The following is a 128,042-nucleotide window of genomic DNA, read 5'->3' as shown; positions in this document are numbered from 1 at the left end:
ATTTTACGTCAACAAGAAAAATTACCATAAAATTATTGTTGTCAGGCGACATTACCATCTTTCGTCAACACTGATTATTACTCATAGTAGGTAGTACTAGTACATAGTCTTAGTGAATTTTGTAACGAATTTTTCGTTCGTAGGTCAGTCACGCAGTACATCACCATTTAAATAAAAAAAAAAAAATAAAATTCTAAATTGAATAAAAATCTACATATTTAATTTTCATTCAATTTTTAATTAGGACGAACGAATATTATAGTACGGATTTCTTGGAATTAGTTACATAGCCATTATTTATTCATTAATTTATTTTTCAAATAGTGAGACAGCCCTATTGGTCTGATGTAACATGCGCTTATCTTGCGCTCGTGCGGGCGCGCTTCCGAAAGGCCGAAATGCGGCGTTTTGGCGACGAGCACGCTATGTATTTGCCATGATCACGTTTAAATCTTTTTTCATGTGAAATTTATGAAATATACAAATTAGGAACTTTATCTTGGGGTAGTAGATAGTAGTTTGGCACACTGGACCTTAACACCTAATTAAAAATGTGTGCTTAATTTGCGAAAGTATTGTTATGATAATCAGGTTTTTTCACTTATGCTTAGTTCGGACTACTTTAGTAGTTTAGTCGAGTACGAACAATTTTTGGATTTATCGCTTAGAAATTGTTCGTAGGTACTCGATTAAAATACTAAAGTAGTCCGTAGCCTTAGCGTCGGATTAAGATAAGCAGGTAAAGTCAGGATCAATGCACTTCATTGACTCCTAAAACAGGTTTCATGAATACTTTATACGGTTACTTTTATCATGATAAGTACTTAGATAGCTTTACAGTTTTTTAAAAAATTAAATACATTTGTAGTCGGACTTTTTTCAGTTTTCAGCAAAAAAAAATATTCCTCTATAAATCGATAAAAGCTGATCATTCCCGCTTTTTCCCTGACATTCTACGAAAACACGTTATCAGTTAACTTACGTAAGGCTGTTATATCAAAACAGTTTCGATGTTAATTTGTCATGACATGACAAATAGCGAAATTGTTTTGTTCGTTGGGAACAATCGGGTATCGTACGAGGCCCCGATGACGCAGGGCGGTGAATAAACTCACAGATCTACGAGATATGATGTGACACTTATTTCATACATTTCATTTGGTGTCGAGGCGAGTTGTTAATTTATTTAGCTACATTAGAATATAGAATACAGTTTATTAAAAATCGCACGGGAATCATGGACTTTTCCGGGATGAAAAGTAGCCTATGTGTTAATCCAGAGTGAAATCTATTTTCATTTCAAATTTCGGCTAAATCGCTTCTGTAGCCGCAGCGTGAAGGTGAAACAAATATACACACCCACACAAACTTTCGCCTTTTTTTTATAATATTAGTGTGATACGCTAAGCTTGTTTCTGTTGTGGAGGGCACTTAAGGCTTTTAGAAAATAAATAGATTTTTTTGAAATAATTAGGTTAGGTAGTTATGTAGGAGTATTATCCCCTAATTAAACTATTCATTTAACAAATGATCGCAACGCAATATAGTATTTATTAATAGTTAAGTAGGTTTAATTTGCGTCCTTAGGTAAAAGATGACATTTACATTTTTAATTCACAAAAGTACCTGGCGATGATGAATGATGAAAGATGTTTGGCAGTTGCGTTTTTTGCTTTACGCAGGTACCTATGTAAGCAATTCACAAGCGTCTATTGTTCGTAGAAAAATGTATTCCGATGAGGATGATGTAACATTCCCATCAGTTTACCTACGTTTAAATACATGTCGTGTTGGTTTTGACGACCTCCGTGGCGCAGTGGTATGCGCGGTGGATTTACAAGACGGAGGTCCTGGGTTCGATCCCCGGCAGGGCTGATTGAGGATTTCTTTATTGGTCCAGGTCTTTACCACCCTACCGACTTAGCGTTAAGCGCTTTAGCGTTTCGGTACGAGTCGTGTAGAAATCGAGGAAGGGGTGTGGATTTTCTTCCTCCTCCTAACAAGTTTCCTTGTTAGGAGGAGGAAGAGTTCAATCAGGTGAGATTGCAGTAAAGGGCTAACTTGTAAAGGATATTTTTTTTTTATTAAAGCATCACCACTTACCATTACTAACTAAAAATCACCACGTACTTAGTAACAGGCTATTTTTTAGTATTAGTAGACTCAGAGGGTACCTAAAAAGGCTCCTTTAGGAAAATTCTGCCGTTTGGGAAAATTTGAAGACGTAATTCTGTGTTTAGTTCCGATCTGAACGGTATGATAGCCTACCGGCAATTTCGCACGCAACCCTAGTTCCTGTAGTGCCATGTAAGGCCTGCAATTCCACCTAATTGCAGGCCTACGATGCTTATAACACATGTTTCAAATTCACCGCTTGTTGTGCTTGTTCTGTTGTTTTTAGGCCTACTTCGGACTACTTTAGTATTTTAGTCGAGTACGAAGGATTTTTGGGTGGTTAATCCAAAAATTGTTCGTACTCGAGTAAAATACTAAAATAGACCGAACTAGGACTAATGGCGTAGGTTTTCCTCCATCACGTTAGCCTCTGCTACCAACTTTATCTACCTAAATGAAAAAAAAAACAACATTCATTTATTTCAAGTAGGCTCAATTTACAAGCACTTTTGAAACGTCAGTTGACTAATTGTAAATATTCCAGCACCGGAAGGCAGGTTCTGCTGAGAAGGGCCGGCAAGAAACTCGACAGTTTCGACTCGAAAATTATACAATATTATAATTCACAATTGATGACAACATTACAATTTCTTATAGTTTTACTTCCTGTGTGAAGGTGATACAATGGCCTCCAAACACCTTTATCATTAAGGAACTCATCAATGGTGTAGTAACCTCGACCAAGTAAATGTTTTTAAGACATTGCTCAAAGTTATGCATTGGCAGGTTCATAGTCTTGGAATCTCGTTAAAGAAGAGTAGTTACACTCAAACTCTCTTTGGAGACTCAATCACTTATCAATTATTATGACCATCAGCATGATTATTACCAGACGGTGCATGTCTGCTGCTGAACAAAGGCCTCTTGTAACTTGGAACTTTCGAACACCACGTTCTCGAGGCGCTAGCCGATCCGCTTGATGTCTTCGGTTCATCTAGGGGGTCGACCAATACTGCAATTTCCGATGCGGGGTTGCCATTTTAGAACCTTGGGATCCCTGCACCCAGCGGCTCTATTTAATCGGCAAGTACCTATGTAAAATTACCTATACCTAATGTGACGGTAAAATTTGTAGAGTTCCCTAGTTTTCTCTAGAAACCCATCACATGATCCGGACGTAGTGACAATGGAACAACTCTGGAAGTATATCTTTTCAAGCGAAAAATGATTATTAAAATCGGTACACAGTTAACGGAAATTTACGGACGTGAACACACGTATAATGCTAGCCACAAACGGTCAATTATTCTCACGTTTCTGTTGCACCCACGACTATAATTGATCGTGTGTTGGTCACTGCGTACATGACTTGTATAGTATGCCGCGTGGGTACTGCTATTTGCTTTTCAGAAACGTGAGAATAATTGACCGTCAATGGTGACCTTAAAAGAAACAATATACCTTTTTACCTACGAATGGCGAACATACGAGTAGAACCTTCTCGTTTTTGGAAGTCGGTTAAAAATATAGGCAAGGTAGGGATGGGAGAGAGGGAGAGGGGTACATACGTAGCAGTAGCGAAGGCGGTAATTTTGTAATAGGTAACCCGGTCATGTGTTTTTTAGTCATGCGCGCAGGTATTGTACAGATTGTTGAAATGCTGTAGTATTATTTACCTATTTCGAGTGTATAAAATAAATTATACTTAACTAGCGGACGCTCGCAACTTCATCCGCGTGGAATTTAGTTTCTCACAAATTCCGCGGGAATCATGGATTTTTTCGGGATAAAAAGTAGTATGTGTTAATCCAGAGTAAAATCTATTTCCATTCCAAATTTGAGCCAAATCGTTTCAGTAGCCTCAGCGCAAAGGAGGAACAAACATACGTAAATGATAAAAAAAAATATTGTGGGATATCCATAAGAGATAGACATATACCATCGCAGAGTTTTCTGTAAACCTTTTCAATGTGTACAATACTTAGTACAATATTTTGATAAATCTCGAGTTCAGCCTGCGTTTGTAATTTAAGCGGAAAAAAAATATTTATTTACGACATAAAATTAGAAACCTCAAAAATAACAGTATTTCTCCATTATTTAATACATGATGTCGAAGTAATATAAGTTAAAAATTATGTTCTCATGTTAGCGGTTAAGCCATTTTATGAGAATAAATATCACCTTAAACCTTTATTTAATGGATGTTAATATACATACAAACTTTCCTCTTCAATCACTCTATCTATTAAAAAAACCGCATCAAAATCCGTTGGTTAGTTTTAAAGATTTAAGCATACATAGGGATGTTGGGACAGAAAAAGCGACTTTATTACTACTATGTACATAGTGATTATGAAGTACCTACGAGTATGTATGAATTTTTAAAAGATAAGCCGCTAAGAATCGGGTTGTTTAGACTTCTCGCTGCTGTTTTGTAGGTATAATTAGATAGACATTAATATTAGTATGCATATGTAGAATGCAGTAATATCATTGAGTGACATTTCAAAACAAGTATCTTCAATAATAATACGTGAATAGATTTAATTGACGATGATCTTTAGATATCAAAATATTATTTATTGGTTGCTATTTGCCACGTCAAATATTTGCAACAACAATATACCTAATTGGATATTTTGTTTATTGTCGTCACTATTATTTTTTTATAATCAATCAAATGATCAATAATATTATAATCATAATCATTCATTGTGGAGATTTGTACATATCGAAATTAACTATTACAACTTGCTACGTAAAACTCATGGAAAACAAAATTATTGTCGTCAGTATTGTTAATCAATTATTATCGGGAGATTCGTATACCTACCTAATCATGCGTCACTGTAGCTAGATGAATTCAATCTTTATTATGATCAAATGATTTCTAGATATTGATATATTATTAATACGTCAAATATTGGTAACCTCATGGAAAAATAATGAATTCGCTATCGTCAGAATTGCTTTTTTGTTTATTAATTTTGTGACATTTCGTTTTATCATGCGTCATTAATATAGTTTCCTTCATTAGGGAAATTTTCCTAAAGAGAGACCTTGATCTTGACTTTTGACAATTCGACCGTGTAGGTACCTAATATTTGTATATTCCTACTTAACTAGGTATCTATACTTATCGCTTTACTATTATTTATTCTGTGTTATCGGGTAATTTCTTATTAATTGGAATTTTCAATTGTATGAGGAAAATTAAGAATACCTACTTTTGCTTGCGATTTTAGATTAACTTTTTATTTATTTAGGTACCTATATCGTAGATTTGTAGGTAAGACGATAATATACATCACTGAGTTTTATAAATGTCTGTTGTAACACCACGGATTTTTATTTTTTATGGATGAATGTTTTTTTTTAATCAAAAGGTAAGGATGTTCCATACGCACGATTGCAGACATTTGCTATACCTACGTTTGCTTTTGGTTTAACAAAATAGCAAAGGTTTGTATAACTACACACAGTTTTGTACCTACTTTGAATAAATTCCATACGGTGGACCGCCCATTATATGATGGACAACATTTTCTTATTTACCATGTGAAATGAAATGGTTCATCATGAAATGGTTTACTGAGAATGAAAGTATACTACCTATACTATGATCTTCCAGTGAAAGTCCTATTAAAATCAGTGCAGCCGTTTCAGAGAGTAGCCCGGGTAGACAGACAGTATTTTATAAAATGCATGATTCTATTTTTTTGTATCGTAGTATATTTATAGTGTATTACTTATAACTATGTAAGTATAAGCACTCTGCATTTGAGAAACAGTCATTTTTAAATCACATATAGCGACTTCAATTTAATATTATGTATTGATGAATGATAGTGGCGTAGAGTGCCTTGGAGGGGCCCTGTATCAAAATAAGTTGGGATCCCAAATTAAGGACAACGATTTCTCACAAAACAAACAAAAATGCTTGTTTAAAAGAAATATTATGTCAGTGACTTAAGTAGTGGCGTGCATAAGGTTTTTAACTAGGGTATGCACCATATCTAGAAATTGGAAAATGCTTTGTTCAACGTGTTTTTCTGAATTCTGTGGTTCAACGAGGGTTCAACATAGGTTAGTATTGAGTCTTTATGGTAGGCAGTGTTTTTTTGCATCTATGAAGTGCACGCCACTGGCTTAAGTATGTAGGATGTTTCCAACTTTTAGGCGCACGCTTAACCAGGGAAAAAAAGAGATTTTGGGTTTCCTACATTTTAATAATTTTTGCTTTGACACATAAGGGGTCCGTGTAGTTTGGGGACTCCGTATCATTGATACGACGGTAGCTAGGCCCCTGTGAATGAATGAAGTGAGAGAAATGAAATCAGAGAATCGTTATTTAAGTATGTAGGTACATAATCACTAATTAAGTAATATTACGTAACATATTATTTAATGCACATCGGCCTTCGGATGGCTTATCTTTTTATTTAAAGCATTTTGCATATAATTTATACATCTTATAGACCACACTTTGCTCACTACATTAGTGAGAGCCTAATTGAGTGGAGACTTTGAATATCGGGGTTTGTGGTTTCGATTCCAGGTACTATTTTAAATAAAAATTTTCTAAGTGTCAAATGTTACACCAGCGTAGGAAACCGATCCAGATAGTGACTATCTGCGTTCATTCTGCAAAAATTTTGTGTGATTTTCAACAAAGGTCCTGGGTTCTAATTCCACAGGCAAAGACTTAGGTACCACGAAGCGATTTAGCGTTCTGGACTTCTGGTTTCCGTGTAGAAACTGTCAGAGGTATGGGTTCAATGAACATGTACCTCTTCCAAGTAAGACCGTTTCTATTTTAAACTGTATACCTATACTACAGCCTTTCTTGATGAGTAGGTACTGTTTTCGATGCAGGTGGCTCAGTATCGTGATGTTTGGAAGTCCCTACAAAAGGCATATGTCTTGCTGTGGACGTCCTCATCCATCGGCTCCCTGCAACCCGCTTGATGTCTTCGGTCCACCTAGTGGGGGGTCAACCAACACTGCCCTTTCCGGTGCGGGGTCGCCATTCCAGCACCTTGGGACCCCAACGTCCATCGGCACTTCGAACTGTGTGTCCTGCCCACTGTCACTTCAGCTTCGCGACTCGCTGAACTATATCAGTGACTTTAGTTCGTCTGCGGATCTCCTCATTTCTGATTCGATCACGCAGAGAAACCCCAAGCTCCAAGAGCCAATAGCTCGCTCCATCGCCCGCTGAGTTTTTAAATTAATGAAAATAAATTTGATTAATAATTTAGAACAATTAGATATGGTTAATATACATATAACATTTTATAAACAAACCATATATAATTTAAAATAAATAAGTTATGTTTTGCGTTTTCTACATTTATTTCTAATTTGTTGATAAACAGTAGGTACTCATCAAGAAAGGCTGTAGGTATAGGTGGTGAAATACATCAAATAAAATCCAATAAGTCGTTATAGTAAATGTAATGTCCTCTTGTTTTGTCCCACTAATAATAATTTGGCATTAGTAGCGATTCTATCAAAGTTCTACGACCCGTGGTACAAGATAACTGAGCAACTTGACCCTATCGAGATATTGGACGTGTCGTTCCGTCCTATAGTAATGGCACGCGATCGCTATCAAAAAATGGATGACTTATAAAACTGTAATTAAGAATAAAAAACCTTTATTTATTATTCGGTCTAATTGGGAATTGTTTATCTAAAGTACGAGTAGGTATGGTAAGTCTTTTTGGCTTATACTCGTAATAGGTACCTATAGCTTGGCAACTTCGTTCGTAGCACGCATGAAACTCATTCATTGTAGAGATTTGTACATATCGAAATTAACTATTACAACTTGCTACGTAAAACTCATGGAAAACAAAATTATTGTCGTCAGAATTGTTAATCAATTATTATCGGAAGATTCGTACCTACCTAATCATGCGTCACTGTAGCTAGATGAATTCAATCTTTATTATGATCAAATGATTTCTAGATATTGGAATATTATTAATACGTCAAATATTGGTAACCTCATGGAAAAATAATGAATTCGCTATCGTCAGAATTGCTTTTTTGTTTATTAATTTTGTGATATTTCGTTTAATTATGCGTCATTATTATAGTTTCCTTCATTAAGGAAATTTTCCTAAAGAGAGACCTTGATCTTGACTTTTGACAATTCGACCGTGTAGGTACCTAATATTTGTATATTCCTACTTAACTAGGTATCTATACTTATCGCTTTACTATTATTTATTCTGTGTTATCGGGTAATTTCTTATTAATTGGAATTTTCAATTGTATGAGGAAAATTAAGAATACCTACTTTTGCTTGCGATTTTAGATTAACTTTTTATTTATTTAGGTACCTATATCGTAGATTTGTAGGTAAGACGATAATATACATCACTGAGTTTTATAAATGTCTGTTGTAACACCACGGATTTTTATTTTTTATGGATGAATGTTTTTTTTTTAATCAAAAGGTAAGGATGTTCCATGCGCACGATTGCAGACATTTGCTATACCTACGTTTGCTTTTGGTTTAACAAAATAGCAAAGGTTTGTATAACTACACACAGTTTTGTACCTACTTTGAATAAATTCCATACGGTGGACCGCCCATTATATGATGGACAACATTTTCTTATTTACCATGTGAAATGAAATAGTTCATCATGAAATGGTTTACTGAGAATGAAAGTATACTACCTATACGTTGATCTTTCAGTGAAAGTCCTATTAAAATCAGTGCAGCCGTTTCAGAGAGTAGCCCGGGTAGACAGACAGTATTTTACAAAAAGCATGATTCTATTTTTTTGTATCGTAGTATATTTATAGTGTATTACTTATAACTATGTAAGTATAAGCACTCTGCATTTGAGAAACAGTCATTTTTAAATAACATACAGCGACTTCAATTTAATATTATGTATTGATGAATGAACAGTGGCGTAGCGTGCCTTGGAGGGGCCCTGTATGTAAATAGTTAGGGAGCTTAAATGAAGGTAAAGATTTCTCACAAAACAAACAAAAATGCTTGCTTAAATGAAATATTATGTCAGTGACTTAAGATTTAGGATGTTTCCAACTTTTGGGCGCACGCTTAACCAGGGAAAAAAAGATTGTGGGTTTCCTACATTTTACTGATTTTTGCTTTCACACGTAGGGGGCCCCTGTAGACCGGGGCCCCGTATCATTGATACGGCTGTTACGGTGGTAGCTACGCCTCTGTGAATGAATGAAGTGAGAGAAATAAAATCAGAGAATCGTTATTAAGTAAGTAGGTACATAATCACTAATTAAGTAATATTACGTAATATATTATTTAATGCACATCGGCCTTCGGATGGCTTATCTTTTTATTTAAAGCATTTTGCATATAATTTATACATCTTATAGACCACACTTTGCTCACTACATTAGTGAGAGCCTAATTGAGTGGAGACTTTGAATATCGGGGGTTGTGGGTTCAATTCCAGGTACCTACCTACTATTTAAATAAAAATATTCTAAGTGTCATAATATGTTACACCAGCGTTGGAAACCGATACAGATGGTGACTATCTGCGTACATTCTGCAAACATTTTGTGTGATTTTCAGCATAGGTCCTGGGTTCGATTTCTTTTTCATTTATCACCCTACAGGCAAAGTTGTAGGTACCACGAAGCGATTTAGCGTTCTGGACTTCCAAGTAAGACCGTTTCTACTTTAAACTGCATACCTATTCTACAGCCTTTCTTGAGTACTGTTTTCGCTGGATGCAGGTGGCTCAGTATCGTGATGTTTGGAGGTCCCTACAAAAGGCATATGTCCTGCTGTGGACGTCCTCATCCAGCGGCTCCCTGCAACCCGTTTGATGTCTTCGGTCCACCTAGTGGGGGGTCGACCAACACTGCGCTTTCCGGTGCGGGGTCGCCATTCCAGCACCTTGGGACCCCAATGTCCATCAGCTCTTCGAACTATGTGGCCTGCCCACTGCCACTTCAGCTTCGCGACTCGCTGAGCTATATCAGTGACTTTAGTTCGTCTGCGGATCTCCTCATTTCTGATTCGATCACGCAGAGAAACCCCACGAATAGCTCGCTCCATTGCCCGCTGAGTTTTTAAATTAATGAAAATAAATTTGATTAATAAGCTTAGAACAATTAGATAAATATATGTATTTTATATAACATTTTATAAACAAACCATACATAATTTAAAATAATAATATATGCGTTTTCTACCTTCATTTCTAATTTGTTGATAAACAGTAGGTACTCATCAAGAAAGGCTGTAGGTTTAGGTGGTGAAATACATGAAATAAAATCCAATAAGTCGTTATAGTAAATGTAATATCCTCTTGTTTTGTCCCATTAATAATAATTTGGCATTAGTAGCGATTCTATCAAAGTTCTACGACCCGTGGTACAAGATAACTGAGCAACTTGACCCTATCGAGATATTGGACGTGTCGTTCCGTTCTATAGTAATGGCACGCGATCGCTATCAAAAAATGGATGACTTATAAAACTGTAATTAAGAGTAAAAAACCTTTATTTATTATTCGGTTTAATTGGGAATTGTTTATCTAAAGTACGAGTAGGTATGGTAAGTCTTTTTGGCTTATACTCGTAATAGGTACCTATAGCTTGGCAACTTTGTTCGTAGCACTCCCGATGTTCCGCGCGGGTCGGCGGGCGTGTTGCGCTGAATGAAAACCCACGACTGATACACGTCACTTCCCCGTACGCCCGATTTCACACCCGAGCAGTCTTTCCCCTTGTCCCCCGCATATCATGATTTATTATACCGAAAATTGATTAATAATGTTAACTGTGACTATGTTCTAAAATTAATATTTTCGGGGTAAACGAACTTATACACGTCTTTATAATTATGACGTAGCCAAGTTTTACGTATTTTAAAATGCAAGGATAGATAAAGGCGTGTGTTACATAGATAGTCGGAATTATGTGAATTACTTTATATGAAAACATAAAAAGTTTTTATTTTTTAGCTAAAAACATATTAGTTATATAGTTCGGCTCCTATGAGTGAATTTGTCAACATTTTGAAGTTATGGAATATACTCCCGAGCGCCCTGTATAAATAAATGTTGACAGCCTCTGTGGCGCAGTGGTATGCGCAGTGGATTCACAATGGTCCTGGGTTCGATCCCCGGCTGGGCAGATTGAGATTTTCTTAATTTGTTCAGGTCTGGCTGGTGGGAGGCTTCGGCCGTGGCTAGTTACCACCCTACCGGCAAAGACGTACCGCCAAGCGATTTAGCGATTTAGCGTCCGGTACGATGCCATGTAGAAACCGAAAGGGGGATTTTCATACTCCTCCTAACGAATTAGCCCGCTTCCATGTTAGACTGCATCATCACTTACCATCAGGTGAGATTGTAGCTAAGGGCTAACTTGTAAAGAATAAAAAAAAATGAATTTTCAATTTGTGTTCAATATGTTTAGACTTAAGCAGGTCTAAACATATTGAACCATTATTAATTTACCAGCATTAAGACCTTACTTAATTATATTTAGATTTCCTAACAGCCACCTAGATATCTAGACCTCATCTAGACCTCAAGTAAATAGCATGATCACCTATGATAACTGTTTTCAGTTTACATGACGGCTTGTTTCATTCAAGGCTGACTGCTGCTTGATAATGAAATTATGAACAAAACTGAGTATAGGTCAACTGCGAATTCACATCTTACCTAATTAAACATAATGACCACATATACATGATATCAGTTTTCATGATAATGTGTTTTGATTTGTACATGATGACTGTTTATTAACTTTTACCATTGGGTACAGCCTGTGTTTTGTACACAAAGTGCGAGTGATAACTGGACCGAACTAGCTGTTACTTGATAAGGTGAACTTATTAATTACTTACTTCGACATAATTTAATCAAATAGCCAATCATTTTGTTTATAACGAAATATACTAGTTAGGTAGGTATTCGTAGACATTAAGGCTACGATGTTAGATAATAATTTAAAAAACAAAGGATGTGGGTAGGTAATGTGGGTAATTAGAAAGTATATAGCAGCTAAACGAAAAGCGCATCCATCCACTCAGAAGTTATAGAGATTCTTAACCTACTAAGATCAAGAACAGGCCTACAAAACAAAAAATATTTTTTTTTAATTTTTTATAAATTTTCGTGTTTTTTGTACTTATTATTGGTATGTTATTTTATTGACATTGTTAAAAAAAAGACAAAAAAATAAATGAGAGTAAAAAGAAGAAGAAAGAATATTGTATGTATGAAGATAGGACTTATTCGTAAAATCGTTAGCACATGATTTTATGAATAAGTTTTCTCTTCATCTTATGAACCCATTTTCAGCTCACTGCTGAACTCGAGTCTCCTCTCAGAATGAGAGGGAATAGGCCAAAAATCCACCACGCTGGCCCAGTGCGGATTGGCAGACTTCACACACGCAGAGAATCAAGAAAATTCTCTGGTATGCAGGTTTCTTCACGATGTTTTTAATTCACTGTTTGAGACACGTGATATTTAATTTCTTAAAATGCACACAACTGATAAGTTGGAGGTGCATGCCCCGGACCGGATTCGAACCCACAATCTCAAAAAAATCGGAGTCAGAGGTCATATAAATGTAAACCTTCTTGATTTTGACATTTTAATTATTTTTTTATTATTGTAAATTTTTGGTAAATTATTTTAGATTGTAGGTTAATCTTTTACTTTAAGTTTTTAACCGGACTCTGCAGTGTTGTGAATGCCTGTAAAAGATGGCTGCAGTTGTTCAAGAATTTTGTAACTCACTTATATATAATGTCTGCTGTCATTGTTGGCGTTACAAATAAATAAATAAATAAAATAAATAAATATCCACTGGGCTATCACTGCTATTACGAATAGTACAACAATAAAATTGACCAGAAATTAGTGCCAAACTATAAATATACTATACTATAGTATATATATATATATATATATACTATAGTATTTACTAAAGGTTTGTAGAACCTAATCGTGACCGTAGCGTATCATTAAGATTTATAAATACCATTCAATAATAAACAAACAACAGAAACTAGGCTGACGTAACCTTGAGCATCAATAACGTATAGCGATCGATCTGTACGACATTAGTATTATTATCTACCCACGTCCCACATGTGAAAACGTCAACCGGCTCACGCCTGTGGCATGGTACACGTGAGCTTTTAACTTAAACCTCAAACTAATTATCTATGGACTAGTCGTCGTTACCAACTCATATACGGCTCACTGCTGAGCTCGAGTCTCCTCTCAGAATGAGAGAGGTTAGGCCAATAGTCCACCACGCTGGCCCAATGCGGATTGGCAGACTTCACACACGCAGAGAATTAAGAAATTCTCTGGTATGCAGGTTTCCTCACGATGTTTTTCCTTCACCGATTGAGACACGTGATATTTAATTTCTTAAAATGCACACAACTGATAAGTTGGAGGTGCATGCCCCGGACCGGATTCGAACCCACACCCTCCGAAATCGGAGGCAGAGGTCATATCCACTGGGCTATCACGGCTCTATGGACTAGTATCGCACCCAAATTCACGAACATAATCTTTTTTACATAAAAATGGAACCGACTTCAAAGACGTATTGCAATTATTTTTATTTTAACACAAAATTACTAAACCCATTTTCAAAAAAAATAAATGGGATGAATCTGAAAATATAGGTAGGTACTCTTTAAAACAAAAAGTATTTTCAGAATTGGTAAATAAATGAAGAAGTTATAGGTATAAGTAACAAGAATAAAAAAACCCTACCTTTTTAATGGCTGTCATTTTGAGAGGAAAACGATGCAGTTAAAATACCACTTTTCATCCAATACATAGGTAGGTGGTGAAGGATCTTACTAATTCGGATTTAATCAATGATATTTTATACTATAGATAGGGCACTAGAGCATTAAAACTGAGGCAGACAAATGTGCATAATTGTCTTAATTTAATTTAGTCGCTTAACTAGTTACGAAAATTATTTATACACCTAATAACTAAATATTGTCTACAATGTCAAGTTGTGTATATAAGAAGTGTAAAAATTATATGTACATAGACAAATATATAAAGTAAGTAAATAGTCCATAGAGAGACTTGTGGTGCAAGGAAAGGTGGAGGGCACAAGAGCACGTGGCAGGTCACCAATGCGCTGGACTGATCAAGTAAAAACCGCTCTCCATGGATCGCTCTACGAATGTTCTAGGAGAGCCACACTGCGGGAGGAATGGCGGATAGTGAGGCTTGCCACCGCGCCCAAATGACGACCACGACCACTCTGTCAAGAGTGTGACGACGAAGAAGAAGATGTGCGCGCCGAAGCTATATTCAGATCACTTTTTGCGGTGATTTTGTAGGCACGTAACAAATCTACAGTATCAAATAAATAACAATCATTGGATTTAAGACAAAAAAATCCGAATTAGTTCCCACAAGCTGACGCTTGATTGAGGACATTGTAGGCACAGGTGAAATAGAAATGGCTGACGCCAAAATATCATTGGCTGACGCAACTAACGCGCATTGTAACAGCAGAGTGTAGATACCGGCGCGCGTCTAATAGACTACAAGCCCTTGAAAAAAAATTACCTGTGAATTAAACCAACGTGAATAACGCTTAGAAGGCTGTTACTATATCAGAAAATACCCCTGAGCACTATGCCGTCATTAGCCGTTAGCTAATCGATTATTTTTCGTGTCATGAAATATTAATATCATTAAAATCGAAATTTAGTAACTTTAATAGTGTAATTAGTAACTACAGCTTATTACTATTAGATGATAATTATTAAATTTAGTTTATTCATTTTATATTAGGTAGGTTCCAAATTATATGTGAAAATTGTTGAAAAAAACAAATCCTGGCAATGTAAGGCTTTTTCACAAAAATGCCCTAAAGTTTTCCAAGATTCTTTTTCTATATAAAACAGTAGTTAGGTAGGTCTAACTACTTTTTCTGTACAGTATACAGAAACATCTTCAGTTAACTTTCAATCAATAAATAATTGGAAAAAATAATAAAATACGATATACCGTACTAAAGATTATTATTATTAGTAGTAGAGCTTTTGTTAATAGACAAACAGCTAAAGTTTCCTAAGGCTTTCCCTGTTCAAGGGGTTTCCCAAAGCCCCGTATACGTATAAATACTGCTGCTTCATATATGTAATGAATGGCTAATAACAGATTGTGTGAAATAGAAACTGGCTGACGCAACCTCGGGCGTCTCTAACATGACCACAGCTCGCATGCCACCTGCGGCGTGTGAGCGCGTGCCATGATGCTAGGGTTGTCAATATGATATTTTATACTAGAGACTAGTAGACACCGCGCGGTTTCACCCGCGTGGTTCCTGTTCCGTACGAATACGGAGATAAAATATAGCCTATAGCCTTCCTCGATAAATGGGCTATCTAACCTTAAAAGAATTTTTCAAATCGGACCAGTAGTTTCTGAGATTAGTGCGTTCAATCAAACAAACAAACTCTTCAGCTTTATAATATTAGTATAGATAGGGTACTAGCGCATCAAAAATGAGGCGGGCAAATGTGGATACTTGTCTTGATTTCATTTAGTCGCCTAGTACGAACGTTATATAAACAAATAAAACCTAAATATCGTCTAGAATGTCGAGTTGTGTGTTCATGAAGTGTAAAAACAAAATTGTACATGTGTATTCGGATAAATTTTTGCAGGCTCGTAACCTAACCTATCTATAGTATATAATATCATTGATCGCACCACAATCCCAAACCGTAATTCGCCGTAGCCGAGTAAAAATGTATACCAACTAGCGGATGCCCGTGATTTCGTACGTCCTAACACCTCCTTAATCCAACCCTGTCGCATTATCCTTTCGCTGCCTTTCACGTTTGTACGTTAAGCGGTTTTCTATATATCTTGATGACCTTTCGCATTTATACATATAAATAAATTACACTGAAGTGTAAAATTAACAAATTTTTTTTTTTTTTAATTTTCTTCTGTCTTTTTATTTATACTGGCTAATTCCTGAAATAGCTGGACCGATTTTAACGAGATTTTTACTGATCGGTATTAAATATTATAAGGTTTAACTTTTTATTCTAATTTACCAGTAGAGATACTCGTAGAACCGATTGAAGCTGCTGGGCTCAGTTATTCTATACTAATACTAGCTGATGCCGCACCGTTTTACCCGCGTGATTGCTGTTCCCGTAGGAATACGGGGATATAATATAGCCTATAGCCTTCCTCGATAAATGGGCTATCTAACGCTGAAAGTCCGATTTGAAATTTTTCAAATCGGACCAGTATTTCCTGAGATTAGCGCGTTTAATCAAACAAACAAACTCTTCAGCTTTATAATATTAGTGTAGATTATAAAGAGAAATAGACCACGTATAAACATCTAAGCTTAAAGGCAAGAATGCCTTTTGATTGTCTTATAACCCGATCATACTACACAAAAAATAAAATATTTTGATAAATACACAAAGTTGATGACCCTAGTCAGCTTATGTGGTTTCCGGACCTTAGCCAACCGTTCGCGGGGGATCTTCATTCATTCACCTTGCCCTGTAACTTGTAAGATGATACTCATTCGGTAACTGTTGCGTCACTCTGTTTATAAATATTAGAATCGGCGTTATATACACTAATCTATACTAACATTATAAAGAGGTAAAGTTTGTGTAGGAAATCTCTGTTTTTTTTTTAATTCTTTACACCCTTGACTACAATCTCACCTGATGGTAAGAGATGATGCAATCTATGATGGAATAACTTTAGGAGGAGGATGAAATCCACACCCATTTCGGTTTTTACACGACGTCGTATTTGAACGCTAAATCGCTTGGCGGTACGTCTTTGTCGGTAGGGTGGTAACCAGCCACGGCCGAAGCCTCCCACCAGCCAAAAGTAGTAGTAAGTAGTGCAATAATAAATAATAAATAAACAACATACTTATACATACTTTACATACTAATCATACATATCATATACATAAAAAGTTTTAATGAGAAGGTATACATTAACTTTTACCTAGCTAGGTACATAAATGTAAATTTTACATGTAGTTAGATATCTAATTAAATTTTAGTACTTACGTATTATGATCGGTTGTAGAATATCATTAACTTAATTAGATTATTTCTTTTTAGTAATTAGGTAGGTATCGTTGACCTCTTACGGAGTCAATGACACCTAGGTAGATACTATTAGGTTAGAGTAAGAATATTCATAAAGCCGTGGTAAACCTGTGGTTAAGATTCGGAGGGCGTAGGATCGAATCCGGCTCGGGGCATGCACCTCCAACTTTGCAGTTGTGCATTTTAAGAAATTAAATACCACTTGCCTCGAATGTTGAAGGAAAAGCATCGTAAGGGAACCTTTTGAAAAAGGCTGATATTGATGATAAATCGTCGTCATCAACCCATATTCGGCTCACTGCTGAGCTCGAGTCTCCTCTCAGAATGAGAGGGGTTAGGCCAATAGTCGTAGTAGAATGAAGATAATTCTCTGGTATGCAGGTTTCCTCACGATGTTTTCCTTCACCGATTGAGACACGTGATATTTAATTTCTTAAAATGCACACAACTGAAAAGTTGGAGGTGCATGCCTCGGACAGGATTCGAACCCACACCCTCCGGAATCGGAGGCAGAGGTCATATCCACTGGGCTATCACTGCTCTGATGAAAAACAACCTGTAAATGGCACAAATATGCCTCTCTGACTGAGAGTTACATATTTGTACCTTTTGCCGTGGAGACCCTTGGGCCATGGAGTCCCAGTGCCATAAAAAATTACCGAATCATTTCACCGCGGCTAGTTGTCTCGACTGGTGACAGAAGGGCTGGCTAATTTTTTGCGCAAAGGATCAGCCTGGCTGTCCAGCGCGGAAATGTAGCCAGTATTCTTGCAACCATTCTACGTGGGCATGATTTGTATAGTTATCAGGATAAGTTAGCTTAAGTTCCTTATTATATTCTTTCTCACCTGTAATAAATGATTTTTAAAAAGTGTAATTGGTGAGTTTCTAGTAGAAGCCATTTAAATACCAACTCGCTGTATTAGACTCGGTTGATCGTCAGTATCGCATGGAATGAACCGTTGACACGGACGAAACTGCAGAGTTTACAACACCCAAGCAATGCCTGTCTATCGGTCTTTTACTTTGAATAATGTGCTCAGGAACTTTACAATCTAATAGTTCCTCCATCCCCATTTTACCTCAGCCCCCCTAAACAAGTGGCACGTCGATGCATTTTCTACGATCGCTAACGCTTCGAAAACTAGAAAGATGTATAGGAATGACATTTGCTAATGGAACTTGCATTGCATTGCAGGAATTTGCTAATTAGAATGTCACGTGATCACGATCTGTCATTCTCATACATTTTTCTAATTTTGGAAGCCTAAAGCGATCGTAGAAAGAGAATAGACGTGCCACTTGGCTAGGGGGGCAGAACAGCGAGACGTTGTGATCTGAAACTGGCATCCTTTTGTTGTCGATGTCCAGTCAACCCGCACGAAACATTTTGCATCAACGTTTCTAATTAGAACTGCTAAGATGTGGAATGTCTTCCGGCGTCTGTATATCCTGACACGTACCTATACTTTGAGCACCTTTGATTCAAGGCAAGAGTGAATAGGCATCTTCTAGGCAAGCGCGCTTCATCTTAGACCTCATCGTCGCTTCCATCAGGCATGATTGTAGTATAGGAGCAGACTTCCGAAATCCGAACCGGTGGTAATCGGCGGAGTCACTAGTCAACTCACTCATTAAAAGGTTCATTTCTCGCCCGTAGAATTATCGTCACACCCTAACAAGCTTTATTGTTTAGTAGGTAATATGATAAGGGGATTATTGCTCATGATTAAAAAGAACTTCTTTATTTCTGCATATCGTCTCCAAAGAGTAAAAAATCTTTTGTAGGTTTGGGTGTACTCTTCTATAACAAGATCCCCAAGACTGTGATGGACCTGCCAATGCATAGCTTTAAGCAATGTGTTAAAAAACATTTACTTAGTCGAGGTTACTACAACATTGATGAGTTCCTTAAAGATAAAAGCGCTTGGAGGCCATTGGATCAGCTTCCACCTTCACACAGGAAATAAAACTATAAGAAATTGTAATTGTTATCAATTGTAAATTATAATACTGTATGACTTTTTCAAAAGAGCAACTGTTGAGTTTCTTGCCGGTATCTTCTCAGCAGAACCTGCCTTCCGAACCGGTGGTAGAATCTTTACAAATAGTCAACTGACGTGTCAAAAGTGCTTGTAAACTGAGCCTACTTGAAATAAATGATTTTTGATTTTGATTTTTGATTTTGAACATTCTTTAAAATATTGCAGCCCTTTTTTATACCTAAATGGGCAATCTTCATAAACATAATTTAAAAATGATCTTTCATTGCAGCGAAGTGCCAAAAATAAACTTGGCCATGGCCTGTATTGTACATTATACAATCAAGAAACAAGTTTGGCTATATTGCATTCCCTAGTGGGTAAGATAATTTTAACATAAGCTGTGGAAACTGGAAAGGGCTGGTTGAACTGGCAGTTGTTCTGATTGCTAAAAATAAAATTTTATTTATGGACATCGATTCGATTTACGAAATTGGACCTTGAATGTGGGTTCAGTAACCCGTTCTGTACGTACCCACACAATAGGTACCTATTTACTTTTCGTCTCTTGATAACCTATACTAAGATGTGATCTCAGAGTAGTAACACAAATTGTTTTTTCTAATGGATAGGTTTACAATTAGCTTGTTTAATTAGGTATTAATCAAGCTAATTGTAAACAGCTTCGAAAACAGATCCACCTTTATAATCGACTTTCAAAAATAAGGAGGTTCGGCTGTGTTTTTTTAGTTCTACTTCTACTTAAACAATTAAAAATACATATTCGTTTATTTCAGGCCTTAACCCATTTAATGAAAATTAAGTAAAAGTTAAATTAAAAAGATGAAAATCATTAAATAATAAAAGTTATGCTTGACAGCCAATATTGACTGGAAAATATATGTACAAGTAACTAAGTTCAAAGTTGAGGCAAGGTGTTCAAATGGAAGGGAATTCCACACCTTAGATATAAGGTGGTCTACTACTACTAGGTAGGTACCAGTGTCGTATTTGCAAATTTGCCGCCAGTAGGCTATTGAATTTTTGCAGCCCAATGAACTCTGAAATTCGATAGGTTTGTAATCAATACAATTAATTAATATAGGATAATAATTATAGGACTATACAGGACGTACAGAACTGAAATATTAAAATTATCGTTAGGTACATTTTCTTTTATAGCAGTGATAGCCGTCGTCATCAACCCATATTCCGCTCACTGCTGAACTCGAGTCTCCTCTCAGAATGAGAAGGGTTAGGCCAATAGTCCACCACGCTGACCCAATGTGGATTGGCAAACTTCACACACGCAGATAATGAAGATAATTCTCTGGTATGCAGGTTTCCTCACGATTCCGAACCGGATTCGAACCCACACCCTCCGGAATCAGAGGCAGAGGTCATATCCACTGGGCTATCACGGCTCTATGTTACTATCTACAATTAAGTATCTACCAAATAGAATCGCAAAGTAATGGAACTTTTGACATTTCTTAGAAAAAAAAAGCAGATAACTTTCATGTTTATGTTCCGAAATCATAACAATGAATATCATTGTCGTTTATTTCTTGAACAATAAAAATATGAACGTCAAAATATTATAAGTTATTAAATATTATCTATCACATTTTATGTTCTTGATTTATTTTGAAAATATCTTCAACTGCGATATGAAAATACATCGTGAAAACAATTCGTAGATAATTTTACAACAAGCTAAGGTACCTTGGTATATCTTAATTTTCAAGTTGTTATCATGCCAATAAGAGTCACCTTTATTGCGCTCGATATTGGATACTTTTAACCGACTTCCAAAAAGGAGAAGGTTGTACGTTCGGCTGTATGTATGTTTTTTTTAATAAATAAAATAAAGGAAAAACTAAACAGCGCTAAAAAGTGTTGGTCGACTCCTGAAAGGTGGACTTACGAACTCAAGCGCGTGGCAGGGATTTGCTGGATGCAGGCGGCTCAGGATCATATTTGAAAGTCCCTTCTAAAGGCTAAAGGCTTGTCTCCTGCAGTATACGTCTATCGGCGTATAATATTAATGTAAAGAATCTATTCTAATATTATTAAGCTGAAGAGTTCGTTCGTTCGTTTGTTTGTTTGTTTGATTGAACGCGCTAATCTCAGGAAATACTGGTCCGATTGGAAAAATTCTTTCAGTGTTAGATAGTTCATTTATCGAGGAAGGCTATATATTGTCCCCGTATTTCTACGGTAGCGGGAACCACGCGAGTAAAACCGCGCGGCATCAGCTAGTATAAAATAAAATTGTTGCACATCTACACACCAAATTTTCGCAACCTAGTGTAGGTTACAAAAATTTGGTACTCAATTCTTTCAAGAGATATTGCATACATTTTTATAATAATCTGCCATATGAAATCATGGACTAGTTTCTCAATAATTTCAACCTTAATGATTATATAAACGCTAAAAAAGCTTGGAAATTAAATACACAGTATGACTAAGCACCTACTAGTTCTAGAGAATATTGTAAAATGGTGATAAACAAAAAACCCTGGCTGTTGTGTTTATAACTGAATACTGAAGGTACGTTCTGTATCAAAACGAATCTTTAAACGCGCTTCGTCTGTTTTACCTCACCACTGCATTCAAAGCCAAATGGACTTCTAAGAATAAATTGAATTGTCAAAATATGCACGTAAATAAACTAAATTTTAAATTCAAAAGTTCAAAAAGTGGTTTTAATTTAAATCTAATGATTTTCTGAGGGTAAAAGTTTTAAAGCTTGTAAAATATTCATTCAGACGACGACGGTACCTTCTCTACTTAAATGTTATGTCACTATTAGACTGTATACAAAACTACTTAAATACCTAGGTACTAAACTGTAAGGCAAGACGTGGAGGCCTATATAAGGTGGATTTACTAAAACAAGATACATATTACATAGTTTAAATAAGTGTTATCTGTTTAAACATATATTTTGTATGAAATTATGAATACAAATTCATACAAAATACCTTTAAGTTGGCTTGGCAGAATTGCCGAGCAGTGTAATTGCTAATGTTACTTTTGTAGGTAAGTAGCGGATGCAACAGACATCTTATCCAGAACGTAGATGCAATAAAATATCTCAAGATTATTAAGAGATTGTATGAGAAAATGAATACAACAATAAGGATCTTAAGCTAATGTATCTTAATAACTATACAAATCATGCCCACGTAGAATGGCGGCAAGAATATTGGCTGCATTTCCGCGCTGGACAGCCAGGCTGATCCATAAAAATGACCCAGCCCTTCTGTCACCAGTGTAGGCAACAAGCCGCGGTGAAATTATTTTTTGATTTTTTTCATGTTTTCCATAGTTTTCCTAAATTAATTGGGATAGAAAAGAAAACAAAAGAGTTACATTATCTAGATAACAATATATTTTGTTGTCAACTGCAAACTTAACAATAGACTACAACATAGATTACAACGTAATATCAGCACGAAGTATGAGTACGTAATTGAGTACAGGATGAAGGTAAATTATAGTAAACTCTATCAACCACAACTTAAAGCACCGCGCACATAGATGCATTCTTGTTTGCGCTCTAACTTGCGTCCAACGTCCTAACAATCTCATAAGTCTTATTTAGTGTCTCGTGATACCAGTTACTGTGTAACACTCGCGAACGCTGTAGAAAGCTTAATGCCATAAAAAAACAACACTTGTAAAATGTAGCAACTCTCGCAATCAACCGTTATTCAACCGCAAAAAGTTGTGAGATCCATGTAATACCAAGTCGATTACTTTATTCTGTCCGTGATTAAGGGATCTTCTATTTCAAATTATTACGTAATTAGCTAACCTAACAACATTTTATAATGAACATATCAATATTAAAAATCTTTTATATTTTAAATAAATAGATTGACTTGACCATCGCATGAATACACAATATACTCGTATGTTACAATTATTATTATTATTATATTCAATAACATTGCTTAGAGCGCTTGCCAAGTCGGCCTATTTATTTAAAATATAAAAGATTTTTAATATTGATATGTTCACTATAAGATGACTGCCGTGCCTCAGATCATTGACACAGCTCGATTAAAAAGATGTGGCAATATTGAACGCAAACTTGACGTTTATCAGTGTGCGCGAAACTTTGATACACATGATTTTACATAGTGTAGATTCTGACCATACAATATCACAAAACTAGCTAAAATTGGGATCACACCGTCACGCAATGAAGAAATGAAAATCAAATCAAAATGGACGGCATAGAAAATTTAGGAATATCACATTACGTATAAAAACGCAACTATTACAAAAAAATTCCATGTAACTAAGCTATCGTGAAAATGTCGTCTATGTTGGTATGAAACGAGAGTGGTTTATTAGTAGTTAAACCTCGGATGCACTTATTTGACATTGCCATTCTGCAATCTACCAATAACAAGGCATGTCGATTTGAAAATGCTTATGATTGGTAGACGCATGGTTGAACGCAATGCAACAGTGTATCCGAAACTTAAGAATCGCGATGGTGCTACTAAAATTTGCGCCTCGACCTTTTACATTTTATTATAATTGCACACACGTGATATTGAATTTTTCGATACATTTGCTAGGAACAACGACCAAACAATAACGAAAGTAATTATCTCTGTATTACAACTTAGAGCGTATTTGTATCTACCAGGCACTTTACGAGTAACTCTGATGATAAGTAAAATAATTATTGTATCAACATAATTTCACAAATAGATACTAATATTCATTACGTTTCAGATCTCTATTAAAGTACTAAGTAGAAACAAGTTGATTGAGTTGTTATTTACAAATGTATTGAAAATGTCAGGTATATTTATATACGTAGTAGATATTGAATTGACTATGTATAATCGATCAAATTATTCTTTATTAAGTAGAACCACAAGTGTTATAAGTAGTAGTAAATTATTATGACTAATTGACTTGCAATTTTTGAAGTTTAGGTACAGGTGTTTTGGTTTATTTTATTACTAAAATAACTGCTGCTTAATCAATTTTCGTAATTTTATTGATTTGAGTAAAACTAAATGAAAATCATAATAAATCGTCCAATGAAAAACTGAAGAAATTAATTAAAATAGATATTTTTTGAAAATGATTAATAATTAATACCATTATAAATCATGGTATTTTAATAAATCTATTCGTTTAAAGAATTAAATAATCGTAATCGATTATAAATAGATGTTCCTACAAACGTGCAGAGGACATGATAACGGTTTGTTGAAATAATATTTGAAATAAGTGACCTACAAGCTTACAAAGCTTACCCCATTTGATGAAATAATTTATAAAATCGTTCACAATTTTGGTGATAAAAATGAACTTATCAACTGAACAGGTGATGAGTTTAAATAGGTACGTGAATAAGAATACATCACCTCATCACAGTAATATAATAGTAATTTAAACATAAATAAGACAATCTTTTATCATCTGAATTTGTATGTTCTGATATTCCAGATTTTGCGAATCACTATTTTACCGGGGACATTACATTCATAACGGTTTTAAATTACTACACATAATTTTAATTTTATTAACTTAGAATAGCTAAATGTTGTATCAACAGAGACCAAAAAATTTTGATGAGATACACATTCTGAACATTCATAACTTATTTGTTTTTGTTTACTTCTGATTAGCAGTTACTAATTCAGAAATCTTAATATGTAGGTATAGTAAAAGAGTTTTGCAAACAATTTTACAAATTATTTCAACAACTAATAAAAATAATTTCGGCCACATTAAATCAAAACATAGATAGGTAATTTTATTAAGTAATTCTGAAAATTCTGATGTGGATTTTGTTGCTTTATTTAATATATTATTATTATATTTTTCAGGTAAGATGAACGTAGAAAACTGTTATAAGCTTAATACAGATACATTAACGAATAAACCACCAGTGTGTGTACGAGTATATATCTGATTGTGTATTTAAGTTATTAATTTTGTAAAGTATATGAAAGAATGGAATATCGAACGCGTATACAATTAAAAAATATAGTATTATATGTTACATAAGAAGTACAGTATAATTTGTTACATGCATTTTATTTGAATATAAATTAAGATGGAAAAAAGATTTTTTGTAACTAAAACGATAACGATTGTTAATAAAGAATATACATCAAATACATATATACTAATATTCAAGCCTAAGATAACAAGATGTGATTACATTTTGCAAGTACAATAAGAGTAAGTAAGGTGGATATAATCGTGAATATATCTGTATAAACTGCAAAATATTTGAGGGACTGTAGGTACGCTTTGGCACTAACTTCATGAAATATAATTATATTTTTTACAATTCATTCAAATATATTTACAACTTAATTTTACATAGTATTATTGATGTATATAATATTTACAATACTTTAAATGCATTTCAGATAAAACAATTTTTAAAAGGTTCGGTTACATTATATTACAAGATAATTATTTCATTTGTGAACGTATCGGTTAACGGTAAATATATCTACAGAGCCGCTGTACAGAGTCAAAAGCTTTAGCAAAACACTGATATCTCTATACGTTGATAATATATTTGAAATCACGTTTAACATCCAAGTAAATATTTAAATGAGAAAATATTCAATCCATACGCTACAACCACAGTAACCAAAGTTCCCATTAAAATTGTAGGGGATGATCAATTAAATACGAATTGAAAGCGATTCTGAGACAGAACCGTGGGGAATAATTTGCAGTAAATAAACATACTCGTATCAATATCTTATTGAGCTCGAAACACTTATATTTAAAAAAGATTTCTTATTTGTAAAAGTTACCACCGAATTTTTTCCTTGCATTTTAATAAAACTAGTACAAACTGTATCAAGTATATCGGAATCAGGCAATTATTCCAATAATAATAGCACAATTCCAATAACAGTGACATCCTTTTTAGTTTTTGTAAAATTAATGAGAGCTATATCCTAAATTCGATTAAACATATTAATATATGTTTAATCGAATTTAGGAGTTACAGTATGTGGAATCCAATATTGAAATCCGAGTGGATTGAGGTGGGTTTAACAAGGTTTTTTAAAATTTGTTAAAAAAATTAACTTATGATGTAAAAATCGTATTTGTTTGGGTGCGTTAATTAATTAATGTACACTATTTTGTCAGACACCCCACTTAAGTGGGATAAAGACAAGATGATATTTGTTACTGTACATTAATTAAATGATGTAGTTCTTGGTTATAGTGAATGGATTAAGAATTTCTTGTCGATTAATAAATTTGTTTTTATTACGAATATGAGAAAGCATCTAAGTAACACTTTTTGAACTGTGTTTCCATTTGTGACGATCTACTATATGATAATATAAAAGCCAATTTGTAACTAACATCTAACATAAAATTGATTATAATGCACACATTCACTTAAATCTACGTATTTGGTAAATTGAGTGGGCTATCCCTCTCCGCCATAAATTTCTTAACTCACCGCTTTTGACGCACCATATGTGCAATTCTCTAAGCAAACTGAACCAAAACAAAACCAAAATAGTAAAGAACTTTAATGTAACAATCAAAAACAAAAGATTTGATCTTTTTTGTTTCATTAAAATTATTTAAAAATGATCGTATGTTGATGTTTAACTGTTGGTTTTACTCTATTTTCAAGGTAAGTAGGTAGTTCCGAAAAAGTTATGGATAGGCTGACTAGGTACCTACTGTTTATCTAAAGTGTATGGACAGCTTGCTTAGGAGTGCACCGCGTGCTGCAAGCTCTGCTCTACTGATGACAAGGATGATGACCCCTAGGGCGTTCTCTAGTGAGTACCTTCGGCACAACGACCTGTGATGAGATGAACCGAATGCTTACCGCAAGGCTGAACCTAATCTCTTACCCAATACTGAACCGAATGATTCCCCAGACCGAACCTAAGCTGGATTTAAAACGTTGATGGCACATGGATGACGCAAGTGACGTGAAAATATCACATGAAATGTATGTATACGCCAGATTGTAAGCTCTAGATCAACTCTACCGAAACTACTATGGTAATACGATTCAAGAACCGATGTGATATGAAACGCGCAGTGTTCATAGTACCATTCCAATATGTTTCAAATTAGCACATCTCTTCAAATTATGTTCTTCTATTTAATTAATTTTGCTATAATCAGTTTTCAGAATTGTATCAAATGTGCTTATTTGTAAAAATTTTTACTTGTGACTTATTCGTATGTGATTTATTTTAGCGTATTAATTACAATCATTAAAAGTTAGGAGATCTCTTATAAAATTCAGTCACAGACTACCGGTAAAATTGGTAACTCTACATTCTAGAAAAGAATTTCAAAAATTTTGATTCTACCCGTAAATCCCATGGGCATGTACTTGGGAATATTTTTTCAAGTTTCTGCGTTATTTATTATTTTTACAAGATTTTTTATATTATCAAAATATGCCTCCCTTGTGCCATTAGTTTCGTATAGCCTACTTATAAGGATACCTGCGTTTTTTTTCTCATTTCAGTCCGTTGCAACGTCAGGACAGGAATAGTTGAATTAAAGTTCATCATCTATTTTATTGACGCAATACTTCTGTAGAGCGAACCTCTCGTCGTCTGCTTTCGCTAGTCGCGTGACACTTATGTCACCAATGCAACAAAGCTGGGCATGTCGCATGGTACTGTAGTAGTCCGCGAAGAGCGTTCAGCACCGACTGGACGTTCAAAAGAGCATGTGGCAGCGCAGGTTGGAGTTGGCTATTCCGTGGTGTGCGCGGTGAGGTCGACCTCCGACATCGCGGTGCCCAGCGCGTTCGGAGGGTCGCTGGCGGGGAGGGAAAGTAGATGTTAGGCCTCCAAGAAAATGAGCGCCGTTGGCTTTGGTTCCAAGTTGGATTTCTTTGCTTCGACGACTAAAAATTCTATTTCCTGTAATGCGATAAAAAAACATCATATTAATGGGTATCTTATTTACACATTTATAAATACTATTATAAAATCTGGTTTTCCAAGTACGGAATTAAACTCTTTATTTGTTATTTTTAAAATTGTTGTAAGTTTCAACAATACGAGTAACATTAACAAGAGTTTCAAGAATAATATAAAGTACCTATTCTGTGCTTTTAGTAGGTATGCTTAAAAAATAATTAAACTGTGTGATAATTGAATTAAGGACGGATTACTTATTTAAAAAATGCAGTTTTGTGCCTGTTCATAATCTGTTAGCAATCTCGTCTTTCAACAAAATAACTAACGCACCGGTTTATCTCTTTGCGCGAAGGACTCTGCAATAAGCCGAGCGACTTCTTGGTGTTGCATCCCTTCTACTCGATTCCCATCCACCGCCAGTATTAGTTGGCCCACTTCTAACCCTCCTGCTTCAAACGCCGATCCGTGTTCCTGGAATGTTAGAATAATAACTTTTATATTAGTTACTAATACCTACATTATAATACTCTACATTATAATACTGAAGAAAAGTTCAAGTTTGATAAATTTATTGTCTTGCTTTACGTAATTTTTCGTATAAATTTGCTTACAATGTTAATTAATGATATTGGGTTCTAAAGTTGTGCCCCGCGATTTTAACAACGTAATTTATGTTTCTGTGGGAAGATTGCGATAAAAGGTATAAAAGGTGCTATTCTATATTATAATATCTCTGTTCCTTCAACTTTCTTGTTATAGTTTTGGAATTATAAATGGTGTAACAAATCCGTCTTTTTTTAATATGTAAAAACTTACATGTATGTTAATTATTCTAGGTAGTGGGTGTTTAGTATTGGCGCCGCCTTCGATCGCGATGCCAAGGATAGGCTTGGTCTTCTTCACCGTAATATGCAGGTTGCCATGGTGGTCGGGCACGACCCTCGCCGCTCTGCCTTCGTCCATCTGCGATTCGCCATGTTGCAGTCGCTGCATGGACTGGTGCCTGCGGATCCCACCTCGATCCTCAAGTAATGCACCACCTTCTTCTTTCATGTCGAAGCTACGCGATAACTTGTGGGCCATGTCCTGTCGATATTACTGTACTTAAAACGTTCCAAAACTGACAACCGATTCTCAAACAATGGAACTCTTGTGTGAAAAATCTTATTTTTAATTCATTACTTTTAATTTATATTTTCTAATTTATAATTAAGTAGCTACTTATAATTATCGTTAATATAATGTCTCACTGCTGGATATAGGATTATTCTGTAATATAGGAATTAAAAGCTTAGCTCCTTAACTATGCTCCAAAATGTGCACACAAAACAAATTTAAAAATTGTAACCGTAAGATAAAATTTATTATCAGATATGCGTGATGGCTGGCACTGATGACTTTAACGTGCTCTTCAAATTAATTACTAATTCAGGACCTTACATCGATATAATTATCGGCATTAGTCAACGGTTCTTAAATTTTAGACATAGTTTTTGCTAGCGCAATGGACTTATTTATTCTGCAACTACAGGCCACATCATCTTCTAACAATAATAGTTCATTACATAATGATTTGTGGCGCGCTAACAGAAGATAGCCCTATTGTCTATATACCACATCCACACTAACACTGTATACTACGCTAACAACAGCAACTTCGGATCAGCCTCTACAGTTGAGTGCTCTAATTGAGGACAAGTGTAGCTGGGCGGCAAAGGGGAATCATTCTCGGCAACAGCGTTAACAGTAGATACTTGGCATAAATCAGGACTCGCATGAAGTACCTTGTGCCTCTCAGTTACTATGTCTGTGATCTGTACGTCAAATGTATCGAGAAGCTGTATAGTGAGATGTGAGCTGGAGGCTTGGAAACATGCGTTTCGATCACTCGGTGGCGTGGTTCATAGGTATATTATACAAGTGTATATATATGTACGTTTAATGAGAAGTTAATAACCCAATTGGTGGACCTATCAATGCAGCGGATTGAAAACTTTAAAATTATACTTTAAAATATGTAAGTAATAATATAAATAAAAGAAAAAACGAAGCTCTTTTGCGACATTTAAAAATAAATTAAGGAATTGTTAAAAAATATGAGAATTTGCCGCCATGCATTATTTTCACCGACTTCAAAATGAATCAGAGTATCGAAATAACGAGAATAGAAAAAGATCTAAATGTCGTCATTTTCATTCTATTGTGTGGAATTTAATAATATTATGTACAATCATTGTGCTTTAAATTCGGTGAAAATAATTATGATGAACATCTTTACAGATGAAGGACAAAATTTAACATTGGAGGATTATAAAACATTGAAGTCTGTTCAGCAAATTGATAAACAATTAACAATAACGGTGGTTAATCAAGTTTGTACATGTTACTTGCATCTAAAAAATAAATAAAAATTCTAAATCCTATCAACCGCAATCTAATAAAGAAATTTTACTAAACTTATTCATGCAGCGTGAGCTTTACCCATTCAAGACATTAGATACCTCTACAGGCGAATGAGAGAACCGAATCAATTATAATGTGCGTCACTACTAAATTTAGATGGTCAAAGTAACGAACTAAAAAAAAATAGTTTACACAAAATCAAAAATAAACATCGAAATGAAGTGCAACGAGAGGAAATGTGAAAACATATTTAATATAAATTTTCTAACACCAAGCATCGTTCCGTTTGAAGCGAGTAAATTTTGAATAGAAGAACTTTAATTTTGAACATCGTGCAAAAGAAAGAGTTGTCATGTGCTAGGACAGTTTGCCGATCGTCGGCGGGAGGCCGGGCAACTTACTAGAGGTCGTCCCCAGTACCATGATTTTACTTTCTGCGTCCAGCCACCGAGTGATGAGCGCAGACCGCCGAGATATCCGCACTGAAACATCACACTCACTCAGCGCCTGACCCTCAGTCACCTCCGGCGGACCCAGACACCCAGACGGACAGTCACCCTGACCCACGCACCGCATCGTCCCGCGTCACCACGACTCTATCTATCCCGATACTATTACTAGGTACTACTTGGTACACTTCCTAATTAAATGCGGGATCGGTAAAGGGGCACTAGCAAATATTGACTAAGATGTAGTTATTCTGTATGATATTACCATTCATGAAAATAGTTTTATTGATTATACACTTGCATACAACCCAAGTTTATGCACACTTAGCAAGATCTACTTCTAAATTAGATTAATCAAACTGCTGGCCAAGCTCATAGATACGAGGAGAGTAATAGAAATTCGTATGATATTTTTAAAAACTATACAGTATTAATAAGTAATTAAGTCGTTTACGATGTCTACATACCTGATCCTGTGATTGAGAGGTTGCATGAAACAAACAACAGAGTTAACTTAGCCGCAAGTAGAAATGGTTTTTTTGTACAAGTCAATGTTACCGGGGTGTAAAGAAATGTATTGTCAAACGATTTTGCATGATGTCATTTAAGTTTCAGTTACATTGAGAGTAGAATATCGACTGACCTTTAGACAATTGAACACTTGACTGAAACTACTAATCCACCTAACTTACGAGTAGAGTCAGAACTAATATCTAGTCAAGTATATTCTCGTTCTGTCCCATTGAAAACTCAGAAAGTATTCAGAAAGTAGACACTAAAATAATTCTATCTACTGAAGCTCGGTTTTTTTGGAAAATGTTAAAATTTTTTGAAAAATTAAGCTTATCACGGTTAAATTTTGATTATTTTACATAAAGTCGAGGGGATTGTTATTTAAAGTAGATACCTATACATAATAATCGCGGCACGATCCAAACATCAGTTTGGATCGTGCCGCGATGCAAGAACCAGCTCATGACTAAGGGCCACGTATGGGTTCGAAACTAGTCGGGCATACTCCGACGTAATATCACGTGAGTTTTAGCCGTGTTTCATAATCAACCTATACATAAATAAAAAAAATGGAATCGTTATTTTGAATATCGAGCTGGATTCATTAGTATCTATAACACTTGCAAAATAGTTACAGTATTTTGGGATGACTGATGGGATCACCAGTCTCCCCATGCGTTTTCCAAAGGTATTTTAATTTTAATGGATTTTTGCAATAATAACGTAATGACAAGCCATTGTTGCATATTTGGTATCTCGTGATAGTATTTGCTAACTTCTGTTGTGTAACAATTTCGTTCATTGTGTTTTGGCTTCGCTGACTTTCCATCAATTATGTCTGTTTTATTTACGGTGACACGCAGCACAATGGGTTCATAAATATTTCGAAAAAATTGTTTTCACGAATAAAGAAACTTAAGATGCTTAAGGTATTTTTAAGACATTACTTCTTCTTCTTCACATTATTTTAGCTTAGTCACTTCTATAAGCAAGTATAAAGTCACTTCTATAAGTTTGTATAGTTATTAGGATAAGTTAGCTTAAGTTCCTTATTGTATTCTTTCTCAATATAAAAAGAAAAAAAAGTATAAAACAATTTTAACATTTGGCAATTTAGGTATTAATTTTACAAATAAGTCTTTGACTTGGTAGTTTCAGGTAAGTATTGTAGATTTTTTTGTTTATTTGTTAGAATAAAAGTTTTATCTTATAACGAATGCTGTGTTTGTATCTAAAGTAGAAAAATATCTTACTGCGTACCTACTTAAACTAATAAAAATAGGCCCTCATATCAATTTAGGTTTATGACTGAAAATATAATCAAATTGAAATCTATTTCAATCTTGAAATCGGACTAAAGGTACTAAATTTAAAAACAAAAACAAGTCACGAAATGGTCACGATAGTTATTTTAACCACAACGATTGCGCTAAAAACAGCCACGAAACCTGTCGCCTATTTGCTATGGTTTGAAAAACAATACAACAATAATATATTAACGAGCGTATAGTTTCGTGTTCGCACAGTTACGTAGAATGTCGATATGACGAGATACGAATATTTTCTCGCGATATCGCCTGGAATAGGGTCGTTGACGCTAATTAAAATGTGGATTGTTGGTAGTTGTGCAAAAGCAAAACAGGGAATCCTTTTTTCTCTATTTTTGCGGGCGACACAATTTACTAGCAGTCGATCGCGACTTTTCGCAATATATAAGACACCTAAGTGCTTGTGGATTTTTTTATTTGTACCTAAAGGACAGACAAAGATTTGTGATCAATTTAATCTTGTTGGATACTCGAGTTCATTTTGGTTAAACTCGTACATACGTCTAAAATTTCAATAGCCACGATAATTCCGCGCCGTGTATCATACCTACCTAAAAATGACTTAAATAACTGATTTAAATTAATTTTAGCAGCTTCTATTAATAGGAACTTGTAGATTCAAATAAAGTGATTAATGAGAAGGAAGGTCTGTTTCATTCTTGCGACTTGATTTGCATAGTGTGCGCAGTGCTGTCGATCGATGTGTTATTGACAATATTAAAACTTCGAACTTCGACATCAGAGTCTGCAAATGTCTCGGAGAACTTTCAGGGAAAGCGAGGAATTTCTTAATTTAAATTATTAAATTAATATTTATATCTATACTTATCTATATCTATACTTATAATAAAACTGGTTGAATTCTATACATTTATTCGCAATTTGAGATTTTACTTAAACCATTTGTAACAACAAACGTTAGCGTGGCATAAAGTACGCCAGCGCCATCTAGAATCTATACTTATAATACGAATTCTGTACATTTTATACATTGTGTACATTGATGATATTTTAAAAACACGCATCATGGGCATCACGCTAAAACTACTGAATGAATTCAAATGAAACTTGGCACGGTTTAAGATATAATACGGAGAAGGTTATAGAATACTTTTTATTGCGAAAATAAAATGAGAAGGGAGTGAAATAGGGGTTGAAAGTTTGTATGAAAAGTCCTTCATTTTTAAAGTTACAGTTTTAAAGATTTGTTCATAAATCATAAAAACGAAATATAATGTAATTCAAAAAATTTTAAAATTCAACCCCTAAAGTGGTGAAAGAGGGCTTGAATGTTTACATTGATTTCCACGCAGACGAAGTTGCGGGCGTCCGCTAGTACCTATACTTTAAAAATATTACATAGGTATGGATTAAATTCTTTGTTTATTTACAAAATGATCTCGATAATAGAATCACAATAGCACCGCTGGTTATCTCTGCTTGTATCCTCCGAGGACACGGCGTGGCTCGTTAAACCCTCTATAAACAAGGCGATTGTATCGGCCGCAGACAAGCCGCGATACGGTGTCGCTCTGCCAGCTAGTGCCAGCTGTAATTCCTATTTTATTTCCACAGAAAAGTAGTCTGTGGTCATATTGCTACGTAGTACGTAGCTATTTTAAATTAATGAGAGGGTTTTTTCGGGAAAATCGTAGGAATTACCAATAACTCTCGTTTTATTTTCATTGATTTGCTGCATTTTTGAGTTTTATTGCATAAATCAGAACGTATTTTATTCAACATAGTTCACAAGTGAAGTGTAGCTTTAGCAAGAGGTTTTTAAGTGATCAATTCGATTTTCTCGCTAGACTCTATCGAAAGTTTTTGGTTTTGGTAAGGTTACGAGTAGCATTAGGTACATGACTTGACTAGGATCGACTGACGGACAACGGACGATGGATTTTTATTATGATTCGAGTATAAATTCATGGCTACTCGTAACTAGCGGTAACAGGCGACTCCGTCCGCTTGAACTTCTGTTTTTCGCAAACTCTGCAGAAATCGTGGATATTTAAAACATAACATGTGTGAATCCAGGGTATATTATTATTCAATAAAAATTTCAGCCTCAACTCAACTAAAACAGAGAGGAGTAATCAGGTTTAAGTACCTATGGAATATCCTTATATATTATAGTTTTTTGAATAAATTGAATTTGGTCTAAAAGCTTAGTCGATGTAGTTTTATTAGGTAATATAAAAATAAATAATTCAATTAGTCTTAAGAATTCATTTCGAAAACATAATTGCGTTCTTTTTATCTCGGATATAATAAATAATTTGAGCTACAGAATGTCGTGTTAATTAACCATATTTTGAGTATTTTTAATAAGCAATGAAGTAATACGTTAAATACTTCATAACACTTGTACACACACATAACGGCAAGTGGCTATGGACATCATGCTGACCTACTTCCCAGGGTCCTTTCGAAGTTCAAGTTGCTCTTAATAAGGCGAACGCTAACTCGGGGTGTAACGGTTATCCGCAATCATTCGCTCAGATGTGTTTTCTCTTTGTAGAGTTTATATTGTATTCTCTTTTGTTATTTGTTATAATCTAATGCCTTTACCGTACCAGAGACGTGACCGCACGACAAATTGAATTTTATTTTACATTGCAATGTCCTGTATTACATTGAATAATTATATAACTATTGAATACTGATCTCAATTAGATTAGATCTCAATCAAAGATTTTTTTAAAAAGTCTGTTCTTTGAAGCGGGATTTTGCACGCTGTTGGTTTAAATATAAAAGGGACACATAACTTGTATTTTAAATTTTATATTTTATCTGAGAGCATAATCTTAAAAAGCATAACTAAAAAATAGCTAATAAATAGCTTAACCCTTTTTAACAAAAAAAGAATTTTTCAAATCGGTTTAGGCGTCTTCGAGTAATCGGTGAACATACATAAAAAAAAGAAAAAAGATTCCGACGAATTGAGAACCACCTCCTTTTTAAAAGCCAGTTAAAAAAAACACAATTCTGAAAAATGTAAAGTGATTGTTTGTTATGAGTAGGTTATTTTTACTATTTAATTCATCCCTTGACTTCGATTTAATCTGAGATGTTAAAATACTTAAATTTATTAAAGTTAAACGTAATGGTCAGTATGTACGAGTAATACGTATCATACGTATGTATTATGCAGTTCTTACTGATTTGTGGTGCAGTGGGATGCATAAAGTTGGCGATCAGGGTATGAACTAGTAAGAAAAAATAGCCCAACTGGGAAAATCTGCACTTGATATGCATTAAAAATCATCTGCTAGGGTATGCAGTTCTTTAGTGCATGTATGAAGTGCACGCGACTGGTGTGATGCATTTATTTCTGCTTTATAGTAATAGGTGCAAATAGGTGAGAACGACGTATACCGGAAGGTGATTCCATTTGTTATTAAGTAGGTAGTTGAGGAAATGAAACGCTATAGTAGTTCTTACGTATGGCTACATGTTTCTATTATGCAACGTAAATAATGATTTTATTAATATAAAATATGGATATGTATTCATTTTAGAGCTGTGATAGCCCAGTATTTATCCCCGTCTTCGATTCGGAGTAGGTTCGAATCCGGTCCGGGACATGCACCTCTAACTTTTCAGTTATCAGCATTTTAAGAAATTAAATATCCCAAGTCTCAACGGTGAAGAAAGGAAACCTGCTTTCTTATCCGGGATTAACAGACTTCACATAAGTATCTCAATTCTTATGTGATCCCGCATTAACTAATAGCCACCCCTCTAACCCCTCTCAATCAGAGAGGAGACTCGTGCTTAAAAGTGATCCGAACATGGGTTGTTAGTGAATTCAGTTTAGCACATAATCGTTTATGACATAATGTACCTATGTATTTACTTAATTTTATGTATTGCCTAGTGACTGAGCTTCGCTTAGTTTTAGGCACTATAGTTTTAAGTTTGTCGTTCTTGTTTTTGACGTGACAACGTCTTATAATTCGATGGAGCCGGCTGCACACTCGAAAAAAGATGACGTCATGAGTCGTTCCCTCGCCCACGCTCTATAGGGCCCCCAACTTTTTTCCAAGAAATAAAGTATATTCTGGTCTATGAAGATTAATAAACAACTAGCTGACGCCGCGCGGTTTTACCCGCGTGATTCCCGTTCTTGTAGGAATACGAGGATAATATAAGGCCATAAATAATAGGCCTTCCTCAGTAAATGGTCTTTCTAACACAGAAAGAATTTTTAAAAACGGACCAGTAGTTCCTGAGATTAGCGCGTTCAATCAAACAAACAAACTCTTCAGCTTTATAATATTAGTATAGATATTTTAGAAAAACGAACATTTTCTTTTGAAAAATGCAACCATTCCATCAGTATCTTTTTATGACGTTGTCACGTTCAACTATCGTCAGTAAACCGACTTTACAGACAACCGTTTTTTAGGCTTATTTTTTTTCATTTCAAAGCATGTTAGAATACATAATAGTTTGAAGTTAAAAACAATTACAGTTTTTCACGATTTAATTTCCCGCAAAGTCACACACAAATCCAATGTGTACTAAAATATACGAGTTCACATGGCAAGTATTTGAATTGGAAGCGGAGAATATACTCGTAAATAGAATTCAGTAAAAAGAAATAGAATGAAATGAGATTGTGGAATACTGGAAAGAAACTAAATGTGGTTGGTACATTTTGTCTATTTTTGTATTGCAGTAATTTATGAGAGTATCGAAAAAGCATTAGGCGACGTAAATTGGAACAATGATTATTATCGATGCGAATTTTGGGGTAAGGGTTCTCAGATCGTGACCTTCGATACGGCCCCTACTTCCTACAATAATCTGAGGAACAATAAATCAAGAAATTGAAAAAATATTAGGTAGTACTTAAGCCCTAATGGCTTCAGTTAATAGGTGGTAGGATGTTAGATTCGATTCTCTAATATTACCTAGTCTTATATCAAAGCTTTCGTTATTTGAAGAGAAAGTGCCGCGACTTCGTCCGCTTGGATTATAGTTTTTCACAAAACCATGGATTTTTCCGGGATAAAAAGTAGTCTATGTGACAATACATGACTAGCTAAGAAACGTCATTACAAATGTAATATAGCAGCTTCCCAATTACTTGTAACTATGTAAGAAAATCAAATCTTAGGATCTTAATTTGATCCACTTTTCGGTCTTCGATGAGTAGAGAACTTCAGTATATCCTTCATAATTCTTACAACCTGGGCATATTTAAAGATGAGAGTGAATCTTCTAGGCAAACGGGTGAGATTGTGGTCAGAAGCGAGCCTATTCCATATAAAAAAAAAGTTCAAACGCGAATACCGCGCAGGCTATATTAACAATATTAAAAATCATAAATATATTACATATATATTATGTATATTCATAAATATTAAAACATCATTGCGTATATTTTCAACTTGTTGGACCGTTAATCGAGATAACCTCCGAACATAAGATACGCGAGTCGGTTCTGTGTGGTTCTGTTCAAATCTTATCAAACCACGAATTCATAGTAATTATGATGATTGTACAATATTTTATCTTAGTGCCGAATCACAGTTCTAAACGACCGTTACTCTGAAGTCAATCTAAACTGTAAATGTAGGTACTTTTCTGTTAGCCCTCACTCACACGAGAGTTTTTTTGACGGACGTTAAGCGTTCAAATGTAGTATGAAGTTAAACGAAGGTCTACTTTCAATGCCCAAAATTGAAAATGCAACATTGTTTGAAAAAAAGCACCGTGTTTGAAAAACGCTGTCGTGTGAACATTTATATACCTACTTGGGAATGCATTTGTTGTACTCGTATTTGAGCGCTTTATTAACGTCCGGTAAAAAATCTCTCGTGCGAATGAGGGCTTAGTATTATATAAACAATCGAGTCTTGTTTCATTTTATCGATTACTACGCGCGGTTTCATCTGCGTGGTTCCCGTTCCATATCACATGTCTCAAACGGTGAAGGAAAACATCGTGGGGAAACCAGCATACCAGAGAATTTTCTTGATTCTCTTCGTGTGTGAAGTTTGCCATTCCGCATTGGGCCAGCGTGGTGGACAATTTGCGTAACCTCTTATTTTAAGAGGAGACTCGAGCTCAGCAGTAAGCTGAATATGGGTTGATAACGAACTTAGGTTTCGACCTCAGGACCAAGTGATCCGAACCATTGGATAAATCTGAAATTTGTATTGACAGCGTCAATAAAAATATCGTCATTAAGTAATTAGTATTTGCGAAATTTGCAAAAGTGTGCAATGTTTTATTCATATGACTTCAACTACACTAGTTACATAGACATGGTTGTAGCGAGGTGTGTCTGAAAATGAGGCTGAAGATGAAATTTGGTTTCGGAAAAACTAGATTCGGTCGGACACTCAGACCAATTATAGAAGGACCTGTATCGCACTCATAGTCACGGACAAAATTGTCTGTCATTTTCTGAAGAAAACGAGCTTAGATTTGGTATATATCTTATACTAAACTAGAAGTTTTTGCCCGTTTTTTACATAATTCAATTACATAAAAAGGTATTTTTACGGAGCTCTTTAACCGACGAACACGATTACAACTATTTAACATCGATACTATAGAGACAGTTTCTATAATCGTATTAGACCGTTGATCATATATTTTGACAGAAAAGTAACGTCTAGCGAGGCAGGTCCTATACAATAATTGGTCTGAAGTCGGACAATGTCAATTATTTGTAATGTGAATTCAATTTAAGTATAGCTGCCCCTAGATAGAATCCTCGCTACGCCCATATACATAGAGACTTTAAAAAAAAACGAATATTCCGACTGCGTAAAGAATAATTTACCCTATGTATAGATGCAAAAATCCATTGCCTACCCTGAGGGCTCATTTCAAACCTGTATTCTTTTTTTTTATTCAATGACAAGTTAGCCCTTGACAGCGATTTCAGGTGATGTTAAGTGACGATGCACTCTAAGATGGAAGTGGGCTTATTTGGAAGAGGTACAACTTTATTCTACCCTCTGACGGTTTCTACGCGGCATCGCGCCGGAACGCTAAATCGCTTGGCGGTGCGTCTTTGCCTATAGAGTGGCAACTAGCCACGACCGATGCCACTTACCGGCAAAGACCGCCAAGCGATCTAGCGTTCCAGTACGATGTCGTGTAGAAACCGAAAGGTGTGTGGATTTTCATCCTCGTCCTAACAAGTTAGTCCGCTTCCATCTTAGATGCATCACTTACCATCAGGTGAGATTGTAGTAAAAAAATAAATTCAACACGCGAGACCTGTGTCTATTTAAAACAATAATTACAAAGGAAGAACAAAGGTACCAAGAGGCTATAATTCAGATTCACTTTTACTCACCACCAAGTAGGCACCTAACTACGCTTCACTAACCCATATAAACAGTGCCTATAAATGGACCACTTTCTTTTAAGTGAAATCGTGTTGGTTCTTATTTCATCAGTCAAGTATTACGAAAACAATTTATTTAGCTGTTCCCAACTTTCCTAGTAGCGAAGTCTCAACTTTCCTGTGTACGTACCTACAATGTCAACGATTTATCTAATTTTCATTAAAATCGGATAAATGACTTAGATATGCCATACACATAAACAATTAAACAGTCATTTATCTATACTTAATATTATAAAGCTGAAGAGTTTCGTTGAATGTGCTAATCTCAGGAACTACTGATCCGATTATAAAAATTCTTTGAGTGTTAGATAGCCAAATTATCGAGGATGGCTATAGGCTATATATTATCCCCGTATTTCTACGGAAACAGGAACCACGCGGGTGTAACCGCGGCGTCAGCTAGTGATATTATAAAGAAGGAAGATTCGTTTGTTTGTTTGCTTGCATTGAGCTCTGAAACTACTAAACCGATTTAAAAATTCTTTCACTGGGGGGAAGCTACACTATCCCCGAGTGCTATAAGCTATATTTACCCCCCTATTCCTTCGAGTCCGGGAACCACGCGGCGTCTGTTAGTATCTACATAAAACAAATATTTTTATTAAAAAATAATACAATAAGGTAACATATTAATTATCATAATAAATACATAAGCTATACAAATCATGCCCACGTGGAATGATGGCAAGAACCGGAAGTAGTCTCAGCAACTCCTGCCTTCCGAACCGGTGATAGAGTCTATACAAATTATCATTAACAATCCGTATTCGTGTCACTGTTGAACAGGAGTCTCCTCCCAGAATGAGAGGGGTTAGGCTACTAGTCCACCACGCTGGCCAAAAGCGGATAGGCAGACTTCACATTAAAATTAAGAAAATCCTCAGGTATGCATTAGACGAATTTTCAATTTGATATTGAAGAATAGGTACTTTCCGCATTGGACATCCAAGCTGATTCTTTGCGTATAAAAAATTTATTTTTAAAACAAAGGAAGTAAACAAAGAACACTTGTTACCTTCTTATATATATTTGTATTGATTCATATATAAATAATTACTTATAAATATAAATATTTACATATGAATCATATATGATTCATATGTAAATATTGTATATTGTATATTATTTTTTACACTCATAGCGGGAGTTTGCTTCCCATTGAGGACATCCGCCCTTCATCTCGAAAATCTTCACAGTTATTATATACAGTTAATATATATTTACTTGTTCATTCGAAATAGGAAATCATTATTAATACACTTCCCTATTTAAAAATCTCAATTTTTTAGTTGAATTTTAATGGAGGCTCTGTATTATCTGTTTAATTTTTCTCAAAAATTACCGATTAGTGTTTTCGTTATTTCAATGAAAAGAGGATATGTTTTGGTAGGTAATCTGATAGCGTTGAATTCCTTTAAAAAAACAAAGTTTAAAATTGCTTTAATTATTATAAAAAAAATATTTACTTTAGTACATATATGCAGTTTATTTTATTTACAATTATTTAATTTAAGTAAAATAATAATATTTAAGTAAATTAATTATTTTATTATGTTATGTTATTTTATTATGTTATGATTACAGTTAATGATTTAAATCTTTTGTTAAAATCTCTGATATCATAGGTTTAGGGAACTGTAAACTGTCAAACCGATTAATGCTATTATCGACTGGTATAATAATGTTAATAGTACAAAATCTCAAGATATAAGATTAGCTTTCGGATATGTAGCCTAAGTAAAGACATACTCCTATGCCAGAATGTTCACGTAAGTTCAAATAAATGGTCCAATAAAACTATGTAAGTACTAAGTGCTTGTTATCGAGTTACATACGAGTATTTCCGGTTTATCGAGTTTTGGACAGATGCGTCCGTGAGAAAAGATTTAAGAGCGTTTCCAGGCCCGCCAACAATTGGGAAAGGTCTACTTCCTTTTATTACCAACTCGATAAGTAACTTTGAACTTTAATACTAGAAGTGCCTAGCTTTTGCGACTTAGACTATTCAGGAAAGTATTAATGTCATCATTATTTCTACCTTAAAATAATTGAAGGCTATATTCGCTGGTGTGCTGGTAATTTTAGGCATATGATGCATAATTTTGCATCAGGTTGACAGACTCAGTGCTGCGCTTTGTAGGAAAAAGAAGAAGGAGTAATACCTACTTTTTTGCACACAAAAATACAAAAATAATTAAAAAAAAACATTGAAAAATATAGGATGTGTTGCTTGCATGTCCTGCGAAGTGTGATGTGAGTTAGACCAATGTACTTATAATATGAAAATCAGCTTATGTTCTTTTAAAGCATATAGCAATATGCTGAGCTGGGACCTTTTTCTAGGTTATGCCACATATCGCAGGGTATTATTATTCTTAAATAATTGTGATGTGTGGCGTAATGTAATAATAAGGATATTTTCTTTCTCTCTTTCTTTCTATATAGTAAAGAACTTTAACTTAATCGAAGGCTAGCAAACAGCTAGCTAGCTCGTTTGTTGGTGTATGAATGGTCAAGCAAGTTCAAATACGAGCAAGTGGTTCAAACAAAGTATTTAAGACGCATCAAGTGCTCGTTATCGAGTTACACACGAGTATTTCCGGTTTATCGAGTTTTGGACAGATGCGTCCGTGAGAAAAGATTCAAGAGTGTTAACAGTTCCGCTAGTAATTGAGAGAAGCCTACTTGCTTTTATTGCCTACTCATCAAATAATACCGTACACCGAATTATGTTTAAGCATACATAACGGTTGCCGTAGATTATATTTAAGACAAGCACTGGTGCATGGCTATTTTTGTAAAATGTAATCTAAATTCAAGACCATGATCACAAGTTGATTCTTCTGACGTTGTTGTTTGGATTTTAAGATGTGCTGGCTCTTTTTTTGGCTGTCTAATGTATTTTTGTTTATGCTGCCAGTATTCTTGTCACTATTCCACGTGGCCATGATTTGAATAGCTATTAAGATAAGCTAGCTTTATTTACGAATTTGAATTTTGGCAGAGAGGAAATCATGGTTTTTTTTTATAATAAAACAAAATAACAAAAAGTTATTGAAAACATCAACTATAGAAGATTAAATGAGCCTTGAAATGAACACTACAACGATAGTGCTAACCGCATATCGATATTCAAATCGGCTTTCGCGGACATTATCAAACATTTTGGTATCCCAACACATCGTTAAATTACTCCTATGTAAGCAACAAACTCAATATTACCTCTAAAGTTCACTCAATATTATGCGACTTAATGAGTGACTTAGTGCGTGAAAGTTAGGTTATGTAAACAGTGTAGCAGTAACTAAATATCACCGTATTACTAAGTAGCTACATCTAGGCTGAGTTGTGTTTCGCAAAGCTCTCTGAGTCACACCTCCGGCGTATTGCCCCTTGATTTGCATGTTACGTTTACCTTTTGATATTGATAACTAGCCTGATTACGAATCAGAATTAAGAGTTGATAAACGCGCTTTTGTTGCTCATTGGCGTTATGATTATGCCAATTCTATTTTTAACAAAGCCTACTCGCATGTATATAGGTATGAATTATTAGGTACTTTACATATTTAGTTAAGTTTCAGTTAAGTTTGGAAGAAATCGTCAGAGGGGTAGAAGAGGGATAGGCTTCCATCTCAGATTGCATCGACATCTAACATTAGGTGAGATCATAGTCAAGGCCTAACTTCTTAATAATAAGCTTAATAATAATATATATTTAGTTGACTACAAATGATGTAGGAATCAAACCAGATCAAGTCTCGCACTATTACTAGCTATAACAACAAATATCAATCAACAGGTGTATTGATGTTGAAGTAGCAACTCGATTGCGATTATTTATAAGTCATACGTTCCATTGAACTTAAAAAGGATGCATAAAAAGGTTATGGTGTTATGTGTAAGTGGGTGGTCATAATTTTCCACATGGCTGTCTTTTGTACATTCACAGACAACGCTCGGCCGGTCAGTAGAAAGACCGTCAGGTAAACTTGATTCGCACAATCCGCCTCGTTTCGTTGTCGAGGATGTTAGGTTAGGTAGCTGGTAGTCTCGTATTGGTCACCGCTCGGTACGCACGTTGCTCGTTCACGTAAAATCAACTTGTTTACAAATAAAAGCCTCTGTGAACAGCGGGAGGATAGCTGTGACAGGTGAGTAAAAGTCATATTGAGGTTAAGGTTTTGTCCATTGTCTGCTAGCCAGTTTGCAATTAACGTAAGGTACAGTGTTAACAATGCTGTGTCAACTTTTGTTTTTTGACGCACGCTGCCTGGATGTAAGCTAAATTACCCGTGTTGTTATTGTTGTACGTGTTAATTATATTGTTTGGTATCTTTATATTCATCTAGTTTTATTCACGTGTTAGTTTATGTACTTAAATCTTTAAATTTGTCATTGTGGTGGACTATCCCGTTTAAGTTTGCCCGAGCCATGTTTGTTTATGCCGGTTCTTTTGTAAAACAAAAAACTCTGTACGCTAAAGTAATTGTGGTTTAACTGGTCCTACAAAATTATTATTTCACGATAATAACGAACTGATTTCTCTCGTTTAGCCATACATCACTCGAGACAACCACCTTGGAACATTTTAATGAAGGTGTGTTTCTTTCTGATTGCGAACGCAAATTGTCGTGTTCGTTAATTAGCCCATTTACCTGGTTTACACGCTTGATTGTACATTAACGTTTTGAGTCTAGGTCAATTTTGAATCACGACAATCGTGTCCAGTTTTATTAAAAGTTTACTTCACCTACTTAACGATATTTAGCATACTGCGAAGGTTATAAAAGTTATTTATAATTCTTTATAAACCTCTTTACCTTTTATTTATGTTTTTTTACGAACACTTACTAAGATTATTATTGTTGTAAATTATTGTGTTGTCATCGTCGTAAAGTGTTGATAAAACGACCTGTTGTTAAACTCATTTCCTAGTTCCAATATTATCGTCTACTTTTCCCGTAATATCATTATACAGTAAATAGTTGTCTATATTCATAATACAAACTGCAAGGAAGTCATGTCTGTGCGTTTACTTTGAAAAAATAAGTGTATTTATGTTAAAGACCCCAAAACTATTCTAAAACTAGCTGTCGCCGCGCGGTTTCACCCGCGTGGTTTCCGTTCCCGTAGGAATACGGGGATAACATATAGCCTTCCTCGATAAATGGGCTATCTAACACTGAAGTAAATTTTCTAATCGGACCAGTAGTTCCTGAGATTACCGCGTTCAATCAAACAAACAAACAAACTCTTCAGCTTTATAATATTAGTATAGATATAATATTTTTTTGACTGTATGTTTATTTCTTTTTTAGCTCAGGGGTTTATTTCATTTCATGAGATCCCTGCTAACCTATGTTCAAAGTAGGTTTTCTTTAATATTAATTACGGGCAAATAAACAGATGTGTCTTCTGATGTTAAGTGATAGCTTTGTTTCATTAATTTCGGAGTTACAGGAAAAACTAATTTCACGCAGACGAAATTGTACACGTTGATTAGTACGCAGTAAAATCACAACAGATAATACCAACATGTCAATTACACTATCTCTTGATAAGCACAAGTGCAGCCACTTAGTTGATAGCATCTCAAGTTCTGTTTTGTGGTGCATTAATGGACTAAAAGCCTATGATAGCCAGACCTTCCTAATTTTATAATTATGCGTCCTTAGCCTGTAGCCATTTGGCACGTCGATCCTCTTTCTACAATCACAAATATTCCTATACTAGCGGACGCCTTCGACTTCGCGTGGAATTCAGTTTTTCACAAATCCCGCAGGAACCATGGATTTTTCCGAGATAAAAAGTAGCCCATGTGTTCATTCAGAGTAAAATCTATTCCAAATTTCAGCCAAATCGCTTTAGTAGCCGCAGCGTAAAGGCTCCTAACATACAAACTTACACACAAACCTTCGCCTTTATAATATTAGTGTGATTAATAAATAAAAGCGTCTCGGGACGTTCGACAGAAGTGATAACTTACACCAATTGTTTTAATTAATTGAATCTAATTAATTATTGAATTTAATTAATTTAATTAATAATCATCCATTGTCGGAGAGGTGTGAAGAACATTTTGACAGCAACAACACGGCAACTTTTAAGATAGTCTGTGGTCGTAAAATCAGTCCGAAATTCGCTCTGCCAAGTGCAAGTGTCAAGCGGGCTAAATGCAGCTGCAACGCTTTACAAGCGGTTTACACTCCCATAAGAAGTTATCACTTCAATAGCTTCGTATTTTCTTCGGTATGATATTGGAAGTTTAGACATTAGTCTAAGCCTGTAGACATGGATTCTCATTTACAAACGCTAACGTTTCGAAAACTGACAAATTGTGTGGGAATGACAAATCCAATAGACAACTTGATCACGCGAACTGTCGATAGCAAATGTTATTGCATACAAATAACTTTTGAAGCGTTAGCGTTGTAGAAAGAGAATGGTGCCTCATGGCTACAGGCGTTGGACCCTTAAAATCTGCTACCTCAACACAAACAAACACTGTTCAATCTCCATAGCTGCCTACCATACTTACCTAAGATATAGAAACTTGAACTGACTTTTAGCTTTTATAAAATGACTAGCGGACGCCTGCGACTTCGTCCGCGAGGAATTAAGTTTTTCACAAATCCCACGGAGACCATAGATTTTTTCGGGATAAAAAGTAGTCTATGTGTTAATATAAAATAAAATCTATTTTAATTCCAAATTACAGCCAAATCGCCGCAAAATTGATAAAGTTTAATAAAAACTTTCATCCCCTATTTTATCCCCTCGGGGGTAGAATTGATCAAAATTCTTTCTTAGCGGATGCCTGCGTCATAACATCTACCTGTATGCCAAATTTCAGCCCGATTCGTCCAGTGGTTTGGGCTGTGCTTTGATAGATCACTATGTCAATCTGTCGTCACCTTTGTGATTTATATATTTAGAAGACTGTCTGGCTATAACAGGTAATCTTATTCTAAACGATGAACAGCGTGCCCATGATCCGTTGACAACAGTCTCAGGTCCATTGGGGTTAGTGTTACGTTGTAAACTTGTAAAATATACCATCTGTAAGCATGTCTGACGATTGTCAGCAAATCGGCCCTACGGAGAAAGTGCCGATGCACACCAACTTCGTCACTTCACTCTCAGATAAATTATTGCTCTTATTAATTTTAAATTCCAATTCGTTTAGTTATATTTAATGGTAGGCTTTACTAGCACTTTAGAAAAGTAAAGTTTATTCGTTTTGTAGTGAATTGGTTTGGAAGGCTTTAACGGTTTACAAAGATAGTAGCTAAAGCTAAAAAAACATACCTATTTCTGTACTGAAGTTTTTTAATCAACCCCTATTTAATATGAAAATGAACTTTTATCCAATAACCAGCTCGGTGAAGGTAGCTTCATACTGGGGTCCTGAACTATGGCATGACGCATATTTTCACATTGTACTTGTATAGGCTATATGAATTAGCGCATGATGGCATTTTCACTAAAAACCAGGAAAAACTGTTTGATCCATTATAATGATTTGTTTGCTCTTTCAAAGAGGTAAAAAAAGAAGAGAATTAAGAAACTTCTCCGTTTCTTAGTTGGTTAAAAATTAAATTTTTCGTAGCCCTACTCAATTATCCGCAGTTAGTTTTCATGATCCGTAGTTAACGTTAACCATTGAACCGACGAGGCGGTTAGTTAACTGAGCACATTCAAAATACGATTACCTACCTACATAGGTATACCGTAGTCGCCTTACAATAGTGACGCAACAGTGCATTTGCCCATATTGTGTTACAAGGTGAATTAATTCGGTGTACCTATCGGTTGAGAAACCTTGAACGTGTTTTATATACAACGATTAGTGCTGGGAAAGCAAGTTAACGGTGGCCGTGTCAAAGATATCGTGCGGAATCAATATGGGAACGGGTTCCTTTCGGACGGCCAATTAGCACAGTTACCGTGTGTCGAAAAGGTTAGTGGAGTGCACTAAGTGTTTGTTTATCTGATCAGGGAAACAAACTTTACACCTTACCCTTTCCAAAAAAAAAAGGATTTTCCAAATCGATTCAGAAATCTTTCAGTAGGTATCTAATATTGAGAACCTTTTGCAGGAAGAAAAAAAAATTGATCAATCCTACAGTACGATTATTAATTCCAGTCAGTAAAATGACAAGTGCAACTGTCACTGAAATGTCATTTTACTGACTGGAATTAATAATCTTAAGAGAGATTAATCGTATATACGAATAATTAAATCCAGTCAGTAAAATGACATTTCAGTGACAGTTGCACTTGTCATTTTAGTGGCTGGAATTAATAATCATACTATAGTAATCATTTTCAAAGAAGAATTGAATTGAATCATTTTCAATAAAAAATGAGAGTAGGTGCTATGTGTATTAGATTTCAAAGTAGGTATATTAAGCTACGAATGTATCAAACCCAGCATCCAGCAGCAAAAACAAAGTTGGCCAAACTGTCAATCAACATTGAAACCCAAGACCAGCACACTTGAGCCGGGTAAAAGGCTGTGGCCGTGCTCTGTTGGAGACGATATTGACCGCGATATTGGATCCTGGGCAAAACACTCGTTACATGATACTGAATAGTTTGATTTGACATTGTGTCACTGAGTACCAACTTAAAATTCTTTCATAAGAATAATAAAAATAAACCGACTCTTTGATTTAATTTTATTAAAATTTACAGTTATTTCACCAAAGATGGCGGACGGAACTACGTTCATAATTTTGTCCGTTTCCATGGTCGATCTTTGTGTAATGATATTCTTAATCAGGCGTACAAAGATTGAGATGGTGATAAAAAAATTGTGTCTGTGCTAGTTCTTGCGCCTTTTAATTTGTCTTCTTCGTCTTTTGTCAAATTCTTAATTTCACTAGAAACTTTTTATGTCTAATCAATTACAGCAATACCATTGGCAGCCGAAATAAACTTTGCAGTAGGTATATCCTTGAGCGATCTTTATCAGAGTCCTAGAGAAAGTCTTAGTGTTTTTTAGTTATTATCCAGTTAAATTTTAAAAACATAGGTTAAAGATCTCAATTTATTTAAATCCGGTATTTACTACCCTTACCCTATCGGCTATCGGCATGATTGAACAGTTCCCTAACCCCGTTTCAATTTTAGACAACATCGTTCCCAAATCATCCCCTTGCCGTCAACCGCTAACGTATCACCGCATTGATTCACTTCGATGTCGCAAAGAAGCTCTAAAGACCGGGAACCTATGATAGCCACACCTCATTTTAGGGAGGATGTAGGCTGAAAATGTGTCAACCCATGCTTCTATCAATCTACCATGGCCGTGGTGCGTTTGGAAGGTACTCGTTTCAAGGCTCCAGATCTTCAATCAACCACGAATAAATCGTAAATTTTTATTTTTTCTATAGAATATGATGAGGAATTATTGTCTCCAATCGCTAAAATATTAGCTTTTGCACTCCTTTAAGTTCTCTTGGAAAAATAACGATGATTTCCAAAGGGGTGTCGCTGAGCTAAGTGACTGACGTCTGATGACATAATTTCTTATATCCTGTGGAAAAGATGAAAAAATACGCGTTTTTGATGTTTGAGGGTCTGGAGCCTTAAACCTGCTATCGTTGTCATAAGGGTTCTCTAGTCTATGTCACTAGTCACTAGACAGCTAGACAGTTCTGCAACCCGGGTATAAACCATTAAAGTTCTCTTTAAAGTGTAAAAAAAATCGACGATTTCTTTCGATAGGTAGTCGCGAAGCTAAGATATTTTATATTTTGCCCCTGAAAATATTAAAAATATGCTCTTTATACTTGGACGGCTAAAACCTGTTGTCTTCCAAAGCCCCCTCATTCTAAACTCCATAATTGGCTACCGTTTTGGCCTATAGTAGAAGTACTATACGCTTAAGTAGTATATTCTTTGCATTATTATGATTTCTTCGATGCTCCGGTTTCGGGGTGAAACGTCCGTAGAAAGTATTTCGTTGGACCTGGGTGACGTTGTCGCATGGTATCGTCAGCCTTTCGCGGATGATAGCAAAATAAATAAATTATTATCTATTCATGATGACCTTCCGCAAAGTAATGCCCGTTTTTATCCAATATCATACGCTGACAAATTTTTAGCCTTCCCAAAATGAGGTAAGTGTGGCTATTGCAGGTCCATTATCACACGACGATACTCATACAATCCCGCTAGTCAAACATCGGCCGTTCACCGTCCCAGCTGTCCGTGTGTTTACTCCAAAGTCCACAATATGATATGTAAACCGACCGACCATTATTACGGGACTTTTAATCGAATTTCGACGGTGAAAGTAACAACGAAGGTACTCTAGGCTTTTAACATTACAATAAATTCTTGTAAGTTGTAATAAATATTGAGTGGAGAAACTAACAACATTTTATAGGCTTTAAGAATAATTAATTATATAAGAGCCGTGATAGCCTAGTGGATGTGACCTTTGCCTGCAATTCCGGAGGGTGTGGATTCGAATCCGGTCTGGGGTATGCACCTTCAACTTTTCAGTTGTATGCATTTTAAAAAACTAAATACAACTGAAGGAAAAATAGCCCCTTTCTTCCTGAATGATGATGAATTATAGGTATATAAATAGGTGCCTGATTATTTACTGTAGTTAACTTTAAGGCTCAATTGCTGGCCTATTCTCTAATTCGGTTTTTACTAACAACCTATTCAAATAAACATCAAATCAAGTAATAAATGTCATCTACCTACTGTATAAAGTCCGCGAAGGGGTTGTCAGTAGGCACCATTGACATTTGTTACATAGAATCTCAATTTCGTATATGTCAACTAACAAACGTCAAAGTTAGTGAATTAGCCTGCTGGTGGACATGAACTTAACCTGACGAATTTTTGTCACTCATCATCATCATTATCATTGTCAGCCGATGGACGTCCACTGCTGGACATAGGCCTCTTGCATAGACTTCCAAACAAAACGATCTCGAACCGCCAGCATCCAGCGGCTCCCTGCAACCCGCTTGATGTCTTCGGTCCACCTAGTGGGGGGACCAACACTGCGCTTTCCGGTGCGGTGTCGCCATTCCAGCACCTTGGGACCCCAACGCCCATCGGCTCTTCGAACTATGTGGCCTGCCCATTGCCACTTCAGCTTCGCGACTCGCTGAGCTATTCTGATTCGATCACGCAGTCACTTATGCCCACTCCGATTTAACTTAGACAAACAAACAATTTACCTTTTATCTACGTACCGCGTCTAAAGAAGATTTATCTCTTTAATACGAAACGTAATAGGTAGGTACATTTTTTCATGCCAAAATGACTCTTAGAACAATATCCCCTACGACACAATTAACCCTCTATATTTATGGGGTCAAAAGTTTAATTGGACAGCTCGAGTAGAGAGCGTGTAAAAAGCGCTGGAATTACGCAAGCGCGGAAAATTGTAATAAGGAAATATGAGACTGCCGGAGGCATGTGTAAGAACATGAGCTACCTATTCCTGTTACAAATAGATCTCTTCATATAAACTAGTATCTTCTTAGTCTGTTATATAGTGCTATTCTCTTTATTGTTAAATATATTTTTAACTAGCTGATGCCGTGCGGTTTCACCCGCGTGGTTCCCGTTCCGTAGGAATACTATTGAGGCTTTTATTCTGTAACGATGTTTAGTATAAATCACAAGCAAGTTTCGTATTCACCTCTATCTTTCTCATTCTATACATATTATTAGTTAGTGTTAGACAGAGATAGACAGAGACGAATCCGAAACTTGCTCTAGAGAGTTATGAAAACATCGTACACATTTTAGCTCTAATAGTTTACGTACTGTTTTTACTGCCAAGTTACATAGCTGTGTTTCGATCGGTATAGGCCTAAGTGGCATACATATCGAGATCGATATCGATACGATATTGATAAAGACAAATATAATGTAAACCAATAGCGACGGAATAGCGAAAATATCCCATTCAAAATATTTCCATCGCAGGGAATGAATATTTTCGATATGTCGTGGTGATATGTGATTATAAAACCAGTTTTACCTCGCTTTGTACGAGGAAACTCATCATTTCCTTATCTTGACAATACACATCAATTTTGATGATTTTTTTAAAACGTTTTTCCTTCCTTTTTGTGTTTTGTTATAATAGTGTAAGAGGTCAGATGCAACATACATAGGTACCTAATCGTTATATTAATAGACACATTTACTACTTAAAGCTCGATTTTTCGATTTATCGCAGTTAATTCAAGAAAATACTTTAATTTTCTTTATTTTTCCTCTTATATCTAAAAATTAATTGCTCACACTCGAAAGGGGCTTGAATTTATTTTTTATTTTCTTGGTTTAATACAAAGGTAGTTTAAGGTGGGAGTTAAGAAGTTCGGTTCAACTAGTTGTAAATGGAATTCAAGGCTTTATAAGAATATATTTTTAATGAGAAATAACTCAAGCTAACTGATAGCTAAACAAATCATGCCCACGTAGAATGATGGCAAGAATACTGACTGCATTCCCGCGTAAGACAACAAGGCACAAAAATCAGCCAGACATCAGTGAAACAATTCGGAAATTAATAAAAACAAATTATATCTTTACGTCCAAAATTCCTCAGTGCCTAAAAACAAAAGTCTTCAACCATTGCGTGTTGCCAGTGATAACCTATGGTTTCGAGACATGGTCGCTAACTATGGGCCTCATAAAAAGGCTTAGAGCCACAGAGCGAGCGATGGAACGAGCTCGAAGTGTCTCTGCGTGATCGGATCAAAGAACCAAAGTCACCGACATAGCTCAACGAGTCGCGTAGCTAAAGTGGCAATAGGCGGGGGCACATAGTTCGAAGAGCTGATTGACGTTGGGGTCCCAAGGTGCTGGAATAGTAACCCCACACTAAAAACCGCGTTAGTCGACCCACCACCAGGTGGGCTGACGATATCAAGCGAGTCGCAGGGATTCGCTGGATGCAGGCGGCTCAGGATCGTGATGTTTGGAAGTCCCTACAAAAGGCCTGTGTCCTGCAAAAAAGTTGCTTCAATAAAATATGCGTTAAAATGCAAACTGCGTCGCGACATTCGGTCGCAAAGTGAACTCATTGTCACGCAAACGACGCAATTACCGCGCCGAGTAACCCTCTGATTATTTCGTTAAAGTATTAGCGCTCTTTGCGCACTAATCGACGAGTGGGGCCTAAAAAAATGGTTTATTTTTCGCAAAAAATATAGTTTTTATCTCGGCGCTTAATGCCGCACCGTCGCCGGAAAATTTATGCAATTAACTCCACAGCCGTCGCGCCTGTGTTATTTCTGGCTGAGGTAAAAAGGAAAAATGAAAGAAAAACTGTTTAAACGTTTTATATTATTTAACATAGCGTGCAAGAAAAAAAATATATTTACAAGATTACAGACTGAAAAATGTGCGGAAACATCCTTGAAGTGTTTGTATTACAAAGTTAAACCTAAGTATTGTGAAACAAATCATTTTACTCGAGCTTTGAAATACGTGATCCATAAGGAAATGTTTTTGATTTTTCGATTGTTATTAAATTTTTTATTAAATTTATTAAATTAAACTGTATCTTTATTTAAATTTTATATTTATTTCTCAACACGATAACCTCTATGAATTGACAATGAAATTAAATGCCAGGGTTGTATTATGGTAGGCGTCCACAGATACGCATCGTACGTATCAAACGCATTGCAACAAACGAAATTTAACGTTAACGGTAGATAAAATACGTTCAATGCGATCCGTACGATGCGGATCAGTGGACGCACTTGTATGTTCTAGTAGCGGGCGCCCACGACTTCGTCCACGTGGAATTCAGACTTTCACAAATTCCGCGGGAACCATGGATTTTTCCGGTATGAAAAGTAGCCTCTGTGTTGATCCAGAGTAAAGTCTATTTTCATTCAAAATTAACAAAGTTTCATACAAACTTTAACCCCTATTTTATCCCCTTGGGGGTAGAATTGATCATAATCCTTTCTTATCGGATGCCTACGTCATAACATCTACCTGTATGCCAAATTTCAGCCCGATTCGTTCAGTGATTTGGGCTGTGCGTTGATAGATCACTATGTCAGTCAGTCAGTCAGTTAGTTAGTCAGTCAGTCAGTCACCTTTGAGTTTTATATATCTATACTACTAATATTATAAAGCTGAAGAGTTCGTTTGATTGAACGCGCTAAGTCAGGAACTAGTGGTCCGATTTGAAAAATTTTTTCAGTGTTAGATAGCCCATTTATCGAGGAAGGCTATAGGCTATATTTTATCCCAGTTTTCCTACGGGAACGGGAACCACGCTGGTGAAGTTTAGATATCAAGAGTACTAAAACTGTACTGTGCTCGCCTATTGCCCTTAGTTTACTTTATATTTTTTTACATGTCACGTAACGGATACGATGGGCGACCGGTCGTCCGATTTAGGAGTCAAATGGTTAAACGGTTTTCGATTATTTTAATCGCAGCGTTAGTTTATGGTGGTTCGCAAGAGCGCGGTGACCCCGGAAGAGTAGAGGCCCTGGGAACGACTATCGAGCTTTTAGTAGGTCTATCGTGAGTGCGCGCTGCACTGACCAATCTGCAATAATTTATAGTGCTTGACACTAAAAGATATTGACGATTCTATTATTATCGTTCACAGTTATCTTATTGCTTTATGTCTCGTGAAATATTGCGTTGGAATCCTTTCATTAAGCACCTTTTGAATTATTTCTGTTGAGTTTATTGGTTATTCTGTTGTTTTGTTTTTCGTTGTTTTATAATTTATTTTCATTTTATTGTATTGTTCTTTGTTTCACATTTATTAAGGTACGGTATGCTTTAAAAACTCTGGATAACAATAGTGTAGCGGCCCATTGTTATAATTAGAAGTCGGTTGAAAAATATCTAAAAAGTATTCATGTATTTGATTTTGTAGTTCATTTGCTCGTAAAGTATCGCTTATTTCACCAATTTCAATATCGTAATGTGTCTAATTACGCAAATGTGCCGTAATGTAAGTAACATTTATCATTCGTCTAAAAACAAACGATACTTTTTTAAATATTGTCAAAGAGTTTTTATTACAGAAAAGTGCTCAACATTTTATGAATAAAATTAACTTTGTGAGATAAAATATAGTAAAAACAACATTTAATTCTTTCATTTTAATAATTTTGACAATGAATGTCAATCATTTATCTGTATCAGAAACACAAAAATATTAATTTACTTTATTAGTAATACTGGCTGTTTTTGGTGCATTTGTCTAAAAAAACAAACGCTGGTGTGCGCACTTCGTTATCTGTGCAAAAGTGACAAGCGTATCAAAATGTCATCTTATGGCAAAGATGCAAATTAATTTTCAGAAAGTGTGTTAAAAGTGTGCTTCCACGCAAATGTGTTATAAAACGTCGTATGACATACGTGCGCTTTGATAATTACAGCCTCTGCTTCCTTACTATAGCTCTCGCCTTTGGCTCGAGCTGCAATATCGTCTCGGCTGTAATTTTCAACTTACCGCACTTATATCATAATGTACTATTTCAAAATTGGTTAAAAAATGACAAAGCTCTGCGGTAAAAAACATAAAAAAAAACATACGCGTCGAATTGAGAACCACTTCCTTTTTTAAAGCCGATTAAAAAATTAAAAAGAGACAGAACAGTAAAATCTCAATAAAGCATTTCTTGAAGGATTTATTTCGCAAGTAAATAAATAAATATGATATCTATTAGCAAAAGCTCAGTGCAACATTTCAAGTGTGCTTTGATGGCTAAAAGCAAAACTTGTTGCTTTCAAAATGAATGTTGTTAATCTGTATTTAGTTTAACTAATTTAGGCGATTTATAAATTAATTGTAATACTATAATATTCCCGGAAAAAAATCATTAAAATAACGAAAACCCAATTCTAAAACTCACGGAGATACAAACATATAAAATAAAAATTCGTTAAAATTACTTTTGAAAGGGACGAATACACAATAAAAAAAACCTCCTTTTTAAGTCGGTTAAAAAGAACTAATTTATTTTCGGATTATGTCGCGAGCAATAGCTTGTTAGTGAAAATACCTGCCTAACCTACCTACCCATTATTTATTAGGTACACAAGAGAACTTAGAAGGTAAGACCCGTTAACCCTTCCATGGTTGTTAAATCCAGCTTTAACTTCATTAAAATACTCCTTTTTCCGTAAAAAGGCTTTTGCCTAACACGGCAAATGATTTATTTCTCAAATAAACAAATACCATGCATGACCAAACCTTATTAAACTGTAATGAATCACAATTTCAAGTGTGCTTTGAAAGCCAAAACCGAAACTTTAAGCTTCCAAAATGAATGTTGTTTTGGCTATATGTAAGTATGATTTTTATTATTTAGGCACGTAATTATTTTTAATTGGAAAATTTATTCAAGTTTAGGAGGTGTATACAAAGTGCCTTTAGCATATTATACTGCGAAGTAATTCTCTGTTAATGGTTTTTCTTCTAACTTCAAGTGATTCTTTATTCATTATCCTCACAGGTATATTCTACATATTACACCTATACCTCCATGAAAGTCCTTAATTTTTAGAGTTACAGTTTTAAAAATTTGTTCATAAACCATAAAAAACTACGAAAAATAATGTGATTCAAAAATTTTTAAAACTCAACCCCTAAAGTTGTGAATTAGGGGTTGAAAGTTTACATTGATTTCCACGCGGATGAAGTCGCTCCAGGATATTCCCAACTGTGACACAGAGGTCTTTAAATTTTTATGTCGTGTAGTGTAATATTACCGCGGGTAAGCCGCGGGCTTACATGCCATTTTTTTTTTTTTTTTTTTTATTCTTTACAAGTTAGCCCTTGACTATAATCTCACCTGATGGTAAGTGATGATGCAGTTTAAGATGGAATCGGGCTAACTTGTTAGGAGGAGGACGAAAATCCACACCTCTTTCGGTTTCTAGACGGCATCGTACCGGAACGCTAAATCGCTTGGCGGTACGTCTTTGTCGGTAGGGTGGTAACTAGCCACGGCCGAAGCCATCCACCAGCCATTATGCCCGTATCGAGTTACGGCAAAATCGACGACTATCGGCTTAATATAACATAGTACAACGAGTACAAAGGATCACGCGGCCTCACGGGAGCTTGGTTTTCATATTATTGGTCTGGTTTAGCAACGAGTAGAATCAATTTCGGCATGCAGCTTTACCAGTTAGCAATTTAGGTTAGAAAAATATAAAACAAAACACTAACTCAAGTTCAAATTCGAAATTCGAATTCATCTCTCTCTCTCTGTATCACAATACTATAGAATGAGAAAGATAGAGGTGTATTCGATTCTCTTCGATTCGAATCGAACTTGCGAGTTATACAAAACAACATAGCACTACTGGTGGGCAAACTGCTTGTTCTGTTAATATTACAATATCAAAAAAAGAAAATCGAACTCGGAATCTCTCCAGGATAATCCCAACTGTGCTACAGAGGTCTTTAAATTTTTATGTCGTGTAATGTGTTTTTTTTTTTTTTTTTATTGTTTACAAGTTAGCCCTTGACTACAATCTCACCTGATGGTAAATGATGATGTAGTCTTGGATGGAAGCGGACTAACTTGTTAGGAGGAGGATGAAAAACCACACCCCTTTCGGTTTCTACACGGCATCGTATCGGAACGCTAAATCGCTTGGCGGTACGTCTTTGCCGGTAGGGTGGTAACTAGCCACGGCCGAAGCCTCCCACCAGCCAGGCCAGGACCAATTAAGAAAATCTCAATCTCATCAGACCTCCGTTTTGTAAATCCACCGCGCATACTACTGCGCCACGGAGGCCGTCAAAAAAAACTAAAATATGTAATATCCCCGCGGGTAAGCCGCGGGCTTACATGCCATTATGCCCGTATCGAGGGAGTTACGGCAACATCGACGACTATCTATAATGTTATGATAAGCTGATACGAGTATAAAGGATCGCGCGGCCTCGCGATAGCGTAGCTTGTCTATTATTGGTCTGGTTTAGCAACGAGTAGAGCCAATTTTGGCATACAGCTTTACCAGTTTTTGGCAATTTCGGTTAGGTTAGTTAAAAATATAAAACAAACATGAATTGATATGTGTACCAAATTTCAACTGGATTGGTCCAGTACATTTGGAGTAAACAGACAGACATTAAAATGTGCGCGAGTGATATTATAAGGGTTCCGTTTTTGTCCTACGTACGTTCGTAACCCTAAAAAGTAATCGATTATTATCAATATGTTACTATCATTAACCCATATTCAGCTCACTGCTGAGCTCGATTCTTCTCTCAGAATGAGAGGGGTTAGACCAATAGTCCACCACGCTGGCCCAATGCGGATTGGCAGACTTCACACACGCAGAGAATTAAGAAAATTCTCCGGTATTCAGGTTTCCTCACGAAATATCAATGCTACAAAACTAAGAGTACGATTCCGTCTGCATTATTATTGGATTTTTCCGGTTTTTTGCACAAATGGCTCTAAACTTCTATTATTATATCTGTGTAAACCGCTTGAAGATCCTTTACGTAGTTCCAAAGTGACAGAACGAACAATCAGAAAAGAATTTTAAAAACTTTTTGCTACTCCACCAACTCAAACTTGACTGGTTTGATTTTAATATTTAAAACAAAAGTTTTTATTAAATATAAAATCTAAAAATAGGTTTGCCACCTTGGATAGCTATATAGTAGAAAATACAATACAATGTATCATTTTGGAGTACTATGCTCGTTAAAAATAACAAATCTACGAGACTGTTGTAATCTCAGTTGTTTCTCAGGCTGTGCCGGACTTGGGCGAAAGTTGAAAGGAGCTTTAATTGGTAGGAGCTCGTAATGTCACGTAGAAGCAACGAACGCTATTAGAAAGGGCTACTCGAACTATTCCACATCTATAGAACATATTGTTATAGATCCAATAATTCTGGTAGGTACTCAGTTACAGAAGTTGTATGGGAGGAGATTAATAAAAGTGCTAAATGGAATGGAACGATTTTATTACCTACACACAATACAAAAGTTTGTATTGGTTCATGAAAAAAGTTGACAACCTCGTACAGTTTTGTATGCGTACTAACCTTTTATTTTAGAAATATCGTTACCTAATCATTAATTCATTGTAACCTTACCTTACCTTATCAGCCGATAGACGTCCATTGCTGGACATAGGCCTCTTGCATGGACCTCCAAGCATAACGGTCTCGAGCCGCCAGCATCCAGCGGCTCCCTGCAATCCGCTTGATATTCTCGGTCCACCTAGTGGGAGGTCGAGCAACACTGCGCTTTCCGGTGCGGGTCGCCATTCCAGCACCTTGGGACCCCAACATCCATCGGCTCTTCGAACTTGGCCTGCCCATTTCAGCTTCGCGACTCGCGATTCATTGTAAATTATCATTAATTTATTTATCCCGGCTTTTAGTTACTTTATGTTTTTTTGTTTTTCGGTAGTCACCGAAAATTGAACACATAACATGAACTTGTACCAATCAGCAACTATATAATAGTAAATCGACCAAACTTGTCGTTAGTTTGGTTGTCTGGGAAACAATTTGTTTGAACAAAATATGCTTGGTGATAGCTTATTGGAAAGCTGAAGTCAGCTTATTTGATCTTAAAAAAATATTTCGTAATATTAAGTGATGAGCCGTGATAGCCCAGTGGGTATGACCTCTGCCTCCGTGTCCGGAGGGTGTGAGTTCGAATCCGGTCCGGGGCATGCACCTCCAACTTTTCAGTTGTGTGCGTTTTAAGATATTAAATATCACGTTTCTCAAACGGTGAAGGAAAACATCGTGAGGAAACCTGCATACCAGAGAATTTCCTTAATTCTCTGCGTGTGTGAAGTCTGCCAATCCACATTGGGCCAGTGAGGTAGACTATTGGCCTAACCCCTTTCATTCTGAGAGGAGACTCGAGCTCAGCAGTGAGCCGAATATGGGTTGATAACAACGACGATTAAGTGATTGTTTAAGGAAAGGCAGTTCGCCTACCTTATTGCTCTGTTACAAACATAGCAACAGTTAGGGTTTGTGGCAAAACCTACAAATACCTTGTGCCTGATTTGTGCCTGAGGTATATGTGTTAAGGCTCATGTCCCTCATATTATCAATGCTCCTTGAAATAAGATTCGGTCACTCTGTTCTACTATTTCTCAATAAGGCTATTACGTAGTCATTAGAATATTTTTAGACTCGAATATGTTCGTAACTAATTATTTCCTGAAAGTATTCTAAGCGAGATTACGTTATACTAATACCCGAGGGCGAAATTCGCAAGTCACAGCTTCATACTGATATAAATCGTGTTATGTAAAAATAGCGCTAACGGTTTTGAGTCTGCATGACTAATTTTTCGAGGAAATCGCAGAGATAGAACGGATATCCTACTGATATTATAAACGCGAAAGTTTGTATGAATGTTTGTTACTCTTTAACGTCGCATCTACTAAAACAATTTTTCTGAAATTTGGAATGAAAATAGATTTTACTCTTCATTAACACATAGGCTACTTTCATCCCGAAAAATACATGGTTCCCGAGGGGATGGAAAACTAAATTCCACGCGGGCGTCCGCTAGTAAGTAGTTACATATATTTCCTTCCTCGATAAATGAGCTATCTAACACTGAAAGAATTTTTCAAATCGGACCAGTAGTTCCTGAGATTAGCGTGTTCAATCAAACAAAAAAACTCTTCAGCTTTATATATTAAAGATATATAAAGTATAGATAAGAATTGAATAAAATGTAATTTTTTTCAAGTTAAAAATAGTATATTTTTCAAATCATGCAATAATCTTGCTCGAATAGCATACTTATTACTTATACAAACAGCTGCTGAAACAACATTCATATTACGAGTATAACAACTGCGAATCGGAAACATAAAAGAGGTAGGTATATGGCAAACAACAGGTGCAAACAAAATGGATTTGCTTTCTAATGTTAGCATATTTAATTAGCAACTGTCATAGGAAATATGGACTATCAACACGCTAGCAGCTTCCGTTGCATGCTCATCTCGAATTACAGATTTTTTATCCTATTTGTTGACGTTATACTGACTGACTTAAAACGTAGAGTATGTGTCACATTCACTAACGTAAGTTAGTGAGTTTTTTACCTTCATTTATTACCGTACGTCTGTTTTGACGTACACGATAATAAATCTATACAAATATTATAAAGCTGAAGAGTTTGTTTGTTTGTTTGTTTGTTTGTGTGTTTGTTTGATTGAACGCGCTACTCAGGAACAACTGGTCTGATTTGAAAAATTCTTTCGGTGTTAGATAGCCCATTTATCGAGGAAGGCTATAGGCAGGCTATATATTATCCCTGTATTCCTACGGCAACGGGAACCACGCGGACAAAACTGCGCAGCGTTAGCTAGTCTTAAATAACTAACGAATATGAAATCACGTGACTTAAGAATTACTAACATACACAAACGTATATGTTAGTAATTCTTATTCACTGTTTGTTTAATGGTAACTGATCATAATTGAGATTATAGGTAAAAAATTTCATCCGGTGCCTTCTGACAACCCTCCGTGGATATAATAGAGTAGTTAAATGACTTTGCCGAGTTGACATTGTGATTTGGTTAACAATGGTATTTACGCAATACGTAAACTACGGTTGTTATTGATTTGATGTTAATTACGAGTACGTATATTAGATAGACATACGCCACAGTTAGTGAATCCGCCGGCCAAACTTATCCCGCTTATCCTAGTCAATATAATTAAGTAGTCTATCCCCATAAATAATTAATATAATCGTAAATCATAAATATAATCGTAACTAATTAGTTATATAGAACAGCGTTTTTCAAACTTTCGGCTCCAGAAACCTTGTTACAATTTCCAAGTGACAGCGAACCCCTTACTAATAGAAAACCTTGAGTATGCTAGTCGATCAGCATTGCTATTCTGTATTCTCTTCACCTTTATCTCTCTCTATCTAACACGATACTATAGACAGAGAGCGATAAATACAAATTAGAATGCTTTGAGCATGCTTATTCAGGAGCATACTTAAAAAATAGCATGCTCATTGTTACCAACTGTAAACCTATGATAAGCCTGCTCGTATAGAGCATACTCAATAGCAAGTTTTATGCATGTGTACCTTATTATTTAAAAAGTTTCAACATCCATATTTCTTGTAGCTACAAATATGTAAGATGTGATATAACAAAGGCTTTAATCGTCACTCAGCTTCCCGATCGTGATAGTTGGATCGTGTGAAACACATTAGAATGTATTTATGTTAGATGTTAATTTGTGTAATGGCTTTTCATTTCCATGTTAATGTACTAAAGTTGCCTTATATTTTTATTAATTTGTCGAACTATTAACTAACTCAAGATGAGACACTCGAAAAATAAATTTATTGGAAGTTAGAGTTATATAGTTAATATTCTATAGCTTTATTTAAATAATAAATTGAAATATATACATATAAGCATATATAGTAGGTTTTCGTGCAATATTTACAGACAATTATATGCAAATATTTCATTGTGAATATTTAAATGACGACATATACTTTAAGTCCACACGCTTGTCTTGTAATATATGCATAATAGGTATACCTATTTAGGCGTGCAATTTAATTAAGATTTATTAAAAATTTCAATGTAATGTCAACAATGTGCTCCCATTCTTACTTTACACAATAACATAATAAACAATGAGAAAATGCAAAACAAAGCAGTTTTAAATCACGCGTGCCATTGACGCATGTCAATTTCGCAACACATGATGCACTAGCAGATATATGTCTCGCGGTTTCACTCGCGTGGTTCCCTATGTACGCTACATTTTATCCTCGTGGTAATACGGGATTAAATATAGCATATATTGGTGATGATATAGCTTTCTACTGGTAAAAGAATTTTCAAAATCGGTTCAGTAGATCCAGAGATTACTATAAACTCACATTGATCATAAAAGTATGCGTGTTCCTTATTTATCATTATCGCTGATCGCTCCATAAATATCTGAGCTATAGTAACAATTTGTAGGTGGGAGTAGTTGCTGATAATAATAATCATTGGAGACAAATCTTTTAAAAACGATTATTCGCCATATTTTTAAATTGGCTCTAAAGTAAGGCATTGACGGTCAAATATTCTCACGTTTCTGTAGCGCAAACGGCAGCGAAGACTTTTCATAAGTCGAGCCGTCATGCACGCAGTGACCAATACACGATCAGTTATAGTCGTGGGTGCTGCAGAAACGTGAGAATAATTGATCGTCAATAGCGTGCATAAGGGTCTTAAAAAATCCGCAAGCGCAACAGGGGGGGATGATCTTTGGATCTACTATAATTATACTATATTTGGATTTTGAAAATTAGTTTGTCAATAGGAAGCTACGTTGTTTGTGAGTGTATAGGCTAAATTTTATCCCCGTATTCCCACGGGAACGGGAAGTACGCGGATGAAAATACGGGGTGCGTCTGCTAAAAATAAAAACAAACTACCATCGATAAACTTTTTAATCGCTACTAAAACAAAAGTACTAGTACAAGTACTCGTAAATCATGGCCTTCATTATCACTGTTCCGTTTTCAAGTCACGATCCTATCAGTGATAGAAGGTAATTATTGTTTGTTTGCATTAATTAAAGTGATCAGATGAGAGTCATTATAAAGTCATCGTCCATTATGAGAGATGAGTGTAATTAAGTACATTAACACGATGAAACATCGTCAGCGGCCAGCTGGGCTGTATTCGATACAAGAATAAGGTTCTTTGTGACCCTGAGTCACGCACGAACCGCTATTGGTAGGGTCGCAACTTTTCATTGCTTTTGAAGGACCCTCCTGGATCTGGTACATATAAGGTCCTTATTACGTAATAATTAAGTTAAAATTTTACTAAGTTAATATTTGGTTACAGCAGTTATTATAATAGAGCATACTAATATTATAAAAGTTGAAATAGGTTACTGCTTTCTTTATGTTTTTCATGCCGTAAATACGAAACAATCTTTGCGAAATTTTACACATACGTTTTCAGTGATTATAAAAAATACATAGGACACCTTCCGTTTACGAACAACGTAATGTTATGTGGCATAATAAAAAGTTAGTATGCGTGTGTAGTAGTTAAAATAAATCAGTAGTTTGAATTTTTAAAATGTGTCTTTGAATAAACATACGCTAAAACTAGCTAGATACAAAGTATCTACGTTATTATTTATTACATTACGTATTCAATATTACATTGATCAACTTACATAAGGATTATGTCCTCATTGAATATGTCAACCTAGTAATTTATAAATCAGTATAACAGTGTCAGCGTTATAATAATAATTTATGCAGACACTGGCTTGTTTTCCAACAACCATATAATTATGTGTTATTGTATATTTAATTCAGATTACTTAACATCTACGAATAACTAAAAATTTTGTTAATAATATATTATGGTACATTTATAAGCTGTCGATGGGGTTTTATGACTAAGTAAGGTCTCTGCGACTGTGGTTGAAGTTCATGTCCTGGCGGAAGAAGTCAGGGTGTTGTACAAAAGAATAAATACTGTAAAGTCATACACCTATTGCCCCTCATTATAAGCAAATGCATCATAGAGTAACTGACGCCCCGAGGTTTCACCCACATAGTTCTCGTTCCCGTAAGAATATGAGAATAAAATATAGCCTATGATACTCACAAATAACGTGGCTTTTCAAAAACGGATTAGTAAATGCAGAGATTACCCACTAGAACACCACGAACTTTACCTCTATATAATACTGGTAATACGAACCTTAACAGGCAGAAAACACATTTTTATTACAATAGTATTTACTTTTTTAATATGACCAAAATTCCCATACTTCTCGAATGGGGATGATGAGTAGGTTTGAATAAGGTCAATGTTAACTAATTTATACATAAAAACCAAAGATTGTCTGGAAATTTGCAAAATAAATGAGATTATAAAATTTCAAAATCTATTAAAAATCTTTTATCATAATTTGATGAAAATTCATACAGTTTTAGCTTCCTTACATTAAATGTGAATTTTTTTAATACATGAACTATAAACATAAATGCACAAATAACAAAGATATTAGTAGTTTTGTTTGAGCGCACATACAAATGATCATTACATTACCTACGACGTCATTAGTTCGTGCCATTTTGTATGGGGCGTTTTTCAGTGTTGTGTTAGAAACTTAACATATGTTAATTTATACATTTATTAATTGAATTTAAATTAAAACTACTCATCAATAAAAATCAAATTTTGCATCTGTTATGTAAAATATAGGTAACATTAAATAAACTATAAATAAAATAACATAAGCAATAAGTCAATATTTTTAGTGAGAAGGATGAACCTGATGCTTTAATAATAAATTATCAACATTTGGCGTCAATTTTGTAAGGGTTACTCTTAGAACTCCTCCCCATTTTAATTTCGTGGACCCCCAATTTTTTTTTCACTAACGTTGACCCCTTGCAGGTTGTCATAGACCCCTAGGGGTCGATATAGACCTCACCTAGGGAATCACTGCGCTATAGCATCAGCATGGTGACCCTAGCGTCAACGAACAACTAAACCAGTACGTATCGTGCACTCTCCCACAAACAGCCCGCTTTCTCGCGATTACGACATTATCTCCTAACCAGAATAAATTCAACCTGGCATCCTGTATGCAACTTGATACATAAAATTTTATTGTATCACTTAGCGAACCGTACCTAAAGATAAAACGGTTTATGCATCTTTTAACAAACAAGTAGTGCAAAGAATTGTAAATATTATTATTTTTACATATACACGTAATTTGTTCGTTATGAATCTTCGCTTCGTGACCGGGTTATTAAAATTTTTTTAATGATGATCATTATCTACTGATTATAAATAGCGGCCCATACCTACCTAAAATACGTCTGTTTAAGTTCATTCATTTTGCACTCAATACTACCCTATTATATTAGCCGTGATAGCCCAGTGGATATGACCTCTGCCTCCGATTCCGGAGGGTGTGGGTTCGAATCCGGTCCAGGGCATGCACCTCCAACTTTTCAGTTGTGTGCATTTTAAGAAATTAAATATCACGTGTCTCAATCGGTGAAGGAAAACATCGTGAGGAAACCTGCATACCAGAGAATTATCTTAATTCTCTGCGTGTGTGAAGTTTGCCAATCCTTCATCATCATTCAATCATTTTGAGGAGACTCGAGCTCAGCAGTGAGCCGAATATGGGTTGATGACGACTACCCTATTAGCCCTCATTCGCACGAGAGTTTTTTTTAACGGACGTTAAAAAACGTTAAAATATAAGTAGTAGTTAAATGAGGCTCCAACACCCAAAATTGAAAATGCAACACAGCTCGAAAAAAAGCGTCGTTTTATAAAAACGCTGTCGTGTGAACATATATTTGGGAATGTATTTGCTTTAGTTGAACGCTTTTTTAACATCCGTTAAAAAACTCACGTGCGATTGAGGGCTTAGACCTTCAATTATGCATTGAATTATACCGTTTTGTAGTATCATTGTAGGTATGGACCTAATACAAACATAAATAATAAATAAATAAATAAATATACTTAAACAATACACATCACTATCTAGCCCCAAAGTAAGCATACAGAGTAGCTTGTGTTATGGGTGCTAAGATAGTTGATATTATAATATTAATATACAATCATATACTACATATAAATACTTATATAATGTATAAATACATACAGACACTGGAAAACACCCATGCTCATCACACAAATATTTTCCAGTTGTGGGAATCGAACCCACGGCCGTGGATGCAGAAAGCAGGGTCACTACCCACTGCGCCACGCGGCCGTCAAACATGTTTCAATAATATACCACAGACATAATCATTGATCCTCATTTATTTATTAGTCTTATTTTAAATTTTAACAATGTTAATAAAATATAATACAAAACAAAACACTATTAAAAAATTATAAAAAAAATTCAACACTCCCGCTTCGGGACGTTTGAGTGCCATGTATTATGTGGTCAGGGCTCCATAGTGAGGAACCTCCTCACAATACGCGCTGTCTCAAGAATTACTGCCTTCTGTATCCGACTCTTCATCCAGCAGTTAAGCGAAAGCCTCAGACATAATATTATCCCTTTACTGTGACTACCTAACTTTCGTCCCTTTCACCCGCATCAAATTACTTTTACGAATTTTGTTCTTTTACAAGTTTCAATTCCAAATTATCTATATGTAAGTACAAACTGCATCAAAATTGACTGTCAGATTTACTTTCATTCACAATAAATAAGTATGGATAAATGATTCACATCACGTTCAATCACGACCACTGTTTAAAAGTCCGGAAATTAAACAATGAGCGTGGGCCATTGTAAGAAGTACAATAATAAACATTCATTTCAATTCTTACAACTACCTACTGTTAGCAGTTTTATTAATATTTTATTGTTCGCTGCACAAAATCGTAAAACTTGCGAACATGCAAATTTTAAAGTTGCTCTATTACTTCTAGTGAAAATCTTATTAAGCCTGTTAAGAGTTTGTTAGAGTTTTATGTGGGGACTGCAATTTGTTGGTATTTAGACTGTAGACCCACCACGCTGTTTCAATGCGGTTTGACGAGTAATGTTTGACTTTGTAAGGATCACTGACAAATATTAATTATCGAATATGAACTATTTACTTAGTACTTAATTTATTTTTAAGTAGTGTAGTGTTTTGTATTATATTTTGTACTAGTGGACCCGGTCAAGCTTCGCTTTGACTTATGTGCACTTCTTCTCTATCCCTACTCTACACTACTCTACCCCTACCATACCCTACCCCTTGACTCTTAAACGTTTGTATGGTAAATAGAAAAGGGTTGTTTTTATGGTTTTCCCGGCAATTATTCTAATTTTTCTCACCTTTTAAACCTTCCCTATACCTCCACGAACATTTGAAGACCAAGATAAGATAAATTCGTTCAGCCGTTCTCGAGTTTTAGCGAGACTAACGAACAGCAATTCATTTTTATATATATAGATAGAATAGATAGATTAGTAACTGTAAGATCCCTTATCGTTACTGTAATAGCAGTAAGTCACAGCTTCATCACTACACTATTATGGCCAGCACCGGACGTCCGATCTCCACCAACGACAATGACAGACTGCCCCATAGATGATACATTATATATGGACTGCCCGCATTCTTCCACTTCCGGTGTATATATAGACAAACACTACAAGTAGGTATACTCCTAAGTGTTGGTCGGTTTAGGATGACACTAATCTACAAGGCACGAGGTGTAGCGCCACCAATATTAACGGGCTAAAATATTATTACCGGGCTAAAAATTTGCTTTGAAAATCTATATAAAAAAATAAAAGCAGAAGGATCATTTCATGACAAAATATCGATAACCGATTGACGTACATAGTTGAGGTTGGTAATAGACGTCCGCTAAGAACGGATTTTGCGATAGTGCCGGATTAAAGAGGTCTAAGGGCGGACGAAGTCGCGGGCGTCCGCTGGCAATACGCTGGTATAATAATATGCTAAATGATATACGATATAAATGATATTCGATAAATTCGCACTGGTAAAAGGTAGCGTACCGTACTGCGCAAATGCCTACCTAATATCGGTGCCAAAATCCTCAAATTGCGATTTTCGAAAGCGTCAAATGGAATAATGGCGGCACATTTAGCCACACTTTCGCCGGAGAAAGTCAATCGTGCATTAAACATCTTTGTTTTAGCTTCAGATGGCTGAACGCTGATAAATCAGACACTATTCATCTGTTACTGCTCACACATAACACTGGAATCACAGACAGATCATTATCGCGCGATAACTACTGCGTGCTAATTTGTTTTTCAAGATTTATGCATATAAATCTTAAAAATATACGATATATATATACGATATATTATACGATATTTATCCGTACTAATATTATAAAAAGGTTAAGTTTGTGGTATTGTAGAGTAAACTCTGGATCTACTGAACTGATTTTGAAAATTCTTCTACCACTACAAAGCCACGTTATTTCGGGGTATCATAGGCTATATTTTATTCCCGTGCTGTCACGGAAACGGAAACTACGCGGGCGAAACCGCGGGGCGTCAACTAGTATTAATAGTATTCTAATGATTAAATGAAATGCCATAAAGATTTGCAAAATAACATTAATCAGTCGATTTGTGGAACCCTAAAAACCGCGTGGCGCGACACGCACTTGGCCTATTTTAAATTATCTATAGCTTATATAATTACTAGTAATTAACTCTGTAGTATATTTATCATGCAACCTCCTTGATTTCAACGTAATTTGTCCGTCTGGTATCCTCGGAGTTGTGAAAGACGATAAATTACCATTGTAATAGTTAAGCGTTTTATTTAACCCAAATATAGCGACAAGATCTCCAAAACAATGGAGTCGACATTCGCCCATGTTGCATTGTTGTAACCGAATCAACTGATTGGCTGCAGCCGGTAGTGGCAATAGATTGAGAGCCTGCAGTAGTCAGACCTTCGTCATTATATGAAAGCTGAAAGTGCGTCAGTCCATGCTCCTACCATACGTACTCGTAAGTACGGTACAAAACTACGGAGTATGAATGTTGGAAGTTTTCAAGGGTCCAAACTATTATATTCTCCACCACCAGCTCTAAAAAATTTAATTATAATGAATATTATTATATTTAGCCATAATCATTGAATTAAACCTATATAAGAATCAACTACTAAATTTAAAGGCAGAGAAGCAACTATATTAGATGATAATATTAAAAATCAACTCTCAAAGAAAGTATAAAATTTCTTAGTCTAGTCTAAGTTAATGTTCAAAACACTGTTAAACTTTAAGGTCGCTAGAGTCTCTAGCAAGTGGTTTCCACAAAACTTAAGTATCTGACGTTGTGAAAGATGATTTTTCATGATATTCCGTAGAAAATATTTAGCCACCACGGTTCAATCTCCCTGCCGTATGTTTCGTTCGTTATAAACCCATATTCGACTCGCTGCTGAGTTCTAGTCTCTCTAAATGTATGTAGATGTAAACAGAGCTTTAGCATTAAGGTACTAGTATGTACCTGCGTAGAAAGGTATGGGTAGAATATACCTGTACCTTTTCCAAGTTATACCGCTTCCAACTTGCTTGCAACTGCATCGTTACTCAACTGATAATTCAGTTATCCCTTGACATCGTAGTCAAGGGATAACTTGTCTTTGATTAAAAAGAAGGTCTAGCCACAACATGTTCAATACAACCTACGTTAGTTGCGCCGGCGCGGCGCCTCGCATTACGGAACGGACTTTTATTTATGCCGAGTAATCAAAATTTCGCAACTTTTCACTGACCATCTTGGTACTCATGGCTTGCTTAACAAATTGCTAATGCACAAATTAAGCATGTTGTATTGCTGAGTAATAAGATACGATACACTGCTCAATCGGTTTTGCAATTTGGAATATGAATGACATACATAATTGTGCCAACTTAAAACCTCTGGTTAGTTTGAAAAACGTATTTATAGAGGCTGTGACTCGAGATAATTGGATACGGAGAATATTTTTGGAAGCTACTTGACCATGATCTTCCACTCGTATGTCATACGATGACGTATACTAAGATGGAACGTGTATCCCAAGTTATCAAATGTTACTTAGTCGAGCTTAGACTAATTAGATAAGGAACTGCCTCGTACACGTTACATTTCTGTCAAAGTATATGATCAACGATCTAATGCGATTATAAAAACTGTCTCTATAGTATCGATGTTTCATAGTTGTAATCGTGTTCGTCGGTTAAATAGCTCTGTAAAAATGCCTTTTCATGTAGTTGAATGGTGTAAAAAACGGGCAAAACTTCTAGTTTTATATAAGATATATGCCAAATGTAAGCTCGTTTTCTTCAGAAAATGACAGACAATATTATTCGTGAATATGGGTGTGACTAGTCCGTATGTAATTAGTCTGAGTAGTCATGTATTGAAAGTTTACAACTTATCGTGTTTTTTAAATTCATATAATAATAAATAAATTTCTTTCTTTTCAGGTTCTACAAGCCGATTTTAATTTCAAATTAACGGAAAATGGAAAGCTGGTTGGACGATGTGAAAAGGGTGCGCATCCCTAGACCAAAATTCGAACGAAAATATCCCACAGAGCCTCCAAAGGACTACCTCGAGGACTGCAGCGATCTCAGCGGCAAAGGGAGACACCATCACGATAACAAGGACCTGGCAAAAGCTACTGAAGAACTCAGACGAACATTACAAGAGAAACTATGACCGCAACGTCTTTAGTTTTATTTGGATTAATATTGCCTAGGATAAGTCATAACTAACTTATAAGATAATCACATAATAATGAACGAAAATAGCTTATCCAGAACCAATTTATTGCATTGTGAAATAATTATTCTATAAAAGAGAAAAGTTACATCAGTACATAAAACAAAAAATCATTGCCAAATAATTAATAATTTGTCAAAAAAAAAATCGAATTGATTTATGAATTGAATGTAAAAGATCTATAACAGACTTTTTTATTCTATGAAAAAAGGAGGAGTTTATAATAATTATGTTCGACTGTATGTATGTTTTTGATTTACTTCGGTTATAAAAAAAGACTGTGTTACATAAGAATGTAGATATTTATTTCGTTCGGTCCAGTTTTATAATTTTAATAAAAAGAAGGAAATAATGAAATCTTAGACATAAGTTTACTACCTAAATAATAATTACCATTAAGTATTGTTAGATATAGGTGACAAGTAATACGTAATAAGCTTAGGATAGTAAATATTAATCTCTCAATAAGTATATGAAAAATTTGAAATCAAAGCTATTTTATTATATAACTAGCGGATGCCCGCGACTTCGTCCGCGTGGAATTCAGTTTTTCACATATCCCTCGGGAACCATGGACTTTTCCGGGATAAAAAGTAGCCCATGTGTTAATCCAGGCTATAATATATCTCAATACCAAATTTCAGCTAATTTGGTTCAGTAGTCGAGGCGTGAAAGAGTAACAAACATTCATATCATCAAAATCATCAATTTTCGCAAGTATCGGGAAACCATGGATTTTTTCGGGATAAAAAGTAGCCTATTTGTTAATCCAGAGTAAAATCTAATTCTATTCCAAATTTCAGCCAAATCGCTTCAGTAGTAGCGGCGTTAAAGAGTAACAAACATCCAAACATCCATACAAACTGTCGCGTTTATAATATTAGTAGGATTTATAAGATCAAACAATCTTAGATAAATTGGTACGTACGTATATTACTTACATAAATTTTGAGTCAATCAAAGGATTGATTTATTTAACAATCTACGTATCTTTTTTCTATTTAAGTTTATTTGACGATGTGACCTTAAAGTCTAATTTTGTATTGGGGGCTATCTTGGAAGGAGTACATAGTTTTATTTTCCATATAATAAAACTTCTTCGCTTCTAAACGGCATCTTATCAGAACGCTTAATCACTTGGCGGCTTTTTGCCCGATGTCAGATCAGATCGTGATCACGTGACTTGGTAAATGACATTTCCCATACATTTTTCTAGTTTTCGAAGCGTTTGCGATGATAGAAAGAGAATCGACGTGCAACTTGGCTACAGGCCATAAGCGAATTGTCCCTAAATACTAATCAAACCCAGGACTCTGCAGTAATCCAAGTCAACTACGACAGAAAGATCATCAGTCTATCTCATACTGAATATTTAAATAACCATTTATATTATTAAATTCAGCTCCACTTGTTAGGCTCTTGATATTTTTATTCATAATTTTTTCCACTTTTTAGCGAATCGGGGTGAACTCCCACGCGACTCTGCAATCATTAATATTAAATGTCCTTTGTTAATTTACCAATTACTTGAAAACTTTCAGCCAATATTTATAATTGCGACTACATTATTGTATGGTTTGTTATGTTATTTTATGTTATGTTTCGTAATAGACTAAAACAACCTTCATTATTAAATTATGAAATATAGTTTGTAAGACTGATTTATTAAGCGGAATTATAGGAACTAATTAAATAAACATCTCTGTATTAAAAGGAAGTGTTCGTCGGTTTTTGTTTTAATTCTTTCTTTCCTTCCCATTTGTACGCGTCCCTTGAGCCGAGGTCTTTGTCTTGAGGAAAAGGTCCGCATTATAGATGTTTCCGAATGATAATTCCGCAAACAAAGATTTAACAGTCAACTGAAGTTGATCTGCGGAATTAGGGGCCTTAACACCGCACAAATATTAAGTAAACATCGAATTATCCAGGGAATAATAGGATCAAACAAAATTAAACGAAAAGGAAAATGGAGACAAACAAAAGACAACGTCGTCTCTAGATTATGTTGACAAAAGATTGTTTTGTTGGCCGTGCAAAACGATATTTCTGAAAGAGCCACCCAATTCTATTTTTATCTGTCACAGAATGTCTATTTATATAGCAGTGGCGTGCACAAGGTTTTAAACAAGGGTATGCACTGCAGGTACAAATTATACAAATAGAGTAATTCTTCTTCCAACAGGTATGTAATGAATCCTCAGGGTTTATGCATCTATAAAGTGCACGCCACTGTTATATAGGTAGTGCTTTAGAGCTGTAAATATACAAAATAGGAAATGTATATGTTGTTTAAACAATATATGGTCTATATTTTCTTAACTCTCTAAGTGTGTGAAGTCTGGTCAATCCGCATTTGGCCAACGTTCTCGACGAAGGCCTAAACCCTCTTATTATGAGATGAGACTCGTGCTCAACAGTGAGCCGAATATGTGTTGTTAATGATGATGAAAATAGAAAAATTAGTTCAAAAGAACAAGAATAAATAAATGATATCATCAAATCAATGAATTTCGATTTTCATGACAAAAACCACCTTATTTGGTGCGGTTGAAATTGGTTTGAATCACTGGACGCTTTGCCTTTTTTATTTGAAGGTCGAGTAAACGGTCACCTTATACCAAAAAGTGAAGGTTAGTTATCTACTTACTACCTACTATCTATTATAGAAAAATACAGACTTTAGATACCATAAATGAAGATGATAATTGATCATAATTATCAACTAGAGGACGAACAAACTATATCCATATGCATGAAATTCCGACTCTCACAATTTCCACGAGAACCATGGAATTTTCTGGGATAAAAAGTAACCTATGGTAATCCAGAGTAAAAGTAAAATCTATTTCCATTTAAAATTTCAGCCAAATCGGTGTAATACTGCGGCGTAAAGGAGACAAACATATACACACAGAAACTTTCGCCTTTATAATATTAGTGTGATACCTTTGCAATTAAAGTGATAAATGCAAGTTTGACGAGTAGCAACATAGATAGCAGATAGATTAACAGATTCTATCATGATTATGTCGCAGAGAATAGCAAATAATCAGTTATTCATAATGATCTTTCGCCACAGAATATAGTAAACACTAGTTCTGGCGGCAAAATAGCGCCTGCTCCTATTTAATAATCAAATATTCTAATACGAGTACAAAGAAAATTATATTAGAACGAGCAATTCTTGTACCTATACTATTTGGGTATTATCGGAAACTGAGTGAAGATTTCAATCAGATTTTTTTTTTTAATTCAATATCAATCTTTCCTCAAAAAAAAAAACCAAAAAGCCATCTTATCTAAGTTGCTTTAGTTATGTAAACATACTTCTACCACAAATCTCTATGTCATAGTGAAATAATATCTCTCTATCTATATCTCTTTATCTTACGATTATCCAAAAAAAAAAAACCTACATGTTTTTGTATTATGTTGTACCTAAATCCAATCGCATATTTACATGGCAAAACTAATCTAAATCATTCATTTTAGGTCATTTTACTTAAAACTTGAAATCGAATACCATCTACATTCGCACTGGCTTTATTTCAATCAAATATTCAAAGCTTTCCGCTGATAGGAAGATGAATTAGGTAACAGTAATTTACAAAAACTGCTCGGAATTGGCGAAACGAGAGTGAATGTGTTAGACAGTTGGCTTTCCGCCAGCGTATTCAGTTATGTGCTCGAACACGCGGATTATTAAAATTGACGAAATATAGCCCCAATGTCATATGCAATAAGAGCTACAATATCAAGTCTACATTTATGAGAATCATTGTAGACGAGGAAAATTGTACGCGAGCTCAATTCAATCCCGCATCATATTTTTCTTTTGACGGCTTATAAGACGCGCCACCTCAAGGCTACACGTAGAATGTCATGTAAAAATCACATTACACAATCTCATATGTTATCCATATGGAATGAACTCTTAGTTCTTGTCTCAGGTGCTAAAATCGATGAATCCGCTGCTGATGATCAAAATAATTATTACGAAACTTTCACGCCCTTATTTATAAACGTGGAGTAATATTTAATTATAATTTTTTTCAAGTCCAATACTAGGTCCAATTTACATTAAAGAAAATTGAGGTTTAAATCTTAATTATAAACTTAAATCAGGCCGTTAATTGTTACAATAATTAGTTAGATAAACCATTTTTGCTGATCACAGTTCTGTTCTGTTTGTTAGGTCTAAGTTAGATCAATTTAAATAAAATTTGGTTGTAGATTGGACTTCAGAAATTAACATTAGTTACCACAAAAATAGAACATTGAAGGGGAAATAGAAGATAAATGTGTGTATAGATAGCTAATAATAACTCAAGAGCTTTAGCTTAGGGCGAGATAGATCATATGGCTAAGTTCCAAATCCCCTCCCCGTGAGAAGGGAGGCCCATTAAAATAAGCTGATGAGATTATATAGACTTACCCGGAAGCAAAGTCACTGATTAGAAAGAGATAAATAAAATCATTAATGGTCTTTACAAAAGTGACTAATACTTTCCTTTTAGCTTAACTGTAGTACAACAAGGAAAATAATTATTTTCAATCAATGGTTATTAAAAATAATACAAATTTAGCAGAAAATTATAGTTTTATTATTAAATAATACAATCAACATCAACAAACTTTTATAACTTCGTGTAACATTTCTATGATATTTGTATCTAATATAAGTTAAAACTTATGAGTTCATAATCATATTATGTTTAACCTATGAGCCTACGAGTATATTATAATTCACCATAGTTCTTTTAACCCAAAAGACACCAAATATCTACACATTTAGTTTTTAAACTAGCTGACGCCCCGCAGTTTCATCCGCGTGGTTACCGTTCCCGTGGGAATACGGGGATAATATATAACCTAGCCTTCCTCAATAAATGGGCTATCTACCACTGAAAGAATTTTTGAAATCGGACAACTAGTTAGCGTGTTCAATCATATAAACAAACTCTTCAGCTTTATATATTAGCATAGATTAGAGTATTTCGTCAATTTGTTCATTTTATTCTCTGAAATCACTGTTTTTTAAGCTAAGCTTGAAGCAGGCCTTTGTTTCAATGAAATCGGATCTAACGAAAAAGTTGCCTGATGAGAGCCGAATCCTTCGCGAATGAAGTTGCAGGCATCCGTTAGGAGATAATTAATTCAGTCAGCCACATCGAAGCGTGCCTGTTTAATCATTCAGAAGAACTTCAGACGCCCCTTCAGCAATAGGATTATTGTTGGTACACGGAGGGTAAATATATCCACGTATCACCGTCGAATTTATACTCGTACAAACGAGGCAATCTGCTACCGCATCCCCCCGTCGCCCGCATATCATGGGAGTTTCATCAACGAACTTGCCAGACTATATCTTTAATTTTGAAAACAAACAGTGGCAAGATCTAGACATTAGAACTTAAAGCCATACCTCCCATGACGATTAGGTACATGTTGACGGTACCCTAATTTGTCTCTTTTGGGTGTTTAACAGTGGAATTCATAGCCGTTGCAGGGGCATCCCTGGGGGACTATTTACCAGCTGAGTGTCGAATAGAATAAAACACATAGAATTTAAATTCGACACTCAGAGACTGACTGATCCCCTGGGGGCACCCCCACAACGTCTATAAATTCCACTATCATGAGGGCGCATGATCGAAGCCCACCTGTGATCTAACAGAGTTTCCAGTTTGTTGTCGCTGTCGAATTGGCAAAGATATAAGGATTATACACACGATGGCTGATTCAAGGGTTTTAAGAAATGGGTTCACATATATAAAGAAGTTCCGGTGGCATCAAGGAAATGCCCGTATTCCCCTTCATTTGCTCTGCCGTCGGTGGTTCTGATGATAGTCTAATTCTGAAGGCGCGTAAGAGGCGCGCGATGTGGCCAACTATTGACATACGAGACAGCTCATCACCAGGGCACATTCTTTTACCTAAAAATATACTAGTTATTAATATTTAAACAATAGTTTAACGACATAGCTCAACGAGTTGCGAAGCTGAAGTGGCAATGGGCGGGGCACATAGTGCGAAGAGCCGATGGACGTTGGGGTCCCAAAGTGCTGGAATGGCGACCCCGCACTAGTAAGCGCAGTGTTGGCCGACCTCCCACCAGGTGGACTGACGACATCAAGCGAGTCACAGGGATTCGCTGGATGCAGGCGGCTCAGTATCGTGATGTTTGGAAGTCCCTACAAAACGCCTATGTCCTGCAGTGGACGTCCATCGGCTGATATAATGATGATGATGAAACAATAGTTTCATACCCCCTACTTCCTAGTTCTTAGGTTTGGTTTATTTTTATCACAATTATAAAAATTCTAATTAAAAGGAGATGGTCCAAAATTATATGGAGCCCAGGACCTGTCATTGTACCATTACCATACATTGAAATAAAAGAAGATATTTTTTTTACTATTTTTGATTATATAAATCTACGAATTTACTTTTATTCTTTTGAGATAATATTCATTATCTCCCAAGAAATGTAACATTATTAAGGGTAATAATGGCGGATAGATGACGTTTTCAATGCAGTAATCTATTTGACAATTGCTGTTAATTGTCATGTCATGTTGCTCTATGGGCGCCATCTTGATATATCTAACTCAAAAACTTGGGTTTTTATTTTATTTATTTCTTTTTCTTTAGTTAGATTTATTCACTTTAATAAATTTTAATAAAATCCTTGTATTTTTTAAATTTTAATGATACGAGGTACAAGAGTGGACCTGAAATGGACCATCTCCTTTAATAATTTTTATTGATCCTTCAATATTTTTTATGGAATGAAATGAAACTTAAAATTAATATTAACCTATAAGCAATCCCTGATAGGTAACGGGCTATTTCTCTAAAAGGTTAGGAAAATACCGAAGGACGGTTTAACAACAATTCAGCTTCACAGAAGACTACAAAACAGATTTGTACATGCTAGCAAAGAAGATCAATAGAAGCCAGTGGAAAACTAGAACCCGCTTAATTTTCTGCAGCGAAAGAGAGACTCAGCTGACTATTTACTAATTTGGGCTTTATTATCAACCTATCAAAATAAATATCAAATCAATTGACAAAATGTCATTCACCTACTGTGTAATATCCACCAGTAAGAGCCGGATGATATTTGCATACGTCAAAAATAGTGAATTAGTCAGCAGGTAGCACTCACATTGATTTCAAACGATGATGAATGACATTAATAAAAAATTAAATACCAGCTTGAAAAGTAATTAACTCCTGTGGCTTCAAAAGATAATGAATGACATTAATAGAAAATTAAATACCAGCTTGAAAGGTAATTAGCTCCTGTGGCTTTATTAACTGTCCATTCTCGTCGATAAATCGGTTGGGATTGAAACTTTCAGGATCTTTCCAAACACGCGTATCCATATGCACTGCCCACAGCAGAGGTATAATCATTGCTCCCTTAGGTATCCGGTAATTTCTGAAGTAAGCTTCCTGTTAAGATGATAATATTTCAACATTTAGAAGGAATTTTTATTTAATTCCTCTAGAATAACAATATATATTATTATGTTCTACCTACTGATTAGTTTGAAGACGGCGTTAAGCCGGTGTCGTGTTAATTTAACACCCTGAATAAGGCATCTCATACAACGTTATTGTACAATACTTTTATTGAGCATAAAATTTTAGGTTCATCACTGCTCCACAATTCAATACCTGCTAAATTTTTTTGCTGATTGGCAAACTTCACACACGTAGAAAACTAAGAAAACTCTCATGTATGCAGGTTTTCCTCGCGATGTTTTTCCATCACCGTTTGAGACACGTGAAATTTTATTGCTTAAAATGCATATAACTGAAATGTTGAAGGTGCCCCAGGCCCGATTCGAACGTACGATTTCCGAATTGAAGACAGAGGTCATATCCACTGAGCTATCACGGCTTTATAGACTCGTATACTTACTTGTAAACATCCATGAGGTACGCCTAAAGGTACAATTGTCCTGATCCGTTGAGTCTCGCATACAGCCGCCAAGGTGTAAGATAATTTTGTGCTATCAACCACACCCTCTTCGGGATATACAGTTAAAATTTCTTGACGTATCTTTTCCTAGACAATATGATTTTTAAATAAATAGTATAGATAGAAGTTAGTTAATGCATAGATTTATTTATTTTGTAGCAACTAATTTTATCGCTTAGAATTGATATTGCTATAAAATTATTCTAAGTTTGTTTCATCGTAATAAGTAATTTAATAAAAACATCTTATATATACAGAGTATATATACCTTAACAACAACAACTAATATGAGATGAGATACATCAATTGTTGTTGCAGATTGTGTCAAAGAATAAAACATTCCTACATATTATATATTATGTTAAGGTTAAAAAATGATTGGAGCTCTTTAATTATTATATTTGCTGTTAGTAAGTTGGAGATTAGTAGGTTAATACAAACTTATATTTTTAAAAATGTTTAGCGTTCTCAATAACGGCAGTTCTACAATTGTTAACATAAATAGGTTAAATGATGGTGTTAATTTCAAAAAGTAAGTAAGTAATTTCACAAATAACAATACTGATAAAATCATGATAAAAACACCTACTTGTATTTCAGTATATAACGATATATATAACAGGAGCCACGAAAATGTAACAGTACTGGTGTCTAGACTTGCGCTGAATAAGTCCACTAAGAGGTAATGCAGCTGTTCGTCTCTCATCAGATAAGCGGTATCATCTCCATTATCAAATCTCTTCTTTTGCTCAATGAGGAAATTGTCCAGCATGCATACATCTTTTGTATATATCATAACTTTGGGGTCAAAGTAATGAACTTCAGGATTCGACGCGTGTTTACTGTACTTTATACATTTTATGAAACCCTCGGGATGATCGTCAAATATATTTGCATGATCTTTTCGTATGGCTCCTGGCGGTGCTTCCAAACCTATCATCTTACGACGTTTCGCAATGATGCTTGCGTTTAGTTTGTGAGTTTGTGTTTGTGCGTTAATTAGTACTTGTAATGATTTTCTTTTTGATGGAGATATGAATCTGAAATATTTCTTGCATTCATTATGTAGGTAAGTAATAAATAATAGTCATAGTATTTCTGGTCACACTCCGCCAAAATGGCTAGACAGATTTTAAAGAGTTTTTGTATAGGTATTTGGGTAGTATTTCGTAGTTGCTTTTCACACCACCCTAACCCCCCATTTTATAAACGCGATTTTGTATGAACGTATAAACATTAGTCGGGTCAGCAAGTCTATAAAAAATAGCCACTACACAACACTGGACATTTGTTATTTTTCCTCTACTAAACGACTTTACAAACTCATATTCAGCAAATTTATTAATTTTAGCATTTTGTTTAATCTCAATTAACGGATATATTACACAGTTTTATTATTATAACACAGTTTCATAAATATAAGGCAGGTTTATTATAATAGTATAGGTATCTACCTATACTAATATTATAAATGCTAAAGTAAGTCTGTCTGTCTCTTTAGCTGTTATCTTTTCACGCCAAGTCACTGAACCGATTTGTTGGACCTGGGTTGGGTTACTGTTTATCCCAGAAAAACCTATGGTTCCCGTGGGATGTGTAAAGACAGGATTTCACGCTGACGGAGTCATAGAAAACGATCATTACCTTCATATTTGGTAAAACTTGCGTTATTACTCACTCAGCAATAATGGTTAAGGAAACAGTTTTCAATCTCACCGCAGAAAAGGTAGAAAATTCAAAGCACCGGAGACAGCCACCTCAACACCGCCCTCTTTTAGAATTGCTCTCAACCAGTTCCATGTTTTATCGTTCCTTGGAAATTTAAATCCCAATACTACATCAAAGACAACAGCTCCAAAAGAATCAAACAGCATATCTGGTAGATGTATCGGCGATCCACAAGATTCTTTGATATTCTGTAATATGCCGAATTATAAAACGGATTTATAAACCGAGACAAATATTAAAACCTCGTGCAATAAAATGATTGTTTTATTAAGCGTGGCTACGTAATACATGCTAATTGTTTTTATAGCTGTAATTTTTTTCTTATTAAATTTTATTATCATAATACAGATACCTAATAGCCTTCATATACGATGCAGCAAAAAATGTAACACTAACTTAATAACTAATCATCATGTGGATCATCTTAAGCATTTAATTAAATTAATTGTCTTAGATTTAGTTTAATATTTTTCTTCTCTTTCTATTTGTTTTGATTAATTTAGAATAAGTTTAAATATATTGTCAATTTTAATTTTGTATGTAATTTTACTTAGTGATGACGCCAAACGTTATTTTGGAATGGACTGTAAATTTAGAGTTAAATGGTGATAAGAGCAGGACTCTGATAGGATCTAGACGGAATAAGGCACTGACCTGAACATCCACGTGCACGTTTCCCGCCGTCTCCCGAGAGCTGAATCCGCCGCACCACAGGTTTATAAGACGTCACCATATATATTTGATAGCTCGGGGAATAACAGCACTTACGAAACCCCGAGACAATGGAAAATACAGTTTAGGCACACTTTTTACAATTTTACACCTTGCAATTACACCGACGACGGCCGCGTGCGTTTCTTCAATGTTCAAAAAAGTCCACACACCCGCGCAATATCCGCGCGAAAATGTTGCCAACCACAAAATGGTGTGGTCAGTATTTTGTATTGTGCCTTATTTCAAGGTAAGGTTAGGGACATTGGGTTTTTAAATGGTTTAGGAGTAGGTAAGGAATATGGGTATATAAACGCTGGCGTAACCATACGCCCCCCCTTAATGGGTACCCATTAAAAAAAAGCTCCAACCTAAACCGTAGAGTGCTCGATACGTTATGTATATTAAGCGTCCCTATAACCTATTACAATACAGTTTTAATTTATTTTAAGTTATCTTATATTATGTTATGTTATGTTCTATTGTCTACTTATAAACTACCTACTCCTAGCCACTCCTCCAACCCAATATAATTAATTTGTATATCATTGAGTCGGGAGAGGGCACAAACGGACCACCGGACGTGTATAAGTTTTCCCGGACATTTTCACAGTCGCCACACGAGTGACGCCGTCTTTCGAAGGGAACACTTTCTCTACAATGGCTAAAGGCCATGCTAGCGGGGGTAGGTTGTCGTTCATTACTACGACGACCGTTCCCGGAGTAATAGGTACGGAAGGCTTATTCCATTTTTGCCGAATTTGTAGTCCTTGTAGATACTCCATCCTCCACCGATTCCAAAAGGACTGCACGATTTTATCCATTAGCGAATGTCTGTCAGACAAATTAACACGCTTGTCGACTACAGGCGCAGGGAGGGAGTATAACGGAGCAGTATGCAAGAAGTGACTTGGCGTAAGTGCCAAAGGCTCGGACGGGTCTGAGCTCAGCACGGTCAGCGGGCGCGAGTTAAGCACACATTCTACTTGCGTCAGAACGGTGCAGAGCTCCTCATAAGAAAGGATTTGTTGTCCTATGACTTTATACAGAATGGATTTTGTTATTTTGATCATGCTCTCCCACGAACCACCAAAGTGTGGAGAGTTAGGACAAATAAACTTCCATGATATTCTAGTCTCTGCGCATTCTTGCTCTAACTTCGGGTAATACTCTTCATTGAGAAATTTGTAGAGATCCCGAAGGTAGGAAGCAGCGCCTTGGAACGACTTTCCATTGTCACTATGCAGGACCTGGATCGGCCCGCGCCGGGACAGGAATTTTTTAAAGCAAGCTAAGAAGCTCGGCGTGCTGAGTGAGGTGGAGACCTCAATATGAGTAGACCTCGTAGTAAGACACGTAAAAAGTAAAATATAAGCCTTTTCGCTATGTACGCCCCGTCGACGTATGGGAACGTATGAAACAGGACCTGCATAATCGCAGCCTGTAAAACTGAAGGCCTTCAGCCCTGGACGCGTACGTACATCAGGAAGGTCAGCCATTAAAGGATACGTCGGACGTGGTTTAAGTTTAAAGCAGGTGTTACACAAGTGTATCCTTTGCCTGACGATGCGTCGTGCCGACATGATCCAGTATCTTTGCCGAAGCAGGGACATCAAAAGTTCTGGTCCAGCGTGTAAATGTTTGATATGATAATAGTCAATGATAATATTTACCACGTGACCATTACGAGGCAGTACCACCGGATGTATTGTGGTGAAACTAAGTCCAGAATTGGAGAGTCGACCACCAACGCGGATCAGACCATTATCAATGAATGGTCTTAAGCGATTAAACGCCGGTGAACATGTTTTATTGTTTTTAATGTTGACAAATTCATCAGCAAAATGCTGTTTTTGGAGCGCACGAAGCATTTTATTTTCTGCAAAATTTAAGTCGTCTGCAGTTACTACTGGAGTACTACGACGAGGTAGTAATTTTAAAATCCTACAGACGTATACAATTATACGTAAAAGTTTACTCCACGAAGAAGTGCGGAGAGCAAGCTCATACAAAGCATCGTGCTTTGTAGACGTACACAGAGCGTGCGTTAGAACCTTTTCTTCGGGTATGTCTTCGATGGACTGCCCATCTAAGGTCTTTAGCGGCCACTGAGACGGGTGCAGAGAGGCCCACGGGGACCGTGGAACCACAGAGGGTGAGAGATGAGCTTCTCCGGAGTCACACCTCTGGACAAAATGTCGGCTGAGTTCTCAGTGCCGGCACAATGATAAAAGTTGTCAGGCGAGATATTCTCGGTTATCTGAACGACACGATTCGCTACGAAAGTCTGCCATCTGTGTGGTGAGCTTTTTATCCAATACAGAGCGACTTTAGAATCAAGGAACGCGTATGTAGCCTTGATTGGGATGCGTTCGGTGTAATTATCGTGTACCGTGCGAAGCAGCTTCGACAACAAAACACCTCCTAAAAGTTCAAGACGAGCGATTGAGTGCGGTTTCGTCGGTGAAACTTTACTTTTCGCACAGACAAGTCGAACAATGTTACCTGCGGGTGAACCAACGTGTAAATAGACTACGGCACCGTAGGCTGTAAGGCTAGCATCTGACAGGCCTAAGAGTGTGACCTCGCAGTTCTCAGTTACGCCTACATGACGCGGTATGCGAAGTTCATTTAAAGCCGGTAACTCGTCGCAATATTGTTTCCACATCTTAACAATGTGTGTCGGAGCTTCTGTATCCCAATCCAAATTCAGCTGCCAAAGCGTTTTAATCAACATTTTTGCATAAACAACTGTGGGAGCAACGAAACCCATTATGTCCCACAGACGGGCAACCGTCGATAGGATGGAGCGCTTGGTGCATGGTACATCCTTCTGAATTTTAATTTTATAATAAAATTCATCATCGCGCGTGGACCAATGCAAGCCTAAGACTTTATTCACAGTCCTATCAAATTCAACCTCGGTGGGTAATTTGTGAGTTGTAGGAAGCACATCTAACACCTTGCTCGAAGTGCTGTTCCACTTCACGAGGTCCCACCTCGCTCCCTTGAAAAGATCAACCATCTGCAGCGACGTGGTGACAGCTTCCTGTTCACTTGGAAGCGAGAAGGCAACGTCGTCCATATATAGGGCGGATAACACAACGTCCCTTGCCATTGGATACATTGCGCCGTCGTCTTCTACTAGCTGTCTCACCGTACGCAATGCGTGGTAGGGGCTTGACGTGAGGCCAAAACAAACTCTGTTGAATTGGTAAAGCACGAGTGGATCACGTGGGTTGAAGCGGTATAAAAAGCACTGATAGCGACGATCTTCTTCGCGCATGACAATTTGTAAGAATTGTTCGCGGCAGTCAGCCGTCATAGCTATCTTATACAAACGAAAATTTAAAATAATTTTAAATAGATCTCCTTGCAAGTTACGTCCGGAATGTAGCAGGTCGTTGAGAGATTTCCCAGAACTGGATTGGCAAGAAGCGTCTACTACTACCCTCAACTTAGTAGAGAGCTTGTCTTCCCGTATTATTCCCGTATGTGGCATGACATATATAGGGACAGGATCGTTGGAGTCATATAAAGGCGCGGGAGCAATATAGCCTTTCGCGATATATCCTTTTATGACATCGTCATAGGCTGACCTCAATTTCGTTGAAGATTCGAGTTTTCTTTCGAGGCAGTAGAAGCGTTTCTTTGCTATGTCCATTGTATTACCTAATGCATATACATCGTCCTTAAATGGCAGCCCGACTACGTACCTGCCAGTTAGGGGGTCGCGGACAGTAGTTGAAGTATAGAAATCTTCACATTCATCCTCATCGGGATGGTGTATAGGGGCCGAGGGCAATTCCTCAAGCTCCCAGAAACGCTTGACTAACGTGTCAATAGGTTCCTGTATTAAACAGCATGTTAAGGCATTGGTGTTTGTTAAAGGCAACGTGGGCGCATCGCCCATGAGCACGTAACCTAAAACCGTCTGCATTACTACAGGCGCCGACGGGTCGCGGCGTAGGGTATGGATACCCTCAGGGACCAGTAGATGCGGAAACACTGAAGCACCTATTAGGGCATCGATTTTGTCTGGTATGCCGAAATTTTCATCCGCAAGCGGAATGCCTGCCAGATGCGGTAGGACGGACGTATCTACCGCAGCTGTGGGCAATTTATCCGTCACTTCGTCGACAACAAGTGGCGAGATATTAAATTTTATATTATCGTCAAAACGAGAATAAAATGTTAAGTCAACCGTACTGGATTGAATAACCCTTTCCGCTCCGCCGAAACCTCTTATTATAGTACGTTCCGCTAACGTGATAGGTAAATTCAAACGAGCGCAGCATTCTCGCGTAACAAAGTTTGCTTGCGAAGCCGAATCTAACAAAGCACGTATAATTTGCTTATTGCCACTGTAGTCGTACACAACGACTTGCGCGGTCGCTAATAAAACTGTACGAGCGCATCGCATATCTCGTTTCGATATACATTCTTCATTATTGTATGGCGTAGCGCTGGCAGCGGAGCCTACGCTCGTAGCGCATAGTGCTACGTCGGTACGTTCGCCCGCTACGATTGGGGGCGTGGCTTGCCGTTGATCTACGGACGAGGCGCGCGCGCGCGGCGCCGTCGCTGCCGCGTTCGCGGGGTCCCGCGTTCGGTCTCCGGTTCGATTCCCCGTTGGAGCGAAATGCAGTCTTTTGTTGTGTTTTTGACCGCAAAAGCAATGAGCCGGGGTTTCGCACTGTCCTACTTTGTGCTTGATAGAAAGGCAGTTTACGCATGCATTTTTATCTTTAACGCATTTAAACCGCTCTTGGGGTGTTGATAATTTATTAAAATCAGCACACTTATAAAGATATGTATGTGTAATATTTTTACACAGACATTTACACGCAGGATTATCAACCGTACTTACATATGCTTGGTATTTTGGCACATTACCCGAAGTTGAGGGGTTTGATAATTTAGTATTTTTATTCTGTCGTGTATAGGACGTGGGTAAGGTGGAACCCGTTCTTTCGTATACCTTTGCTCGCATACTAACGAAGTCAACAAGGTCTTCAAAATTAGGTATTTTGTTACCCCACTGCAGTTCGAATGCGCGTACCGTTTCTGGATCCATCTTTTGTCTAGCTATATGTAGCAAGATAAGATCGGCCAGATTTTCAATTTTTAAGTTTTTTAAAGCGCTTACTATACTGGCAAACTTGTCAATAAACATTTCAAAGTTCGCTGCGGACGGGGTTTGAAAACCTTTGTAGTTGAACAGATCATTTAAATACGCAGATATTAACAAGAGTTTATCATCGAATTTATTTATTAAAGTCTGCAAAATAAGATTATAATTTTCCGGACATGCGGAGATTCCAGATATCGCCAGTCTTGCCTTACCCACTAATTTGGGTAATAGGTAAAATAGTTTTTCGGCGTCAGTGAGGGATGGATTATCGTCTACAACAGACTTAAATGTGGTATAGAACATCCGAAACGTTCTAATGTCACCGTCGAATTCCATGATCGTTATGGGAGCTAACTTCGGTTTAGATTTTACTAGTGACATCGGAGTTTGTTTGTCAGTCGAGTAGGCATCTGAACACTTTGTATGGGTTCTCTTAATTTTATTATACAAGGTATCGAAAGCATAAAGACACTTATAGTCCGGTGTCGACTCCTCGTCTAAGCCTAGCAAACAAGCATTATATTGGTCAACTATAGACTCATATTTATTTCGCAACGAATCTATTTGTAATGATTCATCTAGAAAATGTTCCCTTTTATCGACGTTTGTGAAAAGATCTGGATCCCGTGTTAAATCATAAATATTTTGAACAATGCCAAAAATTGCCTCACGCTTAGCTATTAATAAAGTTAACTTAACGTCTTTGGTATCCGTTTTAGGCGGCATCGTAATCGAGCAACGAAAATAATAAAGATATTCTTTGTAAACGCGGGTATTTGCTAAAATCTACACTTCGCGTATTGCAAAATGCTCAGCAGCTAGCGTCTTTGTTAATTAGGTCAAGTAAAACCCAAACGATTACAATAGGTATACACGTCGCGTACTTAATGGCGCGCGGTATAACTTATGAAGGTGGCTACAGTATTTTGTCGTATAATATCGCATAAAATACTCAGCCGATCGTAATCTTATATCCTGATTCAAACTAATAAGTGTTACCGGAATAGTTCGAAGTAGATTGCGCGTCGCGTATCGTCAATGTTTGTATAAACGGCTACAGTAATCTGCCTTGTATAGAATGCTGTTCCGTTTTACTTCCACTAGATGAAAGCGGCGTATTGCTTGGTTAATATTATTTGTTTTAAATTATGTTAAATTTCTATAAATACAGAATATCTATTGAAGATGTATATAAATAAGCATACGAATCGTATTCTAGCTAGCCGGGGAGATCAGATATATGTGATTCTATGCCGATCTAATCGAGAAAATGATGACGCAATACCTAACTTATTTGTTTTACGTATTTTAAATGTTTTGTTACGAACAATTAACTTTAATTCCACGTATTAGAGCCTTTAAACTCGTATTCTAATAGGAAATTAGTTGTTAATATAGTTGATAACTTGATAACTTGTGTGTGACCAAACCGGTAGGTTTTAATTTTACCTATAACTTTAATTTTACGGTAAGTTACTAATACACATCCGACTCGTATGGACCACTTATGATGACGCCAAACGTTATTTTGGAATGGACTGTAAATTTAGAGTTAAATGGTGATAAGAGCAGGACTCTGATAGGATCTAGACGGAATAAGGCACTGACCTGAACATCCACGTGCACGTTTCCCGCCGTCTCCCGAGAGCTGAATCCGCCGCACCACAGGTTTATAAGACGTCACCATATATATTTGATAGCTCGGGGAATAACAGCACTTACGAAACCCCGAGACAATGGAAAATACAGTTTAGGCACACTTTTTACAATTTTACACCTTGCAATTACACCGACGACGGCCGCGTGCGTTTCTTCAATGTTCAAAAAAGTCCACACACCCGCGCAATATCCGCGCGAAAATGTTGCCAACCACAAAATGGTGTGGTCAGTATTTTGTATTGTGCCTTATTTCAAGGTAAGGTTAGGGACATTGGGTTTTTAAATGGTTTAGGAGTAGGTAAGGAATATGGGTATATAAACGCTGGCGTAACCACCTAGTAATTTAATCTAATAATTGTATTCAATTAATTTGTTGCACTTTTATGTGTTAAAAGTATACTTTTTTATTAATTTTGACATATAACCTTTTTTTAAACTTGACATATAATTATTATAACAATGTTGACATGTAATTATATAAAATGTAATGTGCACCTAGTGTTAATATACATTGTTTTTTAATTTAAATTATATCCTATTGTTTTTAATGTTTAATAATTATGTGTATTGTTGGCGTGCTTTAAATAAATAAATAAAACGCCTGTCTGCCTGCATTGGAGTAGCCTGGTGGGTCTAAGCTCCATATCCGCTCTCCTATAAGGAGTATGGCCAAGTCTTGTAGTGAGCCGTTAAAAATAGGCTGATGATGATTGTTAAAAATAATCTTTCAGAATCATTTTTAAAATTGTAAGGTAGTTAAAATTAATCGCTCAGAATCGTTTTTAAAATTGTAAGGTAGTTAAAATTAATCGCTCAGAATCGTTTTTAAAATTGTAAGGTAGTTGAAAATAATCTCTCAAAATCGTTTTTACAATTGTAAGGTAGTAAAAATAATCATTCAGAATCGTTTTTAATATTGTAAGGTAGTAAAAATAATCTTACAGAATCGTTTTTAAAATTGTAAGGTAGTAAAAGTAATGTCCCAGAATCGTTTTTAAAGCTGTGAGATAGTTAAAATAATCTCTCAGAATCGTTTTTAAAATTGTTAGGTACTTAAAAATAAACCCTCAGAATCATTTTTTGAAATTGAAAGGAAGTTTACATAGATATGATATTGTCGACATTTCATTTTTAAGCTTGATTGTTGTGATTGATCATTATTTATTAGTTCTATTGATTTGTTGTCATTAATTGGATCTTTTAGAAGTTGTTATACTCACTGAGATTTCGTAAGGTATAATATATTATACTTTCAAAGTAAATTATTTATTTTAATCAAATCGTCACGTCATTATTTTCTATTGATCCTAGCGGTCTTATTTGTAAACGTGGATTAGGATTTAAACCTTAAATTAATTTAAAGTAAAGTGAACTTTAAATAGCAGTGATTAGTTTTACTTTACTTTGAAGAAAATTGAGGTTTAATCCATATTTATGAATATGGGAAAAACATAATTATTAAACAAAAAAAAATACTTGAATCAATTCGTCGATGTCATCTGATATTCGTTTTGATAATTTCTCACGAGCAATGCCGTGTTTGATCATGCCAATACTTTTGAGCAGTGACGTCACAACTTTCCTTTGGTCCCTCCATAGAGCATTCTCGGCACAAATAATCCCTATAGTAATAATAAGTAATTTAAAATTAATTGATCTCCACACTCCACACAAGTAGTACAATTAATAATTTTATGGAAATCTTAAAATAAGTGTTTGATTTTTTTCTTTTTCCACATTTACCTCTTATAATAAAAGGACAATCATGTAGAAAATTTCACTTTAAAACTGGCCAATTTTGCTGTAACAGTTTTAGAATTATTGGTAAAGAAAATTATACCTAAAGGCCTTGAAATATAGTTCAATATTCAATAAAATCCCAAATTCAGAGCAAATTCAACCTTAAGGATTGAGTTTAAGGTTGAATTTGCGAATGCGACTACTTGAATTGAGTGCCAAGAAGTCGTGTATGGCACTCACTGAGTGGGGAGGTTTTTTGGTCGCTGATTGTACATCCACTTTTTAATAGGATCAAAGAATATCAATGTTTTTCCATTTTATATATACCTATGTAATGTGATGTGATGTGTGAACAAAAAATTTCGTTTAAATTAATTTTACAAACACACATAAATTTTTAAAAGCAAATTGGAAAATAAATGTTATTTTAGGAAATCTGTTTAGTTTCTTGACGGCCCTTCTCATCAGAGTCGGCTTTCCGAACTACAGTTCGGAAAGCCGACTCTGATGTAATCTAATTGCAGGGCTAGTCTCAATTAGCAAAAATCGATATTTCAAAAGTTATTAAAAATTTTAAACAAAATAAATAAATAATTTTATAAATATTTTATACAATAAAATCGTTTTAACATAATCAACCGACTTCAACACAACACAAAATTACTTAACCGATTTTCAGCTTATATGGATAAAGATTAATTAAATTATAACAAAGAAAAATTTAATATTTACCGTTGCCTTTTGTAATACCATGACTCAAGTACAAAGGCGCGCGCCCTGTGAAGGCATCCTTAGAAAATGCTTCCCTTATTGACTGATGATCAGACAGAACCACAGTATATACTCCCCCCATTTGTATACCGTAGACTGGACCATACTGCTTCGAGAGCTCCGTCAGAGACAAATGCGGGTAATGCCGGTCAAGGAAAGGTAGGTAACCAACAATGGGTAGACCCCAAGGTCCAGGTGGGAGATCCTTCCATTGATTCCACTTTTTCAGTAACACCCAAATTAGCAAAACCAACGCCGCAAACCATAAAACTCCGAGAGCCATATCTAAAACAATATACAGGACAAATATATATTTTTAATCCTACTAATAAACGCGAAAGTTTGTATGGATGTTTGTTTGGATGTTTGTTACTGTTTAACGCCGCAACTACTGAACCGGTTTGGTTTAAATTTTGAATAGAAATACACTTTACACTGGATTGACACATAGGCTACTTTTAATCCTGGAAAATCCATGGCTCCCGAGGGATTTGTGAAAAACTAAATTTCACGTGGACGACACCGCGGGCGTCCGCTAGTTACTTATAAGTTTGTGTTTAAGAGCCTTTTTAATATTATAACCATACATAAATCAGTAGCTAAGTAGATTTAACGGCTGTATTTGTTCTATGGGTACGGTTGTAAATACAGGCACATGAGGTTTAAATAACTATGCTTCAGATCGACCGGTACATGAGCCAGCTTATTATATCATCATAATCATCATTAAAAACCCATATTCGGCTTAGTGTTGAGCATCAGTCTCCTCTCAGAAAGAGAGGGGTTAGGCCTTAGTCCACCACGCTGGCCCAATGCGGATTGGCAGACTTCACACACGTAGAGAATTAAGAAAATTTTCAGGTATGCAGGTTTCCTTACGATATATTATAATTATGCCTTAATATATGCCTCGAAAAATTACTTTGTTATGAACGGTCTTCCATTTGACATTAGATTGCTCATTAAAGTAGGTATTTACTAAAAACAAATCATAATAAAATAATGTCCGTTATCTTTCTGAAGGTTTTTATAGATTAAAACATGTCTTACCTATACCTTTGTTATGTACGTTTTATGTTATGTTTAATAGTACCGAATTCCATTATTGTTATTCGCACAATGTCTCGCATCATTACACTTTCGTTCCGCTAATTTCTAACAAACAATATCAAACACTTAAGACAAGAATTTATAGCTTATATGTTAGCAATCTCACAAGATGGTAACTAATGATACGGTCTACGAAGGGCGCTACATTACCATATAAGGAAATAGGATTTAGGAGTTTATTACACCCGTTGTGGGCTATTGGATACCTAATTGGTGAACCTAATTTGTTTCCAGAGCACCGTACCGGAACGCGTTGTTTGGTATGTCTTTGTAGGCTAAGGTAGCGTGCACACTGTCTACTTCAAAAAGGTAAACTTTGAGCGCTAAGAGAAGTATGCTTTAATCTAAACCACCTAAACTTATCTACATATCGACGTCTTGATGGAACGACAGAGAGAGCGGTATATATTTAGACATTTAGTATAGTTTATGTAAGACAAAATATTAATTTGTACAAGGAGATTTAAACCCACGTCTTACTAGACACGGGTATAAGTTAGTTATTTCTGCATATCGTCTCCAAAGAGTAAAAAAATCTTTTGTAGGTTTGGGTGTACTCTTCTATAACAAGATCTCCAAGACTGTGATGGACTGCCAATGCATAGCTTTAAGCAATGTGTTAAAAAACATTTACGAACAACAACAAACAACAATCCGTGACTACGTACATCGAAAAAAACATTACTTATACCTACTTATAGGTTAATTTTAATTTTGCGTGTTTACTTGTCACCATTACATTAGAATAATGTTTAACATATTGTAATAAAGTACGATTTAAAAATACCATATTGTTGATTTATTAGGTTAGGTTTAAAGAATATGTGCTCAATAAAAGACTTCTTTAACATGAGAACATTATTTCTTAACTTATATTATTAATTCGCCATAATATTTTTACTATTACTAGCTCAATTCTATTAGGTCTTTCTTCTTCATTCATAATTGAAACTTATGTGAATTACAAGATAATCTAGATATGTAGTGTCAAAATATTTATACAAGAGCCCGCAATCCCCAGACCTTCGTCATTTTATAAAAAGCTGAAAGTTGATCAGCTCATGCTCCTACTATATGTAACCTAGTACTAGGTAGCCAATTATGGAGTTTGGACCGTGGTGGCTTTGGGAGGTAGCAGGTTTTAAAGATCCAGACCCTCAACCGTTTAAGTGTAAAGTGTAATTTTTTCATGATTTAGAGAGATTATATTCCCAGTCGCCAGTCACTTAGCTTCGCGACAACCCTTTGAAAAACACTATTTAGTTTTAAACTTCCAGACTCTCTAGCGAAAGATTGCCATGAAGCCTGGCGTCTGGCGAAGTGTCTGGCGAATGGGTATTTCTCATATTATGTTGATAAAATATAAAAAAATATATATTTTATACTTTGGTGGTTGAGACTTGAGGATCTAGATCCTTGAAACCTGCTATCTGTTTAAGCCATTTCGGTCCAAACCCCGCATAATTGATCCCAGCACTTATCCATAGTAGGAGCATGAGCTGGCAAACTTTCAGCTTTAACAAAATGACTCGAATGTAAACGAAGATCTGGCTGTCACTGGCTCTCCGTCTATAAGTTTTGTTTTGTATTTTCGCAGCGAGTTTGCAAATGTTTCGTTTGATTCTTTTATTTGTAAGATTTCGATCCTAACTTCTGTAATTTTCTCTTGCATTGGTGCGTTCAATTGGATTCTATATACCTGTCTAACAGTGTACCAATACGAGTAAGTTCCAGCCGTACTTCTTTTATTTCATGATAACATTCATAGTCGCGGTTAAGCGGTTGTTTTATTTGCGATACGTTGTTTGCGGGACTAATAATTGATAAATTCGGCTGCGATAAGCGGACAGCTGTGGAGATTGTTGACCACTTATCAATCACAGCAATGAACACAAGTTTCCAAATAACAAAACTCGGACAATATACGTAATACGTTTTTTTTTCTGAATCTGTAAGTGCCGTAGTCTCCTTAATGGGACCTCAGCGGCGTCACGAGGGGTTTTGGGCGAGCACAGAAGCATCGCCTGATGAAACCCGAAGGCAGAAGCAGAAGAGATGGGCGGAACGACTCTCTAGAGGGCCGTTCTGGGTGTATCAGTCCAGGCACCCTCGAGTTAAAAAGGTCACGTCCACGTGACGTCAGATTATGGGGACCTCATCTTCGACGGCGAAGACGTTGTGTAGCTTGTGTTTGTTGTCTGGGAAGCGTTGTCGGTCGTTATGTCATCGTCAGGATCGAAAAGTAGAAAAGTAGTTTAGGCGTCTAGATCTACAATCAGCATTGGGATCGGGGGTGTAGGTAATACGGTGCGTCCTAGCCTATCTAAGGAGCTATTAATTAAAAGTGAGTAAGTACTTTACAAACGAGTTGCAGGGAGCCACTGGATGCTGGCGGCTCTAGATCGTTGTGCTTGGAGGTACATGCAAGAGGCCATTGTCCAGCAGTGGACGTCTATCGTCTGATAAGGTAAGGTAAGGTAAGGTAAGGAAGTATACTTGCGTGGTTCCCTGTACTCCTATACGGCGAATCGGAGCAAAAGATAGAGTCAAAAAATAACCACTGCACTCTTTAACTGACGAACGTTTCACACATTATAACCGATGTAAATACCAGTAAAGGTATATTATTTTTTCAATCCTGACTGTATTTAATTAATTTGTATGTTACAATTGAATTTTTAAATATAAATTTTTGCTTTATCTTGTACACGTCTGCGAAGGTGAAGCGACGATTTCATATAGTGTTTGAATAACAATAACAATAATATTTTTCTAGAATCACCTTCAATCTACGTGTAGATAGCAGTCTGTAAGTTGAATTATAATTATGCGTTATCGCGTTTAAAGGTGTTAGTGACGTGCGGTACAATCGCATACGAAGTATTTAGTTCTTTGGCATCTTTATTAACCTCTGAAGTAAAAAGAGGGGTGTTATAAGTTTGACGAGTCTGTCTGTCTGTGGCACCATAGCGCCCAAAGGATTTTTTTGTATTTAATGTGACTTATGTGCGAGTGTTCTTAGACATGTTTGATGAAATAATGATGATATTCTTAATTGATTTATACACGTGCTACAATAAGCTAGCATTGAGCCTGTCGATCTTAGGCATAGATGTTATGCCTGCCATGTTATGACCACAATCTCACCTGATGGTAAGTGATGATGCAATCTAAGATGGAAGCGTCCTGCCTTGTTTGGAGGAGGATGAAAATCCACACCCCTTTCGGTTTCTACACGACATCGTACCGGAACGCTATATCGCTTGGCGGTACGTCTTTGCCGGTAGGGTGGTAACTAGCCACGGCCGAAGCCTCCCACCAGCCAGACCACCAGCCAGACCTGGGCCATTTAAGAAAACCTCAAAACCCAGCCGGGATCGAACCCAGGACCTCCGTTTAGTAAATCAGCGAATACCACTGCGCCACAGAGGCCGTCATGTGCCTGCTATTTCACATATACAAGAAAATACAACAATTCTGCATGGGGACAGAAATAAATATGTATCTTCTAAGCAAGCACGTTCCACCTTAGGCCACATCCACACTTAACATCGTGAGATTGTGGTCAAGCCCGAGTTTATTCCATACTAGCTGTCGTCGCGCGGTTTTACCCGCGTGGTTCTCATTCCCGTAGGAATACGAGTATAATAAATAGCCTATAGCCTTCTTGGATAAATGGGCTATCTAACACTGAAAGAATTTTTCAAATAGGACCAGTAGTTCCTGAGATTAGCGCATTCAATCAACCAAACAAATAAACTCTTCAGCTTTATAATATTAGTACAGATAAATATATGGCTGTAGTGCGAACGAGTTCTATTACAAGAAGTTATTAGTAACATTAATACGGTTTAAATAATTATTACTCTTAATAATAAGTAAGTTTAAGTGGTTATTTTACTCACTCCGTTAAAATTCCACAAGCAAGACGTCTCTACTACGAGTAACAAATGTAAATTTTGGATCGTCTGAAGGCGATCACGTCCATCAACGAATAGCCAAAAATGCTCCTAACTTGTGTTACGACTAAAACTTCTTCTAAACATTATTTTTAATTAGTATATTTCGAAGGCGCACGGCAGTTACAGCGCGGCGGGCCAAGTTTGTCAGATTTACTTATGACTATACAAAATAAACTTTGTAAATGTTATTTAAACGGGTACATTCCACGATAAAACGACGAGATTTTTATTGTCGATATTTCGACCCAGTTGAATGGATCGTGGTCACGACGGGACTGAAATTGCCTAAACATTTTGACCTAAACAGCCAAAAACGCGAGGTTGTTGAAAAAAGAAAAAGAACAAAGAGGGTAGATCGATTCTGCCCCTAACAGCTGACTTCACTTCTCATCTCACAACTTCAGTTGTCGAAATATCGACAATAAAAACCTCGTCGTTTTATCGTGGTATATACCCGTTTAAATAACATTCATAATGAACAACCACGAAATAAGTTTAAAATCATTAGTTTATAAACTTTGTACTTAAATAAGGGATAACTTATTAACCTACATTATATGTCGCTTCAACCAATGCTTTATCTCTATTACGAGTATAATGTAATCCAGTGAGAGCCGCTATAATAAGGTTAAGTAATTACTTCTACTTTAAAGTCTCAGATATTTTATTAGTCAAAGAAAAACTTTTTTTTATTTTTTTTATTCTCTATAAGTTAGCCCTTGACTACAATCTCACATAAGTGATGGTGCAATCTAAGATGGAAGCGGGCTAACTTGTTTGGAGTAGGATGAAATTGACACTCCTTTCTGTTTCTAAATTATATCATACCGGAACGCTAAACCGCATGGCGGTACGTCTTTATCGGTAGGGTGGTACTAGCCAGCTAGCCAAGGCCGAAGCCTCCCACCAGCCAGACCTAGACCAATTAAGGAAACTTCAATCAGCCCAGCGGGGGATCCAACCCATGACCTCCGTCTTGTAAATCCACCGCGCATACCACTGCGCCACGGAGGCTGTCAACTAATAGGCTTATCAAGAATTATGTTAATCTTTTTTATGTATAACTACTGTCATACTTGTTATGCCTTTAATCGATACTAATATTATAAGGTAAGATTTGATTGTTTGTATTGAATCCAAAACTACTGAACCGATTTGAAAAAATATTTCACTGTTGGAAAGCTACATTATCCCGAGTGCTATAGGCTATACTTTATCCCCGTAGTCCTACGGGAACGGGTACTAGGCGGGTGAAACTGCGTGGCATAGTCTATACTAATATTATAAAGCTGAAGAGTTTGTTTGTTTGTTTGATTGAACGCGCTAATCTCAGGAAGTACTGGTTCGATTTGAAAAATTCTTTCAGTGTTAGATAGCGCATTTATGGAGGAAGGCTATAGGCTATATATTATCCCCGTGTTCCTACGAAAACGAGTACTACGCGGGTGAAACTGCGTGGCGTCTGCTAGTATAAAATATTTTTAGTCTGGTACCTACTGAACTTGACCTTTTTTTCATTATTACATGCCAATTGTTGATTGTGTTGAAATAAAATTATGCTAATTATACCCACCACGTTATAATATTGTTATTTTCGTCTTGACCTTGCCTATTATTAGTAGGTTGCCGCAGATTTTTAAGTATTTAAGATACGGAACACCCTCAATTTCAGGGTAGAATTTAAAGTTAATAATTAAAGATAAACCGTATAGTAGGTGTCCCGACCTAGTTAAAATATATACAGGGTGTCCCGTAATTAATAGATAATACGCAAACGGTACACCACCTCATCATTATCAACCCATATTCGGCTCACTGCTGAGCTCGAGTCTCCTCTGAGAATGAGAGGGGTTAGGCCAATAGTCTACCACGCTGGCCCAATGCGGATTGTCAGACTTCACACACGCAGAGAATTGAGAAATTCTCTGGTGTGCAGGTTTCCTCACAATGTTTTCCTTCACCGTTTGAGACATGTGATATTTAATTTCTTAAAATGCACACAACTGAAAAGTTGGAGGTGCATGTCCCAGACCGGATTCGAACCCACACCCTCCGGAATCGGAGGAAGAAGTCATATCCACTGGGCTATCACGGCTCTACAATATCTGCCTACTTGGTTAAATTTACTAATAGTTATCACTTTTTACGGCTATTTATAGTATTGAAAACGCATAAATTTTCCCTTTATCTGTCCCCTTAGCAAGAAAGCCGTTTATCTCTAGAATATAGTAGTTTATTAGGTAGGTACCTACATAAAAAGGTTATATGGCATGTGCATTCTTTCATGCTCGATATATTTAAATGCTTCTAATACTATTCTATAGCTTAGTTACTACAGAGTACATCACGTAAAATCTTTTTTATTCCAAAAAAACTAAAACATTAACATGTTAACATTAAATTTAACTGCTTGGCTATTAGAACTTATGATGCTTGAAACGGCTTAAAACAGTTTTTAACGTTGTTTTCCGTTTAAATCCTACTTGTTTTCGAAAAACTAAGTAAGAAATTAATGCGTTTATTTTATAAAGACACACAAAATGTTCTTGATTTAAATTATATAATATATTCTTTTGAAATTTAAATAATCCATCAGGTGGACTATTTTCATACACACACAGCATCCATAATGATAGTAAATTATTATTGTAGTAGGAACATGGTCAAGACATATTCTGAATGGCAAAAATATATGCAGGAACTCGAGAAATGTGTTGTTTTGTGAAACCCTATTCTTTTTGATTTTCTTTCTGACCAAACATAAATAAACTATGGACCTCATAAGAAGGCTCAGAGTCATACAGCGGGCGAATTGAACGAGCTATGCTTGAAGTATCTCTGCGTGATCGAATAAGAAATGAGGAGATCCGCAGAAGAACCAATGTCACCGACATAGCTCAATGAGGCGCGAAGCTAAAGTGGCAATGGGCTGGGCATATTGTTCGAAGAGCCGATGGTCGTTGTTGGGGTCCCAAGGTGCTGGAATGGCGACCCCGCACTAGAAGCGCAGTGTTGGTCGACCTCCCACGAGAAGGACTGACAACATCAATCGAGTCGCAAGGATTTGCAGATGCAGGCGGCTCAGGATCGTGATGTTTAGAAGTCCCTACAAAAGGCCTATGTCCTGCAGTGGCGGTCCATCGGCTAATAAGATAATGTTGACGATAATAAATTTCTGCCAGGTTAGCAGATAAACCTAAGGTCACACCAACGCGTTCTGAATCCTGTGTCCGCGAAGGCGATTACGTTTCAACAACGACCAAATATGACGCGTACGTTTTAACGCCTCGGTTATAACCAGTGGCGTAGCGTGCCTCGCAATGGCCCTGTATCAAAATTTGTTGGGGCCCAAATATAAATGGGGGTAAAATTTTTTCACAAAAGAAACAAAAATGCTCGCTTATAATAAATATAATTTAGCCTACAAGTACGTTTCTAACAACTTTTGGACGTACGCTTAAACCAGGAAAAAAGAGATTGTTTTTTGGACTATTGTCATTTCTGAAGTGAAACGCAGTTTTTGTATGTTTTTTTCCGGTACTCACCAGTTTCAGGTAGTCATTTATCATTAATCAGAGTGAGATTGTGGTTATCCACAATCAATTTATTGTAATACACCATTGTAATAATTTTTACTTTTACACGTAAGGGACCTCTGAAGTCCGGGGGCCCCGTATCACTAATACGGCGGTAGCTACGCCCCTGGTTATGACGTCATTAATAAAAATGGTACTCACAGCATCGTCGTAGTGCTGCGTGTGTAGTGCAGTTGTGCTGCCCTCTCGCGAGTTGCATGGCGACGAGTGCCTCCTGGAGCGGCCCTCCTCCTCGTACTCCTGGCCACAGAAGATACCATCAACGAGAGACCTTGTGAGGTTGACTAGGCATCATGCCTTCATCATGACGATGTATAACATGATGCAAAACATTAAATATGGGTTTGCATTAAACTCTGCAGTTGAATGAATGTTCTTTTGATGAAAATATAATTTTTTGAAAAGCTTTCGGTCTATTAATACTAAATGTTTTTCTCAGTAAAACACTATTATTGATTTAATAGTTGATATAGTGTTAAAATCAAAATTTTCATGTTACAATGGTCTGTAAGTTAAGCCAAAGTGTAGGTAATGTCATAATTTTGTTCTATTTACTCGTAAAACGCTTTGTCAAATACTTAGGTATACATACAGCTCGTGCGGATTAACTTGACACCTGACTCTAATGATGTTTGTACTGTGTTCGTATGGATGTGTTTGGTAGCCAGGTGTCAAGGTAATGAGCACGGGTTATAGTTACGTCATCACTCGTGCAGACAAACAAAGAACGTCACATGCGGGTAAAGAACAAGCACTAAAACAGTATTTTACACCAATTCACCGACGAATACCGAATTAATTTTATTATTAAGTAAAAAGAGTTAATAAATTAAATAAATTACTTTTCAGTATTCGACTGTATCATATTTTTATCAATTTATATATCAACAGGTAACGTACTTTATTACCTAACATAGTTAATACATAGATTGTTTTTTATATTAAAAAATTATCACTTACCTGCAATTAATAGCTCAAATAAATTCTCACAACTGAAAACAAAACCTAACACTAATTAAATATTGACGTAAATGAATGGTATTCCTGTAATGAAATATAAATAAAAATTGACAAAGAAACTATACATACAGATTGTACCAAACACGTGTATCATTTACAGTAGTTACGAATATCTCCGAAAGCTTTCGTGATAAACCGAGTTCAAAGCAGTTTGATTTGAAAGGTATACGAGTGATATTGCGAGGGACCGAGATCTGACTGAATAGAGGGTCGCTCTAAAGTCAAAGGTGCAATTGATTTTTGAAGCTATTTTTGAATAGCTTCAGTTCTAGCTTTAGATTGTCATGCTAATTTTGGGTCTATGATATCATATAGAGATGGTTATAGGTGTCTGGTTTTATAATTACACGTGGAGTTATTGAGGTTTTGCAGCCACAATAACTATACATTTCTGTGGCCTGATTTACAGTCGAGAGATCTGAAGTTGGATGCTTGTCGTGAACTATTAGCGTGCTCTTATAAATTTATCATAATCGTTATGCTATTTATTAGAGGCAAAATAATTAATATTCGTCATTTTAACAGAAGGGCTATCTATTAACATTATAAAGAAGATGTCATCGGTTAATCAATAATATCGACGCACAGGTAGACGATTTTGGGTTTCGATACACTGCCGTGTGATATTCGTGATCAACCCATATTCGGCTCACTGCTGAGCTCGAGTCTCCTCTGAGAATGAGAGGGGTTAGGCCAATAGTCCACCACGCTGGCCCAATGCGGATTGGCAGACTTCACACACGCAGAGAATTAAGAAATTCTCTGGTGTGCAGGTTTCCTCACGATGTTTTCCTTCAACGTTTGAGACACGTGATATTTAATTTTTTTAAATGCACACAACTGAAAAGATGGAGGTGCATGCCCCGGACCGGATTCGAACACACACCCTCCGGGATCGCAGGAGCCGTGATAGCCCAGTGGTGTGATATTAGCTAGGCGTATATATCACCCGGTAAATAACAAAAAAAGTTTCAGGTTTTGAAATTTAATATGATAGCCTAAGATTAATCTACAATCCACTGAAATCTTGTAGCTTGTAGCATACATTCCTAACACAAGTATATCGTTTAATTAGAGGCTAATGGGGAATGTTAGACGTGTTTAAAGACATAGTTATAATATGGCAACATACCTACTATAGTATTAGCTATTACGTCATATACAAAATTACAAATGCCCCATTTGTAATTTTTTACCTTAAATACTACAATCAGAGGTGTAACTACCTATACCACCTGGGTCTCTTGGCGAATGATTAGGTGCAACGTTAAAAAAGGCGTCACATTATTTTTTTCAAGTTTAGATTTACTTTTGGTCTCAAGGCATCACGGACCGAACCCCTTTCGAGCTCGTTGCAATTTGCCAGCCCTGCAATTCTCTAGTTACACCACTGAACTCACTGACTGTTTGTTACATTTACCTACTACTAAATTTCTTTATAGAAGTTATCGGGTACACAGTCCTGGACTAACTAAGCTATTTAAGCAATTGCTTAAGGCATCCCGCCTATACTAAAACCATACTCGAGGAGTAAATTAGAAATGAGGGTAGAAAACGGATGCCATTTCATAACTTTTTAATTTAATATTATGTATTGTTTTTTTATAAAATATTATTCAAAATATATTAACTATATCTAATTATTTTAAGCTTATTAATCAAATTTATTTTCATTAATTTATTATTATTATTAGGTGTAAAATGACTAGCGATTTATACCCTAATTTTTAATTCGTTTGTTGGTAAACAGTATTCCTCGAGTATGGCTTTAGTATAGGTCCGCGCATTTTAAATTGACGCTTATGATAGGTAGGTACATATTTATGGTACAAATACGTAGGTATTTTTTTTTAAATTATTGTAGTTCAAATAAGGATAGGGGATCCCACAGAAAAAGATTGCTTAAGGCATCAAGATAGTTTAATCCGGGACTGCAAGTGTGGGTATGTTTATACATAAATACATAAACCAGTGCATGTGTAAAGAATAAGTTACTACACATTTGTATACGTCTAAGTTTAAATATAGAATCAAAATGAAGAAATGCAAGATAATCAGTAGCATTTATAACAGAGACTTCCCATCCACTCGCACCGTCTCGAGGTCGAGTCTCGCATCATAATCAGCCCGACATTGGCTCCATTCATGCGACTGTTCACACAGACATGAATGGAGAGTGCTTGAGCGTGACCAACTTGTGAAAGCCACTTAAATGCATATTCGTATTGTGAACTAGTGGACTGAGAGTCTGCAGTGGTCAGACTTACCTCATTTTATGAATACTAAGAGTTTGCCAGCTTAATTTCCTACCTTAAATAATGAAGGCTGAATATTTTTTGGAGTTTAATCCTTAGAAATCGATTTTTCATATATATTTTACACGATATCGTACCGGAACGCTAAATCGCTTAGCATTATGTTTTTGCCGGTGGGGTGGTAACTAGCCTCGGCCAAGGCCTCACACCAGCCAGGCCGGGACCAATAAAGAAAACCTTAGTCGGCCCAGCTGGGGATCGAACCCAGGACCTTCGTCTTGTAAATCCACCGCGCAAACCACTGCGCCATGGAGGTCGTCATATATCTAAGTACCAACTGTGACTTCACACACGCAGAGAATTAAGAAAATTCTCTGGTACGCAGGTTTCCTCACGATGTTTTTCCTTCACCGTTTGAAACACGTAATATTTAATTTCTTAAAATTCACACAACTGAAAAGTTGGACGTGCATGCCCCAGATCAGATTCGAACCCACACCCTCCGGAAACGGTGGCAGAGGTCATTATCCACTAGGGCTAAAACAGCTCTTAAGTAAGCCTTTAGTTAAATGTAATTATGTGACGTAAGGATCACACAGCGGGCGATGGAACGAGCTATGCTAGGAGTATCTCTGAAATGAGGAGATTCGCAGAAGAACCAAATTCACCGACATAGCTCAACGAATCGTGAAGCTGAAATGGCAATGGGCGGAAACTGGAATGGCGACCCCGTAGGTACTAGAAAGCGCAGTGTTAGTCGACCCCTCACCAGATGGACTGACGACATCAAGCAAGTCGCAGAGATTCGCTAGATGCAGGCGGCTCAAGATCGTGATGTTTGGAAGTCCCTACAAAAGTAGTTCCGTCTTAAGTAAATATGCTCGCCACGGATCTTTATGTTTGTGAAGTTAGCTGCGGAATGAGTTATGCGCATTCGTACAGACGCAAACACTCTCCGTCCGCGCCGTTTGTACCGTTATTGATTCATTGCGTAGTCATTTGTTGCTAACTTCACAAACACAATAATCTCGTGGCGTGTAAACACGTTTCTTGAATTTTGGATCTTGTAGACACGCATGTCGAATATTATAATCGTTCAGTGAACATCAGCGTGAACAATTTATTGCCACTTAAATATTTTAAACCGGCAAAATGAGGTATGTCTGACAGTTGCAAGCCCGATATTGCGGCAGCGCGTACAGCGGTCAAAATTCGAACGTGATTCATTTAATATCAATTGAGAGTTTGTGAAGTTTTGCGGTTAAAATGTATGTAGGCACATGAATATTTAATTTCCCTATCGACAAATGTAAATCAATCTAAACCTATTTATAAAAATCGCCGGATTACATTTCGGGAAAGTGTTGGACCTATTTTTAACCGAATTGTAAAAAATCGGTTGTCTGTACTCTGTAAAGTCGGTTTACTGACGATAGGTGAATGTGACAACAACGTCGAAGTAAATAAATAAGATACTGTTCGCTTTTCTAAAATACTGTTTAATAATCTTCATACATCAGAATATACTTTATTTCTTGTAAAAAAAGTTGCAACCCTAGAGCGAGTGAACGACGCATGACGTCATCTTTTTTCGAGTTTGCAGCTGGCTCCATCGAATTACAAGACGTTGTCACGTCAAAAGGAGGAGGTTTTAAGTTCGGCTGTATGTAAGCTTTTTTTTTTTAATTTATTCGTGTGCGTTTGAGATTGAGTCACCATTTTTCAAAAGGTTCATAGACGGTCGGACTGTTTTAAAACGTGACGTCACCAAACTTGGACAGTGGACAACCTGCCCTTGATATTCAATGTCACGTTTCACTAATCCCGCGCCTTAAAGTGTGACGTAATTTATAGTCTAGTCTCAATTAGGTTTATAATTTAATTTCACTATAATATTTCATTTCAACGTACCTATTCTATATGTTCGCTCAGTTAAGTTATTATTATGGAAGGTCGTATTGAATAACTACGACCTACTGTTTACGAAAAATTCATTGAAAAAGCTGCAGAAGTAAATTTAACTTCTTCAACATTTATTGGTGATTTAACTTAGTTACCGACCCCAATAGCTTCTTTTGCCATTCAACTTTTTATTTTATCTGTTTTGAAAATGGCGTAACTAATCCAGATTTATTTACGTAGTGCATGAGCATTTAAGGATGTATATATGTATAATGAAACCTTCTGACTCTGATAAACATTTTCATAAAATTCAATTTATTTTTTTATATTCAACAATATAATTTTTTATATTATTTCGACTGGCGAATGCCGGTCACTTCGTCCGCGTGAAAATATATTTAAACTTTCAACCCCTATTTCACCCCTTCTACTCGTGTTTATATTTTGGCATATTTTATATATTAGATGTTTAATATACATAAATATAAGGATAAATACTAACTAAGTTACAAAATACTGTCAAGGGGTAGAATTATTTCTTGAAAAATTCTTAAATTACGTAATTTTTGATAATTTCTGATATATACCTACTATTTTTTGCAAAATTGTAACTTGAAAAATTAAGTACTTTCCATACAAACTTTCAGCCGCTATTTCACCCTTTTCTTGATTATATTTTCGCGACAAAAAGTAGCATATATATAAACCTTCCTCGTATTATGGTCTCAGATCGTGCCAAGTTTCATTTGAATTAATTCAGTAGTTTCAGCGTAATACCTTGTCTGCAAAAAAACGGACAGACCGACAAAAAATAAAAAACAAAGTTTTTTTATTCAAATTCTTTCTTTCTTCTTTCAAATAAAAATTTCAAAATATCTTCAGTGCTCAGAATTGGATCTGTTACACTTTTATTATAAGTATAGATAATGAGAGATTTATACTATCATTAGACAGATAAAGATAGAGACGAATTCGAGACTCACACTGTCGAGTTATAAAAATCTCGTTACAGAGTTACAACTTACTAACAGTTCTCCCACGGTTTTACATGGTAGTTACCGTTTCCGTGGGGGACTAAATATGGGTTATATTTTATATATCACATGTTATCGCCGCGTTGCAACGACTTGCGGTACGGACAGCTTCAGTGTGCTCGTGGCGTTCGAGCCGTCCACATCTCTTGTTGTGTAATTCTTTATGGGTTACTTGGAATAGTAGTAGGGAGTGTTTGTTAACAGTCAAAGGATCCTTTAACCCTACACACATCGTTCACAAGTGCGTGACTCCACTCAAGGTCACAGACAGACTTTCATTCAATAATTGTGTTTTGCAGACAACCGCTTCTGATGTGAAACCCCTTATACTCCGACACACATCACACTAAAACAACGTAACTTTCTATTGGTAATTTCAATATCTGTACATCCGGACCGGAGATTACCCCGTACAACCTCATACACGCACAAGCTTTAACTCTTTATAATATTAGTACCTATCTGTAGTGTTTTTTCCAAGTCTCAGGAACAGTACTCGTACCAAATGATCGTTTGATTGACGATGAAACACACAAACAAAAACTCAGCTCTTCACAATTCAAATATTGTTTGCGCTACTATGAAAAACTAGCTGACGACGCGCGGTTTTACCCTCGTGGTTCCCGTTCCCGTAAGAATACAGGGATATTATATACCTTATAACCTTCCTCGATAAATAGGCTATCTAACACAGAAATAATTTTTCAAATCCGACCAGTAGTCCCTGAGATTAGCGCGTTATAAACAAACAAACAAACAAACAAACAAACTCTTCAGCTTTATAATATTAGTATAGATGGTCATTAAATTACCTACATTTATTTCATTGTTAAAAAGTTACGTTTCATATAAAAGTTAATTTTAAAATGTTTTATGAGCTACAGAAAGTTTGGTTGTTAAAATACGAGCATACGAGTAAATAACGGATTCTGTGGTAACTGAGCTTTGCAGTAAAACCCTCATTCGCACGAGAGTTTTTTTAATGGACGTTAAAAAAGCGTTCAAATACAACAAACGCATTCCCAAGTTTCTGTTCACAGGACAGCAATTTTAAAACACGACGCTTTCTCATCGAGCAGTGTGGCTGGTGGGAGGCTTCGGCCGTGGCTAGTTACCACCCTACCGACAAAGACGTACCGCCAAGCGATTTAGCGTTCCGGTACGATGTCGTGTAGAAACCGATAGAGATGTGGATTTTCATCCTCCTCCTAACAAGTTAGATTTTACATCGAACATCTTATCAATGCATCATCACTTACCATCAGGTGAGATTGTAGTCAAGGGCTAACTTGTAAAGAATAAAAAAAAAGTGTTACATTTTCAATTTTGGGCGTTGGAAATAAACCATATTGTACTAATACATGCTATACGCTAAGCCCACCAACGCTCGGTTTTAACATATCGCTCTGGTGCGAATGAGGCCTTACTTTGGTCAGGCGTTTTGCAACAATACTTTGTCATATCTAATTTCTTTTTTTTTTTAAAAAAAAAAAGAATATTTTTGCCATATATTTTATAATATGACCAATATTCCCATTGCCCTCCAACTAGTCAGGAAAGACTGTGCTAGGAGTGGGTACGACAAAAGACCAACGGGGCGGGGATCGAACCACCACCCTTCGGTGATGAGTCCGACCGCTCTTACCGTTGAGCTATTGAGGCTGCTAATTACATTTACTTTATTTGCACTAAACAGCGCTTAACTTATTTAAACGGTTGATTATGTTTAAGAAAATGTCGATGATCTCGTGTCTAAGTTAGTTATTAATAAAATAGCCCAAGCTAATATAAAATTTTGTATTATATTTTACCGGTCTATAGGTACTTATCGCTAAACGAGCAACGACATTTAAGAACTTGATTAATTACCTACCTGCGGGAGCCTCAAATGAAATTACTCCTCATTAATTATTATTGCCTATTTAAGTCTGGCTTAACATTACTACCTACATCATTTTAGAATATAAACTATCGTGAGTGTTATTCATATTAATTGATTATGAAAAACGGCTACATCTTAGTTAAATTACATTAAATCTAATTTATAGACAAGCTTTGTGATTAATTATCATACCATTTCAGAGCGTTCGCCATTCCGTACGATAAACTCACCAAATGTGATTGGAAAAACAGATAAACTGTGAAAACACTCGAATAAACTTTCAATAATTCAGTTTCGGTTCTAACTACTACATAACAAAAATCGCCAACGCTAACCACTAAACTACGATAAAAGTTGAATGAAAATGCAAAATTGCAATCACGAGACACTCATTTAAAAACTGCTAATTGTTATCTCCACGAGCTTTCTTAATTATTATTATTATATCAAAACATTTAGAATTTGATTGTTTTGACAGAAATTCAAATTGTGGAATTCTAAATGTTTTTAATTCAATCTTAATTACAATCTTACAATAAGTTGAAATATTGTATGCAAAACTGCAGATAATAACGATGAAACACTTGTGTCAGACCAAGTGGCATTGCAATAAACTTTACAATACAAGTAAGAACACAATCATTGCGATGACTTATTAATTATTTTTCTTACTACCTTTTATAAAACAGTACAGAGAATGTCGTATGATAAATTCACTCAACATAGACCTACCTATAAATGAAAATAAACTGCAAAATACACAACATATCAGTTTCAATCCTAATTAAATAAATTCAAAACTAATATGAAAAACTCAATGCAAAAATGCAATTATGGTACATTATTACACTCTTGTGGTAGAGCAAGTGTCAATGCAATTAACTTTCAAACAACATTATGAAGACAATCCCTACGGTGACTTTGCTAATTATTTTCTTTGCCACCTTCCTTTTATATAAAACTTAACAGAGAATGCCGTAAATTGTGTAATCACTCAACATTTCCATTTCAATCCAAGTTGAACGGCACAATGCAAAAGTGCAATCATCATGACACACTTGTGGTAGACCAAGTGTCATTGCAATCAACTTTAGAACAACAATATAAAGACAATCCCTGCGAACATTGCTAATTACTTTCTCCAGGGGTCACAAACATTTTTACAATTATCTCGGTAAACAGTTGGTAAAATTACCTTAGCCATGGCATGAATGTCCAAGGGTATGTAGTCGCGGAAGACGACGCGGCGCCGTCGTCGCGACATGACGTCTGCCCGGCCGCCCGGCGTCTGGTAAACTGACTTCGCGTTCGCCACCCCTGATCCCTACACACGCAAACTTTGGCGCACCCTTAGGCGTTATTCCCCGCGCACATTTCACTCGACTTTACAGTTGAATAGAGTTCCACCATTCTAACCATGGCCTTGAATCCACGAGACCCTAAAATATTGCTACGGAAATATTTTACCGAGTACAATTTCAAAATTGGATTTTGATAGCAATAAATGGAAATTCTATTGTGATTTATTGTTCCTGAATTTGTAACGTTTTCGTAATTGAAACTATTGTTTGTTATATATGATCAATATATATAAATAAAATTGATGCGTTTGTCTGTGATTTCTATACAACTGTGTTGTCTCAAGAGCGTATAGTTACTCGTATATACGTTATTAAAACACAATCTACCTTGTCTGTCTCGTCTGTTTGTTTGTTTTTTTTTTATTCTTCACAATTTAGCCCCTGACCACAATCTTACCTGATGGTAAGTGATGATGCAATCTAAGATAGAAGCGAGCTAGTTTGTTAGGAGTAGGATGAAAATCCACACACATTTCGGTTACACGACATCGTATCGCTAAATCGCTTGGCGGTACGTCTTTGCCGGTAGGATCTGGCCTCACACCAGCCAGAGCAATAAAGAAAACTTCAATCAGCCCAGCCAGGGATCGAACCCAGAAAATCCGTCATGTAAGTTCACCGCGCATACCACTGCGCCACGGAGGCTTTTGGTCTTGAGAATGGCTCTGATTTTAATTTCACGCATACGAAGTCGCTGGCAGTTGTTAGTTATAATATGTTTATTTACTTCATACTGTATTATTTCTCAAGAAATTTCCATTTTCATAATATACTTACATAGGTACGTAATACAAATAACTTTAGCTACTTATATTATTTAAATAAAGAAAAGTAGAAAATCAAATAAAATAAATGGGCTAAGTATTTTATTTGCTAAATGCTAATTCGTCCCCTCGAGATTAAAACTTTTGTATGCATTTCGTGACTGAAATAGTCTCGCAATCCATTCACGAAATCCAGAATACTCAATGAAAATGAGGAAATATTTTTTCAAAGTTCTGATGACGCCACATCTATACCAATATTGAAAAGCTGAAGAGTTCGTTTGTTTGTTTAGTTGAACGTGCTAATTTCAGGAACTACTGATCCGATTTGAAAAATTCTTTCACAGTTAGATAGCCCATTTATCGAGGAAGGCTATAAATTATCTCCGTATTCCTATGGAACCAAGAACCACGCAGGTGAAACCGCGCGGCGTTAGCTAGTGACAGATATTATACAACTAATCAATACATATAAGTAAATAAAAATGAAGTGTCTGTCGGTATTACAAGATAACTGCGTGTTTAATAAGTAGTTATTTAAATGATACCATACTACTAACATTTCTTTTTTAATTTTCTGTTTGTCTAGGGTAATCTTTAGAATGGCTGAACCGATTTTAATAGGACTTTTACTGGAAGATAGAGGATTTTATGGAGCAACATACATACTTTTACCCCGAAAAAAAAGTTCTCGCGGGATTTGTAAAAAGCAGTATTTCACGCGTATACGACTCGCTGGTTGACTAATAAAATTACATTCGCTAACATCTCGCTAAGTTCTCGCGGGACTTTTGAAAAACTGAATTTGACGTGGACAATTTCGCGGACGTGTGTATTAAACTAAAATCAAGCTTAAAGTAAAAAAAAGCTGTACCTCTTCAAGAGCTCCACGAATGAGGCTGGACCTCCAGAAGGTCATGGGTTCGATATCTGGCATATTACTGTATCCACCACTAACAGTGTATTTACCACTAATTAGATGGGACAAGAAATATACGCACTCATTAAAAATATGGAAACAATTCCTTATCAACTTAGGAGTGTACTAGTAAATTACGAAAATAAAATTTCCGAGCGTACTCCGCCCCGCAAGCTCGACCCCGCATCGCTCGACCCCGCATATGATTTACGAGATAGGAAAAAAAATAACCGTTTTTCCGTGATTGTAAATTACACCGAACTTCCTATTTCGTATTAAAATTGTATTTTTCTACTCAATTTTAAAATTGTATAGATACGTGACGTGATAGCGCAGTGGTCATCACTGCATTCGATTCGGAGGTTGTAGATTCGAATCCCTTCCGGGCACTTCCAACTTTTCAGTTATGTACATTTTAAGAAATTATTATATCACGTGTCTTAAACGGTGAAGGAAAACATCGAGAGGAAACCTGCATACCAGAGAATTTTCTAATTGCGCCTCCGTGGCGCAGTGGTGTGCGCGGTGGATTTACAAGACGGAGGTCCTGGGTTCGATCCCCAGCTGGGCCGATTGAGGTTTTCATAATTGGTCCAGGTCTGACTGGTGGGAGGCTTTGGCCGTGGCTAGTTACCACCATACCGACAAAGACGTACCGCCATGCGATTTAGCGTTCCGGTACGATGTCGTGTAGAAACCGAAAGGAGTGTAGATTTTCATTATCCTCCTTACAAGTTAGCCCGCTTCCATCTTAGATTGCATCATCATTTACCATCAGGTGAGATTGTAATCAAGGGCTAATTTGTAAAGAATAAAAAAAAGACTTTCTTAATTAAATAACGTTTTATATGTACAATTACTATTGAGCCTTGAACAAATAACTAATATAATAGAGTCTGTACAGCTTCTGTGAGATTGAGAATATCTTCAAGGCAAGAGTGAATAGACCTAATTCACAATATTACGAGAAGTTTATAACCAATCGAACTTCCCAAGAGTTTTGAATGCCTAACGCCCGTATCTAACGTTTATTATTTAACGACGAAATGCGTTCGTATAGACTGTGTGACTTCGCAGCAGGGGCGTAGCTAGCGCCGTTTCCAACGTATTAATGACACGGGCCCCCCGAACTACATGGGCCCCTTACATGTGAAATTAAAAATTTGCTAAAAGTAATACACTTAATCTCTTAATCTGGTGCTTCCCGAAAAAAATCATGTAAAATACTGCATAAAGAGTTTCACTTCAGATATTACAAAAGTTAAAAAAGCAATCTTTCTTTTCTTAAGCATTTTACTAAATTTGAAAATTCAAATTTAATGCATTTTCTTTGTTTATATCAATGTTCGTACACTCGAACAAAACAGCTATTACATCTTGTGTAGTATATTAAAACAAACATTTTGGTACCAATTTTACTAAAAAGAGTTAGGGGTAAATAAAAAACTGAAAAGAGATTTGCCGCTCGTCTATTGGGCCCCCCAACTAATTTTGATACAAGATTCCCCCCCCCCTCCCCCCTCCAGGCAAGCTACGCCTCTGTTTTGTGAATAAAAAACAATGACACATGACCAATGGTTTAGTGAAAATGGCAAACAATAATTATAGCTAACATTTGAACTCAAAATAAATTTATTTATATTCGTTTATAGAATTAATTTTAAATCAATTTAGAAAAGTATCGTAATTACCAAGGTAGTCAACTGCACGTAGTTTAAAAATCATCAATCTGTCAATCAATCATCAAGTGATCACGAAATCTATAGCTTGATATCGTTACCTATTATATGCAAAAACTCAAAAAACTGGAGCACCAAAAAATACTAAATAGTATGTACCTACTATTACGTTACGTAAGTATCCTGTGATTGAATAAAAAAATTACCTTCGCTACCTTTGCCAAAAAAATGTTTAACTTCGTAAAACACGGCTATCCTTAATTCGTTATCTGAACTTCATATAAGAGAGTAGGCAAGCCCGTATATACGAGTATCTTAATGATATCAAAAGGTTTACGTCACGAAGTACGACTAACTCTGAGTTCTTTGACTAATAATAAAAGTTTTAATACTACGAGGACGTAAAGTTTGCAAGTAACTTTGCTTGTAGCAATCCCCGAGGTTTAGCGCCGAGCCAATTACATAATGGTAATGGAAAAATTACGATGTTTGAGCATACAGTGTGATGGAGATTTATTTCATGTTTTATAACAACTTTTTTTTGTACGAAAATCCTTGGATACCTTTTGCCCACGGTGCGGCGAGGTTATGTCGGATTTGTATTGACTGAAATTCTACCTGTTTCATTGGTTCAATGAATAGTATTCGGCATACGAGTAAGGACGCAGGTTCCAGCACGGCTATTCTCTAACATCGTTCTCTACAACTCGCAATTGCGAGTGTCGAATTCACCGCTATCTTTCTCACTCTACAGTATCGTGTCAAACAGGGAGAGATAAAGGTGAATTCGAAACTCGCATTTGCGAGTTATAAAAATATTGTTACAGAATAGCCCAGAAGTTCTGGATTGCGGTCTTCCTTCCAAGGAATTCTAATAGCGCAGAGAGTTAAATAAATTCTTGCAGTCGGTATGGAGATTTTAGCCGTATATACTATAAATCTATAATATAAAAATGAATCGCAAAATGCGTTGGTAAGCGCATAACTCAACAACGCCTGGACCAATTTGGCCAATTCTTTTTTTAAATATTCGATGAAGTTTTAGGATGGTTCTTACGGCGAGAAAAATTCGAATATTTGCCGGAAAAACCATAAAAATAGCCCTTTTCTTTTTCCCATACAAATGTTTTTCTGGCTAAAACGTTGTCAATTTGAGCTTTATTGTTATTGTATAAAGTTCATATTAATAAAAATTAGAAAACGGAGTAAGGGTGGGGTAGGGTAGAGTAGGGTAGGGGTAGGGTATGGTAGGGTAGGGGTAAGGTAGGGTAGGGGTAGGGCAGGGTAGGGGTGAAAGTTTACATCGAGTTTCACGCGGACGAAGTCGCGGGCGTCCGCTAGTATATAATAAAACTGGTCGAATTCTATACATTTTTTCGCAATTTGAGATTATACTTATACGATTTGTAACAACAAACGTTAGCGTGGCTTATCAGACGACTGCGCCATTTAGAATCTATACTTATATTACGAATTCTGTACATTTTGTACATTCTGTTTTTTAAAAATTTTGTTGGGGGACATTATGTAATCGATACTGAAGCTGAAAATATTTTTTTTCGATTTTATGTCTGTCTGTCTGACCGTGTTTTTTTCACTGAATAAATTCAAATAAAACTTGGCACGGCTTAAGACCATAATACGGAAAAGTTTATAGGATACTTTTTATTGCGAAAATAAAATGAAAAGGGATTGAAAAAAAGTTTGTATGGAAAGTCCTTCATTTTTAAAGTTACAGTTTTAAAAATTTGTTCATAAATCATGAAAAAATTACGAAATATAATGTAATTCAAAAATTTTTAAAATTCAACCCCTAAAGTGGTGAAATAGGGCTTGGAAGTTTACATTGATTTCCACGCGGACGAAGTCGCAGGCATCCGCTAGTTTATTTAATAAAACGTACATTACTCATGGCGTAAACAAATTAACATAGCAAAATAATTACAATAGAACGCTATAAATAGAATTTACAGCCAGAAAAGGCGTAGGAGCCGAGTTCGTTGACCCCATACGATGGGTGGGAAGGTTTTAAATGAATGGCTTGTCTAAATTAAATTATTACAAAAATTAATTATTTCGGCAACGACCTTTGCAAATTAATTACGAGCTTATAATATTAAATTTGCTCTGTTAAAACCTACCGTTTACGTAGATGTCCCTTGTCAGGTACACTACCTAAACTCGGGGGTTATAAGGCACAAATCTTGGAACAATAATTTGTCTGTTGTTCAATTGAATATCAAAATGGTAATTGTTTGTTTTTTGACAGGGTTAATAATGGAATCTGAAGGTGTCTTTAGGCACTCCTAAGCTAAACAAAATAAAGCCGTAAAAGTTTGGGTAATTTTTAGCAAATTTTGAAAAATAATTTTGTGTCGGTCTTCTGGTTTTAAGTGACAAAATGTACTGTAGTTCAGTTAGTGAAAGTCAAGTGAAAATATTTATAGCAGAGAAATAAAATAAGTTTCACCAATCAGTTAATTAAAATAAAATCAGTTTTCTAAAATAAGATTGTTTAAAGAGTCATTTTATGCATTTTATTTATCTACTATATGTACCTACTAGCGGACGCCCGCGACTTCGTCCGCGTAAATTTCGATGTCAACTTTACTACTACCCGTACCCTACCCTACCCCTACCCTACCACTACCCCTACCCTACCCTACCCCTACCCTACCCCAAACCTACCGCTACCTTACCTACACCCTACCCCCATCCTGCCCCTACCCCCATTCTACCCCTACCCTCCCCGTACCCTATCCCTTTCCTACCCCTATCCCACCCGTACCACTATCTCACGCCTATCCTACCCCTACCCTACCATTTCCCTATCCTACCCGTACCTCTACTCTACCACTACCCTACCACTACCCTAAACCCGGCCCTAAACCTACCCTACCCCTACACTACCCCTACGCTTCCCTAACCGTACCCTACCCTACCCTGTGATTTCTCTATCTTACTCCTACCCTTAGCAAAATCGGTCCAGTCCTTCGAGAGTGGTGGTATGACCAAGAGAAATAGAGACTTCTATGCTAATAATATAAAGAGGTAAAGTTCGTGTGGTTGTAGGAGGTAATCTCTGGATCTAATAGAAAGCTACGTTATTTGCGAGTGTCATAGGCTATGTTTGATCCGCATATTCATACGGGAACGGGAACTACATAAATGAAAGCGCCGGGCGTCATATAGCGGAATTTCTGCGTCTTTTAGAAATTTTGTATTATCTCCGAAACTATTTAAGTAATTAACATACTGTAAAGGGCAAATCTTATCTCCATAATATCCTTGTGATTATTAAATAATTTATTTTAATAAGGATTAAAGTTTAGTTGTATAAATAATGACGTAAACCTACGTATATAAAATTAATAATTTTTAAAACACAAAAGCAGATATATCTGCTAATATACAGAAGATAGATATGTGGTGTCGCGGACTTTTTTGTAGAACTTTTATAGATACATAAAGTCTCATACATTAATTTCAATTTTACACAATAGTTAAGGCAGCGCATGCGAATAAGTCTGTTTAAGAGGATTTTCAGTCCGACCTGTATGACAAAAACTGTTATAACTCGGCTAATATATATGATACCAATATAAAATATAGCCTATAGCACTCCCCGATAATGTAGCATTCTACTGGTGAAAGAATTTTTAAAATCGGACCAGTAGTTCCGAAGATTACCCCATTTAAAAAATGTGACAAACTTACAAACTTACAAACTTTACCTCTTTATAATATTAGTATAGATTTTTATTTCATTTTCATATACTGAAATATAGTTACAGCTTCGTTTTTAACCGACTTCCAAAAAGGAGGAGTTCTACGTTCGACTGTATGTATGTTTTTTTTGTTGACAGCAGACCATCACAAAAGTTTAGGTACATATTTTCATTTCAATAAATTTTAGCCTTAATACTACTCGTAGGTACTTTACGTTATTTATTAATAAGTTAGAAATGAATAACACTTACCGAATACCTAACAATCAACACCAGTTAAATGGAACAATATACTAAGCATTTACGATATTTCCCGAAGTTTTAATAAAAAAACGTTTTTTTTTATTTTATTCTTTACATGTTAGCCCTTAACTACAATCTCACCTGATGGTAAGTGATGATGCAGTCTAAGATGGAAGCGGGCTAACTTGTAAGGAGGAGGATGAAAATCCACACCCCTTTTCGGTTTGTACACGGTATCGTACCGGAACGCTAAATCGTTTAGCGGTACGTCTTTGCCGGTAGGGTGGTAACTAGCCACGGCCGAAGCCTCCCACCAGCAAGAGCTAGACAAATTAAGAAAATCTTAATCTGCCCAGCCGGGGATCGAATCCAGGACCTCCGTCTTTTAAATCCACCGCGCATACCACTGCGCCACGGAGAACGTCAAAAACGTGTTTAAAAGTAGATGACTTAAATCAAATTACGTTATCTCCGCACTAAGGGAGGGCTGTACGATCGCAGAATAAATTTCATGAAGACCTTTGACACTATTGTTCTCTTATTATACAGGCGGCTTCAAAAGGATGTTGAAGAGAATAAAGGATGAATTGGGCTCTTATCCAGATATAAGGCACGCACCGGCATTGAAAGAGAGCAAGCGTGGAGGAGGCATAAAAGGCTGTGTATGCTAAATTGGGCACATTGCTTTATATTAGACATATGGTATATTTTGCACGTGGCTCCCATTATTATCTCAACTCAAGGAATATTGAAAACTAGCGGACGCCCGCGACTTCTTCCGCGTGGAATTCAGTATTCACAAATCCCGCGGGAACCGTGGATTTTTCCGGGCTGAAAAGTAGCCTATGTGTTAATCCAGAGTAAAATCTATTTCCATTCCAAATATCAGCCAAATCGCTTCAGTAGCCGCAGCGTAAAAGAACAAACATACTTACACATAAACTTTGGCCTTTATAATATTAGTAGGAAGTAGGATAGGATAGGATATACGTTTGTTTATGCTATGAGTATATCTTCTCTAAGAGTCTATAATTATCTGCACATATAAGGCACGCACTGGTATTCTCAATTCTCTACGTGTGTAAAGTCTGCGTTTTGCCAGCGTGATGGATTATTATCCTAACCGCTTTCATCCTGAGAGGCGATTCGTGCTCAACAGTGAGCCGAATATGGGTGAAATGATGATAATTTGCACTTAGCTTTTATTGCTATATAATATAGAAAATAGACTTTTTTCTATTTTGTTCTGCCTTGTTCACAAGATCAGCTCTGAATCATAGGGTCCAAGGTTTGAGTCCTAGGGCGTGGATATAACTGGACTCTTATCCAGATGTAAGATGTGGAGGAGCCATAAAAGGCATATTCCGTCTTACTAGTATGTACTAGGTATTCGCAAAATGGTCTATTATTTTACATTTTAATATTAATTTTATAAATGAGAAAGCTTTTACAGATAAAAAATAAATTAATTGTAAAGATACAAAACTATACAAACAGTTTATCTGTGACATTATCAAATTGCACCTACAACGTATGACCTACTTTGAATATTTAAATTGGAGTAATACAATAAAATCCACAACTTGGCTGCGCTGCCGAGGATAATAAAGGATTAAATGTGGTTATAAATATTATTATATTACCACTAAATAAAAACCTGACTATGTTATTATAAGCGGCTAAATATATTGTTTGTCGCCGATAGCTTGTAACTTATTGGTTGCTTGCGTAACTGTGCTAGCCAATGGGGTGAAGTTTCAAGTTTATATCAAAGCGATGCTTACCAAGAGCCTCAATAGCTCAACGGTCGGTCTCATTACCGAGGGATGGTGGTTCGATCCTCGCCCCGTTGGTCTATTGTCGTACCCACTCCTAATACAGTATTTCCCGACTAGTTGGAGGGCAATTGGAATATTGGTCATATTTAAAAAAGATATGGCAAATATTCTTAAAAAAAAACAAAGCCAAGCTTGACAGGGTTCACTATTGTTTTATTTAATTTATTTATTTATATTTAATTTGGTACGCATTATATTGAGTAATCTACCATGTTTCTTAGAGATAACGGACTTTTTCCTGTAAAAAATAAATCTATAAGTTAAAGGTTAATTTCAATAATTTTGGGTTCCAGTAGTTTTGTAGATTCGAGATTGATTGATTGATAGTCTATCTTTTTGAATAACTTGTATACTATTTACTTCAAAATTATAAAAAAAATATGTTTGAGATCCTCACAAATTCTTTCATTTGATTTGGCGCTCGATGCACTTTGCAAAACTTATTTTTTACTCTCCAACTTGCCAACAACAACAACATATGAGTAAGGGGTAAGTTCAATGACCCCAATATTGAGATTTCATCCATTCACACTATACCTCTGCGTTTGGTTCACAGGAATTGATATGTGAACACAAGAAAATCGTAGCTACGTTCTGTTACGCACGCGCTACGATGCGAACGTTTGCATCCTACTAATATTATAAACGCGAAGGTTGTATGTTTGGATGTTTGTTACTCTTTAACGCTGAAACTACTTAATTTGTAAAATTTGGAATGCAAATAGATTATACTCTGGATTAACACATAGACTACTATTTATCCCGAAAAAATCCATGGTTTCCCGAGATTTGCGAAAACTGATGATTTTGATGATATGAATGTTTGTTACTCTTTCACGCCTCGACTACTAAACCGAAATAGCTGAAATTTAGTATTGAGATATATTATAGCATGGTTTAACACATAGGCTACTTTAAATCCCAGAAAAATCCATGGTTCCCGAGGGATTTGTGAAAAACTAAATTCCACGCGGACGAAGTCGCGGGCGTCCGCTAGTATTCTATAGGCTTCTTACTCTCGTTAGTTCTCTCGTCAATACTCTTGTTCGTTCTATGGAATTTGTCTATTAACCAAACCAGTAAAATGTTTCATTAACAACCCATATTCGGCTCACTGTTGAACACGAGTCTCCTCTCAAAATGAGAAGGGATAGGCCTTAGTCCACCACGCTGACTTCACACACTAGAGAATTATTAAGAAAATTCTGAGTTATGTAGGTTTCCTCACGATGTTTGAGACACGTGATTTTTAATTTCATGAAAGCACATAACTGAAAAGTTGGAGGCGCATGCCCAGAACGGATTCGAAACTACGCCCTCGAAGGCAGAGGTCATAACCACTGGGCTATTATGTCTCACAATTTTTAGTCAACCCTTTTGCAATGGATTGACGTCAGTTAAATTGATTGTTAATTTAATTTTTATAAAAAAATTTTTCATCTAAAAACCACCTCGGTGAAGGTTGCCTTATATTTTTTGGTTTTTCTACTACAGTTTTCCGACGAAAAGTATCTTAAATATCTCTGCCGTCTACGTACTAAAGTTTTTTTCAGATAGCATGAGTACGGTGACAGTTGCCTTATGACGTTCATAATACGTACTATTATCGTGAATCGCGGCGAACTTTCAAAAGTTAAACGAACTGTCACCCGCACCATCCTGCGTGAAACGAACTGTAATTTACGTCTATGTTTACGTTTGGAAGCCGAAGAGGATATATTTCGATTTTTTTCAAACCCTATGTAATCTATACTAATATAATAAAGCTGAAGAGTTTGTTTGTTTGTTTGTTTGTTTGATTGAACGCGCTAATCTCTGGAACTACTGGTCCGATTTGCAAAATTCTTTCAGTGTTAGATAGCCCATTTATCGAGGAAGGCTATAGGCTATATGTTATCCCTGTATTCCTACGGGAACGGGAACCACGCGAGTGAAACCGCGCGGCGTCAGCTAGTATTATATATAGATAAACATAAGGGAGAATACCTTGCATGTTGCTGAGTACCTGCACCAAGTATGAGCCCTTAATATTGATAAGTACGTTTAGAGCACCCCATAGAAAATTACAGAAATACTTAAACACGTAAGATGGATTCGTTAATAGTTAAAATATAAACAATTTGAAATCTTACGATTTGAACGTAAATCAAGGAAAGAATGTTTAATTATTTTTAAACTTTGTAACCCTTGCAAAATAAAATCTTTTCTGTTATTGACCATCAAGCGCACTTATTCATTTTTATTTTGTAGCAAATAGTCCCAAAATAACAAAAATAAATATTTCCTAACGATTTCGACAAGCCGTGAGTAACAAAAAAGTCTTTAAAATCTGTGATACTTTTCCCTACCTTTAAAAGCGGAAAATATGATACATAACTATTTATTCTTCTTATTTATTTATTTATTTATTTTCTTAACTTATAACCATACCGCTCGAGTAATTACACTTTTAGCATAATTCTTTACTTGTTTTCCCCACATAAAACTCCGTCCATTACCATGCCTTCTATTTACGTAGATTAAGATAGATAAAAAAAACAATTACAGTAAATAATTTTCTTCAAACATAAGCAATTTAAAAATATAAAAATATTTTCCGGAAACAGATAAAAAATGATAATTGGGCTCGTCCGGGATTTGAACCCGGGACCTCTCGCACCCGAAGCGAGAATCATACCCCTAGACCAACGAGCCGATGATTTACGTGCCGAATGTAACAGTAAGTAAAAACATATCGCACACTACGTGTTTTATTCGTATTTATAATACGTGTATTAAATAGTAGTATTCATTAAGAAGCATTAAATATTACTTATAATGTATTATAAACCAGAACTGCACACTAGTAGTTCCGTAGTCCTACTTTTAAGAAGTATACCTCAGCAGGAAAGGCTGGAAAATAGCGTTTTTGCGAATTCTAATAATAGCCGAAGTAGGAAAAGAAATTGAAGAAATAATCAAGAGATCATTGGCCGCTATTACCGATTTTAAACTTCACAAGTCATATTCATTAGTGCCAATGTACGAATAGTGTTAATAAGTTAAATTTTGCCAGATTTACCTCTTTTAGTCTCTATGCAATTGGAAATAACGGCCACTATGCTATCGTGAAGTACTACATCTAGCCGTTATAGACGCATGCAAGGGAACGTGAATTACAAGAAAATCAGTGGTTAGTGCCGAGGTGCCGCCACTCATCATAATTCATGTACTCAGCACCGCCTGAGATGAAAACGTTCGTGTAAAAACAGCCCCAATTACTGTAAATGGATGTGAAGAAAAAAAAAAACGAAAATATGCCAGGCGCTTTCCGAGCTTTTGCGATCTCGCTTTCGTTTTACGTAAGAGCTTTTCTAATTCGAGCGTCAAGCGAATAGAGGGCTTAAAAGGAAAATGTGGTCGTGTGGGCATGTGACACCCGGGAGACTAGACAAGACATAGAGAAGTGAAGTGACAAAGAATGTTAGGTGTAGAAGGCAATTCTGGCAAAATCACCTCGGGCGGGGGTTCCAACTCTTCGTCCGGCGCTGGGGGGTCGCCCGCGCGCCACGGCCGGCCGCTCCTGCCCCACACAACACTCTGTCATACACCTTACTTCTATGTTGCTACAATTATAATATACTCAGAGGCACAATTATTCGCCCACTTCAATATGATGAATAATTGTGCCTCTGAGTACACTATACTTTACTACTGCTATACAAAAGACTGTGTTTTAATTCTAATACTCAATATGAGAAACTTGATATGCCCGTTATAGAAAAAAAAGATGAATAAAGAATATTGATATAGGAGTTGGAGATTATTTTAAACAGGGAAAAAATTCGTAATAATTGTTAAAGTTAGTGTAATTTGAATAATCAGAAATCTATCTATAATAGTATTTAATTAAACAAAGAATGAATATAATACAATTTAACTTCTAACAAAAATAAAACTCTTTCAAAAGTTACAATGTTAATATCATTGGTAATAATAATCAAACAAATATCTATTAAGTTTAAAGCCTTGTTCTACCATTTCAAATTACTATTACTTAGTTTGCTTAATGGAATACGGTTGAAATATAAGGGTTTTATTGGAAAGTAAAAAGTTAGAAACACAACAGTGTCGTTTTAATGTTTGTAATACAATGAAATGGTAATAGTGGTAGTATTGCGACATTCAATCGTCGATTGAGTAACGAGTTTACGGGTAGTTAAATACAAAAGAACCCTTACGGATGCGGTATAGCCGCATAAACCGGCCACAATAAACGTAAATGTTTATGTTGCAATAAAACAATCTATTCCGACGTTGGATACAAGTGCTAGTACTGGCTTATAGCCAATGAGTGTTTTATCAAGCCAATCCGTTTTAAATAAAGACGATATTTTTATTTAAAAGTGCGGACAAGGGGAAATGTTTGTCGAGGACTTTATCCACTCACTCGGCCACTTGGCCCCTACTTATTCCTAATCTGAAATCACGATCAAGTGAGATCGTCAGATACTCTGTTCGTGAGTGTATCTCAAATAAACTTAGCTTGGAAATTGAGGTTTCTGTTAAATTGTATATGCTTTTAACTCGTAACTACACTTGGTTATCGCCGATTTCGCCGAACTATAGACCAATTACTACAGTACCATTTTCTTCCTTCAATAGTTGCCAACTTTGCCAATCTATGTTATTTCTTTATTGAGGACATTTTAAGAACAAAAAAAATTAAAACACTTAGTTTATTTATTCCGAAAATTTTCTAAAATGGTGGATATGGTCAACTTTTCGGCTATTTGATGATAATATCTGCCTGACAATAATTATATATCTTTGACACAGTTGTCAGTCACCTGTAGGCTTGGTCGTGGGGCGGGAGACCCAAGCCAGAGTCTTCAGAAGGCGAGCGGTGGTCCACCACTAGGGGCACTTCTGCGGGCACCTCCTACAAACACAATCTCTACCCTATTTATATAATATTCCATGTCTTCATGTCAATAATTGTCCTGAGTGTACCTAGATATTGATCTAAAAAAATAAGGTTAGGTAAATGACAATATTTAAAGAAAATCGAGAACCTAACTTGTTATAAAAACTCATATATAAATACTATAACACATAACATTTATGTGTATAACATGAAAAATACTCGACATTCATTATATGCACTGAACTTAAAATAATGATTTCTTATTATTCCTTGAAGTTATATAACTCTACATATATTTATATATATTTGTTATATTTACTTGGCAAAGATATATATACTTGTATATATGTGTATAAATATATTTGTAAAAACAGTTCTACAGTTGATACACATTACACACTCTGTTTACTAAAGCTTTGCAACAACAACGGTCCGGTTACACATCCAATATGCTTCGTAAGCAACACAATTTGAACAATCTAATGTAATGCTGAATCAATACACAGGTAACACGATACTATGCAACTATATCATAATAATAGAAATGACAAATTTTTACTAACTTAAATCTATAAAAATATATATACGACAACAGTATGAATATAGCATTTTTAAACCAACTTTCTTCGTATATTTACGTGACATAGAAATATATCTTTTACAAAAAAAAATATCAAATATTGATAACTGTTATAATCAATGTGTGATCTATTAAAACGATAGTCGATAATCTTTTCTGGAAATCTGTTCTATATCATTTACGTTAAAAATTTAAAATACCGTTTTTTAAATAACTGAAATATTGATCGTTTATTGATCTAATGAAATCCAACACAACTTACAGATGTTGTATTTAATAGGTGTGTGTGTATTATCTATAATAAAGCCAATATCGATGTGGAATTTATAACAACAAGCTAATTAAAAATGAAGGTAGAAAACATCATCATTTATGTATTGTTTTGTACAAAAACTCATGTCAGAGAAAATAGATCTAATTGTTCTATACAAAGAAATGAAATTTATTGTCATTAATTTAGGAACCAAGTTAATTAAAATTATTATTAGGTGTAAAATTACTAGCGGTTTTTAATTTGTTTGTTGATAAACATTGAATTAAGCGTTAGTAATACAATGTTTCTAAAAACCAATGGCGCCTAATTCCCTTCAATCGCTAATGGATACCTAATTATAATCACCGTAATGGATTTCGTATCTCCGTTTTCAGATTTTGACAATAGATTGTTGTTAATTATCATTGCATAGTATCGCGTCACGACATCGACATGCAACACCGCACCACAAACAACCAGTTATGTGTCAGTAATATGTAGCTTAGCACTCACCGGGTCGTGTAACTCGTGCATGGTGGTTGAAGGCAGCAGGTGTCGCTCGCCGCGCTACAACAAGCAAAAGCCTCAGCTACTTCATTACGGTGGACAATTTGTTACATCTAACTAGTCGTGTTGGGTGGTCAAAGCCTTAGGTTAGTCTTATAGGTACCTATAGCAGACATTTTGTAAAACCTGACAAGGTACGGGTATATCGTACGATTTTAAACAAAAGCTACTGGTAGTACGATTATTAATTCCAGTTAGTAAAATGACAAGTGCAACTGTCACTGAAATGTCATTTTAGTGTCTGGAATTAATAATCATACCTACATATGATTAATCTTACTTAAGATTATTAATTCGATTAATAAGTATATCAGATGGATGGTATATCTATTTAAGTTTTATTCGATTTTAAGTTCAATTTATTGACATTATTTAAACGAAATGTTAAATAACGTTTATGTTTAACTCCTAAGGTAAGAAGATTAAATGTAAGCAAAAAGTTACGTAAATTTGATTCGATACATGAAAATGTTGATTAAGAAAATTTATTGCGTTATCGTTTTATATTATTGAAATTAAAATTACGACGCAGCATATTAACAACATTAATTAAGTATGTCATCTGAAAAATCAGACACAGATGAAATATAAAATGAGAAACGTGATAAATGGGATACATATTCCATTATCTCCTCATAATATATGAATACGATATGACACTCGACAGAAAATGTTTCATCATGCAGATTTTTACAATAATATGGTATTATGTTAATAAATTGGCAATAAAAAGTGTTTTATTTGATGAAAAGTTTCTGCTAGTACTTGCGAAAAGACGAGAAAGAAAGTGAGCCACTCACGAAATTTCCTCAACATAAATAAATGTAATTGGATTCATCGCTATATTGCGAAGAATTGCAAAAAAAAATTAATGATTGTTTGTTATGATAAACCTTGAAGCATAAATAGCTTCACGTTAAAAGAGTGAGTTCAGTCTCCGCCCGATGGACTATTCGTACCAACACAGTCTGACGGGAATATTGGTCGTATCTATACTAATCTATACTAATATTATAAAGCTGAAGTCTTTGTTTGTTTGTTTGTTTGATTGAACGTGCTAATCTCAGGAACTACTGATCCGATTTGAAAAATTCTTTCAGAGTCAGATAGCCCATTTATCGAGAAAGGCTATAGGCTATATATTATCCCCGTATTGCTACAGGAATGGGAACCACGCGGGTGAAACCGTGCCGCGTCAGCTAGTTTCAAATAAATTAAAATGTAATGCCTGTTTCAATTCAACAAATGAGTAGGTAATATGTGAATCATTTAATATTACATAAAAATGAATTCTCCTCAAAGTTACGAGACATTTGAGTATTTAGATAAGCATTATACGAGTATTTCCATTTTCTACTCCAAGAAATGAGACATTTTCTGAATACGGCGAGGTTATAAAAATATGAGAGCATTCTGATAATGTTGCGGTTCTCTTGAGTTTAATTAAAGCGAATGTTGATTTTTCTACGTGCAAGAATTATCACAATAGTGCTGGCCTGGTAGCTACTGAGAGTGGGAAAATAAAAGGTGCAGAAAATCTTAGCTGCGTTTATGTAAATTTCCATGAGTCCGCATTTATAATTGTAGCCGCGGGCGACTGAGCAGGTGGGTGAAATTTGGCTTAACTCGCAGGTTTAATTAAATTCTTTAGTCAGCAATGCTGTCTTTATTAGAGACTTTAAATAAATCTTTTAAAGATAAAAGTCTTTATAAGATTATAGAGGTAAATTTTGATACTAAACGTTGACTTTAAGTCCACGAGCTAATTAGTAGTAAATAGAACAATACGTTTTCGTTTGATTTATTTCAAGGTTTTCAATGTATTACTTACATGTTCAGATGAATTTTTTAATTTAAAAAATCAAGTGTGTTTTCTTTTAGACAAAATTATTCTTGACATTGGTATTAAAATATAGTACTAGCAAGAAACTAAATAACCTGAAAAGTTTGGTTATGGGCTAGGTCTTGATTTAAGTATTATTAAGCCAATGCTTCAGCTTGGTCGGATCCGAGATTTGGTCGATGGGCATATTAGAAGGCTCAAAATCACGCAGCGGGCGATGGAGCGAGTTAAACTTGGAGTTTTTCTACGTGGAGTCCCAAGGTGCTGGAACGACGACCTCTCACTGGAAAGCGAAGTGTTGGTCGACCCAGCGACCGCTGGTTGCTTGCGACTCGAGACTGTTGTGTTTGGAAGTCCATGCAAGAGGCCTATGTCCATCAGTGGACGTCCATCAGCTGTTAATGATGATAATGATGAAGCCAATGCACGTACGAGTAGTTTATCAACGTAGTATATATTAAGACACGTAAATAGCACAGAGTACAAACTACTAAAGCGGCGCTTATGCTAGTAAGTTAGTTGCGTATGATATGGTACCTTTATGTGGTGTTCCGCCCCGTCCTCAGTGCGGCGGTAGACGAGCTCGTCAAAGCGCGGCCGGTCCTCCGGAAGCATGAACTCTCGGATTTCCGTTAGAAGCGAATACTGTCGACAAAAGAACATATTCAAATACACAGTTGGACAGCACTTGAACTACTAGAAATTAATATACGTATTTTAAATACAAATGCCAATCTTATAAAATTTAGCTAGGCAGGGAGAACAACACGAGCGGAGAAGGGGGGTGTTAGTCGATTGTCAAGGAATTCCTTAACCCTACGTCCTTTGGTCACAAGTCCAGGACCACGCGATTTACCCGGCACCCGCACGGTGAAACCATGGAATGCTTAGATATTAATTTCATTTATATTTCATTTACTTCCTTTTTTTCATTTTTAATTTGTATTTCAAATAAGTATAATTTATAGATATTATTTATTTTAGGGATTTGTTCTAAACAAAATAGAGTTTGATAGCTTTTGTACGCAAATAAGCAAATTTTATTAATTCCGCTATAAGTGGCTTACAGTTCGTCTACATATAAAAACCTATAGGTTATATAGGTATATGTTGGGCTAGATTACATTTTCTAATACCTGGCAGTATTTTGTTTTTTAGATAGATAGATAGATATTCTTTATTTGCACACCACAAAGACAAGTACAAGTGAAATAAAAACATATTAAAAAGATATCAGCATACAAAAGGCGGCCTTATCGCTAAGTAGCGATTTCTTCCAGGCAACATTCGGCTTAGGAAAACTTAAGGACTTATTAGTAATACAC

The 128,042-nt window shown here is 36.0% G+C and overlaps 2 protein-coding genes, 1 long non-coding RNA gene and 1 other non-coding gene across 6 annotated transcripts; 1 reads left to right on the top strand and 3 right to left on the bottom strand.

Annotated features, from left to right (window-relative positions):
• Nucleotides 1–22,613: 22,613 nt before the first annotated feature.
• On the bottom strand, nucleotides 22,614–31,521 carry LOC112048305 (whirlin). Of its 2 annotated transcripts, none has more exons than XR_008252374.1 (4): nucleotides 30,968–31,508; nucleotides 28,980–29,166; nucleotides 28,494–28,634; nucleotides 22,614–28,163 (listed from the first exon to the last, which is right to left on the bottom strand). XR_008252374.1 is itself a non-coding variant. In XM_052891065.1 (4 exons), exons 1-4 carry the CDS (start codon nucleotides 31,055–31,057, stop codon nucleotides 28,083–28,085), a joined length of 582 nt encoding a protein of 193 aa, XP_052747025.1. In that variant the 5' UTR covers nucleotides 31,058–31,521; the 3' UTR covers nucleotides 22,614–28,082. The 2 variants fall into 2 exon arrangements, 1 of the variants encoding a protein (XP_052747025.1); XM_052891065.1 differs by having other exon boundaries at nucleotides 28,980–29,249; nucleotides 30,968–31,521.
• Nucleotides 31,522–44,139: 12,618 nt separating this feature from the next.
• On the top strand, nucleotides 44,140–73,265 carry LOC128199858 (uncharacterized). The gene is made up of 2 exons (XR_008252375.1): nucleotides 44,140–44,388; nucleotides 71,242–73,265. It is a non-coding gene; the product is annotated as an uncharacterized LOC128199858 (long non-coding RNA).
• Nucleotides 73,266–77,086: 3,821 nt separating this feature from the next.
• On the bottom strand, nucleotides 77,087–96,400 carry LOC112048294 (cytochrome P450 306a1-like). 2 transcript variants are annotated; one of them, XM_052891058.1, is made up of 8 exons: nucleotides 96,291–96,400; nucleotides 91,237–91,560; nucleotides 90,241–90,386; nucleotides 81,249–81,448; nucleotides 80,122–80,572; nucleotides 79,473–79,619; nucleotides 78,826–79,000; nucleotides 77,087–77,475 (listed from the first exon to the last, which is right to left on the bottom strand). In XM_052891058.1, exons 2-8 carry the CDS (start codon nucleotides 91,556–91,558, stop codon nucleotides 77,291–77,293), a joined length of 1,626 nt encoding a protein of 541 aa, XP_052747018.1. In that variant the 5' UTR covers nucleotides 91,559–91,560; nucleotides 96,291–96,400; the 3' UTR covers nucleotides 77,087–77,290. The 2 variants fall into 2 exon arrangements, with proteins under 2 accessions (XP_052747018.1, XP_052747017.1); XM_052891057.1 differs by lacking the exon at nucleotides 96,291–96,400 and adding an exon at nucleotides 92,332–93,210.
• A 24,790-nt stretch (nucleotides 96,401–121,190) lies between these two features.
• Trnap-cgg (transfer RNA proline (anticodon CGG)) lies at nucleotides 121,191–121,262 on the bottom strand. The gene has a single exon. It is a non-coding gene; the product is annotated as a tRNA-Pro (tRNA).
• Nucleotides 121,263–128,042: the final 6,780 nt, after the last annotated feature.

Source organism: Bicyclus anynana, chromosome 3, assembly GCF_947172395.1.
Source record: "Bicyclus anynana chromosome 3, ilBicAnyn1.1, whole genome shotgun sequence".
Classification (NCBI taxonomy): Eukaryota; Metazoa; Arthropoda; class Insecta; order Lepidoptera; family Nymphalidae; genus Bicyclus; species Bicyclus anynana.
The sequence above is the reverse complement of the archived record's forward strand: the minus strand, read 5'-3'. Positions and strand labels throughout refer to the sequence as shown.

What these genes read in the sequence shown, in the direction of transcription:
- LOC112048305 (XM_052891065.1), bottom strand. Translation starts at nt 31,057, where the DNA reads ATGTTTCAGTGCGGATATCTCGGCGGTCTGCGCTCATCACTCGGTGGC. An exon ending in GGTACTGGGGACGACCTCTA is followed by an intron (nt 29,250 to 30,967) that starts GTAAGTTGCCCG and finishes TAATATCGACAG; the next exon opens with GACATGGCCCACAAGTTATC. An exon ending in CTAGAATAATTAACATACAT is followed by an intron (nt 28,635 to 28,979) that starts GTAAGTTTTTAC and finishes CTAACATTCCAG; the next exon opens with GAACACGGATCGGCGTTTGA.
- LOC112048294 (XM_052891058.1), bottom strand. Translation starts at nt 91,558, where the DNA reads ATGGCTCTCGGAGTTTTATGGTTTGCGGCGTTGGTTTTGCTAATTTGG. An exon ending in ACATCGACGAATTGATTCAA is followed by an intron (nt 81,449 to 90,240) that starts GTATTTTTTTTT and finishes GGCATATTACAG; the next exon opens with AATATCAAAGAATCTTGTGG. An exon ending in GCTAATTACCTTTCAAGCTG is followed by an intron (nt 77,476 to 78,825) that starts GTATTTAATTTT and finishes GTATATTTTTAG; the next exon opens with GTAAAAGAATGTGCCCTGGT.